The sequence below is a fragment of the Sorghum bicolor genome, chromosome 1 (genome assembly GCF_000003195.3).
Source record: "Sorghum bicolor cultivar BTx623 chromosome 1, Sorghum_bicolor_NCBIv3, whole genome shotgun sequence".
Classification (NCBI taxonomy): Eukaryota; Viridiplantae; Streptophyta; class Magnoliopsida; order Poales; family Poaceae; genus Sorghum; species Sorghum bicolor.
This window is the reverse complement of record NC_012870.2, coordinates 58,440,955-58,584,234: the sequence shown is the minus strand read 5'-3', so window position 1 is coordinate 58,584,234 and position 143,280 is coordinate 58,440,955. Positions and strand designations below refer to the sequence as shown.

Sequence of the window (143,280 nt, the reverse complement as noted above, 5' to 3'; positions counted from 1 at the left end):
CTGTTTGCATCGGGTTCAACTACAGATGAAGCAGTTATATGGAAATAGACGTGAACGGTAGAATTGAGTTATCTGCAGAAGAAGATACTGCAGGTGAGGACACCCTAGCGGCTGAACGTTCTCCATCGGATGGTGCAATCATGCTTGATGCATGTATGCCTGTGCTTATCTGCCAACACGCATGCTGATCCCATCCGGTCTGTTCTACACGCCGAGAAATCAAAATGTTCTGACAGCGATGTGCCGCAAAAGTAGCTACGTACTACGACTGGACAACCCAACTAGGGCCCTGTTTAGTTGCCGAAAATTTTATAAAATGGTTACTGTAGCACTTTCGATTGTATTTAATAATTATTATTTAATCATAAATTAATTAAATTTAAAAAATCTGTCTCGTAAATTACAGACAAATTATACAATTAATTAGTTATTTTTTATCTACATTTCATAATTTATGCATGTATCTCACAAGATTCAATGTGATGGAAAATATTAAAGAATTTTGCAATTTTTTTGAAACTAAACAGCCCTGAGGAGGTGCAGTTTCATACGCCTGCACCTACACCTAGAGTAATTTGAGAAGAAAAAATGTTTGGAACAGGATATAGGTTATCATGCAACTGGGCCAATAATTGAGCTAGAAAATTAGGGAAAACCTTCCATGCCCTTAGACAAGCTCAGATAAACCACACACCAATCAAAAGTTGCAAGCAACTTGGTTAGAACATTGTGCATCTAACTTCCCTTATTTCTAAGATGGTAGTATAAACATTGTTTGACATCTAGCTCTTGGATGGATTCTTCAGTAGTTCCGGTGTTTCTTTCATCTTTTCAGGGAAGCCAATTACCGCAGATAGCTTTGGTTAGAACAAACAGCAAATGAGGGTGACAAGATGACACCTCGGTATCAGCAACTGGCAAAAAGGGCTGATAAAGTGAACTCTGAATTCAAACTGTCAGGTCAACTCGATCCATTTCGATCAACTCCGATGAAAGAGCATGGCAGGTTGTCTTTCAAATGGGACAACCTGTGACAATAATTAGATCAGAGTGGAAACAATAAAAGGCATCTCTGTTCTCCAATCTCTATATTAATTCGCTCGAACATGCAATTATCATCAGCCCGTTTCCTCTGCACTTCCACTGTTAAGTTACAACCCAAACTGACAGCTCAAATTAAAGGCCCCTCCTTGCAAGTCGTAACAGCCAAAACACTAGTATCTACACGCAGCCATCTCCATGCATTTAGATGCTTGACAGAATGAGAATCACATGGTGTGGGAATAAAGCCCTATCAGGGTGGAAAAAAAAAAGGAATCTGCTGGGGCTAATAATCATTCCGAGAATAAGCTCGACGACCTGATCCCTGCTTAGGGAGCAGGAGCCCGGCAAACAATCTTCACTCATCTGTGTAGTTGTTGGACAACGCCGACTTCTTGTTTCTCATTTTTGTGATCATCCCAACCAAAGGATTATTCCAGCTGCGTGCTGGTATTTTTGAAACAGGGCTAGCTAGCTATAATCCCGTGTTCGTCGTCTCTGAAATGTGAATGGGAAATGGACGAGAATATACAAGGTTACCAAAAATGTTTACGGTTTATTATGACCAAATTAAAGCATGCATAAAGTAGTAATAATAATAGTAGTACTAGTATCCTGCTATAGCCTGAAGGTGTTTTTAATCCACTGCGTGCACTGCACCCCAAGAAGATTCAAAGAGCCAAGCCACAGAAAATAAAAGATACTCCTGCATGCGGGGTCGAGTAATTATCTCTCATCATCGATCATTCATGGCTCTTCCAAACTGGAGATCGCAACATCTTCGATTAGATGACGATAGGAGTTCCATTAATTCATTTTCTTCTTGTGAAAGAGAGGCGGATGAAGAATAAAAAATATGATTAGAGCCTCCCTGATGAGCCAGGCATGACTAGCTAATACATACTATTCCACCGCCACCCAATTATAATTTTTGCTAGCTCCTACTACCTAATTCTTCGCTAACTTATCTGTGTGTGTCACTCATGACACGTCTAAACATCGCTTTCGATCCACCAATTTTCGTACTTTCTACCAGACCAGCTGCTTAACATACTATCATAAATAAATTAATCAGATAGATAGATAAACAGGCAGATAATTCAGTGTGTGCATGGGCGCCAACGAGTCTGATGCTGATCTGACTGTTTAATGAGATGTGTTGCATGCTTATAAATCAGCAAGTTGAGAAATTTGTTAGAGCTAGAAACATGCATGCATGCATTAAGCACAGGAAGTCCGGCCTGATCAATAATTATACATTTATACTATACATCGTAACTAGCTACTAGTATAATCTGCAAGTCAAACCGTCCACAATTATTGAGCAAAAAATGGCTTAGGGATGGATGATGGCTTGCTCGCAATCTCTATCCGCGGCGAGATTCCTCCCTCTATAGCTTCTCTTTTGGGTATCTCCAAGAGCCAGTTAGACCTGTGTGCATTATTATTCGTCACATGATATGCGATCAGGTGGCCTGGCCTGGTCTATTACGCGTACGTGCTCGGCGCCACTGTTTTTGCCTTTGTTTACGCTGCATAATGCAAGTGAGAGGGAACAGCACGGAGGGAGGCTTGACTATCCCTATTCAAAAATGTCATTAAACACCGAAAACGGACAATCCTTTTTTAGTACCGGAGATTATACGTGGCGCGGCTGCGTGTGATCCTGAATTTGGGAAACAAGAATTGTTGATAGCGAGTATCTTGAATAGTCTTTACAAGTCTCACTCTCTAAATCATTATTTAGAGAACCATTTTTATAAAAATCACTTTCTATATTTGCATACTTTCCAACAGCTTTCTTATCTCTCGTGTATACTCTAAAGAGTCATTTCGTCTTCTATTTTTGGCTAGCAAAAAATTTAGAATATAAGATGGCTATATTTGCATAATCATTTAAACAAGCTGTTGGAGAGTAAATTTTTATTAAAATATATATTGCTAGTATTTAGAAAGGATTTAGATAATCCCTTAGGCCAGTCTCAATAGACAATGTCACTACACGGTTTCACATACCAACACATCATCGAGATTGAAATAAAACCATCTATGAAATAACCCCAGCAATGGAGCATTTCACTTTGTTGTTTCCAAGGCTAAGCAAAGCATTTAATTGCTGCAAAATGATTGGATCACATGCAAGATGGTGAAACGATTTGGCCCTCAATGGGGATTTCATCCCATTTCACCACGTGGAAAACGACGCCCATGGAGTTTCACCATGGTGAAACTACTTTATTCTCTCTCATCTTTGTTTCATACAAAAAGTACAGTTTTGCTGATATGGCACTCTAATAAATGTGCATGACATTCTGATGAAACCTCCACTGAAACTGGCCTTAGAGTTGCTGTTAGATCGTGGCTGGGACGGCGAGTCGATGGCGACGACAACACTCCGCTCGAGTACGTACTCGACGTCGTCCGTCCTCATTTTTTCCTCCGACGACTCCGACGTGCGGTCTGCCCCGCGCGCACCGGCCGGCGGGCCGCGGGCCGCGCATGCATGCGCGCGAAGGTAATTAAGGTCGGCAAGTGGTGTGGACTAAGGGCACTCAGACTCTATCATAGAGTCTAAAATTATTTATTATCTCGAACAATGTGAATGTAGAGTCTATTTTTTCTACCTCTTTTTTCAATAAATATGCTGCCACATCAGCAAAATACCATAAATAATATATAATTAATTATCTTAGACTCTATGCCCTAAGTGCCCTAAACAAACAATGAATCCGTGTGGGTGTGTGGCTGTCGCCTGGCGGCCTGCTGGTCGCGGAAATTTTGATGATTTGTCAAACGTACAGCGTGGTCGAGCAGACACGGATCGACGAAGGATAAAGCCGCTGGCCAAGGCCAAGTGTCAATGTGGTAAGGCAACGAGACGTCGCGTCCGGCTCCGGTCTCTCGCCACTCGCCTCTCTGCAAAGGCCAAGCGTCAAGCGACAACAACCCACAACAACGATTATACTACGCCGTCCCGTAGCCGTAGATCCATCCATGGGCAGGCTGTGGAAACGCGAATTCGGTGTGCAGATCCAGTAGTATACGTTGACTATATACATATAATTACTATTTCTTTCAGAAACAACATATATACATATACTATACATAGGACGGAAACAAGCCAATAAGGTAGGCACAAGTTGGTATGCATGCATGTCCTTGTGAATTATTAATTGAGTGGCTCCAGAGGGGGTAGGCCGTGTGTGTATATATATATATATATATATATATATATATATATATATATATATATATATATATATGACGTGTTTCTTTTACAAGTAACTACACGTACGTATAGAAAGGAATTTCTCTAGAGGGGGTAGGCCGTGTGTATATATATATATATCCTACTCGCAGAGGAGTGAACGCGATGGGTAGAAATTGTAGGTAGTAGCTAGCGAGTGGTCTGCTGCGAACGACTAGCATACATACTCCATATACGTATTATTAGTTTGGATACGTATACGTATTTCGGGTCGACTGAGACATTCATGTGCATGCAGCATTATTCACATGCACAGGGTCTTGAATCATGCATGACAGCATGAGCTTCACACACAGACACGAATGGTACTAGGCTTGAGTTCTTTGCACTGCCGCCTCTGCCTGTCTTTATGTTAACTAGCGAGCCTGCCGACAGTAACCGGGAGAGCATGCAAATGATTAACTATACTAGCTCAATCACAGATTTACAGTGTTATACGTACTAGAGCACGGACTTAAGGCTATACGTCCAAAGCATGCATGGTATTGTATCGGCATGGTAGGGTTTGTTTGGTTCTTGTGTCACCTAGCTAACCTGGCTTGTATGAGCTCAGTCAGGCTCGATCAATTGAGTCTAGGCTAGACTCGTATAAGGTTGTTTTTGTTTGGTTGCTCGTATTTGGGCATCCTACCTGGGTAGATATGGTGTTTGATTGTCTGTATATATGCGAATATGCTGCATAAGATAAAATGTGTAAGACAAAAATAGTAAAGGCATTATTGCATATAAGTATTTTTTGTTGTAGTTTCAATTTCTTATCAAGCCTTACTTAGCTCTTAAATGCACTAATATCCCTTAATCCATACTAATTATGTACTAACCACATCGTTAGCTGAGAGCTGTCTCACATCTAGCGAGCAAGGCCCACAAAAAACGAAAATGAAACTTGATTTTTGGGAGCCATGCTGAGGGAGCTCTTTTGCATCCCGCAGAACAGGTTCAGGCCTTTGTCCAGGCAACCAACAGTTGAAAACTGCACGGTATGAAAATGGCACGTAATAAGCACATCTACAATACTACAATATAATTTTCTAATATTTACTATGCTACCTCTCATCTAATTCTTGAATGATTATGAATGTTATCAAAACTTTCATGAAAATAGTACATATAAAACATGTTTTTTTATATTATAAGCAGACAAAAAACTAGCAAATATATTCAAAGAGCAGTGTTTGGACGGGCAGGAAGTGTGACGGCGTGCCATAGATCATGTTTGGACCAAAGCAAAGACTTACCATGCCATACCAGCACAGCCTGGTATGCCCTGCATTGCATGCCTACAGGAGCACTATCCAAAATGACAAAAGTCTTTTTTAGGGAAACCGGAGCTTTATTAATCATGATTAGGGTTATAGTCATGGTTGATGATATCCGTAAGTAAGGCCTTCCAAAAAAATTGGGGAAATCGACACTATAGCACTTTGGTTTGTATTTGACAAATATTGTCCAATCATGAACTAACTAGACTCAAAAGATTTGTCTCGTCAATTTCGACCAAACTGTACAATTAGTTTTTATTTTCGTCTATATTTAATAGTCCATGCATACGTCTAAAGATTTGATGTGACGGGAAATCTGAAAAATTTTGTAAATTTTTTTGGGAACTAAACAAGGCCTAAAGGTGGGGTTATAGGCCAGTCCACCACTTGAGAATTACAGGACACCTGCATGAGCTAAATTATTACAAGTTCTACTAAATGAAGAATAAGCTAAAATCATCAAAGCTCCGGCTAAGATCTTCCATCTGTCCAATGAGAGGTGAAGTCTCAGGCTTGTGATGTGATCGCCTGATCCACAAGTTGGCAAGTACTTGACAATCAGTCTCCAACTGAACTCGCCAGATGCCCCGCTCTCACCCGAACTGTAAGCCATCGCAACATGCTCGAGCTTCAGCAGCAAGCGCACTTATACATAGCTCATACCATTTAGCTGTGCCTCCACATGTTCTCCCATCTGAATCCCGGAGGATGAAACCTGATGGCGCCGAGCGGTCACCCTCACAAAACGCTGCATCTACATTGCATTTGACCCAGCCCGGTTCCGGTCTCTCCCAGCGTTTCAGAGTAGCATGGGCCTTCTCCTTTTCTAGATGTGCCATCTACCACAGATCAAAAGTTGTATCTACCCATTGAACTATAAGTCTCACTGATAGCGGCTCCCGATCATGGCGTCTACCATTTCTTGCCATCCACATAGACCACATATGGACACACCACATAATATCACCGTTGCATCTCTAGGTAGGAATAGGTTGGGATTAAGGATGGGGACAATGCTCCAAACAGGTATCCGCGGTTCTTCTAAATGAACTAAATAGACAATTTCTTCCTTCACTTTTTTTCATTTAGTTCATTTAGTTAGATTAGAGAAAGACCGCGGGTATACATTTGAAGCGTCATCCCTATCCTTAGTTGGGATCAATCAAGTCCCAAGCCTGTAACACCCTAAATTTTGCTTTTTTGAAAATAGAGCTAAAATAATTTATTTTATATTTCTATGCTCATGAAAATATAGTAAAATGAAATTTTTTCCTTAAATTAAAATTCATCATAGGGTTTAGCAACGTTGTTGTGCATACATGCTGGTACATATGTTTTATGTGATGTTTGTTTGTTGCTCCTTTGTGTGTCGAGACTAAGCAAAGTTTTTAAAATTTCGTTTAGTAGAACGATCTTCCTTGGTGAGTACATCTTTATCTTTATCTACAACCAAATTTCTTGTTTCTAACCTCAAATTTTTATTAGGAGCTTCCTAAAATCGTTTCTTTGTCACTCAAAGCACTTCTTTTAGTTCCTCGTCCATCAAGCACACTCTACAAATTTTTCGGAAATTTTTTCAGCTTCTGTTCTCACTTTTCTGTGAGCATGATTTAATTTTTAGATGCTCCAAACAATCTTCTCATGAGCTCCAAAAGCTTTATTCGGTTCCCCATGTTTTATAATATCTCTGAGAATTGTTTCCGAATTTTCGAAGCTTTCGGAGTATTTTTCGTGGCTTAACTACTAATTCCAGACTTTTCTATATGAAAATAATTAATTCTGAAAATAATAAACATCTTCCTATTTTTTCCAACGTCAAAGCCCGTAACAAATCCCAAAGACCATGTATTTACTAATGGGCTTTAATAATTAATTAGACCTATTAGTAAAGATAAAAGTTGCAAATCAATTAGTACCATATCGCTAGTTGACGTGGAGGTGGGGAGTTTTTCTCCCTATATATATGTACCAACCCCTTAGGCAAAGCACACCAAAGACTACCATATGGGAAGTCTCTAATTTGAGAATTTCTTAGGTAGTAAAATAAAATTTTATTTTCTTCTCTACAATGTGATCGCCATCGTCTCGCCTATACACGACATCTACGAGAGGTTTGACCCATTCAAATTGCGTTAGATTCGGTTTCACGTAAACTATATGTTAGTAAAATTATTTACTCAGTTTAAAACTTTTTGTTTTTGTGACCCTAATTAATTAATTACTTTTTTATATAAAATCTTAGAAAATTCATAACTTCTCTGTTTCAACTCCGATTTTCGCGATCTTTACGTCTGTGAAATCGTAGCGATGCGTAGAATCATTTTATAAACTTTTCATAATGTTTTTATATGTTTGGTGTACTGTTCTAATTGTAGTCTTGTTTGCTTCGTGTATGTTTTCTTCGATTGTTTGTGTGATCGATGATCGAGTTTAGACGGAGAGCAGTTTTTGGTGATCAAGATCAGAGCTTTGGATAAGTGAGACCAGCAGGACCAAAAGGTAAGGCAAGTATAGCATTTAGATTTTAATTTTGTGACCATGATCCTATGACTAGATTAATGTTAAGTAATAAATGATAAAAATGACTTTTTAGCCATTTGATGGTTTATCTGTAAGTGATAAACGGGACAACAGTGCAACCATGAGGGCTATAATGACTCTAGCTTTAGCTCAGTATGAAGACCTTTTCTAGCTTGTTAGAGGTTACCCGAAAGGGCGGAGGGGCTGAACCGTTTTGGGTATAGTGTGGCCTCTGTCTGTATGTGTATAGGCTGCGAGTCATTGTGCCATCGGAAGGGGGGCTCTATATCTGCGCGCAAAGGAAACCTTACGGCCCTAACATGTTAGGCGAACTTTTGAAAGGCTTTATAGTGATCCCTGCCGACCTTCCTTGGAAGTGGGTTAAGAGGCTGATCACCTCGGGCGAAAGGGTAAATCATGACTCATGGGTAAAGATGTACAACCTCTGCAGAGTGTAAAACTGGTATACTAGCCATGTTCACAGTCAAGAGCGGCCTTGGGGATTCTTGCATCGACGGTGATGATTCTTGTGTGTTAAATATGCTCATTATTTATGTCACATTGATCATGAGATTGTGGGATATATACAATCTAGTTGCTATACTTGTGGAGTTCGACATGGACTCACTCTTGCAATTTCCCCCATACTTCAGGAGATGTTAGGCTTGTGATCAACCAGTCAGTTGGATCCTGTAGAGAGAAGTTAATACCCGAAGTTTGATGCTGTCTATCCGCTGTTTGGTATCAAAGGTTATCTCTTTTATACTAAGTACGTTATATATTTATGCATTGTCTTTTGATATTACCCTTTATTTGTAGCTATATATGAGATTTGGTCTCTAAAACTCACATATGGTGCATATCTGGTTTTGTTCTTAAAATCGGGTATTACAAAGCCCAAGTGAGAGGGTGCAGAGTCGAGCAAGACATGCTTAACAGACTCCCTCTCTTCTCCACATACATCACAATTAGCGATTGGCTCAATATGTGTCTATGATTTAGTACCTCCTTGACCGAAAGGAAATTGTTCGCCATCCACCCTCCGTCAGAACACCGGGTGGCACACACGACTTCCAAGCCCAAGTAACATCACTAGAAGAGGAACCATGACTCGTATCTAGCTGTTGCCACTGATCGTCAAACAACCGACGGTAAGCCGATTTCAAAGAATATAGTCCATGTCTCTCTCACTACCACACCTTCGGGCATTAGCACCGGTCGGGAAGGGCCTGTTACCCCGGTTCCCGAGCCGGTGCTGCCCTTCCGTGACTAAAGGCCCACACTTTAGTTCCGGTTCTGGAAACCGGGGCTAAAGCCCCCCCTTTAACACCGGTTGGTTACCAACCGGTGTTAAAGGGTCGTGTCAGGGCTGCCATGTTGCAGGACCCTTTAAAGGCTTTCTTTTTTTGGTTCACTTCTTCGATTCTGTTTATTGTTTTTATATAAAAATAATAGGTTTTTCAATACATGTTTTTTCTGATACAATAATATATCTATATTACACACATATTAAGCATATATAAATGAAAATTATAGGCTTAGTTTAATAATTAAGCTTTGCCTATAATAAAATGAATAGGCCACCTCAAAAATTAAATAGATATGTAAAAAGCTATATATTTATATATAGTTTTATATGTACAAAATTCGTAACACATATATACATAGAGTTTTTTCTCCCAAGACCCGGTCACGGTTGCCATCTACTATCCATACTCAATTTTTAAACAATTATAAATTCCACATTTACTAGTAAACATGTATGATTAAAGAAGAACCTAATAATATCCTTTATTTGTCTAGTTACTTTAACAAATCTTCTAAATTATATAATGGACATTATGTAGTAATAAAAATAAATCAAGTGATATTAACAAACCAATTAATTTGAACTATCCTACTTTCTAATATCATAAAAAGATACTATAAGGGCATGTACAACCCACAGACGGGGAGTCGTCTGTAAGAGTCTCGAATTTGACATATAGACAACTAAAAGGACAAGTCATACAACCCATAGACAAGAGGTCGTCTACAAGCTATTTAATGCTTTGTATGTAGCTAAGATCAACCATGAATACAATTTTATATACCATTGTGTTGCTATCTGACAGATAGTTGATCAAGTTCAAATAAGATTAACATAATTACAATATATTTTAAAAAAAATCATCAATATAAATGATATACTATATATAATTGTAACATTTTGTTTACGTAACAAAGAGCGTTCACGGCTATTCCAATTCACACTAACAACACTTATGCTCAATCAAGAATAAACCATATTATTTCAGTAGACTGCACCTTTGTTGAAGCTCCATGTGATTGCTTTTTGATAGGCATGTGCTTTGGTGGTTCCACCAAAGATGTGTTTGGCCTGTTGGTGATCGTCCGAGAGAAGGACGACCCACCAATGGCACCGTTCAACAACTTGGAGCTTCAAGATCAGGGGCTAATATGCAGCATCGACCCAATAATACGTAGTTGATTTCTCCAACATCTGCCTTCAGAGAACTTGCTGCAGCCAGAAATAAACAAGGCATCATCACACCACTCTTCTGCTAACCAAATACACTGGTACTACAAAGCTAGCTAGGTTCAGCTGCATAGTGCATATTTGTACATTACATTGTCTTAATGCAGTATGCTCTATATCTTTCTTCAGAGAAGTTATCAGTGGCAAGCTCTATATCTTTCTTGAATACTGCCTGCAACTTTTGCTCTCTGACAAAATAACATCAACATGTTTAGCATGTCCAGGAAGCAAGCAAGTGCATCTCAAGCGTGCCAACTGAACTGCGGCAGAAGCTGCCGCCGAATCCGCAGTACCAGTCTATCAGATGCATAACTGTGAGTCGATTGAGGCCGTTGAATCAGCCATACCAGATGCAGTGCACATGCGGCCATGGAGGATGTTGTCGCGGAGCCTTCCGCGACCAAGGGTGCGACCCGCAGCATCTGCCCACAACACAGAGCCGCCACCATGACTGAGGGAACGGCCCGCCGTCGCTGAGCCGCTTCCGTGACGGAGGTAAGGGCCAAGGCCGCAACAGCATCCGCCGCCTCTTCCTAGCCGACGAGGACATCTCGACTGACGCAAGCAACGAGGATGACGGTGGTCGGCACTGAAGAAGGACGGAAGCTGCCGATGGATTTTGACGCGCGCCCAAACCAAAAACCGCGAGTGACATATGGGATCCGAGCGCGTTGTCGACTTGTGACGACGAGGCCATACAGCGCAGCTCTCCTCGTCGATTCAGCCTCGGAGCACGGGCCTTCGCTGTCGCCTCGCGAGACGATGGAGAGGCTGTCTCCAGCCTGAACAGAGGGCGTTTTCGCAAAAATGGCAAGTTGGAGACGGGAAAACGACGACCGTTGTACATGCCCTAATTCATTCTTTGCAAACTACATTAATACTAGGTCAACCATGAAATATGATATATATATAGATATAGATACTAATTCATGTGAATGATTCAAAATAACAATGTGGATTTGAGCTAAAAATAATGGGAACATCACAAGCCAAAAACAACATGAAAAAGACAAGAAAGACAAAAGTTAGTCACCTCCAAACACGAAGAAACGATGACGGAGTCGAAGAAGATCAACGATGGGCGTCGGAGATGAAGAACAAATGAAGAACAAGGAAGAAGAAGCTCCAAGAACAACAATGGTGAATGGTGCTCTCGATTTCAAATGGGCAGATAGGATCCGGCCTATAAACCGGACCATTAGCACCGGTTCAGGGCAAAAACCGGTGCTAAAGGGTGACCCTTTACACTACTACAGAATGAGGCATTGGTCGATGCCCAAAATGGCCAAAAACCTCGGCCTTTTTGCGGCCCGGGGTTAAAGACCCCTTTAACACCGGTTGGTAACACGAACCGGTGCTAAAGGGTCCTGCCCAACGGCTACAGACAGGTGTTGTCGGGGCAGAGACCCTTTAGAACCGGTTCGTGTTACCAACCGGTGCTAAAGGGTCCCCTTTAGCACCGGCCAGCGCCACGGGCCGAGGCAAAGCCTTTAGCACCGGTTTTGTTTATGAACTGGTTCTAAAGGTCCGGTTTATAGGCCGGATCACTCCTCCTCTCTGCCCATTTGAAACCGAGAGCACCATTCACCATTGTTGTTCTTGGAGTTTCTTCTTCCTCATTTGTTCTTCGTCTCCGACGCCCATTGTTGATCTTCTTCGACTCCGTCATCGTTTCTTCGTGTTTGGAGGTGACTAACTTTTGTCTTTCTTGTCTTTTTCATGTTGTTTTTGGCTTGTGATGTTCCCATTATTTTTAGCTCAAATCCACATTGTTATTTTGAATCATTCACATGAATTAGTATCCATATATATATATATCATATTTCATGGTTGACCTAGTATTAATGTAGTTTGCAAGAATGAATTATAGTATATTTTTATGATCTTAGAAAGTAGGATAGTTCAAATTAATTGGTTTGTTAATATCACTTGATTTATTTTTATTACTACATATAATGTCCATTGTATCATATATGTTTACTAGTAAATGTGGAATTTATAATTGTTTAAAAGTTGAGTATGGATAGTAGATGGCAACCGTGACCGGGTCTTCGGTCTCTCAACGGGTTCAAAAGCGATACCGTCCGGAACTCCCTCTCATTACTTGTGGCAAGTGTGGGCAGAAGATTTTGATGGAGTACAAAGTGTCGAAAGAGGAAGTAAACAAGGGTCGTATATTCTATAAGTGTCCAGATCATAATGTGAGTTATTTCCAGACATTTGCTTATATATGTGCATATTTTTTTAAATGATATTAATTAAACTTTTGATTCTCTCTTTTAATTTCAGTGGGACGGTACCGGCGGATGTACAGGTTGGTACTGGGAGGAAGAATACATTGAACACATTAAGAAATCTTTTGCACAGGTGGTTGAGGCTGAAGGTGGTGAGGCAGTGAGCCGACGAAAGGAGTTCAATGATGTTGATCAAGCGAATGATCTATCTATTATAGTTGGGATCGGACGCGAACGAATTATGTTGCTTAAGTGCATTTTAGTTTTGGTTTTTTTAGTGCTAGTTGCGATTGTATTTGTTGTAGCCAAGCTTTCCTAAATTAATCAACTATGTATCTTAGACATGTTGTGCAATAAGATGAGAAACTATATGTGTGCATGGTTTTCATAATATATGTTATATTTAATGCAGATGGTAACACGTAATTGGATGTATAATGCCGATCGGCGCTCCGAAGAGTTCATTAATGGCGTGCACTATTTCTTAAGTGTGGCCGAGTCAAATAAGAGGGACGGTTTCATGTGCTGTCCATGTGCTGTGTGCAAGAATTTGACGGAATATTCTAACTCAAGAACTCTTCATTCACACTTATTAAAGTCTGGTTTCGTACCAAACTATATTTGTTGGACCAAACATGGAGAAAGCGGGATTATAATGGATGAAGGTGAAGAAGAAGAAGAAGAATTGGACCATGCCTATATTATTGCTCAGTACGGTGGCTTCAATGATGTTGCAATGGGGGGAGATAATGAAGAAGAGGTGGCGGCAGAAGATGATCGGGGCGATGATGTTTTTGGTGATGCCATCCGTGATGCACAAAGAGAATGTGAAAGTGATAAAGAGAAAGCCAAGTTCGAGCGCATGCTAGAGGACCACAGGAAATCGCTATATCCCACCGCTGAAGAGGGGCAAAAAAGCTAGGTACCACACTAGAATTGCTGCAATGGAAGGCAAAGAATGGTACATCTGACAAGGCATTTGGGCAGTTATTGAAGATCATAAAAAAGATGCTTCCGAAAGGCAACGAATTGCCCACCACTACGTATGAAGCAAAACAGGTTGTCTGCCCTTTGGGATTAGAAATCCAGAAGATACACGCATGTCCTAATGACTGCATCCTCTACCGTGGAGAGGAATACGTGAATTTGGATGCATGTCCAGTATGTAAGGCATCACGGTATAAGATTAGACGAGATGATCCTGGCGATGTTGAGGGTGAAGAACGTCATAGGAAGAAAATTCCTGCCAAGGTTATGTGGTATGCTCCTATATACCACGATTAAAACGTCTGTTCATAAATAAAGACAATGCAAAGTTGTTGCGGTGGCATAAAGAAGACCGGAAGATAGACAATATGCTGAGACACCCTGCCGATGGATCCCAGTGGAGAGCGATAGACAGAGAATTCCCAGATTTTGCAGATGATGCTAGAAACTTGCGGTTCGCCTTAAGTACAGATGGTATGAATCCTTTCGGTGAGCAGAGCAGTAGTCACAGCACTTGGCCAGTTACTCTATGTATCTACAACCTTTCTCCATGGCTATGCATGAAGCGAAAGTTTATTATGATGTCGGTTGCTTATCCAAGGACCGAAGCAACCTGGCAATGACATAGATGTCTACCTAAGGCCATTAGTTGAGGAACTTCAACTTTTATGGAGCAAACCAGGAGTTCGCGTGTGGCATGAGTACAAACAAGAGCACTTTGACCTGCGAGCATTGCTGTTTGTAACAATCAATGATTGGCCAGCTCTGAGTAATCTTTCAGGCCAGTCAAACAAGGGATATAATGCATGCACACATTGTTATGAAGACCTTGACTGTGTATTTTTGAAAAAATGTCGAAAGGTCGTGTACCTTGGCCACTGTCGGTTTCTTCCTGTGAACCACCCAGTACGAAAGAAAGGCAAGCATTTTAAAGGCAAGGCAGACCACCGGACCAAACCTCTCAATCGAACCGGGGATGATGTACTCAAAATGGTCAAGGATATAAAAGTGGTATTTGGAAAGGGACAAGGCAGCGAACCTATTCCCAAGGATGCTAAGGGACACGTACCCATGTGGAAGAAGAAATCCATATTTTGGGAGCTACCTTACTGGATGTCCTAGAGGTCCGCAACGCGATCGACGTGATGCACCTGACAAAGAATCTTTGTGTGAACTTGCTCGGATTCATGGGTGTCTACAGGAAGTCTAATGATTCACTTGAAGCACGACAAGACTTGCAGCGCATGAAAGAACGAGACAACCTGCATCCAGAAAAAACAGATGATGGACGTCATTACTTAAGCCCTGCTAGCTACACTCTGAGCAAAGAAGAGAAGGAAAGCATGTTTGAATGTCTTAGCAGCATCAAGGTCGCATCTGGATTCTCCTCCAATATCAAGGGAATAATTAATGTGCCAGAGAAGAAATTCCTGAACTTGAAGTCCCATGACTGTCACGTTCTAATGACGCAATTGCTGCCGGTCGTTTTAAGAGGAATTCTACCTCCACACGTACGTCTAGCCACCGTAAAGCTATGTGCATTCCTCAATGCAATTTCTCAAAAGGCAATCAATCCAGAGCAACTAGCTACTCTGCAGAATGATGTCGTTCAATGTCTCGTCAGCTTTGAGTTGGTGTTCCCTCCATCCTTCTTTGATATCATGACACACCTCCTAGTTCATCTGGTCAAAGAGATTCGTATTCTCGGTCCTGTGTTCCTACACAACATGTTCCCCTTCGAGAGATTCATGGGTGTCCTAAAAAAATATGTCCATAGTCGTTCCCGGCCAGAAGGAAGCATTGCCAAGGGCTACGGAACAGAGGAGGTCATAGAGTTCTGTGTTGACTTTATTCCAGACCTTGACCCAATTGGCATTCCTGAATCTCGACACGAGGGCAGACTCAGCGGAAAGGGAACACTTGGGAAGAAAACATATATTGGTACGGGAGACGATTACTTTAATAAAGCACACTACACAGTTTTCCAGAACTTCTCATTGGTGGAACCATATGTTGAGGTACACAAAGATTTCCTACGGTCCCAGTGGCCCGGGAAGAATGAAGCTTGGATAATGCGTCAGCACATGGAAACTTTTGGCGATTGGTTGCGCAAAAAATGTCAAGGTGATGAAAACATTGATGAGCAGCTTTATTTGTTGGCCAGGCAACCATCATGGCATGTCCTCACATACAAAGGGTACGAGATAAATGGTAACACATTTTACACAGTTGGCCAAGATAAAAGGAGCACCAACAAAAATAGTGGTGTACGCGTGGATGCCACGTATCCAAATGGGAACAGACAAACATATTATAGACATATAGAAGACATATGGGAACTAGTCTATGCAGCTAATTTTAAAGTTCCTTTGTTCCGGTGCCAATGGGTGAAGATGACCGGAGGTGGGGTAACAGTCGACAAGGAGTATGGGATGACAACCGTGGACCTTAACAATAGTGGGTTCAAAGACGAACCATTCGTCCTTGCTGCAGACGTGAGTCAGGTGTTCTATGTCAAAGATATGTCTACGAAACCAAAGAGAGGATTTCTGTTCATATTAGACAGCATCACTACTTCCGTGGAGATGACCTCATATACGTGCAGTTCGAAGAAGTGCACCAATTATGTCACCTCGACGCTCTTGACAAATCTCTTGTCAGCTGCTTTTGTCTGTAAGTATTTTTTTTCTTTTTATTATATTTCTAACTTCTTTAATTATATGTATATAATCCTTACACACTTAGAATTTGTATGTATATATGCAGGCACCAAATGAGAGAGCTCAGAATGAGAAATGACAATAGTATTGGGTTCGTTGACCCTTATATTGTTTTCAAGGCTCCGCAGGTAGTGTGGACAGCAGATCATGAGACAGAAGTCTGCACCAATCATATGAGGTTCTTTGTGAACCAAAAAGAAAAACAAAAAATATTCTTCCCCTTCAACTTCGAGTGAGTTATATAGTTATTAAGTGAATGCATATTTTATTTTACATTATAGGACTGACTATATATATGTGTGTGTAAACAACTTTCACTGGATACTCATGGTCATTGAAATTCCCAAGAACCGGTTGATAATCTTTGACTCAATGAGAAAACCACAAGAAAATTATCAACAAATGGTAAACATTATTCAAAGGTACGTAATGTCGACTCAGCTACAAAAATATCATAATATGACTCTGTAATTATTAGTTCACGATCCACAATGGCTGTGTATAGGGTTTGGGAAAGATTTTTGACCGTGAACATCTCAGTGGATGTAAAGCGCCGCTTAACATAATACATCCACAAGTAAGTTCTACTAGCTAACAAACTTTCACTAACTTTTAGCCTTTTTATTGTCGTGGTCGTGAATATTATATATATATATATATATATATATCGTACAGTGGTGTTTAAGACAAGAAGCGGAGAACAATCTATGTGCATATTACGTGTGCAAATTCATGATGGCACAAGTCAATCAAACACCCATAGAGACGCTCAGAGTACGTTACATGTCTCTTTTCATTATCTCCTAAATTATATTGAATAACTTAGATAACTAATATATTTTTTATTTATTTCAAATTAAAGACGGAATGGCTGAGGGAAAAGGTCCTACAACAAGACCGAATCAAAGCTATCCAAGAGACGATAGCAGGATTTCTCCGCGACCAAGTGATCAATCCAAACGGCGAGTTTCACTTCAACGGCAACGAAACTCTTATTCCAAACAACGATGATCATTTGTATCGTTTGTGGACATTGGGAGAAAAAACTCTATGTATATATGTGTTACCAATTTTGTACATATAAAACTATATATATATAAAGCTTTTTACATATCTATTTAATTTTTAATGTGGTCTATTTATTTTATTATAGGCAAAGCTTAATTATTAAGCTAAGCCTATAATTTTCATTTATATATGCTTAATATGCGTGTAATATAAATATATTATTGTATCAGCAAAAACATGTATTGAAAAAACCTATTATTATTATATGTTATATAAAAACAATAAACAGAACCGAAGAAGTGAACAAAAAAAAGATACCAACCGGTGTTAAAGAGTCCTGCAACGTGGCAGCCCTGGCAGGACCCTTTAACACCGGTTGGTATTACCAACCGATGTTAAAGGGGGGCTTTAGCCCCCGGTTGCCCGAACCGGGACTAAAGGGTGGGTCTTTAGTCCCGGAAGGGCAGCACCGGCTCGGGAACCGGGGCAACAGGCCCTTCCCGACCGGTGCTAATGCCCCGTCCTGCACCAGTGTTAGCACCGGTTTGTACCACAAACCGGTGCTAAAGGGTTTGCCTCGGCCCGTGGCGCTGATCGGTGCTAAAGGGGACCCTTTAGCACCGGTTTGTAACACGAACCGGTGCTAAAGGGTCCCTGCCCCGACAACATCTGTCAGTAGCCGTTGGGCAGGACCCTTTAGAACCGGTTCGTGTTACGAACCGATGCTAAAGGGATCTTTAACCCGGAGCGCAAAAAGACCGAGATTTTTGGTCATTTTAAACATCGACCAATGCCTCATTCTATAGCAGTGTCTGTTCCCACGCCCAAACATCATCCCAGAGCCTCTCGTTGTCACATAAAAAAACAGTTGCTTGATCAGCGCCGAATTCTATGCTCCACGTACTTGGAGTTAAGAGGCCAGACACCGTGGCAACTAGCGCCGAAACAGGAGTGGTGATTGGCTTCCCGCCAAAGTGATGAGGCAACCAACAAAAGTTGCCCCGTTTACCCGACGGGCACTCATGACAGTACACATTTTATCATAAAGTTTAAAGTTATTTATTATCTTAAACAATATTTATTTAGAGTCTAAATAAGACTTGGAGTTTTATTTTTTCTACATCTTTTCTTCAACAAATATGCTGCCACATCAGTAAAATACCATAAATAATATGTAATTAATTGTCTTGATCTCTGTGATAGAGTTTTGCATTGTGAGTGTCCTATTATTTAGAATAGAAACGTACGAGTGTACAATACCAACCGACACATGAATGACCACGGAGACATGGAGTTCCTAGTTAAGACGGTCGATCCACTAGGCTTATATGCAACATGCACGTATGTTTCCCTTAGGCCACCATGTTCTTTGAATGGATCGTTGAGATGCCCAAACGTTGTATACCTTGAGTTGTTGGTATTCGAGACCGTGCTTAGGCACATGTTTCATTAAGAGGAAGTAGAAAAACATTACAAGCTACCCCTATAATGATAAGCGTCAAGCTTACCAAAGAGGAGGACCAAAGAACACAAAACAAAGAAGAAAACACCATAAGAAGCTGCGGTAAACAATTAATTAGGCCCTGGCCGCTTGAACTTATTAGTCATTGTATAGTGTTTTTTCTCTCACGATAAATCAACGAATAATATTTTTTAACATCCGCATAAATTCAAGATAGAGCCGATCTCAACTATAGGAACCTGCCAACCCTCACACAAGGACCAACTGGGCTACAACCTGTCGAACTACCTGACAACGGCCTTGAGTTGTTGGTGTTTGAATTTTTATTGGACGCAACGGTGGTATTTCCATGTCCTGATGACGAGACGATCGAGGAGGATCATCATGACGTGCTTAGCTAATACTTTCAATTGCGAAGTTGGAAAACTGCCCTTTACCTATTTGGGACTCCCACTAAGCTTAACGAAGCCAAAAATAATTGACTTCACACCAATAGTAAACAGATGTGAAAGAAGATTGGCTGCAACTTCTGCTTTTCTAAGTCAGGCAGGAAGGTTAGAAATCACCAATTCGGTGTTATCTGCCTTACCTACTTTCTGCATGAGTACTTTTTTGCTCCAGCAATCAGTGATAGAGCAAATAGACAAATTTAGGAAAATCTACCTTTGGAGAGGATCAGATGTTAATGCAAAGCAGAGGCCGAAAGCAGCTTGGACCATGGTTTGTAGATCAAAAGAAGAAGGGGGGCTAGGGGTCATAAACATCAGAACACAGAATGAGACCCTCCTGTTAAAGCACCTTCACAAATTCTTCAACAAAGAGGACTTGCCCTGGGTAGCGCAGATCTAGGAATCATATTACAGTTCTGGGGCTCTGCCGGGATCTTCAAAAAAGGGCTCGTTTTGGTGGAGAGATATTTTGAAATTGTTACACAAGTTCAAGGGGATGGCTCGAGTCAAAATAAACAGTGGAACCTCCTATCTATTGTGGGATGATCTGTGGGGAAGTGATGTCCTAGCCAACAAATTCCCAGAATTACTCTCTTTTGCAAAAAAGAGACACATACCTTTCATCCATGGACACACTCAGAACCCACTTCATAGTCTCTTTACATTACCTCTGTCTGCCCAGGCACACTCACAGTTACCGCTGCTACATCAAGAGCTGAATGAAATCACACTGAATGAAGAACTAGATGTTTGGGCATATATTTGGAATGCTGAAACTTTTTCAGTAAATAAGGCATACAAACAACTGAGCGGCTTTAGCCACCCTCATCCGGCTTTCAAATGGATATGGAAAAGTGCGTGCCAGAACAAACATAAAGTGTTCTTCTGGTTAGTCTTAAAGGATAGAATCAGCACCAGTGAACTTCTGAGAAGGAAAAATATGAATCTAGAACACTACAACTGCGTCCTCTGCAGCAACAGAGTGGATGAGACATTGATGCACCTTCTTTTGCAATGCCCCTTTGCAACTCAGTGCTGGGCATGGATAAATGTCCAAACACCCAGTGATCTAGAAGTGTTCCAAGTTCTACAGAGTTTCAGGAACCAGGTCTCAGTACCTTTTTTTTCATGGAGATCATAATTCTGATGAGCTGGGTGATGTGGAAAGCTAGAAACGACTTAATTTTCAAGCAGATCAATCCACTTATCCTGAATTTCAAAGAAGACTTCAGAAGAGAAATAGGTCTACTTAAGTACAGGGTGAAGCATAGCATCTCAAATAGCTTAGATCAATGGATTGCAAATCTCTCGTAGCCTGGTTTCTCCTAATCCTGTGGAGCTTTTTCTCTTTTTCTTTTTTTGTTTCCTAAGCTAGCCTTGACCTCTTTTTTCTACATGTTTTCAGCTATTTGTATTCGAACACTTTTCGGGTTAATTTTATTTCAGTAGGGGCTTCGCCCCTCCTGTTTATTGAAAAAAGGAGCTAGCTAATCCGATGCAAGCTTTTATTATTATTATTATTATTATTATTATTATTATTATTATTATTATTATTATTATTATTATTATTATTATTATTATTATTATTATTATAAATTTGGGTTGAGCACTACTCATATAAATATTTTTTATAAAAAGTAAAATTTTGGTAACGGCCGTTGTTCCTGTTGACTAGACAATAATAGGTTTTGTATATATAATAGTAATAAACTACTCACTCAGTCCATGAATAAATGTACGTTTCATTTCTCGAAGAGTTAACTTTTTTGAAATTTAACTAAATATATATAAAATTATACTAATATTTATCATATATAATTATTAGGTTGAGCATAAAATATAATTTTATAATATACTTATTTATAGAAAAAAATATTAATACTATCTAATATATTTTCTAGTTAAATTTAAAAAAGTTTGACTTGTCGAAAAGCAAGATCAGAAGCGTGGCTCTCTTGCAGCAGCCCGTGAGAAAAAGCAAAACCTATATAGTGCCGGACAGTTTAGAAGCCCTATTTCATCGTCTCTGCTATCTGGAGTTCGTCTGTTCCCGGAGGCGGGAAGAAGTTTTTTTTTTAATGGTGGGATGGAGTTGACTAGCCTTTTTCTTTTGAGCAAAGAAGTTGACTAGTTGAGTGCAGAAGTGTTTTTCCCATGTTCAGAGGCCCACAAGAGTGAACTGATCCAGTGGCTCGTTGCCCAAGAGGGAGAACCGCGAGACTTGGAGATCTGGAGATCGTCAGGCCCGCGAGCCCACGAGCGCTCAAGGTTGTGGCCCACGAGGGAGGGATTCCAACTTGTGTCACTGCATGTTTTATAGGAGTGTTATGCATATTAAATATGGTACTACATAAACAAAATTGCTGACTTAGCAGGATCATTAAATGAAGAAGTTTTATCAGATGAGAGAGAAGTTTCATTCCCATGAAACTCATGTGGATCGATTACCAAATAGTCTTGGTAACTATGTCATGAAACTATACATTAAGACTGGCTCAGAGGTTTATTCGCTAATCAGGTTATTGTAACGAAACTTTCAGCCATTATATGGTTATTATCTAATGATTTATGGGCTCAGGTTTATTCGCTAATCAGATTACGTGTTTTAATTGATCTATCCGTGGCTTGCGGATGCTTATTCGCCAATCAAATCATGTGCTTTGATTCATTGAAAAATCAAACTTCGTACCGGATATAGATGCGTGCTTACAAGAGCGTGATTTAGATATCAAACTCCACACCATGTTTGAACGGGGAAAGAGTGATGGACCATGGAAACCCTTCTTTTCCAATTTATTTTGGAATTAAACTCTACTCGGTGCTTACGGACGCTGAGAAAAATTGGATCTATTTTAACCCGTCAAATAGTTGTGGCCAATAAACGATGAAAAAAACCTTTTATCCTTTAATATTAGAGATATATTAAGAGTTCTAGTGTTTCCTCAAATTCTGACCTTCCAACAGAAAATAAATTCATATAGATACACAGTTATTTATATCTATATCTCTACTTACCTATATATTGTTGTAAAATATATTTTTAATGTGAACGAAAATGGCTATGCACATGAGTGCATTTGAGGAAGAAGTGAAGAAGCTTCTAGACAAGCTTCTTTTATAAGGGCTAAAAGTGAACTACTTTTTTTTTTGGCTTTTGGCCCATATTGTGGGTCGATCTTGAAAGATGGGAAAACCTCCCTCCATACCATATATAAGACTTTCGTCGAAAATGTCTTTTCACATAATTCTATAGAGATATATGAGACTGAGTATAGGATCTTATTTACTCAAGTCTATGTTTCCCTCTTTTCCTGTTGAGACCAAAAAAAATCTTGTATTTCCTATATCCATATGATTGAATCCTTACTAGGTTTCTGAGAGAAGATGGAGGTGGTGGCAGCACCATAGGAGAGATGGTGATCCACAGGAGGCGTTATTTAGGATCTGTTTGAAATATAGTAATTTTACAGGAATCACACATAAATTTTAGAGTAATCAACTCAATTTTACAAAAAAGTATAACATTTTTTCCCTAGGCAGGAACAGTGTGCAGCATTGCGGAGGAAGAAAGAAGACACAATGGCTATGATGCTATCTCCATATAAGGGTCCACCTCATCTCATTTTCTCTTTGAAAATATTCGGCTGCTTCTCCTATATTTTAGGTGCCTGAATTTTAAAATAGTTTTAACACTCTTATATATACCACCTAATTTGTTATTTTTGTGATTTGTTGGTTGTCTTCGTGTCACTCTTGTAACACTCTTTGTGTCGAACAAATTGTCACTCTCGTAACTTGTTGCATTTCCTTGTCCGCCAAAGTTAATTGTCTTTGTGCCGACACAAATAAGATGTTTTGTCAAGAGTGTGGTTTTATCTAAAGGATTTTTCATTCTCGGTATCGAAAATTACAGATTATGCCTACAAGAATTGCAATGAATGAAATTTAGTCGATTAAAAAAACTAAATTCAAGCACTTGAATTGTAGCAAGTCCATATTCGGCGTTATAATTTTTTTTCAGAATTTTCTTTTGCTACTACTTGTACCTTAGTACCTATTGGACACAGAACCAATAATAATACGCGTGCAGTGCGCAGTTTCAAAGTGAAGTAATCATCAAGAATAATAACGGGTTATGCTTGATTCGAGTTGAGCTTTTTACTTATATGCCATTATAAAAATTTAAAATGACTTGTGTACCATCGAGACGAAAAAAGCTCCTCAGTACCCTTGTCCAAAGTTTTCTTTTCCCAGGTGCCACTTCAGTTAGTTTTGCTTGTAACAACAGTTAATAGCCAGCGGAAATATGATTTTGCCCTTGGTTATAGAATGCATCAAATGGCGCAAATGTAATCCTATGATTCCCCCTTTTTCTCTATATATGTGCATATGAAATTTTTTAATAATTATAATAATAAATTTGAAATGCATCTAGAATAATCAATAATTGCGACAACCACAATAAGTATTACAAATGAGGTCCAAATTTATCATCATGTTCATAGTCAGCTTAATTACAGAATCAAGTTTACACACAAAGATGGTCACATTGACCTCATTTTAGATGCTCAGCCCGCTCAGCCCGCGCAACGTGCCCCTTGACCCCTGCACGACGTGCCCCTTGACCCCCGTGCAATGCGCCCCTCGACCCGCGGCGCTCGTCCCCTGTGGGACGGACTCGCCCGACACCAGCGCTTGATGCCACCGCTCGCCTCCACACCCACCCGCTACTCTCTCTCTCTCTCCTCTTCTCTAAGGTTTGGGATTGAACTCAAGAACGATGGGGATTGACCGGAAAGAGTGAAGGGAGTGCTCCAAGCGAAGACTCTAGACTACGATGGGTATTGACGGGAAATAGTGATGGGCAAAAGAGTAATTTGCCATCCAGCTCTGTTAGAAACACACGACAATGTGACGGAAATGGTACGCAGGTAAAGAAAATTTTTAGCAAGGGCACTGAGGAACTTTTCTTCGTTTCGATGGTATTGTTGGTGCAAAACTGGTCTGCAAACACAAAGGGCTAATACCCGATTCAAACGTTAAGGCGTGCCAGCTGATTTAACCTTACTATCGGCAAAGGTGATAACTTGAATACTTTAGTCCTGACAACAGCGATACGCCCGGATGTCACGGCTAAGAGGTACTCACGCGGAACTCGAGAACACGCCGAGCTTACGTCGACGAATTCCTAAGAACTCGTAATAAAGGAAGAAAAAGTATGACAAAATCGTCGAAAAAGTAGATGCTGGAATATGAGTAGAAACATATGTTTTATTGATTGATAGATGTCTCATTACAAGGTCCTAGGGTCTATATTTATACCCTGCTCAAAGAGCCATAGCCAAATACGATTAGAATTCGAATTCCAAATTACACGGAATCTGTATACAAAACGATTTAAATATTTAAGGAAACAACAAAACTATCCCTCGTGACAAACTGAAACTCTGTCACAAACCATCAGCGGCTGCCGAACTCTTCTTTCGTATCATCGGCAGACTCCCGTGCCATAGTCATCGGCAGACTTTCTCATCATAGCATCGGCACAGACACATCACCGCCTGTAGACTTAATTACGTTCAACTTCTCCTCCATCGGCAACCACCCTAATCGGCAACTCATCCTGTAAACAAACACTGCCGTGTTATCCTGCCAACCTGGACGCGTGCCCAAAAACGGTGTCAACAGGTATGTAGGACATTTTGAACTTTTATAATGGCACAGGTAAAAACCTCTTCATCCTAGGGTGATCCGCAGCCAATGTTTTCTTCTTCCCATCGATCACGGTAACCCTCGTCCAGGGACCAGACACACCTGAGCGCCTTCTCGTACATCTCGGACCTCCGCGGCTCCACGTGCGTCTCGCCGACCTGGTCCGCCAGCCAGTTCAGGTACTCCACCTGGCCGTAGCATAGCAAGGCATGCGCAAGCTCAGCCACTACCGACGATCAAGTCGAGGTTATTGAGCGGATTCTTACCCATCGAGGCCACAGTGTGTGGGTGTGGCGCTTCGGCTTCCTGGCGTCCTCCATGCGCTGGTAGTCCTCTTGCACGTTGGCCATCATGTCCTCCTCGCTCGGCAGCGTGGCACGCCCCGACAGGACGGCGGCGACCCACTTGGATTCCAGCTCTAGTGCCGAGAAGATGATGCTCTGAAAAACACATGCAAGAAGTTTTGTGTGAGAATTGTCGACTTAGATGACTTCAATGTGCCATATAAAGAACGATGCTCTTAAAAGATATTTGAATTTTCAAATCCAATTAGGTTTTGTACCTTGTATGGTAGCCCAACGAAAGAGAGATTTGGTGCATACTTTGGTGGGAAGACGTGCTTGTACAGTGGCCCGACACGGTTGTCGTCAACGGTGAACCCATCTAGGTCGAGGAATGGGAAATGGTAGCGGTACCTGAAGGTAATTGAATGTACTCCTATTGCTGTTTCAAGAGTGCTAAATGTACTACACAAAAGGAGCAAAGATAGAACACCATTTTGACATCCGAATCGTACCCTGTGCAGTAAAGAATGGTATCTGCAGCTACAGATGAACCTTCGGCAAAGCGCACCAGACCGTCATCTTGGATGCATTCTATCTGCTTATCATACATTCATCATAATATCATATTAATCCATTAACAGAGATTGCCATATGCATGTCTTAGCTTAGAAGAAAGTTCATATCAAACAGGGGAGCTAAGAAAGTTCAGAGTTGAACCTCGCCATGCATCCAAGCGTTATGGTAGAGTTCAATCTTTCCAAGCCTGTCCTCAGAGTACCTAGCTGCGAAGTGCACTTCCTTGGCCACATGTGAGATTTCTCTAGCAATGTCAATTCCGCTGGCTCCCAATCCTACAATTACAACACTCTGAAAAAAGGGCATCAGACCGGACCTGATGAGGACAACCTGCAAGAAAAGGATGCAGCACCTGATCTTGAAATGGTTCTGGAGTGCGATAATTGTGGCTGTGCATTTGCTTCCCCTGCCACTCGTTAATTCCTGTAACACACAACACAAGCATCGCTAGATTCTCTCGTTATGATATTATTACTCCGTACTTCTTAGGGGAGAGGAAAAGGGAAGGTAGAAGAAGGCACCTCGGATCTTGGGCAGCAGAGGCACCGAGCAATGGCCGCTGCAGACGACGACGGCGTCGAATGCCTCCTCCGCGACACCGCCGTCTTCCCCGCGCCACGCCACCGCCCACTGCTCCCCTTGCTGCCCCCGACAGAGCGGCCGCACCCGCAGCACCTCGGCTCCGAGCCTGACGTGCGCGGCGACGCCGGAATCCACGGCGAAGGCGTCGAGGAAGGCGAGCACCTCCCGGTGGCCCGGGAACGTGCGCGGGTCGCCGGCGAACACCCGCCCCGCCAGCGGGAAGCCCGAGAAGCCCATAAGCTCGCGCGGCAGGTTGGTGCGCAGCGACGCGTAGAGGCTGCTGTGCACGGCGCCGGGGGCGCCCGGGTCGCGCCCCAGAGGGTCGGCGTCCGCGCGCGGGTCGTACGCCCAGGTGCCCCCCACGCGGCCTGACTTCTCGAAGACGGCCACGGCGTGGCCCTCGCGGAGCAGCTCGCGCGCGGCCACCAGCCCCGCGGGGCCCGCGCCCACCACGGCCACCTCCGCGCGCCGCCGCATCCGAGCTCCTTGTCTCTGCCTTTGGGCTCGTTTAGTTGACTTCTCGCGGACTGGTGCGGTGGTGCGTCGGCGGTCGGCGAGGCGCGGCCGCGCGCTTGGGCGTGGGATGGGGATCTGATGATTTGGGCCTTGTTTAGTTTCAAAAAAATTTGCAAAATTTTTTAGATTCCCTGTCACATCGAATCTTTAGACACATGCATGAAGTATTAAATATAGACAAAAATAAAAACTAATTGCACAGTTTGGTCGAAATTGACGAGACGAATCTTTTGAGCCTAGTTATTTCATGATTGGACAATATTTGTCAAATACAAACGAAAAAGCTACCGTGTCGATTTTGCAAAATATTTTGGAACTAAACAAGTCCCTGCCGTCGTGGCGTGGCGCCTCGGCATGCGCATCGTGAACGGAGAGCAGCTGTGGTGTGTGAAACGTGGGGTCCGTGAAACGAACACGGGCGCCAAAAATTTTAGCGTGATTCATGCGTTGTCAAACATGTTAATCAACAACTGATGGATCAGTGTTTGGCTCCATTGTACCGGCATCTTGCATCCGACATGAGAGCGCCAAGTACCAGTGACCTTTTCGTTTCTTTTCCATGCTGCATACAGGGGCGAAGAAGCTGCGTATCGTGTGGGGGGTGCTCGTGCACCTGGACAAAAACGAAATTAAGTGGTAATCATGGAAGCTTAAGCAAAGCGATACTAATCCATTGATCAGCCTAGCGCCAAAACCGCAGCATGCAAGGATCAAGCCATCAAGGGCAGAAGCAAAGCGATACTATATGCTTTACACAGTAAGGAGCCACTTTTATCTCATTTCTTGTAGGAACCAATAAAGCTATTATTTTAGCTTCACAACTCTAGCACCTTTGTGCACTCTTGTAAGGAGGCACAACTATTTGGAGCCTAACGGATAGAGTGTATGGTGTACTCAGTTCCTTTAGCAAATTTTGCCTAACGTTATCAACCGAGAAACTGGCATTAGAAACGTGTTTGGATAGTTAGCTAGTTAGTCTCACGACATAGTGGTGGCAAAGTTTCTCCATATTTTTCCTTGGGATCAATGTAATTTAGGCAAGACAAGCTCGCCATTAAACCAAACACACCCTAGGTAGTATGAAAGTGTTGCACTCTCTCATTTTATCTCTAGCTTCGCCACTGACTACATACTTATCCGGTGCAAAGTTTCAAGTGTAGGTTCTTTCATCAAAAGCATGTTCAAATAAGAAACTATAGCTGCTACAATATTAGAGCATATCCACCCGCTCACTTATACAACTCTCCTAATAAATTGGTATTAGGATGGCCTAACATTATTTTTTAAATATGAGGGGATGCCACAATGGATCGATAAAAATCTCCTCCAATATGTCGGATCCACCTATCAATGACAATTTTTATTCTTTTCCTTTTCTTTTCTCTCCGCTCGGTCCATCTCTCCCGCATCGTAGTAGATCGCCACGTTGTAATCCAACCTTAGCCGCCGGATCAAGCACGGCCAGTTCCAACGCCTCAACCTGCATCCTTAAGTGCGACCGGCTCCATCCTCCAGCACGGCCGGCTCTAGTGCGTCATCCTCTAGAACGGGAGTGTTTGGACACCAGAGAATCCGCCTGCAGCGGCTTTTCGTGTGGGAAGAGTGCCGGCGTGCCAGTGTACTAAAGTACACAAAATAAATAAATAAAAATAATAATAATAATAACAATAACAGGAACATGTACTTTTATTAACCATCAGGTTTAATAAATACAAATTCCTAACGCGCGCTACACAACTTGCTAGCAGCAATCTGATAAAGGCGATGTGGTCTTCATGGTTCCTGGGGCTTCGAAAGGCTCCCAGTTAATTACCCCCGCGAGCTGACTCGCAGAGTACCTCCGATTAAGCTGCTGTGGTCGTCGTCGTCGATCTTCGCTTCACTTCTCCATGCATGGTGTTGGTGTTGATGTAGGTGGCGTTGGCGTGAGGGCCTCGTCGGTCCATGAGCCGGTACAACATGACTGGAATATCAGCCATGCCCGCCTGCGTCGTTCGCCTTGTCGGTGTCAAACTCTGCGTGGTGTCATCATAATCGCACTTGCATGGTTGGTGTCGCTTGAATCGCCTCGGACTTCCTTGGCAGCGTCGTCGTGGTACGTCATGAGCTTGATCGTGTGGAGTTGTTGAAGTAGTGGATGAAGACTTGTACGTCGCCTTACTGAATCTTTATTATACGTAGATGTATAACTTGTTCATGTACACAACCACGTCACGGCGCCGAAGTCCTGGCAGCCTATACTTGTTCTTTGCTTGCACGTACATGTGTAGATGCATGCATGGTTAGCACGTATATATCTACACATACACCCGCTCGAGCCTGTTTGCTTCTTGCACTTGCATGTCTTCTGAATCGTTGCACATATACATATGCTAACGGTGCACGTATGGCATGTGCCACGCCGCCGCCGTCGTAACTTGACCGACAGCTGTACGCACGCACAAAGGGTGGTCGTATCGAGCTCATCCTCCAGGCTTTAACGTCCGCCAGTGTACACTCGGCAGCCGCATCATCCAGTCGTCAGCCAGCCTTGACGCCGGCCGATGTAGATACTGATATGCAAAGATTGAAAGAAACAATACTAGATTGACTAAGTTAATTTCTTACCCATGGATGTCGTGGACGATGACATCTCCTGTTGTTGTTTGCTGGTCTTCTCAGATAGAGATGAAGACGTACGTATACTCTCCTTGCCGACGGCCGAGCGCACAAGAAGTCTGGCAGCCCTTCGTGAACTATGGATGGCTGATTGTAATTACGAACACGCGCTTCTTGCTGATGAGCAGCCGGGCGGCGCGTGAATGCTAAAAAGTCCTCCCTCCCTCCAGGGTCCTGGGGCTCCTTTATATAGGCAGTAGCTAGGGTAGCACCTAGCCGTCTCGGCTGCACGCACGCCGCCTAAAAGATATCAGATGCATGCCGGTTCGTTTGTTTCGCGGCCATATTGTGAGGATAACTACGTCTTATCTCAGCACGTGTATGTATAGTTGATATATATCTCCCCGGAGTCATCCGTCCAGAAGATTCGAGACCCATACACGATCTACAAGCTATACGCTGCAGACGTTCATACACATTCTCAATTGTCTCATATAGGCGCACCTATACGTGCCGCCATACAACATGTACATATACTTGTATCATACGTTCGTACGTTAACTGATTCTTGCGAGCTCTGCTAACGTGGTCCACACAATAATACATACATCCAATACGTATATGCGCACGCATGCAGTACGCAGAGCCAAACGGCGAGTTTCCTCCTCACACGTATATATATACTCGTATATACATACACATGCAGGCTATCGTTTATGTATATACTTTGGTCCCTAGCTTCTTTCTTGCACACGTGAACAAACATGCACACGCTGCTTTACCTTTCCCTTTAGCGCACACGATCACATGGCTAAACTTCAGTTAGCTCATGATCCGCGTATTCGTTGGTCGTACATACCGGGGAGGGGTTCTAGAATATTCCGGATCATGTACCGAGTCGCGTCTCGTCGTGCAGACTTGGTTGGTATACAATCATACAAGAATACATGACACGGATCGGCGCACGCACGAACTCTACAGCCAGTTCTGGGCGTATACGGGTGCATGTACACATTACGACTACAGCTGTTAGCTTGCTTTATTTGCACATATTGCCGGCATCTCTACGTGCATGCATAGGACTGTAGCACGTAGAAGCTAACTATTAGCTTCTTTCTCCTGGTTGCATGCGTACACGAGAGGAGCACATATATCTCCCGTATATATCTTCCTCTGCTATGTATTCAGAAGTACGCCCTTCTACGAGTAACGTACGGATTTTAATATAACCAAAAATCCATCAAACAGGGAGACTCCATGGTCGTGGCAGGGCTAAGGTGTGCGCGGACTTGGCCACGGTGGTGTGGGTTTAACTCAGCGATAGCCATGGCCGCGCCGACAATGGCAAGCCACGGCACGCGGACATAGCTGGTGGTGGCGGTAGCGGCCATGGCGGTCCTGGCCCAGTGGTGGTGGCGGCGGTGGCGGCCATGGCAGCGGCGAGGCAACACACAGGCCTAGCAAGTGTGTGCTCAGCAGTAGATGTGTGCTTGATGGCGGCATGTGTGCTCGACAGAGGGAGCACAGTGGCAGTTAGGGTGGGGCTAGCATATTGGGGATGTAGCTCCCTCTCTATTTGAGGGGGAGATGGACAAGATATTGGTGGCTACCCATAAAAGAGGATAAAGGGTGAGATTAGGAGACTATTAGAGATGCTTTTTACATATTTGTGTATTTTTAGCAACAACCTTAGCCGAGCAAATTGAGACCGAGATAGCAGACTAGGATGAAGAACATAGAAAAGGAGGTAACCGAATTCAGAGTTTTGTTCTTGCGTAACCATTCGGAGTTTCGTCACAGGCATTTACCGAGTGCCTATAACTGATAGCTCGGACCACACGACAACAACTGCCTCACAATCTATAAATGTCTCATATGGGTGTTTGAGTGTTTGAGACTGCTCTACTCCATATTTTTTTAGCTAAATGGTTTCAGTTCTACGCACTCAGTTTAAGGAAAAAGAGTGGAGTTATAAGAGCATCTAAAGAAGTACTCCACAAACTTCAGTTTTTTTAGAGCTGCTCCATGGAGAAGTTTGTGGAGCAGTCTTAGACACCCTTAGTACCTCTGACAGCTTCACCCCACTGCATCCTCTGTTGTCGGACTCGCAACAGAGTTGCTTGATTGCCGTCCTTCCGCAGAGCCCGCCGCTGTGTGGTCCGGACACAGTTTGCAGCACTGCAGAGCAGTGGCCTACCCAGGAATTGAAACCAAAGTAGTCCTAAATTTTTCCATACGCAACACGACAAAATTTAAAGAAATAATTCAGTAAAACAGCTATAAAATAAGCAAATTGTAACCATACAATTAAATATTCAAAGCTCACATAAATAGGCTCGTAGTCTCACAGATCTAGGAGAAAAAAAATCAACTCACCAATTAGACAATCAGCAGGAAGTAGAAACTGGCCAGCGTGGTGTGCGTGCACTGGTGCGGTGCCATCCGCCGGTGTGCCACGGTGGTGCCGGACTGCCGAAGCTGGACTGCCTAGTGGCGGTCGTCCGGGCAGAGGCGGCGGGCCGACGCTAGCAGTGACTGAACGACGGAGCGGCTGGGCAAGGGAGGCCAGCGTGGATGGCTGGATGCGTGGTATCGTGGCCTGTGGTGGGTGCCTGGGCGGCACGGCCGAACGGCGCCATGGCGGCTCTTCCTCGGACCTCGGTGGCTCCGTTCTCACCCTCAGTCCTCGCCAGACACGGAGACGCCAGGTCGCGACTCGGACTCGCAGTCGCCGATGTCGAGATGAACTGTGAATGGAAAAAAGGGAAGCTGGGAAGGGAGAAAGATGGGCCAAGTTTTTATGGGCTGAGGAGTAAAAAAAAATTTTAGACCAAAATTTAGGGTAGTTTTGTGTCTATCTGGACTATCTATTGGGCCCGCCACTGCTGTGGAGGAAGAAAAGAAGATACAATGAAAATGGTGCTATCTCCAATAAGTGTCCACGTCGTCGCATGTTTAAATTGAAAACTTCAAACGGACAAAGTAGCATTTCTCTTCGGAAATATTTGGCGTTATAATTTTTTTTCTGAATTTTCTTTTGCTACTACTAGTACCCCTATTAGACACAGAACTGAGCAGTGCCCAGTTTTACAGTGAAGTAATCCTCTAAAATACTGGAGTGATTATGCTTGATTCGCGTTGATCGTAGCTAGGGTCATGATTCTAAATAGCAAGATATTGAAAATAACGGCAACTCCTTTATTAGCGGATACGAAACTATAGCACTCCTATAACAGCGCTAGGACATATAGCTTTAGAAAAATGAAAAACAGTAGTAATTGATGCACACAAACATGATAAACTTTAAATTCGATAAACACAAATTTGTTTCCAAGATTCTACAAGTCTAGGTAACATTATTAATACGACATTACAAAATGGTTCATGAAACTTCCGTGCTTAATGCTTAATTATTCAAATAAATACTAAATTAGTAGTAAAGATAGTTGTACAGTATAGCTTAGCATGGTTTAATATGGCCTGTTGGCAAAATCTAAAATAACGCCGCTATCTGAACGTTAAAGCTATGCAATTTAGTGGTGCTGTAGAGCTAAACAATGGTCGAAATTAGCATAACGACACAAATAGCAATAACTTAGCATGAAGTCTCTACAGTCAATATAGCATCGTTATAGGATCGCTATAGCCCGCCATTTAAAACCATGGAGGCGAGCCGCTGTCGATGTTTTCTTCTTCCCATCGATCACGGTAGCCCACATCCAAGGACCAGACGCATCTGAGCGCCTTCTCGTGCATCTCGTACCTCCACAGCTCCACGTGCGGCTCGCCGACTTGGTCCGCCAGCCAGTTCAGGTACTCTACCTGCCCGTACCAAGGCATGCGCAAAGCTCAGCCACTGCCGAGTCTTAGAGTTTATTCAGCGGACGCTTACCCATCGAGGCCACAGTGTGTGGGTGTGGCGCTTCGGCTTCCCGGCATCCTCCATGCGCTGGTACTCCTCCTGCACGTCGGCCATCATGTCCTCCTCGCTCGGCAGTGCCGCAGTACGCCCCGACAGGAGGGCAGCAACCCACTTGGATTCTAGCTCAAGTGACTGGAAGATGATGCTCTGAAAATCACAAGTAAGAAGAGTTTTGTGTCAACTGATGACTTCGCTGTGCTAAAAGAGATTTGAATTTCTATATCCATTCAGGTTTTGCACCTTATATGGCAGCCCAACGAAAGAGAGATTGGGCGCATATTTGGGTGGGAAGACGTGCTTGTACAGTGGCCCAACACGGTTGTCGTCAACGGTAAACCCATCCAGGTCGAGGAACGGGAAATGGTAGCGGTACCTGAAGGTGATTTTTCATGCATTGCAGTTTCAGGCGTGCCAATTAAATGTACTACTTTACAAAAGAGAAAACATATACCCTCAGCATGTCCTGAAAGGAAGTCCTTTTGGACATTAATACGATCTCCGGAAACAACTTTGATCGTTACTTTTACTATAAAATATAGCCAATATGTATTTTTATAAAACTATACTTCGAGATGAATCAACTTATATTATTTTTATATTTTCAAGCTTAACCTAAGAAAATTTGTTTATAGTCAAAGTTTAAAATATTTGACTTAAGAAAGACAGCCCATTCTTTTAGATACATGGAGGGGAGTAGTACGATGGTTTGTGTGCAATCATACCCTGTGCAGTAAAGAATGGTATCTGCAGCTACAGATGAACCTTCCGCAAAGCGCACCAGACCGTCATCTTGGATGCAGTCTATCTGCTTATCATACATTCATAAATCATAAGAGTCCCATAACAGACACTGACATATGCGCATGTTACATTCAAGAATAATTATGAAGCAGAGGACCTAAGAAAGTTCAGAATTGAACCTCGCCGTGCATCCAAGCGTTATGGTAGAGTTCAATCTTTCCAAGCCTGTCCTTGGAGTATCTAGCTGCGATGTGCACTTCCTTAGCCACATGTGAGATTTCACTAGCAATGTCAATTCCGCTGGCTCCCAATCCTACAACGACAACACTCTGCAAAGACAGTGTATCAGTCTGGAACTGGTGAGGACAACCTGCAAGAAAAGGAAGTAGAGAGGACAGGTACCTGATCTTGAAATGGTTCTGGGGTGTGATAATTGTGGCTGTGCATTTGCTTCCCCTGCCACTTGTTAATTCCTGTAACACACAAACATTGCTTGATTCTCTTGTTATCTTAAATTACTTCTCAGGGCCTGATTGGATCGGGTGCTAAAAATTAGCACTATGTTTGGATGCTAATTAAAAGAACTAATTAATTTTAAAACTAATTACGTAATTGGCGAGGCAACTCTATTAATATTAATTAGCCCTTGATTAGCTTATGTTTACTACAGCATATTCGGCTTGCTAATTAGTCATCACTTATGCAATTACTCTCTCTATTTCAAATTGTAAAGTTTTTTTTGCTTTTCTAGGCGCATAACTTTTGCTATGCATCTAAATATATATATATACACTTATGTCTCGATACACAGTAAAACTTATAAATATAAAAAACTAAAATAACGTATAATTTAAAATAGAGAGAGTAGTTTTGAAATTAGTTATCCTTCTAGCTTCTAAATATAATGCTAATTTTTAGTACTACCTCCGTCCCCTCCCTCAAAAAAATACAATTATAGGTTACGTGACATATAAATTAAGGTTGTTCATGTTTGACCATGTTTCTAATATATTATTCATATTTATGGGTCCAAATAAATTTATTATGAAAACACACTTCATACTTAATTTAATGATATTTCTTTGATATCATAAACAATAATATGTTTTATTTAAAATTGGTCAATCTTGAAACTTAATAAGCTGCTAGAAACGTGATATAATTGGTTAATCTTGAAACGTAATAAGGCCTTGGCCTTGTTTAGATGTAAAATTTTTTTTGATTTCGTTACTGTAGCACTTTCATTTGTTTGTGGCAAATATTATCCAATCAGAGACTAAATAGGATCAAAAGATTCGTTTCGTAATTTACAGGCAAACTGTGTAATTAATTTTTGTTTCCGTCTATATTTAGTGCTTCATGCATATGCTGTAAGATTCGATTTGATGAGGAATCCTGAAAACTTTTTGGATTTTGGTGGGAACTAAACAAGGCTTGTTTAGTTCGCCAAAAATTTTGGATTTCACTATTGTAGCACTTTCGGCTTTATTTATCAATTATTATTCAATTATAGACTAACTAGGATAAAAAATTTCATCTCACAAATTACAAATAAATTCTGTGTAATTAGTTATCTTTTCTATATATCTATAATGTTTCATGCATATGTCGCAAGATTTAATTAGGTACCTTTAGGCCTTGTTTAGTTCGTAAAATTTTTTGTTTTTTGCTACTGTAGCATTTCGTTTTTATTTGACAAACATTGTCCAATCACGGAGTAACTAGGCTCAAAAGATTCATCTCACAAATTGTAGGTAAACTATGCAGTTAGTTTTTATTTTCGTCTATATTTAATGCTCAATGCATACGACCAAAGATTCGATGTGACGAGGAATTTTTAGAAGTAAACAAGTCCTAAAGGTACCAAAACATGCCCGTAGCAGGAGAGAGAAAAAAAGAAGGTAGAAGAAGGCACCTCGGATCTTGGGCACCAGAGGCACCGAGCAATGGCCGCTGCAGACGACGACGGCGTCGAATGGCTCCTCCGCGACACCGCCGTCTTCCCCGCGCCACGCCACCGCCCACTGCTCCCCTTGCTGCCCCCGACAGAGCGGCCGCACCCGCAGCACCTCGCCTCCGAGCCTGACGTGCGCGGCGACGCCGGAATCCACGGCGAAGGCGTCGAGGAAGGCGAGCATCTCCCGGTGGCCCGGGAACGTGCGCGGATCGCCGGCGAACACCCGTCCCGCCAGCGGGAAGTCCGAGAAGCCCATGAGCTCGCGCGGCAGGTTGGTGCGCAGCGATGCGTACACGCTGCTGTGCACGGCGCCGGGGCCGCCCGGGTCGCGCCCCAGCGGGTCGGCGTCCGCGCGCGGGTCGTACGCCCAGGTGCCCCCCACGCGGCCTGACTTCTCGAAGACGGCCACGGCGTGGTCCTCGCGGAGCAGCTCGCGCGCGGCCACCAACCCCGCCGGCCCGGCGCCCACCACGGCCACCGTGCGCGGCATCGGAATTCGGAGCGCCCGATCGGGGTGCTGCTCTGGCCGGGGTTGGTGGCGGGGCGGCTCGGAGTACTTTGGCGTGCAGCAATTGGCGGGGCGAATGCTAGCTCTTGCTCGACGGGGCTGCTGCGAGCCAACCACAGATCGGCCCCGCGATTTTTTTAATAAAAATATTCATTTAATATTTTATCTCTAAAGGAATTGTCCATATCGGCAGAACTTAAAACAAGGCCGCAGAAGGCAGAACACCGGCAGATCAAAGTCCGATCACACGGATCGTGCGCATGCTGCCGCCAGAACGGCGAATGTTTCGGTACGTACCCAGGTGGGCTGGTACCCATGCTGACCGACAGCTGATTTGTGTTTCAAGATTTGTGCCACGCTCAGGCCTTGTTTGGTGGTGAAAAGTTTTTGGGTGTCACATGTTTCATAAGATGTTGGAAGCAGTATTTTAATATTAATAAAAAAAATAAATTACATAGTTTGTCTGGAAACTACGAGACGAACTTATTAAGCATAATTAATCCGTCATTAGCATATATGGGTTACTATAGCAGTTATGGCTTGGCTAATTAGACTTAAAAGATTTGTCTCGCAATTTACAATTAAATTGTGCAATTAGTTTTTGATTTCGTGTACATTTAATGCTTCGTGCATACTCCGAGGACAAGGCCTCAATCATTAAGGGGTGTTTGGTTTGGGTGGTAAAGTTTAACAGGTACAGTAGCAGTTTTGTCTTATTTGACAATTATTATCCAATTATGGACTAATTAGATTTAAAAGATTCGTCTCTCAAATTACTTTTAACTGTGTTTTTAGTTTCATAACTAGTTTATATTTAATACGCCATGTATGACCTTGTTTAGTTCACCTAAAAATCAAAAAGTTTTCAAGATTTCCCGTCATATCGAATCTTTCGGCACATGTATGAAGTATTAAATATAGACGAAAATAAAAACTAATTGCACAGTTTACCTGTAAATCGCGAGATGAATCTTTTAATACTAGTTAGTCCATAATTAGACAATATTTATCACAAACAAAAGAAAGTGCTACAGTAGTGAAATCCAAAAAGATTTCGCGTCTAAACAAGGCCTTAATGCATTGCCTCCTTCCTTGTCCTATAAGGAAGCGCCTCGTTTGAATTTTGAAACACACACGCGCCCTCCCGCTATACGTTTTGACTGATGCCATATCGGATGCGTTTTCCCCGTTAATCACTCCTGGACCTTACCGATTAGCACGCGTCGGCAATGTCTCGGACATGGACATGCTCATCGCGTCCGTTCCTTGACGTGGGTCCATATCAGCCTTGTTCACCCCGAAAACCAAAAAAATTTCAAGATTCCTCTGTCACATCGAATGTTGCGGCGCATGCATGAAGTATATTAAATATAGACAAAAAAACAAAAACTAATCATACAGTTTGACTGTAAATCGCGAGACAAATCTTTTGACCCTAATTAATTTATGATTGAACAATATTTACCATAAACAAACGAAAGTGCTATATTAACGAAATTTAAAATTTTTTCACGTCTAAACAAGGCCTCAACCTGGGTACCAAATCAGAGCCAAAACTTCGATTCCTGGCTAGCTGCTCTGGCATGACGGCAGCGAGAGCGCGCACGGCAAAGGCGACGGAATCGGGCCGGCACGAGCGCCGCAGGATCGAACGGGGGCGCAATGGAGAGGACTCCGGCACGGTGAGCTCTAGGCACGGTCGCACGCACCGGTACAAAGAAGCACTACGCTGACGGTGGAATATAATTTTTACAGCCAGTTTCAATTAAAGAACGCACGCGGAAAGAAATTGGTTTGCTCGACTAATAAACTGCCTGTGAAAATCTAATTTTACATACGTTTTTTCTAACAAAACCGCCCATAAAAACTATGTATTTCTACATGCGGTTCTTCTAAGAAACCGTCAGTGAAAATCATATTTCTACAGACTGTTTCCTAAGAAAACCGACTATAGAAATAATTTGAAAAATCTAGTTTTTATAAAAAAACATAAAATTATACTCACATTATAAGGATTATATATATGACATTTTTCAGAGTAAATTTAGGTAATTTGGGGCTCCTACCCTTAGTCCAAACCTCATTTTACCTCTCTCTTTTTTCTAACTTTGTGATTTCGCCCTTCTTGTTTTCAAATGAATCTGCCAGTTTACCCTAGTCTTTAATATACCGTCCGGACCGGCTAAATTAAATACAGCTAGTCAAAAAGATACCAATGCCCTTACAAAAGGAGCAATGGTTTGTTTGGTCAGGGCAGTCCCAATGCTAAAAGCTATATGTAATCTCTATGTATATTAATTTCTATAGACACTATGGCCTTGTTTAGTTCCAAAAATTTTGGCAAAATGTGAATAGTACCAATTTCATTTGTATTTGATAAATATTGTCCAATCATGAACTAACTAGGCTCAAAAGATTCATCTCGTTAATTCCGACCAAACTGTGTCATTAGTTTTTATTTTCGTCTATATTTAATACTTCATGCATACCTCTAAATATTCGATGTGACGAGGAATCTGAAAAATTTTGCAAATTTTTTGAGAACTAAACAAGGCCTATATATAGAAATCATAGTTCCAGTGGATAGTTTTTATAGAATAATTTTTTATCCAATTTTATTTATTCTCTCTCTATTCTCAACCAATTATATCAATTCATATCTTGGATCTCGTGTAGACATGGTTTCTAACTTAGACCCAATTTTTATGATTTTTGCTATCTCTCTTCAATAACTACGTTGTCACATCAGCAAAATGCTTAGGTGGCATTACAATAAATGTCTATAGAAACTACAATAATTTCTGCATTGAAAGTACCCTTAGAAACTTGTTGATGTTTTACTATGTTTTACCATCGACAGTTCGCCACGGGGTATTCGGAATAGTTGTTGGGACTTCGGTGTAAGCTGGAACTCAATGTTTAACTCAAGAAATGGTAGATTTATCCTCGTTTAGGCCCTCGTAGTCGAGTAAGGCCCTATTTGGTTCGTCATGTTAAACTTTAGTCCCTATCATATTGAATATTTAGACATAAATATAAATTATTTATGCAACGAAAAACATAGTTAGAGAATAATTTGCGAGACAACGCCGACACTAGCCTTTGCGCTGTTGTGTCCATGCACGCACACTAGGGCCTTGTTTAGTTCACTCTGAAAACCAAAAAGTTTTCAAGATTCCCCGTCACATCGAATCTTATGGCACATGCATGAAACATTAAATATAGACGAAAACAAAAACTAATTACACAGTTTAGCTGTAAATCACGAGACGAATCTTTTGATTCTAGTTAGTCCATGATTGGATAATATTTGTCACAAACAAACGAAAGTGCTACAGTACCGAAAATTTTTCACTTTTCGGAACTAAACAAGGCCCAGAAATTTTAATGGATCGATTAATAAAGGCGGGCTTCACAACCGCCTCCAATGGAAAGCCTCGGTTAATGCACAGACCATGAAGGCAAGCGTTTTGCCCACCTCAATTAATAAAAATATGAAAAAAAAAGATATCCTCGTGCACAAGCTCGCCAAGCCCATTGTTGACGATCCTTAAGTACCAATTTTATATCGTCAACTACGTACATAAATGAGGTCACCAATAATAAAATAGGGTTTTAACTGAAAAATTACACAAGTTTTGGTGATTCTATATTTTTCAGAGATTATTCTAGGAATTGATTAAAAGAGGGATTTAAGTGCATAAAAACCACGAAACTTGGCCGCTGAGGAGGCGTACGTCATCGAGATGTGGGAAGGGTCCAGAACACGCTGGAAGAAAGTAGGACCCCCACCTCCGATAGGTGGGGCCGACCGGCCATGACAGGGGGCCAGGCGGCATGCCCCCTAGGGTCTTGCCGCTTCCCTTCTAGAGTCTTCCAACACCATCTTTGAGGATCCATCTCAGCCCTATGTAAAGTCGGTTTGATCCAACGACGTGTATTCATCCCACCGGACTATAAATATAGAGGTGTAGACCCCCCCCTTCCCTGAGGGATTGAATTCCATTGCTCCATGTAGTTGTCAAGAGTAGATAGAAACTAGGATTTCCACACTTTAGAATTAGAGCTCCAGTTCTTCAAGTTATTAGTTTAGACTTTCTAGCAAGGTTCAAGTAGAGTTGGGTGATTCGCTCAGGATTCCAGATCTGTTCATCTAGAAGGTTCGGTATTTATCTTGTATCTCATTATGACTTTGCTCTACTTTAATATATTGCTATTTATTCAGTTCTTAGTTTATTCTAGTTATATATTTGATATAGTTATGATTGGTGATGAGAATATTCATATGATCATTAAGCGCCTAGTTCAATTCTCGAGTGGATTAGGTGGTGCGTATATGTAGGCATGGTGCCTAGATATTATATATACCCATGGATACTTCCTGGTGTGCCGCGTCCTGTGGTAGATCGCAAGAGTGATAATCCTATTGAGTCCTCTCTAGTCCATCCCCCGTACGTAGGATTTAGTAGAGCCCGGTCGCGAGAGAGGTGATGTTTATGTCTTAATTTCCTCTTTATTTGATGCTCCTTATGATTTTTCTTAGTTGGTTATGCTATAAATGAAAGTGTGTAGTTGGTGTGATCTGTAGACTTTGTATTTAGTAATTACATAGGAATCTTTTACTTTAGCCAAATCTTGAGGTTTGCCTTACTATATTAGTTGAGTCTCTAATTTCTATCTCTAGAATACCAATTATCCTTTATTATTGTCTTGACTTATTCCTGCTAAAGCATTAGAGTGGTTGGTCATCTTTAGGTTTGCACATTTATTTTATAATACTTTTTCTACCCCTATGGAGTTGCATCTTGTTGAATGAGAATTTATCATTTTGGCATAAAATAAATCAACGATACTCGGAATCTGACCGGGTGAAGTGCTACAGTGGGAGAATGATCTGTACGCTTGCGGATATATTCTATAGTATTATTATTAGAGCTCATGTGTGTAGATTATTTTATCTCTAGTTTTTGACATCATGTTAGGGATGACAACTTAATATGAAGTGATGTTAAAAATACCAACACCCATCCACAGGTGGTGACCGCCGCTCATTGGATCGGCAGCCCCGCTTGTCGGATCCACACCATGGAGGGACGAAGGGTGTAGGAGAGGAGCTGCCCCTGCTCAGAGAGGGCTCTGTCATTGCTGTGGATCCAAGCCTCGGAGGGCGTGCTCTAGATCTACGCTGAAGGAGGAGGGCCTACTCCCCATGCACCATGGTAGAGAAGGAAGAGACCAGCCCTCCGCTAGATCTATGTTGAAGGAGCGGCCGCTCCCAGTGTGCCATAGCAGAGGAGCACGGGGTTTGGCTCCTGCGAGCAACACCAAAGGAGGGAGGGATCGGGCCACTGCTAGATCTACCCTGAAGAAGGAAGGGTCCGCTCCAAGCATGCCATGAGTAAGGAGGCAGGGGCCAGTCCCTGCAAGCAGCGTTGGAGGAGGGGTGAGGCCACTGCCAGATCTATGCCAGAGGAGGAGGGGGCTGGACCCCACGAGCAGCACCAGAGGAGAAGGGGGGCAGAGCAATGCACCGGAGGAGGGAGAGGAAGAGGCTTTGTGTGATGGGCGTTGCGTGCCGTGGGAGGGGAAGGAGGGGTTGGGATGGAGCTTTGACAGAGACTAAGATTGGACAAGTTTTTGAAACCCTAACTCAATGTGTTTATATATATATATATATATATATAAACAGCAACACTATTCTACACCCTAAGTGTAGAATATTATTCTATATCGCAAGTCAAAACTGAGTAGAATACTGAAACGCGAATACTAAGCGATACTGAATTATGTTCAGCATAACAATTCGATGTAGAATAGTATATATATATATATACTGAAATATTTGTGTTTGATTGGATGGAATGTCGTACAACGATAGGACTTGCATGCTCTCGTGTTTGGAGGTACGCCGAAGCTGATCGCTGCAAAGTTGCCATGAGACTCAGAGCTTATGCTTGCTGATTGCCGAGCTAGTAACCGGCTATTTTTATGAACTGTGACAATCAAACTGTGATAATTAAAGTTAACAGTTCTAAGGATAACATGAAATCCACAAGACATGTGAAAAAGCAGATAAAATCTGCCATAAAATTGAGAAATTCTGGAGCAATTTCATTGAACTATGTCCATACATCTAAAAATCTGGAAGATCAGTACAATAAGGGTCTATCACGCAATTGATAGAAGGTGCATCAAGAGAGTTGGGCTTGAGACCCACTTGAGTCATACCATAGTGGTAACCTGTCCTATTGTTATCGGAGGTCCCATAAAGTAGAATAGCGAAACAAGCTAGTTGATTGAGGGAAAGACCCTTTATAGATGCACCATTTCTCCAATACTGTAAGTAAGGTTGGTTAATTCCTTAATATGATCTGAGTGGCTTATTTTTAAGCAGGGATATTGTCCTACAGAAGATTCTAGAAAGAACACGCCTATATGAGCTCGGCTGCTAGTCACAGTCTATGAGATGGTGGTAATCTATAAATGCTCATGAAAGGCTAAGAAGTGTGACTTATATGCTTCAAACAAAGGAGATGCTTTAGGTAGCCTTGTATCAGTCATGGACTTAGGTGAACCTAATTTCACATAAAATTGTCAATTCAAGGCATAGTCCATTGTTGAGTTGTGAAGAAGTGTAACCTCTGTTCTAGGTGGATGTTCAACTTTACAATCTCCATAAAAAAACTGGTATATCAAACATCAGCAAGATGGAGAGTATTTTTCTATGTCTTGGAATTTGGTGGGGATTGTTGGATTTAATTGTGTTTGTCCAATTTTTATTCAACAATTAAATCAATTAAAATTCCAAGATCAAAGATAGTGCTATGTGTATTAAGTTGAATCCTTTATGTGGTGTAATTTATGGGTTGATGAGGGTTAAGTGCATGATGACCATTATGTGATGGTGAATCATGATTTAGTAGTTTATGGTGTCATAGTGATTTCCGTTACTAACATACAATTGAATTGTCGGTTTTATAAGTTATTAGTAACGGACAATGACATGATGACCACTAGTTCTTCATGCACCTGGCCCTTTGTCTTCTTGTGTTGCTGTATAAAAGGTGAACTCCTCTTGTTTTGGGAGGGTTGAGAACACATAGACAAAACATCATCACATTGTTGTGTCCGTCCCGATTCTTCTGCGCACAGAGATTGAGAGAGTAGGCCTTCGGAATGACTGCTGTCTTTGAGTTCATCTGCATGGGTGAAGAGCGGCAATCACGTTTCTAGGGAGTGTTGCTGACGGCACGACTACTCATGTCATCCTCTTCTTCTTGGTAGCTGCACACGTCATTGGGTTGATCGGCACTGCTACATATCTACACGCCATCAAGCGGGACGATTACACCAACAGAGGCGCTACATCAACTGGCGCAACCGGCTCTGATGCCGCTGGCTATAATCCTAAACTCTTCTTTCCAACAAGGTCTTGCGTTAGATTTTTTTTAGTTAGCCTTGACTACATGACGTTCATATTTAGAATACACAATCATATTTTTTATGTCACCAAAATAATTATTATGTTAATTTTCTGGATTAAATTACTGCTAAATTTGCCTAATATTTTAACAAGGAGAGGTGGCTAGGGCGCAGAGAAGGAAGAGCAGGTGGCTGCGGGCACGGAGGCTTCGGTGGGGAGATTTGTGTTCTTCCGTGCTTCTTTCCTTTGCTGAAGAAGAGATAAATTTTGGGTGATTATGCTTTTACTGTAAACGACCTATTTATGTTCCATTTGCGTCGTTATTGTTGAGTCAGTCTAAGCAAAGATTAGATGGGAGAAAATTACGTGGACCCTGGGTCCATTCGACGGCCGATGCGCCTCTATGGTGGATTAACTACGCATGGCCAAGGACTAAATTGAGCGTTCACGGGAGTCATGGAGTGCACATGGTGGCTCCTCCGCGTGTATCTCGATCGGCTTCCTCGCGTAGGGACGCAACTCAGGCAGTCAGGCTCGGTCAGTGGCTCGGCGCTCCAGAGAAGAAGATGTGGCCCTGCAAGTACGTCTTCGAATTGGTCAGGTCGCCTTGCATCCGCCTCGCCATGGCCAACCATAGCAAGTCCCATAGTCCAGGTAGTCTTTTGTACGTTGAGTGGCCGTGTCGCCGCCCATGCCCTCGTGTCCAGGTAATAAGGTAACGCCGCCGTCCATGCTCAACTCAGTAGCCTAGGGTTTGCTAGCTGAAGACAAAAAATCATACCCATCATATATTTATGTAGCCTCGGCGTGAATCATCCACTCAGCAACCGCAATGGAGCAACAAAGCAGTTTATAGAAATTAAAATACTCTCTATCAACTAATTAAAAGATTATGGAGGTAGTTGATATAGCGGTATATATAACAAAAGGTACCTATAGTCCTATGGACTACCCATAAACGATAAAGAAATGTTATTTTCTCTCTCCATACTCTCTCTATTGTCATGATACATGAGATGGTTGGAAAGAATAATTTTAAATCTCTAGTGGAACCTACCTTATGGACTACTTTGTTGACTAAACATTATGAGCAAATAATAATAAACTATGGACTACTTAATGGAGGCCACATTTATATGGACTACTTGATCCATATACATTGAGGTTGCTCTCAAACGTGGTGATGCGCTTGGAGCCTAGCCGCTGACCGCGAGCCTGAGCTAGTGTCGTTACGCGAGGAAGCCATGAGATCTGTGCGGCGGAACCACCACTTCGTAAGCGCTAGATTTAATCGTCGGCCACGTGTCGCTAATCTATCGTAAGGGCGTATCGGTCGTCGAATGTACCCAGGGTCGACTTAATTTTCTTCCGACATGGAGCTATTGTTCACATACCTCTTTCTCTCTCGCACCCTCTCATATCCTTCACGCATGCCGGTCTTGTCGCTGCCCTGCCCTAGCTCCCCCCCTCCCCACCACCACCACCTGCCGCAGCCGCCTAGCCCTATCTGCCCTGAGCTGTGCAGCTGGCTGCCTGGTCAAGGACCTTGACATATATGTAAGAAGTGAAGGCTTAGAAACCTGTACAAAATACACACCAGGATATAATGGGAAGCATTGCACGTTTTGTAATGTTTTACCTAATAAACAAGGTTACTAGTGGCCATAACTTTACATCGATTGTCACTTACTACTAGCCCATGTCGGCACACAAGTGGCTACTGAAAAATAGTCTGAAACGCAAAATGACACGGTAGGATATGGGTTGCTGAGACCAACCAGCTGCATCATATCCTGGGTACCCTCTGTCAGCATCTAGCGTGCGAGCTACCGAGAACTGTAGCACCAGCCGCCGCTGTGGACACTGGACACGTACAAACATACTACAGCACATCCCAGGAACCGATAGCCATCCCGTGACCTTATTATTACCCGCCAAGCCGGCGCCGATCTCATGGCTGATGGCTCAATGAATCTGAGTCGTACTCTACGGATACACAGAGAGAGAAAGCGTGTATATTAAGCACACCGTCCATTTAGGGCCTAGGGATTCCGCTAAACACGGGGCCGATCTACTGCTTTACCCTAGATTTCAATCTCAATGCAGATTTGTTTTAGCGATTATCCGTGTATAGCTCGGTAAACCTCCAAATTTGCACCGCTGTCAACCATGATCCGCAGCGCCTGCCAATCAACTTGCCGAGGTCTCCACTCTCCAGCCAGCCCACGGGTTGACACACCGGCCGCCGACCATGCCATTCCATGGGGCCATTTCTGCCCGTGCGCGCATGCATGCATGTGTTATCCAGTCACGGCTTCTTGTCCTACCCGGGCCCGTCTCCCGAAGAGCAGCACCGTGCTCTATCGCTTTCCGCTCCACCTTGTTTTGCTTTGCTGAATGCTGATTTTGCCCAACCCTAGGTTAGTACGTTAGGGCTTTGGAGTAGGTAGTAGCAGCGAGATCGATCGTCTCCGTGTATATATATATATATAAAGCGACCTTCCTTCCACACGGAGATCCACACTTGCAGCTGCCACAGCGGGTGGTGCTTGGCTTGGCGTAGCCGTAGCTTAGCTGCTCGTGAGCAATGGCGTCCACCAAGGTGTCACTGTTCCTCGTCCTCAACCTCCTGCTCTTAGCGGCGGCCAACGCCTGCCCTTACTGCCCGGGCAACAATGGCCACGGCAGCAGCGGGCACCATGGCGGCAGCGGGCATCATGGTGGCGGCGGAAGCGGCGGCAGCGGGCCGGGTGAGGGCAGTAGCGGTGGCAGCTGGGGAGGCAATAATGGCGGTGCTCCGGGCAGCGGCGGTGGAGGGTACGGCCCGATCGGCGGCGGCGGGATAGGCCCGATTGGTGGAGGCGGCGGTGGGATTGGAGTCGGACCCATCGGAGGCGGCAGCGGCGGTGGTGGCGGATATGGCCCCATCGGCGGAGGTGGTGGTGGTGGCGGTGGCGGCGGTGGCAATGACGGCACGAGCGGGTGGTACGGCCACTGCCCGACGAACGCGCTGAAGCTCGGCGTGTGTGCCAACGTGCTGGACCTGATCAAGGCCAAGGCCGGCGTGCCGGTGAACGAGCCGTGCTGCCCGCTGCTGAACGGGCTCGTGGAGCTGGACGCCGCCGTGTGCCTCTGCACGGCCATCAAGGCCAACGTGCTGGGGCTCAACCTCAACATCCCCGTCAACCTCAGCCTCGTCCTCAACTTCTGCGGCAAGGGCGTCCCCACAGGCTTCAAGTGCGCGTAAACCACGTACGAATGCATCATATGTACGTGCGCGCGCACACACACGTAGTATCCTGCATGCGGGATTAATTGTTGCCGGATTGGTGGTAATCTTGTCATTGTTTAGTTGTCAATGCATTGTTTAGTTTCGTTCTGCTAGCATTAAGGTGTCAGTGTAGTATGTAGCCGGGGCACGGTGTCTCGTTCAACTTTGGGTTAATTGTATTTGTCCATCTCATAATGAAATCATATTTGTGATTTGAGTTAAAAGGGTGGTCCGCCTGGCTGCTCCTCTCCTTTCTCTACCTAATGTTCTTTTTCCCACTAGCGTCTAGTGTACGTGGACGGGTACACGTGTATATACATCAAGTTTTGCATTGTTAACATGAAGGAGCAATGTTCCGGTAGTACTTCTGTAAGAACCAGAACGATCATACTCTTAGTCTATACCGTAACAGAACGAATGAATTAGACAATGTTCCTCACCTTAATCTATCCTACTACTCACCTCTAATCTTCTCCTTTGATGTGTTTTGAAAATCCATCCTACTCACTTCTAGTTTTCTCCTTTCGATCGATGTGTTTTGAACTTTGCATCTTATGTAGATTAATTAACTGGCATAATGGTTAGACCCAACCATTAACAAAGGATACCAATCGGCACACACATATATGTCTGCATATCTGTCGCGCTCCCTTACTCTGTTTTTTTTTTCATCAAAAAATTACACTCGTCCGTACCCATGTCGTTCTCCTGTGCTAGCAACCCCTAACGCCCGTCGTCAATCACAACCACGAATCCCAGCTCATTGACGATCTCGTTAAGCCTTAGTACCTCTTGTTCCCTCCCAGTCTTCGTCCCTACGGCTTCCTGATAAGGACATGACACCTATTGATATGTCCATGAAAGTTAAAGACACGATAAACTTATTATTATGTTTGCACAACGACGTAAATAAGAATATCGCTGAAAGTTTCAACTTCTAAAATTATCCTAAGTTAAATTTTTAAAACTTTGACCGGTCTAGAAAAAAATGCTAAAATTTATGATACGAAATTAATATCATAAATTTATTATAGAATATATTTTCATAAGATACTCATTTTATGTCATATATATTAATGCTCTTTTTTATAAAGTTAATCAAATTTTAAAAAGTTAAGTTTTCAGGGACAGAGGAAGTACATCATTACGTGATGTTGCTTTTAATATACTTAGAAACAATATAATAATAAAGCTAGATATCAAGCTCAGAGCATCTCCAAGAGAAGACTAATAACACTCCCAAAATTGATGTTTGCATGATTAGCGATAAAACATGGGTCCAACAGTTCCCCAAAACTTCCCGTAATATTTAGTGGCTCTGGAAAAATGAGCGTGTGCCCCGCATCTATCCAGAAGGAGGCGTGTCCCCAATAGTTCTGCTAGTACTACTACTGCTGCTTTCTCTGGTGCTACTGCCTTCTCAGCCACCGTCATTGTCTGTCCCTGTTCGTCTCCCTTTCTGGCTGCTTGCTTGATGCCTACCTCCGCGTACTATTCGACACAAGAGGTGCATGCGCTAGCAGAGAACAGGTAAGAACAGGCAGGCCACATGTGATGGCGATGAGCACAAGGCTAATGGCGGCGCTGAGGAGCACAAGGCTGGTGGCGCAACTGATGAGTAGACAAAAAAGGTCAAGATCCAACTAACTAATGACATGTCACTATTGGTTACGGAAATATTAGGGAGCTGGTGTAGATGAAACTGAATTTAGGGTACATTTGGTTTAAGAGGGCCTCTAATAGTAAGTTTTGAGGGTTAATTTTTAAGGGACCTCTTGGAGATGCTCTGACTCGGCTCGGCTCGGCTGGGTCCTCCTACTAAATACAACCTTCACCCACTCCTACCAAATACACTCCACATCATAACCCACCTCCGCAAACAGCCTTTACCATCGACCTAATCCCCACCTCAAGTTAGGGCTCGTTGAGTACTCTATGTGCTCAATCCCCATCCTTCATTTAATGTTTTTAGGTAGCTTCAGGAGCACATACAAGGATGGAACCATCGAATTAGGATAGGATAACAAGGCCATTCTCACTACAGGTTTTATAGCTCAGTTTCTAATATATCCATATTTTAGAAACAGTATAAAAAATATTTCATCTCTATAAAACTCTCTATTTTTATAAAACTCTTATCATCTATCTCTTTATTAATATGGTGCCACATCAACATATTTAATATCCATAAAACTTCAATAAAACTCTATTGAGACTGACCCAATAGTACACACGAATACGAAGCCGGACTACGCAAAGAAACTACGCTAGGATCACCACGATTAAGGGCAGTCCCAATGCTAGAAACTACATGTAGTTTCTATAGATATTAATTTTTATAGACACTATGTATAGAAACTATGGTCTCAATGGATAGTTTCTATACAATAATTTTTTATCCAATCATATTCATTCTCTCTCCATTCTCAACCAATTATATCACTTCATGTCTTGGATTTCGTGTAGACAAACTTAGACCCAGTTTCTATGATTTTTGTTCTCTCTTTTCAATAACTATCTTGCCACATCAGCAAAATGCTTAGGTGGCACCATAATTAATGTCTATAGAAACTATGGTGGTTTCTACATTGGGAGTGCACGAATCAGTTTGAGGATAAGTTTTACGTGCGCCCTCCAAGAGTCCTATGTGAGCGCGCTTTGGAACACGGTGACACTAGTACAGACAGATACTATACAGACGGTTCGCAACCCCTTTGTACAGGCAGATTGACGAACCGCCAGTGGCTATAGGCCTGTAGAAATAAAAATTTCCACAGGTGGTTAACTGAGAACCGCCTGTATAAATAAAATTCTACAGGCGGTTCTCATAACAGAACCACGTGTGGTAAGATTTTCCAATTAAACCCTATTTTTAATATTATATATATATTATATATATATTATATACATTAATATTGAAACTATGTTAGGCTAGAAGATTCAACCAATGCAACATGCAATATATTTATATATACCATTACTTTGTACATAAAATTATATTAATTACAAACATCACACATCAAAGTTTTTTGTTTACAGACATATGAGGTTTCACATCTGAAACTTTTGCTCTAATAACCCGATCGAGATAGCTTTAGCCTACTAATATCTCTTAGCGCTCTAAACTCAGGCTTTGCTAGGACGCTGGTCGGGTCGTGATATTTCCCTTTGGTGGGAATGGCTTCTCTCAAGAGAAAAGTGCAGAGGTCCTCAACTATGTTGTATAGAACAGCTTGAGTCACGCTCTTCGCCTTTTCCAACTCATGTTGCTGCAGAGCAAGTTAGAAACATCATAAATTTATAGTTAATATAACACATGCTTAGCAACAAAAAATGACACAATTATATAAACGACTATTAGAGCAATACCTTAGAAGGGTTAGTTACATATCTTCCGGTCTCTCTCATGAACTCACAGACGTAGAACCCACAGTGGACCGATCCGACTGGTTGCTTATGACACTGATGTATGACGAAAAAGTGGATATTTATTAGTTGCAACATCGTCATATGCATATTATATTTATAAAAGACAGCTTGTGATATTTTGGTAAGTACCGGCCATTTATAAAATAATCTCAATGGCTGCCCCGGTTCTGATGAATCGTACCTTCCACCTTTGATCTTATAATACCTATAGGCCCTATAGTATCGAATACACAATCCTCAAGTTATTCTAAAACTCTTATAAAAGTAGGTATGAATATTTAATGTACTTAGCTTACCGTTCCAAGTGTGTAATGAATTTTGCATAACTTGAAGGATCATGGTCTGCAGAGTCTAGGACTAGCACACGTCCTAGACTAGGATTAATGAGGAGGCAGATCCAGTGGTCCCTGAGAGAATCGAATTTATGATGCAAGTGCCCATTAAATTACTAATACGACGATGAATACAAATTGACACTTACCCAAAGTTGTATGGGGCAACAACATATTCTCGATCTTGATACTTGAGGAGTGCCAAGGCTATGTAGAGGTCGTATTTACATTCATAATCTAGTCGATTTTCATCTATTATCTTCTTACGCTCAGCGGGATCCAAACCTTCTAAGGAGTCGTGTTTGTCTCTGATTCTGAAGTTGTGCTGCTCCTCGCATATCTTCATCGGGCTCAGATACGCAGCCCTTTTACTGGCAGACCTATCCGGATCCAAACCGTACCACATCTCTTGTTGTTCAAAATTCATTCTGCAATGAGCACTTGTATGTTAGATGTTCAAAATTGATGCAACTCATAAATAATAACACAATATAGTACGAGTGACACTTATAATGCAAACACGGTTACTACCTGCACGTCTAGTCTCTGCAGGTTCATCATTAGCCACATGTCCTTGAAGGTAACGATTGCCTTTGTACGCTCACTATTGAATGTTGTTGGTGGTATAATCACATTGATCGTGTCAATGCCTACAGAAGCTGCTCTCATATACCAGTCATGCATCCTTTTTATACTAGCTGGGATCTTTTTGAGTTTGTCCCAACTAAGTAGTGGTCTGCCTGGCTCATATTTAGTAGGGACAAATTTGTAATCATCCTTCGTTGGTGGCCTGATATTGATAATACGTGTTTCAAAGCTTTTCGACCCCTCCTTCTCATGCTCTGCCAAGTCAACAAGTTTTGAAGTGCGGCTCCTTGCAATTCCAGACAAAAATAGGGTCGTACCAGCGGCCTTCATCTTTGGCTCATACAGGGAAACCAATTTGGGGACCGAGAATTTTGTTTTCTTTGGTTGCGGTGGTGTCTTATCATCATTTTTGGGTGCCGGTGGTGTGGAAGATTGCGGTGTTGAAGCATGGGGTTTAGGTGATGGTGGTGAAGCCTAGGGTTTAGGTGATGGTGGGGGAGTGGGTTTTGATGGTGGCGGGGATGGTGGTTGAGGCATTATTGGTGATGGTGGTGGTGGGGATTGTGAATGCAAGATTGGAGAGGTTGGTGGAGTGGAAAGAGATGTGGGATGGGACGACTTCTGAGTCTGCGGCACTTCTCGGGGTGATGGTTCTGGTAGTTGAGACAGGAGGACGTCCCGTCGAGGCCAAAGAATAAAATTCTTGATAGCTTGTCCCAGTTTCTCAATGCCCTCGGGACTGGAAATGTCTAGCATGTCGTCCTCATATCCTTGGACAACTGTCAACACTTCCACCCTGCAGTAGTCCTCAGGGATCTCACTACTATGGAATTGACGCCCCGGGAACGCAAGTCCTATGGCTACTTCCCTTGTACGGTTATTGTTAAAACCATACCTTATGACTAGGGAGCAAGGCACAGGACTATCGATCTCATCAACTGGATAGCGGATCTTGTCTCCGGTAGACGCAATACTGCTTGGGACGACCGGAGCTTGTTCTGTTGTTATCGGGGCGATGACTAGCTACATTTGAGGAGGCTGCTGGCCACTTAATTGGCTAGACATTGCGGTCGCCAATCGCAGCATCAACTCAGGAGGAGGATTGTAGAGGATTTTAGACATCAACTGTAACACCCTGAATTTTGCTTAATTCAAAATAAAGCTAAAATAATTTATTTTGTATTTCTGTGCTCATAAAAATATAGTAAAATGAAAATTTTCCTTAAATTAAAATTCATCATAGGGTTTAGCAACGTTGTTGTGCATACATGCTGGTACATATGTTTTATGTGATGTTTGTTTGTTGCTCCTTTGTGTGTTGACACTAAGCAAAGTTTTTAAAATTTCGTTTAGTGGAACGATCTTCGTACATCTTTATCTTTATTTACAACCAAATTCCTTGTTTCTAAGCTCAAATTTTTATTAGGACCTTCCTAAAATATTTTCTTTGTCACTCAAAGTACTTCTTTTAGTTCCTCGTCCATCAAGCACTCGCTATAAATTTTTCGAGAATCTTTTTAACTTCTGTTCTCACTTTTCTGTGAGCATGATCTAATTTTAGATGCTCTAAACAATCTTCTCATGAGCTCCAAAAGCTTTATTCGGGTTCCCCATGTTCTACAATATCTCTGAGAATTTATCCCGAATTTTTGGAGCTTTCGGAGTATTTTTCGTGGCTTAAATAATAATTCTAGACTTTTCTAGAATTATTTTATTCACTAAATTAGTTAATTTCGAAAATAATAAAATCTTTCATTTTATCCACGCTCAAGCCCATGATCTCAATGGTCAATGTCTTTATTTACTAATGGGCTTTAATAATTAATTAGGCCTATTAGTAAAGATGAAGGTTGCAAATCAATTAGTACCATATCGCTAGTTGACGTGGAGGTGGGGAGTTTTTCTCTCTCTATATATATATGTACCAACCCCTTAGACAAAGCACATCAAAGACTATCATATGGGAAGCCTCTAATTTGGGAATTTCTAAGGTAGTTTATTTCTCTACTACGTACATCTCCAATGTCTTTGTGTTTTTGCGTCAGCATTGTCGATTCGCCGTTACCCTGATTTCCTCATTTGCTCTCGCTCAGGCATCCAACTCTGAAGCAATAACACCGTTGGGTTTCCAGCATGAAGGTTGAACAAAGTCCCGGTGCATTTGGTTCCCTCTCAATTCCTTTACGTTATCCTTTGTTTGCTTGTCATTGTTTCTATCGTAGTCCACATCTGAGTGCTGGCCTTTTTCCTCTCTGCCGTACGCCCAGCCAAGAACCCGACTGCCATTCAGTCTGGCCTACGCACACTTCCATGCCTCTATGCTGCCTTGTCATCGTCTACTCGTCGTCTCGCTTGGTCTCAATCACAAGCAACAGCCATCATGTTACCTGGATGAAGTCGCCATCACGTAAGTCGCCTAGCTTTTGCAGTTGTCCACCTTGCTAAAGCGCAGCGTCCTATGCCTTCTGGTCCAGTATCGACCAAGCGCCTCGTCACGGAGTAAGCAGCACCATGCATGGTCGTTGCATGCCTATGTGCAGATGAACGTGCAAAGCTGAACATATACATAGTCACATCACTGATCTGCTACTACAAGATGGTCGGCCGGTTTTCCTCACTGCTTCTCGATCGTCGGTAAGCATCGTAAACAACACTCTCATTCCATCAGTTTCCTACGTTTTTCCGGCTTTTGAAATAAATTATATTTTGAGGTCCAAATAACTTCTCACATGGTTTTACTCAATTAAAATAAATGAAACCCATAGTCTCTAATAAAGTAAATCCTCGGTCGTCGTTTCTTGTTCACCGTAACTCCAATTAGCGTGTTTTCACGTTTGTGTGATCGTAGCATTGCGTAGCATCATTTTATAAACTTTTCATACTATTTTTATATGATTGGTGTACTGTTCTAATTGTAGTCTTGTTTGCTTCGTGTATGTTGTCTCCGATTGTTTGTGTGATCGATGATCGAGTTTAGACGGTGAGCAGTACTTCAGTGATCAAGATCAGAGCCTTGGCAACAAGTAAGACCAGCAGAACCAAAAGGATAAGCAAGAGCAATTGGATTAAAGCAAGTATACATTTGGATTTTATTTCTGTGGCCGTGATCCTGTGACTAGATTAATATTAAGTAATAAATAATAAAAATGACTTTTTAGCCACTTGATGATTTGTCTGTACGTGATCACCCGGAACAACAGTGCAACCATGAGGGCTATAATGGCGATTTGTGTGTTAAATATGCTTATTATTTATTATTTAATGCTTTACATTATTTATGTCACATTGATCATGAGATTGTGGGATCTATACAATCTAGTTGCTATACTTGTGGAGTTCGACATGGACTCACTCTTGCTATTTCCCCCATACATCAGGAGGAGTGTTAGGCTTGTGATCAACCAGTCAGTTGGATCCTGTAGAGTGAAGCTAATACCCGAAGTTGGAGTTGTCTATCCGCTGTTTGCTATTAAAGGTTATCTCTTTTATACTAAGTACATTATATGTTTACGCATTGTCTTTTGATATTACCCTTTATTTGTAGCTATATGTGAGATTTGCCTTTTAAAACTCGCATATAGTGCATATCTGGTTTTGTCCTTAAAATCGGGTATTACAAAGTGGTATCAGAGCAATGCTGGCTGTAGGACGCAAGCCTAGTTGGAAATTGGCCGTCTTAAGGTTTTGAATTGTCATAAAATCCTTGCTCTAAAAACCTTGGTATTTTCATTCATACTATATCTCTACCCTTGTTATTCCTCTCTACCTTGTTGCTTATTTTAAAAGTATACTTGTTCTCATCTTCACTCCTTGATTTGATAAGCTTTTAGAATCTTCTCTTACCACCTGCTTACGTAGTTGAAAAAGAATCTTAGAATCTTTACCCTTAATATGAAGAGAACGATAGTATCGCAAGTTGAGTGAAGTATGAACCTTCAATGTTTAGTTGGTTTGTTATTATGTTTATGTTTGATTTGGATCTTTGTAATGAGTGCAATGATTTTGTGGGATTTCTCCACAATGTCATTTAGTTTATAGGCCTAAGGCATAAGGAGTAGTGAAATAAGTAGTTGGGTTTGGTTATATTCTGTTTCTATCCCATGCTGTTTTCTGGAACAGTCTGCAATAATCATGGTGTATATCAAGATCTAATCGTGCAAAGTTTACCAAATTTTTCTGGGAACAACTAGACTTCAAGATCTTTCTCTGACCGCAAGCATCACCTTTATAGCTATTATGGTTTGGAAGTTACAAAAATCGCAAGATGATACAAATGTGCTGTCAAGAAATCTGGACCAGTTTCGGTTACTTACCGTTTGAGACAAATATACTATAGAATTTGGAAAAGTGTTCTATAGAAAAGTTGTAGACAATTTTCTTAGCTTTCCAACAGTATAAGCTGGAACTCATTTGGATAAGTAGAACCTGAGATATGACCTTTACACTTGGATGTTCTGTTCTGTTTCAAAATATGGACAGACCTAGTAATTCCCAGTTTCAGCTAAATTAACTTCAGAATCTGGGAAAACGTGGTATATGAAAGTTGCAGAGGATTTCCCAAGCTTTTCGAAAATGTAAGGATCATCTCCAGATGAGTTAAGTAGCTCGGGATATAACTTCTGGAAGCTGCTGCACCTTTGCTGAGACATTTTCAGGATGGATATTAAGTTTGGTTCTTAAAGACAGGTATTCTACAGGAAAGTTGCTGGGAATTTCATAAGTTTTCTAACGGTATAAGCCACAACTCTATTGGATTCACAGAATAAGAGTTATGTCCATTTTACTACGCTGGTGTTTTTCATATCGCGAGGAAATTTCAGGATACATGTTTATTCTCTTGCACATAAGCTCTTTGGGATGTCATAAGTTCTCAATGTTAGTTAACTTGTCTAGAAAACATGCTAGCTAATAAAAAGTTGTTTTTGAAGGATAATAAAAATATTATGCCAAAAATAAATAAAATATTAGAAGTGTACTTATCTTTAGACGAAAGTCTGGTCGGTGGTGACAGAATTGTGTGGCCCTCGAGCTTTTTGACTTGCTGTCATGAGAGTGGTCGCGGTTGTCGTAGCGCCGTTCTTCGCGGCGATTATTATTGCGAGTCGTGGTCAGAGCAAGTAGGCCAAACAACTTGGTCGATAGCCTGAGCAGGTCAGTGTCGTCGATCTGCCTCCCTTTGCAGCAGAGAAGCGGCGACGCGTTGTCGGCGTGGTCGGAGACGTTGCTGGTGTAGTCGAAACCGTAGCTAACGTGGTTGGAGCCGCAGCCGACGTCGGTGAAGAAGTGATCGGCACAGATCGGATCTACGCCTCCTCTGCGGTCATGGCGGTGAAGCTGTTAAAGCTGACGATGAACGTGAAGCCGCCCGCCATGGCCGCGAAGTCGGGGATGATGGACATCTTGTTCGTCTAGGAGAGCTGTACGCACGTTCCCTACCTGGCGTGCCACTGTCGACGAAAGCTAGTCGGCAGTCTACCCTGGGGTATACCCACGGTAGTAGTTTATCGGTAGACGGTGCGCAAGCTACGAACTCGATGGTGACGCAAGACACAGACAAGGTTTTTATCCAGGTTCGGCCGCCGTGTGGGCGTAATACCTACGTCCTGCGTCTGATTGTATTGGATTGTGTTGAGATAATAATGTATGACCTGTCCTCTAGGGGACCCCTGCCCCTCCTTATATATCTTGAAGGGACAGAGTTACAAGCAAAGTATCCTATTTGGTACAATATCTTGTAGCCTTGCGGTGCACGCCGACCAGTCGTGCGCCGCACGTCTTCATCCTGTGGGCCGAGCCACCTCTGATGGTGCGGTCCATATAGGCCCATGAGGGTATAGGGGTTTATACCCCCACAGAAAATGAAAAGCCAGACTTGGCTTCCTTTGCCGGTACACGAGCACGAATCCACCTCGAGCCCATACGACCAAGTTGGTCAGGGAGCGCTGGCAGACCCTTAGCCCTCTGCGCTTCATCCTATTGCTCCTATTGGGCAAGCTTGCGCTGGTAACCACCTGTGCCTAGGTGGTGGTGGTACTTGTTTCTTTTTGCGAGCTCGGATTTGGATTCGCTCAAAGCTTTGAACTCCTCGGTACTCCTCTGCTCTAGAAACACCGTCCACTGACTAGCAGTGATTTGGATTCGCTCAAAGCTTTGAACTCCTCGGTACCTTTTTGTCGGGTCCAACCCTATGTTTGCCCACTTAGAATTCAACTCAGACTTGTAATTCCTAAACATGATTCCCCACTGCTTCAATGTGTACTCCTTTACTAGGTCTTCTAAACCCTGAGGTAAAACAAACCTTATAAGTAGCTTATCCCACATTCTTTTGATTTTATTTTGGTCCACTTTTACCCACTCTCTGACTGTGATATCAAGATGGTCCCTAACTAAGAATCCAAGTGCGTTACGCCACTTAGGTAAGGCCTCTAGAGGAGCTAGGGGTTGTCCTATCGCGCTCACATCTGTAATTCTAAACGTGACTTTTGAAAACTAATTCAATCCTCTGTCACCTCGTTTTCTTTTCCTGTCATCAGTCTTCTCGGTGGTATTCTCGGTGGTTGTCTCCGTCGTCGGCTCGGGTGTACCTTCATGTGTGAATTCTTCCTGGGATAGGATCTCTTTCAATTCATTAAACTGAGATAACACCTCCTATTCATGTTAAAAGTTAAACACATAAATCATTCTTGTTCATATACTGAGGGACATAAAAGTTAGAAAAAATTAATTATGGATGAGTAATTCATCACCTCATCTCCTTCTGGAATGTAATCAAGGTCACGTTCTAATTCACGACGAGCGTTCCTCTCTATGCGAGGATCTCGAATGTCGCTAGGGGAGGTCTCGTACGAAGGACTCGATTCACGTTCTTTTGCATTCTCCGTGTGGTCTAACCCTTGTGCTTGCTCAGTGCTGTGTGACACTTGCACCTTCTCTGTGTGGTCCGAACCTTTTGCCGGTGCTTGGTCAATGCGGTCAGACCCTGACGCTTGGTTTGGGGTTGGAGAAGTCATCGTGCTAATCTATACAAATAATTACTTAGCATATGTATAATTACTTTGTAAATAATTGCATTATAAAAATGAAATAATAACTACTTAGCATATGCATAATGTATATACATAGACACTTAAACTAAAAGTAAATATTAATTGTTTATTATTTTTATACATACATACATATATATTATTGCATTGTAAATAACTACGTTATAAAAAAGAAATAATAACTACTTAGCATATGCATTATGTATATACATTGACACTTAAACTAAAAGCAAATATTAATTGTTTATTATTTTTATACATATATATATATAATTGCATTGTAAATAATTGTATTATAAATAATTGCATTATAAAAAAGAAATAATAATTACTTAGCATATGTGGGCATCATGTATATACATAGACACTTTAATTTAAGTAAATATTTCTTATTTATTATTATTATACATATATATATATATATAATTGCATTATAACTAGTTGCATTATAAATAATTGCATTATAAAAAGTAAATATACATAAATAACTTAAAATAAATATATATAAATTAAAAATAAATATATAAATAATTGCATCATCTATATATATAATTGCATATATATATATAAATAAATAATAGTATTATACAAAAGAATTAATAAATATATAAAAAAACTAGCAGCCTAACCAGCTGGTGGGCCGGCCCAGCTGCCTAGGCGGCCCACCTGCCCCTCCCCCTCGCTCCTCTCAGCAACGGCCGTAAGCCCTGTGCCGCCGCCGCTGCTGCTGCCGCCGCGACGCTTTGAATCCCGCGCACCGCCGCTGCTGCTGCCGCCGCGACGCTTCCCCCGAGGCGGCTGGGCGCTGCCCCAAGGCTTCCCCCGCGTGGAGCCGCAGCCGCAGCCGCATCTCCGCCCTCGACGACGGGCGCCCAGCCGTCTCTGGCCGCATCGCCGGCGGCGAGCAGCGGCCGCACGCGCGGTGCCTCGCTCTCCCCGACCCTGTGCGCTCCCGCACCGATCCATTAAGACGCCGGCGAGCGAGCTTATCTTGACGGGAACGACGACGGATCCTCGACGGAAAATTTCAGCAGACTGCCGGCGTGAATTCAAACGAATGGCGCGCCTTCAGACTTAGAAAATTTCGGAGATAGAGCGCGGCCTTTATATGGCCTCCATTTCTCCAGACGGTTGGCATTGACCACCGCCTGTAGAAATACTTTCTACAGGCGGTGGTCAATGCCAACCGCATGTAGAAATAGGTTTCTACTGGCACCGCGCGGTTGGCATTGACCACCGCCTAGCTCTATACAGGCGGTGGTCAATGCCAACCACATGTATAAAAATTTTTGTAATTTTTTTTATTATTTTTGTTTTCTATATTTTTGGTAACTGTTTTTTTATTGCATATTGATATTATAATATAATAATATTTTAACATAATTATTTCTATATTTTATATTTGTAAGATAATTATATTGTTTATATATTATTTGTATAATGATATTATAATATAATTATATTGTTTCACACCTATATATTAGAGGCATCAACTAACCTTTCTTAGCCACCTCCTTTTAAAAAGTAGCTCAAATTGAGCAAGAGGGCACAAAAAGAGGCATTAGATGCATCAACTAACCTTTCTTAGCCACCTCCTTCCAAGAAATAAAGATCAAAACATTTTCCTTGTATTTTGAAAAATCTGGACTTCCAAGATGGGCTGCAATGAAAGGTGGCTGCGAGCTACAGTTCTGTCCGAGAAGGAAGAAGGGGGCTAGTGATATTTATAGGAAGATAAATCACAGGCGGTTTGTTATGTGAACCGCCTGTGTAAATCCATTAACACACGCGGTTCACATAACTAAACCGCCTATGTAAATGGTTTCATTTACACAGGCGGTTCAGCTGTTAATAGATTTACACATACGGTTCACATAACATGACCGCCTGTGTAAATTAATTATTTACACAGACGGTTTTATTACAATAACCGCCTGTACTGAGTCTTTCATATAGGCGGTTTTCAATTCTGGTCGTACAATTTAACAACACAGACGCGTTATAATTAAAACCGTTTGTGCAAATATTTTATCCCCGCCGGCTTAGAACCTCTGTGTACTGATATGTAATGTGAGCTCAGATAGCACAAATGTGAGCAGGAACATGGTCGTGTCCTTGCACGTCGGGTTGGGCGGCACCACAAAGTCGAGGCGCACGACATGCATCCACGCAGCATCGTCGCCGCTTCCGTCTGGCTCGGCCGTGGTCTTGGGCCTGCACTAAGCCCCGACCATGACGAGTTGTATGCAAGTTTGGAAAAAAAAAACTTAAAGTTTGTTAGCTCATTTGCTCGTGGTTACCTCGGCTCAGCTCAACTCGACTCGTTATCATAATCAGCTAAGTAGATCCAAGATTTTAAATCGTTAGCTATAATAAGCCAAACAAGCTATAATTTTAAAGAAAAAGTCATCATAATATATTAGTTTTATATTACTGCATGTCTTACACTTTACAAATGATTGATATGTTAGCTCATATAAATATTTTTTTCAACTTAAGACTATTAGATATATTATTTTTATATTATTACTATTTTTAAGCTTTAGATAAATATAAATATTATATTTTGTGTACTTTTTATACATAGCTCGCGAGCTTAAGGAGCTAGCTTGAGCTCGTAATGAGCCGAGCCGAGCTAGCTCATTATCCTAACGAGCCAGAACGAGTCGAACCGAGCTAGCTCGACTTGTTATCCAGCCTTAGTTGTAGGGGTGGAGCGCTAAACAACCTCACGTCAGTCATGGTCGGAGGAGATGGACTCCATGACGTAGAGCAGTACCTCCCGCTCAACGTGGTTCATCGCCGTGACGAGCACCGGGTTCGGTTCGATGGAGGGCTCCACCAACGATATGACAGGTCCTGCTACTCAGCTCGCAATGTATAGAATCGATACACTCATTCGCTCATAGCAGTTGGAGTCCTTAGAGCCATGTCTGTATTAGAGTAATATATTTTTTTTATTGCACAGAGGTTTGGTTCTATGCATAGAACCTGCTCCTCCATAGATACAAGGTCATAGTGTATGGTACCAGGTACTATAGCTGCATTAAATGTATAGAACCACCTTCGACACATACACTGCGGCTGGGATAGGAGGAGGAGGTATAGGACAACAAGGGAGATGGTCCTTGAGGAGGTGGGGCAGTCGCCATGATGGCCACGCTGGGCGCACCATGTGTGTGTGTGGCTCTGCCATTGGTGCTGCGCGCTCTGCTGCCATGTGGTGGTTGCACATTTTGGTACCGTTGTGCTCATTGAACGCCATTGTGGCATCACATTTGATGCCACATAGGTAGCAGAGTCTGGTGTGGTTTGCTTTGGATGGTAGTTAGGACGTGGATTAAGTCTACGGACCCACACGAGAGAAAAAAATTTCATGACCTAAGTGAGACAAAGTGGGGAAAAGTTTAAAGACCCATAGGAAAAGTTCACTCTAAGCTTTTTATAGTCATTCTAGTTTTATACATGAAATTTGTGTTATATTAACTTGTGTGCATGATTTGTAACTTATAAATTTGTATATAAGTTTGCACCATACTAGTTTGTCTAAAAAATTAGAGAAAAGAATTGTATTGAATAAGTTATGATACAAAGTTATAGTAATAAATTTAATAGACACTTATGTGTATCAAAGACCGCAATGGTGGACCTCTCACAAGACTACCGCACCCACGACAGTCTCCTTCTCATACCACAGGCCCTCATGGCCATGGCCACCTCCACTCTAAGGGCTTGTTTGGTTGTCTTCTCAAACCAACCAGGCTAGCTCTAGGGAGCCTGGGCGCCTTTGGCCTGGCTAAAGGCATGCAGAAGGGCATGTTTGGTTACATGTATGATTCGAGCTCGGTTTGAATGATCCAGTGTTTGGTTGCATGCATGTATCACTAGATTGAAATTCCAGATGCAAGGATGAGTGTTTGGTTGCCTGCATCTGCAAAGTTCTAGACACCTCTTGCATGACACTGGTAATCTTACCACCCACACACACATGTTGTTACAGCAGCTTCCAAATAAGAAAAACTACAAGCAAAACTACAACTACCACTATTACTATTTTAAAAACTGCAAGCCACAAGGCAAAGCTAACATCGTCTCCATCATTGTGGACAAGAGGTGGACTGACAGGTTGTAGAAGTGGAGGATTCTCAAGGGAATGACCATAGAAGGCTTGCTCAGCTTGGTTTCTGGTGTTGTATTTCTTATAGCAGTTACCCTTGAAGCCATTGACCTGCTCATGTGCTTCTTCCCAGCTAGAATACACACCAGGTTTTTTGCCAACATGAACCACATACCAAGCCATAGCTGTTCAAGAAAAGAATAGCAAGAAAAAAAGACAGAATCTGCTGAGTTGTACATATTATTAGAAATGTAACATCACTGGCAAATGGACATGTGCTCAAATTAATAAAACCACATCACAGGAAAATAGGGGCCTCAGATCTTAATGTTTTTGCATAAATTTTACTAAAGACAATCATGACATCCATGGCATCTGGAGGACCATAAACTTCTTGCCATCATCTTGAGTCATAGACCCAATTGTTGCTAAGTAAAGTTTATGGTTCCTTCAGATGTGATGAATGACACAAGAAAACCTCATACATTTTTTATCATCATAGGCCAAAACAAAACCTCAGAGTAATACTCATCATTGGCAAACAAACAATAATAGACAGAAAAGTAACATCATTGGCAAATGGACATGTGCTCAACTTAGAAAAACAACATCACAGGAAAAATAGACATGTGCTCAGATTAATAAAACCACAACACAGGAAAATAGGCATGATCTCACAGGAAACATCAGACAGACATGTTCTCAGATTGAACAGTCTAAATGAAATAACAGGCATTAGGTTGCCATAAGTTCACATCACTGGCATTAGGTTGCCATAACCATAGCTGTTCAAATTACTCAACCAGCTCAAATCACACCACAAGCTAGGTTGATCCAAGGTAGTAGGTGTAGGGTTATCTAACACACTAACTATATGTTAGTATTAGTAAAGATGTAGGATCTCATCAACTGCACAAAAGATTTAGTCAGCCCACTCTACATCCACCAGCTGTAGTTAGGCTCAAAAGAAACCACCACTGCACACCAGAGAGCAGCCACCACAAAGCTGCACAAAAGGATCAACCATCAAGTTGTGAGGGCCTCAGCTTGGACAGTTTCACCCACCTCTGCCTCCACTTCCTCAGGTGGTTATACACCTGGGTACCACTAACCTCATTGCCACAGAACTCCTGCAGTGCCTTAGCCACTTTGTTCAGATGCATCTCCTTAAACCCCTTGTCAGTCCTCACACCTGTGCTAATGAGCTGGCACATTTGCCTTAGCATGAAGGCAGACATAGGCTCAGTCCACCTAAGCAGTGCCCTCTACTGAGCAAGAACCTGTGCAGCTGGAATGAAACCCACCTCATGGTCCCCAGCAGCAGCACCCACCACACCCTCAGCAGCCCCATGCCCATCCACACCAGAGAACACAAGGTCATCAGGCATCATCTTGTCATCAGCCATAGCCTAGTTCAAGTTTAGCGCCAAATAGAATAAATCATCACAGCACATGTCTATTTGCCTCAGTTCTAATGTGTTCAAGTGTAGCGTCATAGACAGTAAATCATCACAGCACATGTCCATTTGCCTCAGTTCAAGTAAAGTATCAAATACAGTAAATCATCACAGCACATGTCCATTGCCTCAGTTCAAGTAAAGTATCAAATAGAGTAAATCACCACAACACATGTATAATAAATAGTCATCATTGTTGTTGCCCAAAATCTCAGATTAAGTGTAGCATCATAGATAAAAAGTCATCATTGTTGTTGCCCAAAATCTCAGATTTAGTGTAGCATCATAAATAAAATTTCGACCAATTAATTATTACAACATTGTTCCTGATTAAATAAATATAACTAAAAGATACACACAAGAGACCTAGATCCTTGAAAGTCCCCTATTAGCCCACATGTGGTTAGCCCATTCATCCCTTTTCATTACCCAGGCAACATTGTCTTCAGTACCAGGAGGGGGCTGAGTGTTGGTTTCATTTGGAATCCAGGAGAACTCTTCAGGGATTATCTCATCATCCCCAAAACTTAGGATCCAGTTGTGTAATATACAACATGCAAGGACTAACTTGATTTGTGTCTTCAAGGGGTGGAATGGCTTGTTGGTGTCTATTATGCGAAAGCGATTCTTCAAACATCCAAAAGCCCTCTCTACAGTCACTCTTAAACTAGAGTGCCTCAAATTGAAGAGCTCCTTAGGGGTGGTTGGGTAGTTCCTATTCCCATATTCTTTGAGATGATACCTAGTACCTCGGTATGGAGGAAGAAATCCAGGCCGACATGCATATCCGGCATCTACTAAGTATAATTTGCCTAAAACAAATGTGTACGTCAATTAGTTTCAAGACTATCCACTTATATATACTAATTATGTATACATTTATTTTAATTACCTGGAGGAACCCTTAACCCATCAGTTCTCTGTAATGCATCAGCTAGTATTGTGGCATCATGTGTTGATCCCTCCCACCCAGCCAACACATACACAAATTTGAGGTCAAAGCTAACTGCAGCTAATACATTTTGAGTGGGGGCATTCTTTCTACCCCTAAATGCAGCTTGCATCTTCACTGGAACTTTAGCAAAGACATGAGTCCCATCTATGGCCCCAATACAGTCCTACATGGCATACAAATAAGTGCATAGTAAATTCACATGACCTATTGCAACAAATGTAACCTAACTGCTAGTACCCAGCTTAGTTACCTTCCAATAAGGATACCATCTATGGCTGTTGCTTATTTTAGCCGGTGTCTCATTGCTTGGTGCTTTAATCATCTCACCCCTAAGCTCTCCAATAGAATACAACACATCTTTGAAATGGTGGTGCACTGTCTCTATGGACCTTCTCCAGTTGTTCTTGACAACTCTAAATCGTTGGCTATGACCAACAATGTGGAGAAACATAGCAACTTGCTCTTCAACACAAGAATTAATGTTGTCGGAAAGAAGTTTTCTGTCCCTAAGCAGGTTGCACAGACTAAAAAGGGGGCTCTTCTCATGCGCAACATGTTCACACACTCTATGTCATTATAGTTTTAAATCAAGTTCAGGTTCCTTTGCCTCTCCTCATCCCTAAGACTCATTGGACCATAACTAATTTGAGGCCTCTCACACCTAAGCAGCCTAAGTCTAGCAAGCAGAAGAGCATACATGGCAGAGATAAGAGCACTAGCTCTAACAATCAGAAACCTTCTCTTTTGTTCCATGTTCATCATCATAGACTATGGGCAACAACTCAGAACAAATTAATTCATCATCATAGAGTTTAGGCAACAGCTCAGTAAAATAGTTTCAACAAATCCAAGACTTTGGACAACATCTCAGTAAAATCATTTCATCATCATAGACCGCAAGACTCGCTATCGTGCAATACAGAATAGGGGGAGCAGGGAGGGGCGAGAGATGTGCAAAATACCCACGTCAACAAGCAGCACCACCAGTGAAGTCCTTTCAACGACTGAGAGGAGTCAGATCTAAAAGCACAACAACAAAAACACCAAGATTACCATACAACCGATGAAATCAGTACATTATAAAGCCCCCCAAATGAAAAAAAAACATGAAGAAGTCCGGTTCATACCGCAAGAACAACAAAGAAACCAGATCTGGCGTGCCTGCATCCCAGATCAAAACATCTCATTAGCTAGGGTTTCGAATCAACAAGAAATATTGGGGAAAGAATGGAGAAAGAGATGGGGAACTCACTTGCTTGGAGTGGGGGACCGACGCACGAAACCTGCAACAGATCGATTCAATCAAGAACACCTCGAATCAATCAAGAACACAGGCGACAGGTCGGGAAAGAGGCGAGAGGAAGACCTATCGGTGGTGCAGACGAGGAGCGACAAAAAGAGGAAGAGAGGGAGGAAGATGGAAGGGGGCTTTATAGGGCGGCGAATGGCGGAAACGAGGGCGGTGAAGCGCGGGAACGAGGGCGGTGACCCTAGGGTTTTCGCGCCATCTCCACGCGCACGGAGGGAGCCAGGCGCGAGCACGGGAGGCGCACGCCGAGAGCCAGGATGAGGAGGAACGCCCGATTCGGCCATTCCTCGGCAGCCAGGCCCGAGGGGCTCTTTTGCACGACGGGAGCCAGGCCAGAGGACGGATGGAGGCAACCAAACTGGGCTAGGTTGCATCCCAAGAGCCATGTATGGCCTAATATGGGCAACCAAACAGGCCCTAACTTGGCACATCTGCCTCATCCACTGTCTGCTTGCTGCTTGGTCATCGTTGTCTCTCCCACCCCCACTTTCCTAAAAAATTATTTTAGGACTGCCAGATTTAGATAAAAAAAGAAAGAGATAGAATTGAGTGTTGGATTGCTCCAAAACACTCTGAGTGCTATATAAGATTTCTAAAATATATCCATAACCAGTAGAAGACACATCGCACATACTATTAGCGAACTTGATTAGAGAAGATTCGCTCCGAGCGAATGGGCACGACCCACATGCAGCTTATTGGCGTGGTCTGCAAGTACATGTTTCACGAGTATATTATATAAAGATCGTTCTTCCGATATAAAAATTTGAAAATCATCACTTTAAAAAATTGACATGAAAAGTTCATCTATAAATTATGTTAAAAAAACAAGTTATGGTATAAATTTTATTTGCCAAAATGTTATATACAATCCGTCTAATGTGAGTATAGCTTTATTGTTTTTTTATTAAAATAAACAATTAGACGAATATTTTTTAAAAAAAATCGCGGGGCCGATCTGTGGTTGGCTCGCTAACTAGCAGCCTCGTCGAGCATGAGCATGAGCATCAAAATGTTTATATACAATTCGCTGATTCGCACCGCCAATTGCTGCACGCCAAAGTACTCCGAGCCGCCACGCCACCAACCCCAACCAGAGCAGCACCCCGATCGGGCGCGGACGTATTCCGATGCCGCGCACGGTGGCCGTGGTGGGCGCCGGCCCGGCGGGGCTGGTGGCCGCGCGCGAGCTGCTCCGCGACGACCACGCAGTGGCCGTCTTCGAGAAGTCAGGCCGCGTGGGGGGAACCTGGGCGTACGACCCGCGCGCGGACGCGGACCCGCTGGGGCGCGACCCGGGCGCCCCCGGCGCCGTGCACGGCAGCCTCTACGCGTCGCTGCGCACCAACCTGCCGCGCGAGATCATGGGCTTCTCGGGCTTCCCGCTGGAGGGGCGGGTGTTCGCCGGCGATCCGCGCACGTTCCCGGGCCACCGGGAGATGCTCGCCTTCCTCGACACCTTCGCTGTGGATTCCGGCGTCGCCCCGCACGTCAGGCTCGGAGCTGAAGTGCTGCGGGTGCGGCGGCCGCTCTGTCGGGGACAGGGAGAGCAGTGGGCGGTGGCGTGGCGCGGGGAAGACGGCGAGGTGACGGAGGAGGCATTCGACGCCGTCGTCGTCTGCAGCGGTCACTGCTCGGTGCCTCTGGTGCTCGAGATCCGAGGTGCCTTCTTCTGCCTTCCCTTTTTCGTTTGAATCTTGTACCAAAAATGGAAAACAAAACCATTCCTGCATACTAGGTGGGATTGTCTGGCTGATATGTGGGCCACCGTATTATTTTAACCACACAACGTTTAGACTAATTAGAAGGATAGCTAATTTCAAAACTAATTGCACAGGTGGTGACTAATTAGCGAGGCGAATCTATTAATCCTAATTAGATCATGATTAAATATGATGATATAGTAAACACTGACTAATCAAGCGTTAATTAGAATTAATAGATTTGTCTCACCAATTAGTCATTCTTTAGCTATCATTTTAAAAATTAATTTATGTTTAGTTCTTGTAATTAGCATCCAACACAAAGTGCTAATTTTTAATAGCTGGGATCCAAACAGGAGTAATATAAGATAACAAGAGATTCAAGCAATGTTTATATGTTACAGGAATTAACAAGTGGCAGGGGAAGCAAATGCACAGCCACAATTATCGCACCCCAGAACCATTTCAAGATCAGGTACCTGTCCTCTGTTTCCTTTTCTTGCAGGCTGTCCTCACGAGTTCCCCGGTCTGATACACTCTCTTTGCAGAGTGTTGTCGTTGTAGGATTGGGAGCCAGCGGAATTGACATTGCTAGCGAAATCTCACATGTAGCTAAGGAAGTGCACATCGCAGCTAGATACTCCGAGGACAGGCTTGGAAAGATTGAACTCTACCATAACGCTTGGATGCACGGCGAGGTTCAACTCTGAACTTTCTTAGCTCCTCTGCTTCATAATTGTTCTTGAAGCTAACATGCGCATATGTCAGTCTCTGTTAATGCCTTAATGGACTATTATGAATGTATGATAAGCAGATAGAGTGCATCCAAGATGACGGTCAGGTGCGCTTTGCCGAAGGTTCATCTGTAGCTGCAGATACAATTCTTTACTGTACAGGGTACGATTGAACACAAACTATGACACTATGGTACTCTATGTATTCTCCTTCGTAAAGTACATTTTAATTAGCACGGCTGAAACGGCAATGCATGAATTCACCTTCAGGTACCGCTACCATTTCCCGTTCCTCGACCTGGATGGGTTCACTGTGGACGACAACCGGGTAGGGCCACTGTACAAGCACGTCTTCCCACCCAAGTATGCGCCCAATCTCTCTTTCGTTGGCCTGCCATATAAGGTACAAAACCTGAATGGATATAGAAATTCAAATCTCTTTTAGCACAGCGAAGTCATCAGTTCACACAAAACTCTTCTTACATGTGATTTTCAGAGCATCATCTTCCAGTCACTTGAGCTGGAATCCAAGTGGGTTGCTGCCCTCCTGTCGGGGCGTGCGGCACTGCCGAGCGAGGAGGACATGATGGCCGACGTGCAGGCGGAGTACCAGCGCATGGAGGATGCCGGGAAGCCGAAGCGCCACACCCACACACTGTGGCCTCGATGGGTAAGCGTCCGCTGAATAAACTCTAAGCCTCTAATGCCTAAACCTTGACTCGGCAGTGGCTGAGCTTGCGCATGCCTTGCTATGCTACGGCTAGGTGGAGTACCTGAACTGGCTGGCGGACCAAGTCGGCGAGCCACACGTGGAGCCGCGGAGGTCGGAGATGTACGAGAAGGCACTCAGGTGCGTCTGGTCCTTGGATGTGGGCTACCGTGATAGATGGGAAGAAGAAAACATCGACAGCGGCTCACCCCCATGGTTTTAAAGAACGAGCTATTACGACGCTATAGCAGCTGGAGAGACATTGCTATTTTTGCCGCTATGTCAACTTTAGCCGCAGAAGAAGCTGAGGCGATGGCGTGCCATGACGGGATTGCCATGGCGGCAAGATATATGGCCAGATCTCCCTATGCTGGTTCGTCGGTTGTTGCTGACAAGCTGGCAGAATGATCGCTCGCTGGTGTGATCAATTCTGCAGGAGGCGCGGCTTCATATAACCGACCTCTGTCGCTTAGATGTGGTTAAGATTAGTAGGTGACTAGGTGTCCTCGGTCTGTAATGATACGATTTGATCTTTAATAAAGTCTATGTACTTGCAAAAGAAAAAAAACTTTAGCCGCTATTTAGTGCTACAGCGTCGCTCGATTTCACAGCTTTAGCATACAAATAGTGGCACCATTTCAGATTTTGCCAACAAACTATATTAAAGCCTGCTAAGCCATGTTGTATAACTATCAAATATTTTGGACAATTAAGCACATGAGTTTCATGAACCATTTTGTAATGCCATGTATTAGTAATCTATAAAGATTAATACAATCATAGATGTACAAACGTACGGTGTTGGTGTTATGAAACCACCGGCTAGTAACTTCATATGATTGCACATTTAGGTTTGGATGGTTAGTTAAGGTGGGCACAAGGGATTATACTGCTTCAGGCAGAATGTTCCTACTGCAACACGGAGCTATTGTGCTACCTGTTATTTGATTAGTTTGTGTAGGGGTTACAAATAGACAAGAGAGGAAGAAGGCTCCCAAATCTCTATGTTGTGTGTGGTCGGAGTTGTTGTGTGTTGTTGAACTTGAAGAAGTTCAGAGAGCTTGCCCTAGAAGGGCCCTAAGTCCTCCCTTTTATAGTTGAAGGGAGGATCCTTGGTGTACAAGGAAGAAGGAGGAGAAATAAAGGAGTACAGGGGAAGGAGCCCTAGGGATGGCACCGCTTCTTCCCCACAAGGGGGGCCTGGCTGGCCTGGTCATCAGAGGGGAAGGGTGATCCAGTCCCCCATGTCGTGGTGTAGCCTCAGTGATCGGCAGTGGCAACGTATCACCCGCTCAACCAAAGCCCTCCTTTGTTAGAGCGCACAACGTGCTGTGCTGTGCCCTCCACGACCCTTATGCCAAGGCCGTAATGGGTCTAGGAAGTATTTCGCTGCCTTGTCTGGAACCGCCACATCGGAGCACCCTGGGAGTCAATATCTCGCGCCTATCGATAGCCTAGGGGAACGCTAGCTTCCCCATCATGGTATGGGGTCAACATGTCTTCTTGTTCGCTCACTTTCTAGGGGAAGGTGATTTAGGCCCTACTTCGATCAGGTTGTCCCCTTTCCAACCCCCGACTTTCTTGAGCCATCGGGCGAGCCAGAAAACCCCCTTTGAGGGATCATACGGGGGAGAGACGATGTCTCGTCGAGCTGACTAGGCACCCCATCATTGGGCGTGATGCAGAACATGTTCTCACCTCGGGCACACCTCCCTTATTTCCCAAAGGGTCAGGGGAGGTGGTGTGCATCCTCTAGATGTTGAATTGGGCCGGGATTGCCGACTGGGTTACTTGATTCGAACCGGACCCCCTCCGCAAAGGTCCAGGACTAGGTTTCTTTACTTAACCAAACCCCGTATCAATATTTAAGTTTCCGTGTTACGATAACCTAATATTGATACTCGACATACGACGGTAGCGTTACTATTACTCTGTTCATTTTTGTCATCTCCGCTCCCTTCACGTACCGCAGGCCGCTTAAAAGTTTCTAGGCCACTCCTGAACTCCCGTCCTTTCATGAGAGAGATTGACACACCCAGAAAAAAAAAAAAACTGCCAGCTTCCTTGAACTAGCTTGTCATGCCTGCGCCTTACCCATGCGACGTTTGCCTTCACTGCAAGTGCCACGTCTAGGGCCACCAGGTGTCTTGGCCGCCGTCATCCTCAATGCTCCTACGTATTCCTTGAACTAGCTCGACACGCTTGTGCCTCATCCACACAATGCTCACCTTCGCCAACGATGTCGCGTCCAAGGCCGTCGGGTGTTTTTTAGCCGCCGCCGTCTTCGGTCGCCCGGCGCATGCCGCAGTTGCGTCAGCCACAAGTTGGGATCTCCCTTTGTGCTCACCCTATTTTTCCACATCCCCATGGTGACAGCGACTACTAACTGAGCAGCGCGCCGCCGCACACCGATTGTGCAGGCCCTCTCGACGGAACCTTCTTCGGCGATGAGCGTCCCACCAGATATGCCCACCCCTTCCCTTACCGTATTGTTGCACGAAGCTATAGCACCTGAACCCTAAATATGCTATTTGACTATTTATATTCAACTCTCATCTAATTACTGGGTCTACAAGCGTGTTATGGCACAATTGTATATATAGTGCTAGCTCTACCTGCACACAAGTGTCTGCCCTGCAAAGTGCAAGGGTATTCTCATACTATTCTGGTAAGTTTTACATTTTTCAAATAATTTTATGTCTATCATGAAATGAAAAAAAAATTGGGTGCAGATTACCTACACCCAAATCTTGGTACAAGTCCACTCGGGTAGAAGTCATGTGTCTAGGAGACCCACTGCACGGCGAGAGATGGTGGGGCTCCTCATCTACGGTGGACTATAGATATTTTCGGACCGTATTTAAGATCGATTTCGTTTAGAGCGGTTCAAATCTATTTGTATGAATCTAAATATTTAACATTTGATACCATATCTCTATCCGAATACTTAAATCTTATATTCATGATGTCGACATCCAATCGTATCTTATTCGACTAGGTTGATATTATCCGTATTTGAATCTGAATCTGGCTAAAAATATAAAAATGAACGTGATATCAGTGATATCCGTCCATATCCAATTCATTTTCATCTCTACTAAAATAGGTACATGAAAATATTGCCATATGTAGCCGTGCAATAGGATCTTTTAAGACACGTGACTCTCGTCCAAGTGGGCCTAAGACTTGAAGTAGCTCTTCGAATTCTAGTTAATTGATTGAATTGTGACTAAGGATGAAAATAGTCAGAAACGGAATTATAATATAGAAAACATACGTTTAGCTGATAAGTCATGGTAGAAAGTATAGGCTAATTTATTGTGAGAAAAAAATACTGCTGAATAGCTGGCAGATTCGGCTGATAAGCCTAAACGAACAATGTGCGTTGTTGGTTCAGGATATTTTTACATTTTAGCAATTAAAGAAATAAAGAATAAAAAAAAGGTTAAAAATGATTGTGATTTTGACAAAACGAAAGGGTTCGGAGTGCCTATCCTGAACTAGCTGCCCCGTCGAGCAAGAGCTAGTAGCATTCGCACCGCCAATTGCTGCACGACAAAGTACTCCGAGCTGCCACGCCGACGCCACCAACCCCGACCAGAGCAGCATCCCGATCGGGCGCTCCGAATTCCGATGCCGCGCATGGTGGCCGTGGTCGGCGCGGGCCCGGCGGGGCTAGTGGCCGCGCGCCAGCTGCTCCGCGAGGGCCTCCACGTCGCGGTCTTCGAGAAGTCGGGCCGCGCGGGGGGCACCTGGGCGTACGACCCGCGCGCGGACGCCGACGACCCGCTGAGCCGCGACCCGGGCGCCCCCGGCGCCGTGCACGGAAGCCTCTACGCGTCGCTGCGCACGAACCTGCCGCGCGACCTCATGGGCTTCTCGGACTTCCCGATGGCCGGCCGGGTCTTCGCGGGCGACGCGCGCGCGTTCCCGGGCCACCGGGAGGTGCTCGCGTTCCTCGACGCCTTCGCCGAGGAGTCCGGCGTCGCCGCGCGCGTCAGGCTCCGCTCCGAGGTGGTGCGTGTGGCTCCCGCCCTCGGGCACGGGGAGCGGTGGGTGGTCGCGTGGCGCCGGGAGGACGGCGAGGTGGTGGAGGAGGTGTTCGACGCCGTCGTCGTCTGCAACGGTCACTGGACGGTGCCCATGGTGCCCAAGATTCGAGGTGCCATCTCCTAGTTTCTCTCTTTTCTTTCTCATCCAAGACAATGTTGGAATTTCAAGGGAAAAAAGCAATCTAGCAATGCTTCTGTCACAGGAATTGACAATTGGAGCGGAAAGCAAATTCACAGCCACAATTACCGCACCCCAGAACCGTTTCGGGACCAGGTATTTAATTTCTCCTCTTCCTATTTGATGCCTGCACTCTGAAAGACTTCATCAGTTATTCGGGTGTGCCACTCTCGAGAGCTGCAGAATGTTGTGGTTGTAGGATTCTCAGCCAGTGGAATTGACATTGCTTTAGAGATCTCACATTTCGCCAAGGAAGTGCACGTAGCAGACAGGTACTCGAAGGATAGGCTGGGAAAGATTGCGCTCTACAAGAATGTCTGGATTCACGCAGAGGTTCAGAACTCTGTACTTTCTTAGCTGGAGTACTCTCCAACGCCTTCCCCCTATACTATACAAAAATATAGCAGTCTGTATTGAGTATTGACACATGAGTACCATCCATGAGAGCAGGTAGACTGCATCCAGGATGATGGCAAAGTCCGTTTTGCTGAAGGTTCAGTGGTGGCTGCAGACATTATTCTTTACTGCACAGGGTAGGATTGAGCTCAAAATGGTTTCTCTGTCCTGTGCCTATCATCTCTTTTCTCCCTTACATATAGTTGCATTTGGTATGATTGTAAAAGCAATGCATTGAAACTGACTCCAGGTATCGCTACCATTTCCCGTTTCTCGACCTGGATGGGCTCACCGTCGACGACAACCGTGTTGGACCACTGTACAAGCACGTCTTCCCCCCAAAGTATGCGCCGAATCTGTCCTTTGTTGGGCTAGCATATAAGGTACATCGCTTCTTCACTGAAATGAAATCCATACTATGACAAAGCCAAATCTTTTGTTCAGACAACTGGTTAATTACATTATTCAGACTTCAGAGTTCAGACAGCGCTTCTTCACGGCTACCGGTTAATTGCATTGTTCAGACTTCAACCACACGGTATCAGCAGGCATGTGGGTGGCGATATATAACTGCAAATCTTTTGTGACTTGTGAGTGCCTTTCCAGACCATCGTCTTCCAGACACTGGAGCAGGAGTCCAAGTGGGTCGCGGCCGTGCTGTCGGGGCGGGCCACGCTGCCAAGCGAGGAGGACATGATGGCGGCCGTGAGGGAGCACTACCAGCTGATGGAGGAGGCCGGGAGGCCGAAGCGCCACACGCACACACTGTCGCCTCAGTGGGTAAGCCAACGCTGACACCGTGTCACCGTGTGTGTGTGTGTTATGATGTTATCGACCCAACTCTTCCTGAAAACAGTGTGTGCTTTGATTCGAGTTCCGACCAGGCGGAGCACATGAACTGGCTCGCCGGCCAGGTCGGTGAGCCCCCACTCGAGCCGTGGAAGCGCGAGATGTTCGATAGGGTGCTTGGGAGCATCTTGACGCTGGACGAGGCCTACCGAGATCGCTGGGAACAAGAGGAGGACAGAGACAGTGGCACAGGGGCGCATTAGGGATTAGGATGAGAACGAGCTCCATCGTGTAACGGAAGGCAATCTGACGCCGTCGTATCGTATCGTGATTATACTCATCATACTTTACTTCGTTGTGATCTTCACGGAAATAATTTGCCACCACAAAACAGGAATAAAAAAATCTACTTCTTTTTTTGAGGAAAAAAAATATGTTTCTTATTTTTGTTTATGAGGGAATAAAACCGTGTTCGCAATGGTCTTATTACTCTTGTGAGCCTCATCTCCCACTTGACATCTGAGGGTCCATGAGATTGCTAATGGCCCATGGTCATCCACTGCGTTTCTGGCCCGGCTTCGTGCGGGTCGTGAATACCGGGAAAAAGCCCATTTTATCTCCCTTAATTGTTGAGAAAGTTTGTTTTTCCTCGTTTAACTCTAAACCAGGTAAGCCACCTTCTATACTTTTAAAACCGTTTACTTTACCTCCCTAACTAGTTATGAACGGTTTTAAAAATAGTTTTATCTTTTCTTTTTTATTTATTCTAACTGAATCTTTTGAAAAATTATAATAAATTACAAAATAAATTATAAAATAAAAAAAATCTAATTTTGTTGGATTTCAAATGAATAGATCTACATAGTGAATATATAACATGGTATACTTTGATACAAATCTTTTGTTGTAGCTTTAAATCTTCTGTAATTAATTCATAGCTGCAGTTTTATGGTCTAATTGTGGTGAAATTTTTACGGTACACTAACTATTATATACTCGACTATAGTAGAAATTTCATACATTGGATTATGTATAACTTAGTTATAGATTTATAAATTCTTTTTAACAAGCATATGCACAGTCCCCCCCCCCTAATTTCTGGAGTCTGTGTGTGATGGCTAAGTGGTAGACTAAGTCTACTTAGGACAGTCCCAATAGTATATTAATGATGACTTTTATCTCTATTAATTACCCTACTAACTAAACAAATTGCCTTACCAACTAAGCAAATTGCTGATGTAATAGTAGATTTATTATGGAGAGAGAAGAAAAAATATGAAAACTATTTCTTAAGGAGGAAATGAAGTTGCCACGCATACTGATGCACAAGGAAATGATTTGAGTTGGGAGAAACCTTCTCCACTCGTATTCCCCTCTCTAGTTGATCCCTCGCTCGGATCGCTATAGACTGTAGAAGCTTAGCTGCGTTGCTAGTGGCGAACAACCTTGTGTTGTGGGTGGCCGTGAATACTTACTTTGCCATGTACTTTTGTGGTGTAGGTTTTGCGGTCTTTTACACCCACATATGGCAACTTGTAGTCTTTTCACACTCCCACATGGTGACCTTGTGGAACCGTTGAAAGCATTTAGGCCCCTAGTTGGGTTTCGCTGATTAATGACGACACAAGATTACTATGACTAACTTGTGTTTTGCACAGACAATGAAAAGGATATGGTAATGGTGATTGTTTGGGAACGTATGTTATTCATGCTCTTGTCATGCGAATCATTTTTGGTTTTCAAAGGATAGACGACAAGGTTAAGGATGGACTAGTTCGAAGTATTGTTTGGTGTTGGTGAGACACTTAGAGTAGTTTCAGACTTTGTTTTTCCTTTGGTCGTACTACAAAGGGGTATGGACTAGTAGCTTGACCTAGGTGAGTCCAGTGTGTTAGGTATGAAGCGCACTTGTCAAACATAGCACTAGGTAGCTTAGGGAAGACCCTAAAATCACTTGGAGTCAAAGTTATTCACAAAGGATTTCGAATTAAAAGTGATTGAAGTGTTTTTATGTTGATCTTGACGCTGAAAGTGCAGGCACCGGACACTAGGGTGTGCGACCGGTCAGTACTAAGTTATTCTGGCCTGACCAAATGCTGCACAATAATGTGCACCGAACGCGCCAGTATTTGCACCGAATGTTGGGTGCTAGGTCCGGTCGCTACTCAGAGAGGTCCCAGGTCGTGGTTTGAGCGACTGGATGTGTTCGGTGGCTATGGACCAAACGCAGGCCTACGTCCGGTGCAACTTAACCAACTTCTCTGATAGTTGATGTACAGTAGCCATTGGCTACTGACCGAACGCGTCCGACACTTGCCACCGGAGCATTTGATGCCCCGACTGATGCTGAATTGGAAGGTAATGGTTGAATTTGACTTGGGGTGTATAAATGCATCTCCTACTCATCCAAGTTATCTCTCTTGCTCATTTCTTCAATTGAAAAACATCTTTGAAGTGCAAGAGCCTAGTCAGGTGATTGATTTTTGAGAATCCAAGATTAAGGACCTCAGTAGTGCATAGGGAGTAGCAAGTGTGCATCCTCCATTCTCATTAGCTTGTCATGGTCAAGTGAGAGTTTGTACTTGTTATTCTTGGTGATCGCCATCACCTAGACGGATTGGTGACGATTGGGAGCTTGGTGATCATTCGGCGGAGCTTGTGGGTGACTCAACTAATGTTTTGAGAGGTTACGGGCGATTCATCGCATCGAAGTTACGGAGAATCGACCCATAGATAGCACCTAATCCTTGCACGGTTTAAGGGGGAGCTGCACCCTTGCATGGGTGCTCTAACGAGAACTAGTGGGGAGTGGCGACTCTCTGATACCTTAGCCAAACATTGTCGCGTTCTTTTTTCTCTCTTTACTTTGAATATTTACTTTTGAGCATTTTAGTTATTGTCTTTACTTTCATAGAATTGTCATGCTAGAGTAGAATTAGAACCTAGGGTGTAAAACTTCTCCCATAGATTAATAAAAATACTCTTAGGCAGTGAGGGGTGAAATGAGCTAAGCATAGGGTTTAAATTCTTGCAAAATTTAGTATTATCCCAATTCACCCCCTCTTGGTCATCTTGATCTTTTCAACCGTCATCGCTACCCAAACAAGTCATGGCATCGTCGTCTCTAACCATCAATGTAAGCCGTAATGGTCGCTCAATCTCTCTCTCACGTCTCTCTTCTAGCTACCTCTAGTTAGATGCACAAAACAAAACTGCTCCTGCAACTTACGAGCCGCACAAGTGAGGCTAAGCTCAAGCTCGGATTTTGTAAGTGCAATCAAGCCTATTGTGGGTTTTGGCGTTGATGACCACCGAATTAGGGAACTAATGAGTTTTGCTGAGATGACAAGCAGGGAATATAGCAAAGAGGTTGTTGAATACCATGGAGGATCCCCCATTTCTAAAGGATGGTTTTCCTAGCTCCAAAGGAGGTTTAATTCATTTTCGGTTTGAATTTGAGTATAGGAAAAGCCGTACTATAAAGAGGGACTCCAAGGTTGTGGATCAAATTGTGAACCAAAGGCTCAAAAGCTCATCAACATCCTCAGACCCAAGCCTAGCCAGCATATCCTTCTCTCTACACTTTGGTGTTTTCAGGCTGGTTCAGGCAAGGGCGGCACTGCCGCCCTCTAAGGGCGGCACTGCCGCCCTACCCTGTGACAGTTGGAGAGCTGGGTATAAATACCCTTCCAGACCGTCTCAAACGGAAACCTGCTCTTCTTCCTCGCTCCCAACCGTTGCAAACTGACCAGAGCTCACTTCTCTCTCCCTCCATTGTTGCTCCTCAAGCCCCCAAGCCAATCCTTGATTCCAACCATCAAAACTTGAGGGAAAAGGCAGCAAACTTCGATTGGAGAGCAGATCCATTGATTCCCACTGTCAAAAAGAGCTTTTGGTTCACGTTTGGCCGGTAGCCTTGAGTTTGTTACTCTTGGAGCTTGCTCCTAGCCGGCTAGGCGTCGCCCTAGAGCTTGCCAACTTGTGTGGCAGCCAAGGGAAGGTTTGTAAGGTTACCCTTGCAGCTAATACATTCTTTACTCTTTGCAAGGGGTAAAATCCTTGCTTTGAGAACGAGGAGAAGGTAAGCCTGTGTGGCTAAGCCGGTCCTAGTGTGGGCGCCTCAACAACGTGGAGTAGGCCAAGCCTTGTTGTGGCAACAGCTGAACCACGGTAAAAATCGTGTGTCTTGTGTGCTTTCACTTGTGTATGAGTTTGTGTTAGGATTTGAGGCCGATCTACTTGGTGGGGAGGCTCTAGCACTTTCTAGCCACATACTTGTGCTCTAACATCTTGCAGGAAGCTTGGAAATTTAGTCGATCTAAATTTCCCTGGGTAAAGTTTGAATCAATTCAGTTAAGCTTCTGTCTGTTTTTCTGTTGAGGCCGGCAGTGCCGCCCTGGGAGGGCCTCACTGCCGCCCTTGCCTGTGTGACTGATAAACTTTGCTGAAAAAGTTTGAACAGGCCTATTCACCCCCCTCTAGGCCACTTCCTGTACGTCCAGAGATCCTACAAGTGGTATCAGAGCTAAGTTGCTTCGTATACGCTTCACCGCGTGAAGTATGGAAGTTGCGGGAAGCTCGGGGGCGAAGAATAAGTCCATTCCAGCTGCACAAGCTGAGGATGTGCTGGTTGAGAGTGATAGCAGTGAGCTATCAGTTTCAACAGCCAGCAACTCCACTCTCAAGCCTGATGGTGGTATGACTACCGACCTCGAGAGAAGGCAAAGGAGGCAAGCAAGAAGAGAAGCTAAAGCAAAAAGAAAAGAAGATGAAAAGCTAGCTGCCAAGAAGAAGAGAAAAGAAGAAAGAAAAGCCAAACGAGAAGAGCGAGCCAAAAGAAGGGCAGCAAAGAAAGAAGAAGAGAAGAAGAAAGAAAAGGAGGTGTATGATGCATCATCAAGTGAGCTATCATCTAGTACGGATGATGGCGATGATGATGAATCATATAACCGCTCCAAGAAGGACAAGAAGGGCAAATCAACGAAGGAGGACAACAGCAACAAAAAGAAATACTCCGCTGTATCCTTTAACTATTCTTATTTGTCTAACCGAGACAAGAAGTGTCTTGTCAACGTGCCCGCTGGCAAGTTGCCTCATTTCGATGGGACCGACTTTGCTAAGTGGAAGCATTTGATGAGTCGCTATCTTGGAGCTCTTCACCCCGGTCTTTGGGATGTTGTTTGTGATGGATTTCAGGAACCTGCAGATCCAGAGAATCCAACAAATGAAGAAATGATTGCTGTCCACTTCAATAATCAAGCCACAAGCATTCTCCTTAGTGCTCTCAATGGAAATGAGTACAACCAGGTGATGAATGTGAATGTGGCCAAGCAAATTTGGGATACTTTGGTTTTAGCTCATGAAGGTGTTGACAAAGTGAGGAAGGCCAAAATTGATTTGATGATGGCCAAGCTCAATAGGTTTGTGATTGTTGGTGATGAAGGGCCACAAGAGATGTTTGATAGGTTGATGGTGCTAGTCGGAAAAATTAGAGGCTATGGTGGTGACCTTGATGACCATAAAGTTGTGAAAGTAATGTTGGAAGCATACTCACCAAGGAATGAGACCGTGGTTACTCTCATTAGAGACAAGAAGAATTTCGAGCACTTCACCCCAAGTGATGTGCTTGGAAGATTGTTGACATTTGACATGCAAAGAGAAGAGGCTAATGAGAGAAGAAAGCTTGGCGAGCTGCAAGCCAAGTTAGAAGGCATGAAGGTCAATGATATAGCACTCAAGGCAAAGCAATCAAACAAGCAAGGTGGCTGCAGCAAATCCAAGAGCAGCAAGCAAGTATCAACAAGTCAGCCCAAGAAAGCAAAGCAAGTTCAAGAATGTGATCCATCTTCATCCTCTAGTGATAGTGATGGTGATGATGGTGATTATGAGAAGATAGATGATATTGCCCTCTTCATAAGCAAGCATAGACGGGGGCTGAAGCAACATGGTTTCAAGTTCACTCCAAGGAAGTTCCAAAACAAGAAGAAGAGATTGTGCTTTAACTGTGGCAGCACCGAGCATCTTGTTGCAGAATGTCCAGAGGCAAAGAAAAAGAAGGAACAAAGGCATGACAACAAGAGAAATTACAAGAGGGTTGGAGAAGCACACATCGGGCATGAATGGGACTCAACTCAAGAGACCTCAAGTGGAGATGAGAAGGTGGCTACCATGGCTGTCCTCAAATCAACATCTTCACCAAGGCTCTTCGACAACATGACCAATGATGAGCAAGATGGCAGCTCCCACATTTGTCTTATGGCAAAGGGTGGGAAGGTACAAACCAAATCCAAACCTTCTCCAATCCCCAAAGAAATCTCTAGTAGTGAACTAAGTGACTCCTCTAGTGATGATGACTCTAGTGATGATGAATTTAATGAAATGACTAAAAAGTGTGATCATAAAACTAAAGTCTACATCTCTAGGCTAATGAAGGAAGTACTAGATCTCAATAATGAAATTGATTTAAGAAATGATGACATCAAGGAGCAAGCTAAGAAAAATCTGGCTCAAATTAAAGAAATTGACTCATTGGAGAGGAGGTGGCTGCACTAAAGAAAAGTATAAAGAAAAAAAAAGAAAGCCACACTCTCACAAAGAAGGAAGTAGATGCACTCAAGCAAAAGTATTATGGCTTAGATGAAAAGCATAAAGGTCTTGAGCAGCAATACAATCTTCTTTGGGAGAGTACCTCACAGTCCTCTAAGTCAATTGAGACTAGTACTCCCTCCGTTAGTGAAAGTTGTGGAAAATGCAATAATCTTGACTTAAACTTGTATTCCACAAATCTTGCAAACATGGAGGCTATGAAAAAGGAGATCACGAGGCTTACACATCTGTTGAACACCAAGTGTGAGAACAAACCACAAAGTAAAGAAGTTCAGCAAGATAGGCCAAACTACAAGGATGGGAGAAATCCCAAAGTCAAGGATGGACTTGGCCACACTAAAGGAGGAAAGACCAATGGAAGAGACCTGGTGAATGGCATTGAGTGTGTTAAATTCACGAGCAAAGGCAAGGTTGGTGTAGAGTAGCCTGCACAGAAGGGGGTACAAAAGCAGTCCCGAGCCCACTGGCCAGCCAAGGGCGGCAGTGAGGCCCTGAAGGGCGGCAGTGCCGCCCTCCCCAGACAAGGGAAGGCTACCAACCTCAAACCTGAGCCTGTGAAAGCACAGAAGATGGTATGCCAGCCTCAGGGGGAGTCCCAGCAACCCAGAAAGCAGAATAGGGGGACTCCAAAGAAAAGTTTCTATCAACCATAGGCAAAGATACAAAGCCCAATTGTGAATACTTCCTTTGTGTTGAAAAATAACAGCAAAGGAGAAGTGATTGCCAAATATGTTGGCAAGGGCAGAAATGTGTATCTTAACACTTCCATTTGGGTTCCTAAAATTTTTGTGACTAACATGCAAGGCCCCAAGAAAGATTGGGGACCTAAACCAAGGAACTAAACTTGTTTTGCAGGCATACTCCTCCGGTGGGTCAAGTTGGGTGCTTGACAGCGGCTGTACAAATCATATGACCGGAGAGAAGAGTATGTTCTCAACATATTCCCCAACTACAAATTCAAAAGAATCTATCATTTTTGGTGATAACTCCAAGGGGGAAGTTGTCGGTCTTGGTAAGGTTGCTATCACAACAAATTCTTCCATTTCAAATGTCTTGCATGTGGATCCGTTGGGATACAACTTGTTATCAGTTTCACAATTGTGTGAGGCTGGTTACAATTGTCTCTTTACGGAGAAAGGTGTGGAAGTCTTTAAGAGGGAGGATTCCTCTATTGTCTTTACGGGTCGCTTGAAGGGCAAGCTTTACCTAGTTGATTTCAACAAAGGTAAGGTCAAGCTTGAGACTTGTTTAATGGCAAAATCTAGCATGGGCTGGTTATGGCATCGCCGTCTAGCACATGTTGGCATGAGGAACTTGGCCAAACTCCAAAAGGACAACCACATCATTGGACTAACAAATGTTGAATTTGAGAAAGACAGGATATGTGGTGCTTGCCAAGCCGGGAAACAAGTAGGTGTACCACACCCACCAAAGAGTATCATGATGACCACTCAACCATTGGAGTTGATACATATGGACCTCTTTGGACCGGTCGCCTACCTAAGCATCGGGGGTAACAAATATGGATTAGTTATTGTTGATGATTATTCTCGCTTCACTTGGGTATTCTTTGTCTTTGAGAAATCTCAGGTACAAGAGAAAGTAAAGATCTTTGTGAGAAGAGCACAAAGGGAGTTTGGGCTGCCCATCAAGAAAATAAGAAGCGATAATGGCAGCGAGTTCAAAAACACCCAAGTTGAGGAATTTCTTGATGATGAAGGCATCAAGCATGAGTTTTCAACTCCATACACCCCGCAGCAAAATGGTGTAGTAGAGAGGAAGAATAGAACACTTATTGACATGGCAAGAACAATGCTTGATGAGTATAAGACTTCAGACCTATTTTGGTGCGAAGCAATCAACACCGCTTGCCATGCAATCAACCGCCTCTACCTACACAAGAAACTCAAGAAGACTTCATATGAGCTGCTAACCGGAAAGGAGGATCCACCATGTGAGGCAATCAAGCAATTGGCTCTTGGTGACATAAGGCCACAAGAAGAAAAAGCCACTGCTCAGGAGGATCCCCAAGATGCTGCTGACAAGTCTTCCGCTGATGCACTCGATGCAAATGTGTCAGCCACACCTGCTGCTCAGCAACAGGGCGGCAGTGAGGCTGTCCAGGGCGGCAGTGCCGCCCCTCCCTCAGCAGCAGCAACTTCCTCAACACCTCAAGGGCTGGATCTTGCACCAGTTTTTGAGCTTGAAGCTGATGAAGAGTTAGATGAAGAACAAGAAGGTGTTGAGCATCCAAGACTACGCCAAACAATTCAAAGAGATCATCCTGCCGACAACATCCTTGGAAGTCTTCGAAAGGGAGTGTTGACACGTTCACATTTAGCAAGTTTCTGTCAACATTTCTCTTTTGTGTCTTCCATTGAACCAGATAAGGTAGAGAAGACGTTGGTGGATGAGGACTGGATCTTGGCCATGCAAGAAGAGCTCAACAACTTCGAGAGAAACCAAGTGTGGACTCTCGTCGAAAGGCCCAATACCAATGTGATTGGCACCAAATGGGTCTTTCGTAACAAGCAAGATGAGAACGGCGTGGTGACAAGGAACAAGGCAAGATTGGTGGCTCAAGGTTACACTCAAGTAGAGGGCTTGGACTTTGAGGAGACCTTTGCACCGGTGGCAAGACTTGAAGCAATTCGAATGCTTTTAGCCTTTGCTGCCCATCACGACTTCAAGTTGTTCCAAATGGATGTCAAGAGTGCATTCCTCAATGGCCCTATACAAGAGTTGGTGTATGTTGAGCAGCCACCAGGTTTTGAAGATCCCAAGTTTCCAAACCATGTCTATAAACTCCAAAAGGCGCTCTATGGGCTTAAGCAAGCACCAAGAGCATGGTATGAATGCCTTAAGGATTTCTTGCTCAAGAAAGGCTTTGAAATAGGCAAAGCTGATTCTACTCTCTTCACTCGTAAAATTGGTAATGATATATTTGTGTGCCAAATATATGTCAATGACATAATATTTGGTAGTACTAATCAAGTGTTTTGCAAGGAATTTAGTAGGATCATGACAAAGAGATTTGAGATGTCCATGATGGGTGAGCTGAAGTACTTCCTCGGGTTTCAAATCAAGCAATTGAAGGAAGGGACTTTCATAAGTCAAACCAAGTACACCCATGATATGCTGAAGAAGTTTGACATGGAGAAAGCGAAGCCTATCAATACTCCCATGCCAACTAATGGACATCTTGATCTTGATGATAAAGGGAAGGCTGTGGACATTAAGGTATACCGCTCCATGATCGGCTCTTTACTTTATCTGTGTGCATCTAGGCCCGATATTATGCTTAGTGTGTGCATGTGTGCTAGATTTCAAGCTAATCCGAAAGAATGTCACTTAGTGGCTGTTAAGAGAATCTTGAGATATTTAGTACACACTCCTAACCTTGGCTTGTGGTATCCTAAGGGCTCCAAGTTCAATCTACTTGGCTATTCACATTCTGATTATGCCGGTTGCAAAGTAGATAGAAAAAGCACTTCAGGGACATGTCAATTCCTTGGACGGTCCTTAGTGTCTTGGAGTTCTAAAAATCAAAATTGTGTAGCCCTTTCCACAGCTGAGGCCGAGTATATTGCAGCCGGTGCATGCTGTGCTCAATTACTTTGGATGAGGCAAACCCTTCGTGATTTCGGATGTCATTTCACCAAAATCTCACTTTTGTGTGACAATGAAAGTGCCATAAAACTTGCAAACAACCCTGTAAGTCACTCAAGAACCAAGCACATAGACGTCCGACATCACTTCTTGAGAGACCACGAAGCCAAAGGAGATATCGAAATTCGCCATGTGAGCACCGAAAAGCGACTAGCCGATATCTTCACTAAGCCTCTAGACGAGACAAGGTTTTGTGCTTTGCGTAGTGAACTGAATATCTTGGATTCTCGTAACGTGGTTTGAACTCCAGCACACACCTTGTTTGATTGACTAGTATGCATAGGAGAAAATACTTGAAAAGATTTAATTATGTCTTTCAAAATCTCTTAAAAAAAATTGTCTCAAATATCATGACTATAGTTTGATTGTTTCCTTGTGTCTAGTCATGGTGTTTGGGTTGTATGTGTTCATATCTAAAGCAATAGAGAAAAGTTATTTTCTTCTATTCCCTCTGCTGTCAAGGAGGGCGGCAGTGCCGCCCAAAGCGGTTCAGGCAAAATTACCTTGGACTGGATCTCACGGGCCCACTTTTTCTTTCCTTCTCTAGTCGTGCCCGTGATCTCTCTCCCCTCTCCTCCTCATTGCGCCGCCTCTCTCTCTCTCTCTCTCCCTCACGCAAGGCTCCAGGGAACTTCTCCCCTTCGGCCACCTCTCTGCCATGAGGAAGAAGGAGAAAGGGGAAGGCCTCCTTGGTCTTCTCTAGTGGTGCATTGGGTGTGCTGCTCCCTCTCCAAGGAGGGGCATTCTTCTCTCATCCTCTCAATCCAAGGAAGCAAAGCAAGGTGAAACCCTAATCTATCCCGATCTATGCAATGTCTCTTTTTGGGCAAAAGTTTCAATTTCTAGGGGATGGATGATGAATTAGGAAGAGGTTTAGTGGATGGATTTGAATGGATTTGATTTCTCTCGACATATTGAAAGATGCCCTCCGGCAGTGCCGGAGCTTAAGGTCGGCAGTGCCGGCCTTGGCAACTGCTTCTCTGCAGTTTCAATACGTTGAAGGGAAAGTGAATCGATTAAAGTTCATAGATTGAATCTATCCTAGTTTGTTTGTCCATCCTCTTTAAGCTCATGCTCATCTAGACTTAGTCTGCTTATGAACTGTCTTAGAGATTGTATAATGGACAGTAGGGCACATATGTATAAGTTGAATAAGTGATGAAGTGTGGAGTAGGGACTGCAGAAACTCTGCAGGGCGGCAGTGCCGCCCTCACCTGACCAGTTTGGTTAGGGGGAGTTCTCACAGTCCATATTCTACACATCTCACTTGATCAATTGACTCTACATATGCTCTACTATATGCCAGATGTACAGTTTCTAATTTGGCTCATTTTTGGCATAGATGGACCGAGGAAAGAGGAAAATAACCACCAAGCAACAAGTTCGCAGAGGCAGGGGCAGAGGCAGCAGCTCTGGAGTATTCTTTGGAGATGATAGAGCAGCAAGGCAGCAATATATTCAGCAAGAAGAAATGTTGCAGCAGGCTGGTTTCACCATCTCTCCCATAGGTTGTCCTAGCACTCCCCTGCACATTATAGAGTTTGATGACAGCTACATGAGGGACAACACTGATGAGTTTGAACTCAAGGCACCTAATGACACAGTGGATCATCCCTTAGTCAATTATGCAGCAAGCTGGAAAGCTGTGGAGGAAGCTAGAGAGATGGATCCCTATGCTCACAGCAAGATAAGTGGGGTTGATTATCGTTTCTGGAATGTTTTTCATTCAAATTTCTATGCCACTGCTATTCTACCAGCTAGAAAGGGAAAGATTTGTGAGATGCATTTCATTGACTTTGATGCTATGCAAGCAAAAGAGGAGCCTGATTTTGATGCTGCAATTAAAGTATGTGATAAGTTTGAGCTGTCCACTCTATGTCCTTTAAATATGACTGGAATAGAGATATACTTGCCCAGTTTCATGCTACCTACTTCTGGAACAGAGACAATGATGAGGTTCATTGGATGACAGATGGTACACATTATAGGATTGATTTCATTACCTTCTGCAGGATATTGGGTTTTGGAAATGACCATAGAACCTACTCTCAAATTCACAATGAGAGAAGGTTTGAGCCACAAGAGGTGAGTTTTATGTGGGAGGATCCAACCCAAGTGAACAACAGGAGGACTGGGTTGAAGAGTTTCTATTATGTGATGAACAATCTTATCAAAATGACACTCAACCCAAAAGACAATGCCACTGATCTCAATGGCCATATTACTAATGTGCTGTCCAGATTTCCAGAAGGGGATAAATTTAATATCCCAAGGTTCATATGGATAGAGCTGGCATATGCTATGGATGATGGGAGGAGGTCACTTCCTTATGCTCCTTATCTGATGTTTATGATTGAGACAGTGACTGGAGTCAGATATCCTAAGGATTGTAGCCACACTGTGTATAACATCAAGAAAACTAAAGGTGGTAAAACAGCCCCACCTCCTGCAGTAGAGAGCTCATACCATAGTGAGGGAGGCCACAGTGTGCCACAGAGGAGAGATGGAAGGAAGAAGAAACGCTTTCAGAAGTTGGCAGAATGGGTGAAGGCTATTTTTGGCACTTGCTCTTACATGGCACAAAATCAGTATGATGACAGGATGGAGAGCAGGCATGCTATAAATGCAGCTAGAGAGGTTCAGGGTCTAGCTCCTCTTCCACCTGTTGCTCCACCTCCTCAATTTCCAGATCTTCCTCACCTGTCTGACACGGAGACTGATGAAGAACATGGCAGCTATGATGAGCACCAGGGATATGATGATGATCCAGATCTTCAGGAGACACTAGGCAGTGTCTATCGGCAGTTCAGGGATGATGCTAGACAGCGGCGGGCTAGTACTTCAGCGGCTGCTCCTCGTCGTTCCACGCGTGCCTCTCGCTTCACAGCTACTACTCATAGGGCTGGTCGTGCTGTGGTTTCCAGTGACGATGAAGACGATGATGAGTGAGTTGCTCTCTCTTCTTTCTCTCTTCTTTTCTCTTTTTGGTACTTGATGCCAAAGGGGGAGAAAATTAGAGAAATTAGAGGGGTCAATTCTTTTCGACTGGACTTCGTTACTGCAGCTGCAGATCTTCATGTTCAGATCCGATGAGAGTGTTAGTTGTTAGTTTGTGAGCATGAGTGCTTCTTCAAAAACTATTTTTAAGTTGTAATAATGCTACTTCTTTGTCTCTATTTGCTTCGGATGTGAACATGTACTTGTGAACTGCTTGTCAGGCTTAAATATTAGTTTAAATTCTGTTGGTTAACCTGTTTGTGTGGTGTAATGCTTTTTGAAATTTCTGCCAGCTTGCTGGTGTAGCAAGGGCGGCAGTGGCGCCCTACCAGGGCGGCAGTGAGGCCCTCTACTACAGCAGCATGCTGTCCTGCTTGTATAAACTGTCATATGCATACACGGTTATTTTGTGACACAGTTTGTTGCACCCCACAGAGGTCATGGACATAGGGGGAGGTCCTCCATCACTTGCTAAATGTATGAAGCTTGAGTTTCATGTCAAGTTTGAGTATTCAAAACTCCAATCATACATTTAGGGGGAGCTCCTATGCCCATGACCATTTAAATCTCAGTTATGATTATTATTATTTGTAAGCTCTAATTTGGTTGTCATCAATCACCAAAAAGGGGGAGATTGTAAGTGCAATCAAGCCTATTGTGGGTTTTGGCGTTGATGACCACCGAATTAGGGAACTAATGAGTTTTGCTGAGATGACAAGCAGGGAATATAGCAAAGAGGTTGTTGAATACCATGGAGGATCCCCCATTTCTAAAGGATGGTTTTCTTAGCTCCAAAGGAGGTTTAATTCATTTTCGGTTTGAATTTGAGTATAGGAAAAGCCGTACTATAAAGAGGGACTCCAAGGTTGTGGATCAAATTGTGAACCAAAGGCTCAAAAGCTCATCAACATCCTCAGACCCAAGCCTAGCCAGCATATCCTTCTCTCTACACTTTGGTGTTTTCAGGCTGGTTCAGGCAAGGGCGGCACTGCCGCCCTACCCTGTGACAGTTGGAGAGCTGGGTATAAATACCCTTCCAGACCGTCTCAAACGGAAACCTGCTCTTCTTCCTCGCTCCCAACCGTTGCAAACTGACCAGAGCTCACTTCTCTCTCCCTCCATTGTTGCTCCTCAAGCCCCCAAGCCAATCCTTGATTCCAACCATCAAAACTTGAGGGAAAAGGCAGCAAACTTCGATTGGAGAGCAGATCCATTGATTCCCACTGTCAAAAAGAGCTTTTGGTTCACGTTTGGCCGGCAGCCTTGAGTTTGTTACTCTTGGAGCTTGCTCCTAGCCGGCTAGGCGTCGCCCTAGAGCTTGCCAACTTGTGTGGCAGCCAAGGGAAGGTTTGTAAGGTTACCCTTGCAGCTAATACATTCTTTACTCTTTGCAAGGGGTAAAATCCTTGCTTTGAGAACGAGGAGAAGGTAAGCCTGTGTGGCTAAGCCGGTCCTAGTGTGGGCGCCTCAACAACATGGAGTAGGCCAAGCCTTGTTGTGGCAACAGCTGAACCACGGTAAAAATCGTGTGTCTTGTGTGCTTTCACTTGTGTATGAGTTTGTGTTAGGATTTGAGGCCGATCTACTTGGTGGGGAGGCTCCAGCACTTTCTAGCCACATACTTGTGCTCTAACATCTTGCAGAAAGCTTGGAAATTTAGTCGATCTAAATTTCCCTGGGTAAAGTTTGAATCAATTCAGTTAAGCTTCTGTCTGTTTTTCTGTTGAGGCCGGCAGTGCCGCCCTGGGAGGGCCTCACTGCCGCCCTTGCCTGTGTGACTGATAAACTTTGCTGAAAAAGTTTGAACAGGCCTATTCACCCCCCTCTAGGCCACTTCCTGTACGTCCAGAGATCCTACAGATTTCATAGAGGACAAACAACCAAGTAGTTAGACATTGATTTGTAGCCATGTGGTGCTATATATACACTTTGTACAATTCATCAAGCTTTCTTTCTTAAGCATATATGAGATTATTAATTTCTTTATGATTTATATACTATGCATTGGAAGAGTTAGGTCTATAATGTAATTTACCGTTGTTGAAAACTACTCTAAAAACTATGCATTGGGATTGAACTTAGCAATAACTTTGTAACGAATTTCAGCTTTGGACACATATTGTCTAGTATATTTTTATTTAGTTACTAGAAAGTTTTTTTATCCTCCTATCGTCAACGTTATGTATCCTCCTGCAGAAACATGTCCTTAAATCGTTTTGGGGCTTACAATTGATAATTGAAAGGAGTTATTACTATTACAATACATTCTATATTAGTAAAAATTGATATTCTATCATCTAGCGAGGTGTATTTTGGTTGGTTATCCATGTGTGTCAAAAAGGATATTAATCCAAATTTGGCCTACTTTAACGAAAATTGGCCTTCATTTATTAGTTTAGTGCCAAATTTTGGCTTTGGTAACTCTCCCATTCGAGTAGATCTAGAGAAATAGGTTCGTAGGATTTCTTCCATTATCTTCCATCTGTGACGCACCCTTTCTAAGCTTCCATGGATACTAATTTATAGGGGACGGGGTCTTGAGCCCCTCCCCCATGCTAGATCACCCTAATTTTATTTTGGCGGACAAAGTTGGTTAAAACCTTAGCCATATCAATTCGGCTTGGCTAGTGCGTAATACATTTGGGTGAAAGGCACAAATAACTTGTGAACATAACCCTGCACCCTAACTACAAAAAATAAAATAATTGTTTTTATTTGAATTGTAGTATATAGTATAGACATAGATATCTACAGACACGCACGTATGAGTGCATGCACTTTATGAACACCTTCAAAAAAGACTGTCTAACCTCTATAAGTACTCTCGTGTTCTTTTTACGTGTCACATTAGCTTTGTCCTAAGTCAAATATTTTTATTTTTTACTATTATTTTTTTAAAAAATCATGTTGTTTCACAGCAATCAAATTATGTATTGTGAAAGTATTTTTCCTAGTAAATCTAAAAGCATAAATCTTATATTGTTAGCATGTAGAACTTTTTAAATTTAATAGTCAAAGTTAGAAAGGTTTTACTTAAAACAAAGTTGATATGACATGTAAAAAAAGAACATAGGGAGTATATCCGAAAACACATGTTAGCAAATCAAGTCATTGTTTGACCCAGAATAAGTACTCAGCTCAATGATTACAACCGATGTATGTAGTTCTGCAAGCCCTTGAATAACATGAATTACATAATCTGTTATCTGTGCACAGGTGCCAACAAATAACTCAACAGCATCCATAAATATGCCCAAGCACAAACACGAAATGAACATAATCTTAACACCCCCCCCCCCCCCCCCGCGCCAAGAGCAAATGAATAAATACTTCACTTTCACTAGTAATAGATAGACTCCAGTAGGACAGCAGAACCGGCTGGCGATCGGATCGGACAGGTGCACTGCAAGTGCAGGGTGCACCACATTTTTTTAAAAAAAAAAAAATCTATCGCCATCATCATCTACTACCACTTTAACTTATTTCAGACACGCATATACATATACTATACGCCAAGCTAGCACACGTCGGATGATCAAGTGGCCTGCCTTCACGATGAACACAAGTCTTGCACCTTAATCAATTTTCTTAATTTATAGTGGGTGAGTAGTTGTACTCTTCTTCTGTTCATGTCTGGTCCGATCAAAAACACCAGCCAGATGTTGCGAGCGCCGGTGTGGCCGCCGGTCCCCGCCCCAGGCCAATCCTCTGCTTTGCCTGCATCAAATTTGCCCGGAGGCTCACCTCCTGCATCTGCACAATAGAGAAGATCAGAAAGCAACTCTAAGCTCAGCACGAGCGTCCCCCCCTAGCTACTTGCTGCTTGGTGGACAAGAACACGTTCTAGCTACTAGTAGCAGCAAAATGTGTGATCCCCGAGTGGGGTATCTGGCAATCAATCCAGAGGTTTAGCACCGCCTGGGCTACGGCGAGCCATCCATCCATCTCCCGAGAGCGACCGGGCACCCACCCACCCACCTGCAAGCCGGTGACGATGCTCGACAGACGCGTCGCTTCCTCCAGGCACTCCATCTCCTGCTGGATCGTCCGCGCCAGCTCCTCCAGCGCGCCGCTCGTCGCGCCGGCCTGTCGACTCGTAACGCAGGTTGCCAAATTAACGCGGGCGACGGCGACCGACCGAGACGGCCGGAGTTCGTCGTCCGCACCGGCCGTGTAACGTTTTCATGATGCGTGTGTGTGTGTGTGTAATGTACGTACGTACCGTGGCGTAGAACGTATCGGTGATGGCTTCGATCTCGTTGACGGTGCCCACGCAGGAGAACATGGTTTCGTGGAGCGCGTCCATGTCATCGGCACGCGCGCCGGCGGCCAACGGTACGCCGGTGCAGGCCGCGGAGAGGACGCGGCCGAGGTCCGCCGTGGCGTCGGCGTGCGGCTTCGCGAGGGGCTCCCACGACGCCAGCAGGGGCAGCTGCGGGCGGAGCAGCCGGGCCAGCTTCAGCTTCTGCCGCCGCCGCTGGGCCACGATCCGCTTCGCCGCCTGGATGTTGCGCAGCTCCGCCACGCGCAGCCACGTGTAGAACAGCTTGTTCTGCCATGCATGCACGCACGCGCGCGCCGGCGCGACAATGCCCCGTCAGAATTCAGAAACCAAGCCATAGATCGTGTTGCGTTGCGTGCCGATGATGCCGCATGGCATGGCATGGCATGGCTCACCTCGGCGGCGGAGGTGGCGCGGGCCATGGCCTTCTCCATGCGGGCGTTGGCGAACCGCCACTGCAGCAGCCGCGCCGTCAGCATGCGCGCCCGGTGCGCGGCCTCGTCCTTCTCCGGCTCCTCCTTCCTGCGGGGCGACATGGTCTCCCGCAGCAGCGCGCCCGACGACGACGACGACCCCTTACCCGCGCCCGCCGCCTCATCCACCGTCCCGGTGCTCCGCCGCCGCCTTGTCGTCGGCTCCCAGGGGCCGCTCGCGGCGGCTCCAGGCTCCGGCATCGACCGCCGGTGCGGCGACATCAGCACCGCCTCCGTCGTCGACGCCGCGCTGTTCTCCTTGCTGCTCAGCGCGCGCCGCGGTGGCGGCGCCGGCGCGTCGGCGGCGCTAGGGGGCGGCTTCTTGTGGTTGTGGGCGAAGGAGACCGCCTTGCGGAGGGACCGCGTGAAGTTAGCCGTGGACGTGGACAGAGGCGTGGCGCGCATGCCGTCGTACGCGAAGGCACCGGAGCCGGCGCGGGAGGCCGCCGCCGCCGTGCTGGGGCGCCGCGGGGACGCCGACGTGCAGGGGCGCCGCGAGGACGCCGACGTCCGCGTGCCGCCGCCGCCATAGGACTCCATGGGCACGAGCGAGATAAATATGGATGGAAATAAATATATAATTAAGATAATAAATTAATAAATACAAGCTTCGGCTATCTGGCTATCAGTGCATTGTTGAAGCAGCCTAAATACTCGACAAGAGGAGGAAGAAGAAGCACCACCATGAAAGACTGAGATGATGAGCTTGTACTTGGAAGAGATCGAGTTGCGATGTTATGTCATGGTGGAGAAAGAAGTGATTTTGTGAGGGCAAGTCACCCTCATGAAACGATAGAAGAACCATATGATGTGTATCTCTCGTTATTAGTATTAGGTGCCAACATTTTGACATTTCTAAAGATAATTTCATCAACTTTTTGTAGTTTGTTTTATCAAAATGCGCGATTTTGTACCTGCTCAACAATTGGGGGAAAAAAAAAATACTTGGCAGAGTTCATATATGTAGCTATCCATCGAGGTGCGTGCGTCAATTAATGGAAGCATATTTTCATTCTTTGTACATAGAGGCCAGCGGTTGTTTTGTAGTATGGGTTTTTGGAGGCATGTGAAAAGGATGCATGTATTGGAGAAAATGGTGGGGTTTGGTGGGGGAAAGGGAGAGGAGAGCCATTTCTAGAGTGTAGAGTGTTCGTACGTCACGGCGAGCTGAAAACGTGACGGTTCGGCCGTGCGCACGCTGGGATTTCTTTTCGTTTTATTTACACTCGTCGGACAGAGAGGTGTCAACGTTGGGAGAGATAAACTGGTCATTTTAGGTACGATATTTGACGCTGTGGTCTACCTATCTTAGAAACCGTAGCTATATACTGATCCAAGGTCAAATATCACGTTTCCAATCTCATCACCAAATAATAAGTCATAACGTTTTTTCCCTAAACAGACGACCGTCGATCTAGTTCATCATCATCCTTATACTATAAAAGAGCGAATTTTTTGAAGGACACCCTCCCTCTATAATAATCGTTCGATATATACATTGTGCTATATGAGCTCTCCGTCGTATGTGATCTTACTCTTCCCTTGTAATGACCGTTTGATCTACACGTCGTGTCATATGAGCCCTTTGTCATTTGTGGTCTTACATGTAAAATATAAGGCTTCTCGAAACCCAAGATTAAAATTCAAATATGTCTCATGGTACGTTTATAGGCATTGTTTACTTCTAAAAAATTTGCAATTTTTTTCAAGATTCTTCGTCACATCGAATCTCGCGGCACATGCATGGAGCATTAAATATAGATAAAAAAATAACTAATTTCACAGTTTTTCTATAATTTGCTTGGCGAATCTTTTGAGCCTAGTTAGTCCATAATATTTATCGAATACAAACAAAAATGTTACTATATTTATTTTGCAAAAAAAAAACTAAAACTAAACAAGTCCCACCTGGCCGCCAGAGTCATGTACGACTTCTATCTTGAGTTTTTGTCTCTCGTCCATCTAGGTTGTTCACAAACACGAGTAATGACCAAAATCTTTGACTTTCCGTCCGTGGCTAGAATCCTGAACTTTATTCTTTACTTTTGAGGCTTCTGCTAATCCACGCACCCACGATTGATTCTGTTTTGGATTTGATGATTCCTTTCCACATGCGTATAATCAAATAATAGAGAAAAAAGAATAAATAAATAAATAAATAAATAAAAACCACTCCGACAAAGTTCTGACTTTTTATTTTCTAGCCATGAGTGTCCGTCAGGAACGAGAGCCGAGTACTCGTCGGTCAGATGGTCCCGTATTCTTTACATTTCTTTTCATGTTCGGATGTTTTTCTAATAGTACTTTTTTTTCCGGTTCCAGTTCTATGCAGTTTGGTTTCCTTTTTTCATGACATATCTACAAGAAAATGCTTTTGTACTTAGCAACGCAAGGAAAAAAACTATCAAAACAGTATTTTAATTTGGCACAAGCTTAATTATGCATTGTTATATTATTATTGTTAGACAACAAACTCCACGTTGACTTAAGTTACAGATTTTTATGTGTCTTCGTTCAAAAGAATTCACGAAACTTGATACTTAATTGTACCAATGTATGGATATTATAAAATAAACTTAGACACGTCTACGAGCAAATATTGTTAATTTGACACACGAGCTTACTTATTCTCATTGTAACACACGAACACATTTGCTAGAAAAACAGACACATAAGCTTACTTCTTCTTTGTTTTTAAAAATTTTAAGATAATATTATTATCTCAAAAGCAAGAGATAATTAGTTCATAATTTCATATTCATATATAATTTTGACAATATATTATTAATCGAAGTAATAAACATATGTGTGTTGCACATGCATATTTGCTAGTTTCATATAAAGCGTGAGAAAATACTTTCTCCAACCTAGCATCTTCTGGTATAACACAGTTTTCTAAATTATACATTAATCACTCATTTGTTTTATTATATTGTTTATAAATTTATAATTTTTACAAATATAATTATATTACATTTCTATTACAATAGCTAAAAGTTGCTAACCATATAACTAGTTAAACATTTCAAAGTTTGACTTTTCACCAATGCAAAACGCCTTAAAAACTGAACTGAAATAACATAACAAACACTCCCACAATGTCGAACACCAACACAAAAAAAACACAACAAAACAATTCGGCAAAGGGTAAATTTGTGAAAAAATTCTATGTAACCCCCTCAACTATATAGGGCGGACTACTTTATCCCCTAATAAGCTATAAAACCGGATTTTCTATCCTCTGACCTTTTTAAACCGGTCAAAAAAACCCACTCAAGCGGTTTTGGACGTTGGTCTACAGTGACGGTGGTTGTGTCTTGTCGAGAATATCAATAAGGGGCTACCCACATTCATATCTCAAAGGAAATAAATCCTAATGGATAACATTTTTCGTCTACGCCAATCAATAGAAAAAAGCCAAACACGCAAGGCCTTGTTTAGTTCCCAAAAACTTTTGCAAAATTTTTCAGATTCCCTGTCACATCAAATCTTTAGATGTATGCATGGAGTTTTAAATATAGACGAAAATAAAAACTAATTACACAGTTTGTTCGAAATTGACTTTTGTAAAAAAATTTGGAACTAAACAAGGCCCAAGTCACGCTGGGCTGACCTAGGAGCAAGCATCGACAACATACGCTGCTTTTACAGTAGACGCTGCCAGTGCGTCGCTCGACCTATGCCTCGATGATGGAAGACGGCTCGAGCGAACGACCATGCCTCGAGCCCATGTATCCCCCGATCATGAAACTAGGGTCGAGCGAACAACGCGGCCTCGAGCGCGTAGCGTATCTTGAGTGCCCGCTCCAGGTATGGATCGCAGAGCATTAAATGCGCATGACAGGCTCCCACCTAACACCATGGCGGCCGCAGTTGTGATGATGGGTCGTACCCTCGCCATGTCTCACTTTTTACCAGCTTTGCCTAGGAAGTTGGGGAAAGATACAAGACAGTTCTATCATGCCCGGTGTAACATCCCGTCGAACGATCCCTCGCGGCATAATTGTCAACGCTTCCTTGTACGCAACGTGCCCAATCCGCCCGGTCCTCGAGGCCATTGGATGCTCTTCTAGGAAAGACCTCTCAAGATTGGTCAGCGCTCCAACAACTCCCGACGCGACGCCTGAGGAGCTGTATACGCGTGCGTATAAGCACATGTCTACTACCAGATGTCCAACAGGAACTCGAACTCACGCAAGGGAACGCACGTGCCATCATCGTCAAGTACACCGCAACAAGACCCGTCGAGCCACACCGGTATGGAGGCCTCGGTTTGACCGACGTCCTCATCCCTACCGTAACCTACCCTAGCACCGTGTAACCCTGTGCATCCCCTTGGCCTATAAAAGGGGACACTAGGGCTTAGAGCAGGGCAAGCTCATATGATAGAAAGCCACGCTCGCATGCACAACATCGCTTACACCCTAATCGGATACTGCAAGACCTTGAGGACTTAGAATCTCACGTCTTCTCCTACTTGTATTCACCTCTATACAAGCGATTTAGTGCAATATAATACAAACTCTCCCCCTCCTCCCCCGCTGGACGTAGGGCCTTCTTTGCCCGAACCAAGATAAACTGTTGTTGTTCTTCTTGCACCACCATCCAGAAGAGGGAGCACACACATAAATTCACTCGTTGGTGTTATCCCTGGGGTAAAACACCGACATGTCTTTTTCTTTTTTATTTATTTTCACTAAATCTTTGAAAACCATAATAAATCATAGAAAAATCATAAAATAAAAAATCCGATTTTATTAGACTCCACATGAGTAGATCTACACTATGAACATATAATATGGTATTGCTTTAGTGCAAAGTTTTTGTTATAGCTTTATATCTATACTTTTCTGTAATTAATTAGAATAATTCATAGTATAAAGCTATAACATAAAATTTATACTAATGCATACCATATTATATGTTCACCGTGTAGATCTACTCATCTAGAGACCAACAAAATTACATTTTTATTTTTTGATTTTTCTATGATTTATGATTTTTAAAGATTTAGTGGGAATAAATAAAAAAGAAAAAGACAAAATCACAGCAAAACCACTGTCCAAAAACCGTCTGAGGAGGTTATTTGATCGGTTTGGAAAGTTCAGAGGATAGAAAATCTGATTTTATAATTTAAAAGATGAAGTAGTCTATCCTATATAGTTGAGGGGGTTATATAGATTTTTTTTCCTAAATTTGTCATACAAGATTCATTAATGTTAGGTTTCTGTTGATAGATGTTAATATTGTCTTTGCTTTTCAATTGTGAAAATTAACTCTTAGACACTATATCTATTTAAATAATATTTTCTAAGACTAGATGGGAGAGAGAAGTTGACAGTGACCACCTAGCTATACCACAACCTTTGATAGTTCACAAAAAAATTATTTGAAATTAATTAGGGTGCCAAAAACCTTTCTAAATTCTTAAAATTTAGAAATTCTCAAATGATTTTGATCTTGACATAGTCCATACAAAAGTTACAGTTATCAATATGATCTATGACTTTGGAAACATTTTTTTATCTAAAGTCATTTAAAATCCAATATATTTGTTTTAAAAAATGATACAATTTAAAATGAAGGAAATATTTAATACACAAGTAGCTACTATAAATAATTCATAAAAATGTTTCGATGTACATATACATTACAAGATTCCTAAGAAAAGTGATGGTACAAATAAAATGGTGGTATGTACAAGAAATTTATCGCATTTTTGTCTACACCTAAAAAATCATTACGACTATCGTCTGCTCCGACCCGCTCGTCAAAAATCACCCCCAACGTTTTCTCTGGGAAAAAAAAATAGGATACGGCAAAAAAACGTTTCCAAAACAAACTCGGCCAAATAATATGTTTCCGAAACTTCCACGTCGTCCACACAGCTGAAAAAAAATTCCAAAAAAAAGTTTTTGAAAAAAAATATACGGCAAAAAACAAACCCTTTTCCCTACCAACTGTTCAACGGCCAAAAAAAAAACCTTTCCCAAACAAACTCTTCCCCGGGCAAAAAAAAAACCATTTTCGAAACAAAATTTTCCACATCTCCACAGCCCAAAAAGACGTTATGTTTCAAAAAAAACATTTCCGAAAATAAAATATATAGCAAAAAATCCTTTTCCAAAACAAACTCTTAAATGGCAAAAAAAAAGTTTCGGAAACAAACTCTTTCACGTCGATAATCATATAAACGACAGGTTGATGAAATTTATCAGGCACATATTCAAATAAAGGAATTCATGAAGGGCTTTGCTGATGACAAAAAACAGATCATGAATAAATCTTTGCTGACACCGATGAAAAAAGTTACGTTTCCAAAAAAATCGATATTTTTTTTTCAAAACAAACTCTTGCACGACCAAAAAAAAGTTTTCAGAACAAACTCTTCGACGTCGAAAATTATACAAAGGACTAGACTAATGAAATAGATCAGATACATATTCAAATAGAGAAATTCGGCAAGGGCTTTGCCGACATAAAAAAATCACGCACATATTCAAACAAAGGAAATCTTCGATCACATATTTATTGAAAAAAAGTAATTTGACACTAGACTCTCCCACCAATGACGGCTCAATCAGCTACACAATCAAGTTCACTGTACCTAACAAGAGCAGTGAAAAAAGAATACTGCACAAACAAAACAAAGATTGTAAATTAAGTTATAACTAGCAAATATGTCTGTGCGTTGTAACGGGAGAAAAACATCAAATGGACATAGAAAGTGATGACATAATGTTACATATCTATTTATTTATTTATCCTTTTTATAAAATTTAAATTCTATAATTTATTTTATTGATAACCATGACGACTATGGTATTAGATAATTAATATTTACAATAATATATAGCTTGGAGACATATTTATTTAATAATAAAAACAGAAATTAGGCAAACCTTATCTTACTCTAATATTATTATCTCTTAATATACCTTAGTATTATATTAAAACATGAGAAGTTTGTTGCTAGCTTTTTTTTATTTAGATTAAGATTCCTATAAAATATGATATATCAGTTAAATGTATGTAGATTATGAACATATGGGCTTACGAAGTGTTCACATGGCATAACAACACATCGTATAAAAGTAGTAAAAGCATCTTTTTTATATTTTACATACTTAAATTGATTATAAACTATTTAGCAAGCATAAATCTAGGTAAATTGGTAAATCGTGAGATATGCAGGAATAGTGCTAAAACTTTTACCATAAATTAAACATCACATTAAATAGACTACCATAAAATTATTATAATAATTGGAGTAAGATAACTATAATTTTAATTTTATACTAAAAAGCATATGCAAGCATCTCCAGCAAAAAAATGTACTAAAATTTGTGATATTTTTTGTTTACTGCATGAATCTACATATGTGGAGCTCAATAAAAATTGTTTGTAATTTTTATATTTTTCTATAAATTACTATGCATTTATTAATTTTCAGCCGAATCAAAAAATAAAAGAAAAGTAAACTAATAGGATATATGAGAAAAGTAAACTTAATTTAATCAATTTCAAGTGATCATGTCAAAATCTCATCCTTCACCCGACATGCGTTTGTGTCATACCCTATGAAGAACAAATCTATGTATCCGTATCCGATGCAAAGTCTTCAAAGCTAAAGCTCACGTGTTCATGTCCTACCCGATTTTAATATGAAGACCAAATCTACATGTCCGTATCCAATATAAAGTCCTCATATGGCTCATACATTCACGTCCAATCAGTGGCGAATTTAGCCAAAATTATCATTGGGGTTATCAGGGTCAAATTCATGGTATGGTATAAAATTTCTTGAGTTCTGAACAGTAATTGCTAAAGGATTTAGAAATTTCATCGGGGTCGCTGGACCCCGACAAACTCTCCTGGATTTGCCCTGCATTTGAATAAAAAAATTGCTCTGCATGCAACACTCTAGCATTTATCTAGTGCCTTGTTTAGTTCAACCAAAATAAAAAACTTCTCAAGATTATTCGTCATATTGAATCTTACGGCATATGAAGCATTAAATATAGTCAAAAATAAAAACTAATTATATAGTTTGTCTATAAATTGCGAGATGAATCTTTTAAGCCTAGTTAGTCTATGATTGGACAGTAATTATCAAATAAAAACGTATAAAAAAAGAACTAAACAAGAGAGAAAAAAGAGTGACTTAGGGCAGGCCATGCAGCCTACCAACACCTCGACAGTACCAAAATTTATCTTGGAAGGCCCATTAACTAAGGAATTAGGCCTGTGCCTCACAACCACAGCAGTAGCTCTCTGGTGGGATGCAGGCTCGCGGCCTAGCTAATAGAGCCAGGTCTTGCAACGAGGCCTAGTCCCAAAACATGAAAAGTTTTCGGTACTGTAGCACTTTCGTTTGTTTGTGACAAATATTATCTAATTATAGACTAACTAGGATCAAAGGATTCGTCTCGTGATTTACAGCTAAACTGTGTAATTAGTTTTTGTTTTCGTCTATATTTAATGTTTCATGCATGTGCTACAAGATTCAATGTGACGAGGAATCTTGAAAACTTTTTAATTTTTAGAGTGAACTAAACAAGGCCCGATTTTATTTTTTATGGCCTCGTTCGGCGGCACCGTATTGGTGTCAGACCAGGCCAGGATCGTGTGGACCCTGATCAGTCACTGAAACCCAGTGCTTAGGCCTTGTTTAGTTCACCTCCAAAACCTAAAACTTTTCAAGATTTTTCGTCACATCAAATTTTGCGGCACATATATGGAGTATTAAATATAGATGAAAATAAAAACTAATTACACAGTTTGTCTGTAAATCACGCCATGATTGGACAATGTTTGTCAAATAAAAACGGAAGTGCTACAGTGTTATTTTTCTAAAATTTTTTAAAGTAAACAAGGCCTTAATTGAAACTCTGCAAGAATTAAACCCGTTGTCTCAAAGTTTGTGTTCGGTTCAGCCGGACAAGAATGAAAACAGGAATACAGTGCTGCAGCCAGCCGAGGTTCATAACATATTCAATATATAAGCACAATGTGACTTCGATATTTAAAACTAACAGCTGACTCTTAATAATAATTTTTACACCAACAAAGTTATGATCATAGGAAACAATAATTGACACCAATCTTAATAACAATTTCCACGTTGTACGCACGCAGTCTCGCCCACCTCCTTCTAGCACCGATCTCCACTACTGTGCTCCCTCCCTCCACCCCTAACCTCCACTACTAATACTTGCATAATTATATCATGCACCAAAAAACTATGTATCTGACGGGCTCGACCAGATCAGATGAGAATCACCGGCACCCACTTCTAGCCCCCACTACTGATCACCATCATCTACTACAAGGAGACCATCTTGCTCAAGATCAAAGAACCCTAGAGGAGGGAGTGAGGATTAGGACGAAGGAGACAGCGAGTGAATCACCGGCGAGAAGGACGAGGATTCGGGAAGGGTGCTGCACTGCAATCGCCCTATGCCGCCCCGCCGTCGCCCCGCGCCGCTCCGTGGTCACCCCACGCTGCCATGCTCTGCCTCTTCTTGATCTGCTACTCGAGTCGTCCGCCTCTTCTCACATTTGTTGCTCAGTGTGTTCCAGAAGCTGGAACCAATACAGAGGGAAGAAGGTACAGTTCCATTCCGGGCTGTGGATAGAGTAAAAAGCAAAGCCAATTTTCGTCCTGGCCCAATTTTAGTTCCACATCGGGCCAAAAAACGCACATTCCTAGTTACATCTGGATTAGAAACAGGTCGCAGCATTCCACCAGGAACTGGCCTAGAAATGGGCCAATAGCTAGAAACAAACGGGGCCTAAACGAGCACTACGAATTTGATGTCGTAACTGCATGAATTTGGAAGATCCACTCGAACCTCAATACTAAACAACAGACACGCCTGGACTTCTTGAACTAGACAAAATGCCCCATTGGGTCCACGTATCATTTAGTCTATCTTTTTTCTCTTATATAATATATCATAACTACTTCATATGAAGTTGTATGAATACAAACTCTACATCAAGATTATAAAGCTCGACATGATCTACAACTTTTTAGTTTATAACTTTTTTATTTAATATACTTTAGAGACTCAAATATTGGTTTTGCGTTAGCAAATTTTCAAATTTATGAACTTTTAAAGTGACCTCGGATGTTGACGTAGTCTATACCAAAGTTGTAGCTCCCAGCAAAGGTCTACAACTTTATAGTTGGCAACTTTTCTATCTAAGATCTGACCCAATTGTTCATTTTAAATTCTAAAATTCATTTGTTTGATTTTTCAAACCACTCAAGAGTATTTTGTTTGTTTTAAAGGTTCATTTGTATTTGTTGTTGGGAAAAAGTCTACTTAACTCCATCAACTATTGATGGTTGTCTACTTCACCCCTATTCCTATAAAACCAGTTATTCTACCACTTAAACTATTAAAAGCTATCTAAAATAACCAACTCAAGTGGTTTCACTGACGTGGCATATTGAAAGTTTATGTAACCCATAACCCCTTTAACTATAAAACATGATATTATAGTCTTTAAAGTAGTGAAAGGGCCTCTAGCCATGTTGGTTAGGTGGCCTAAGTAGCACTCCTTAAGTTCTAGGTCGACTCTGCGTGGGAGTGAATTTCAGGCTAGGGCTAAAAAAACTTTGTCTATCCCACACTAATGCATAGGTCTAAGGTCCGCCTCGGTCGTGGCCATTTTCACATAATCTACAGTGCCATTGTGTATGACGGGGTAGTGGTTCGAAATTTTTCTCGACCTATGTAAAAATGCCATCTTCTTAACATAATGCTTGGGGTTGTCTTACCCCCATAGGTCGAGTGTTTTTAGTCCTTAAAGTATCTAATAATATTCAAATAAACCATGATGATCTTGTAGACCTCGTGTTATTTGGCCTCTCCCACATTTCGATCCTATTGTTGTTTAGTTTTTTAGGTAGCCATAGAAGGATAAAGTGAGATGGGGCAAGGATGTAGGAGGGGCCATCGTAGTGCATGAGCTCAATGCCCTCAAGAAGTGACATGAGGTGGAGTTGGAGAAAGCGTGGTGCTTATGGGTTGTGGTGCAAGCATAGAAAGAGTAGGGAGAGGGAGGTAGAGAAAGAACTTGCGTGCAAGCATGATTGCTTATTAGGCTAGTGATGTATAATATGATGTCTAAACGACCCTATACAAGACCATAGGGGGTGTTATCCGAACATTATTAGATGTTTTAGTATTACAGTATCAGGTAATAGTTGAGCGGTTATATAATCAACCCTTCATATGTTAGGGGCCGGGTCACACAGATTTTTTAATGACCACGTTAGAAAACTACTTTTAAAACTGCCTTAGAGGATTATTTAGACAGTTTATTTTTAATAGTTTAAGGGGTAGAATACATGATTTCATATGTGAAAGGGTAAAGTAGTCAACTGGTTAATTAGACTTTTTTGTTGTTTGGTATTGATATTTAAGTTTGATGAGGGGGTCTTTCAAACTCGGCGACTACATCAAGAGGATGGAACGGACTTTACTCTATGTATGCATGGAATCTTCCAATGTTCTAGCGAGGATTGAGAAGTATATGCATGAGAATATAAGAATGAAGATTTAAGTGATCACAGTTTCCTTTCTTTCAGTTTCTTGACAAATTGCTGTAGGCTGGTTGACCTTGAGCTCGGTGCCTGGCGCTGGCAGGGCAATCCGATCCCATATCCTATTTGAATACGTTTGTTGCTTGGCTAGTTCTGCTGCCATTTGTTTATGGCAAGAGGCAGCAACTTGGGCCTTGTTTAGTTTAAAAAAAAATACAAAATAGACACTGCACTACTTTCGTCTATATTTGACAAATATTATTTAATTATAAATTAATTAGATTGAAAAGATTTATTTTATAAATTATAGATAAACTGTATAATTATTATTTTTTATTTATATTTAATGTTTCATGTATATGCTGAAACATTCGTGACCGAAAATCTTTTAGTAACTAAACAAGGCCGGCTTATTTTTTCAGCAGGTCTCATTCACATCACATGAACACGGTGCAAACTGCATATAAGAGCGCCGCCGCATGCTATTCGCTGCGGGCCGGGCGAGCCTATTCGCATGCGTTGCAAATGGCTACAGCTATATAGGCCTATCTAGCTAAAGCAACTTGTGAATGGTTTGAACTAGTGAGATGACATCGACCGAGCCGATGGAGCCGGAGAGTTTGACAAGAGCAACGTCTGCACGTGTAGTTTGACGAAACCCAAATGGCGGTCAACCGCAGGCCAAACTGGACGAACAGTTGCCTCTGTTTTCTCCACAAAGGAAGAATCTCTGTGCGGTGCGTGCGACTCGCGGTACGTACGAAGCATCAGAGAAGCCTGTAGTAGCAGTAGTAGTAGTCGGTCTCCCTTCGATGATACGATCTCGTGGATTACTTAGATCCTATATATGATTCATCCTATCTATCAGCCGCGCCGTACGTACGTTCCTAGTAGAGTAGTAGTAGTAGGTCATTAACAAGCAGAAGCAAGGTACTATACTATAGAAGACGACGACTCGCTCAGCAACCACCTGCATGCATTGCACCAGAGTCTGGTCAAGAAGCGAGAATTAAGGTGGTCTTCATGTAATCTTCCGTTGTTTTCCAGGCTCAATTTACAAGCCGCGAGTAGAAGTTTCAGTCACCAGTTCATACGCTGGGCAGACTAGCCTTTGTTCCGACTTCCGAAGGGCGACCGTATCGTATCGCCGGGTTCCTCGACACGCGCGGACCGTTCTTTTGGCCGGGGCCGGGTACGTATCACCTATCGCGCCTTGTCATCGCTGCCTGGTTTGGGTCTTGTTTAGTTGCGAAAAGTGAAAAAGTTTTCGGTACTGTAGCACTTTTGTTTGTTTGTGACAAATATTATCCAATCATGGACTAACTAGGATCAAAAGATTTGTCTCGTGATTTACAGCTAAACTGTATAATTAGTTTGTATTTTCGTCTATATTTAATATTTCATACATGTGCCACAAGATTGAATTTTAAAAACTTTTTTTTTTTTTCTGAACGCCTTGCTTCGCGAGCAGGCTATCGAAAGGTAGGCAGCAGGCATACTCGACCGGGAGTCAACAGATAAAAGTAGCGCGGACGACTTGACGAGAGCGACAGAAAACCGGAACTGTGCCGAGATATTTTTCATCCTGTTTCTTTTTTTTTTTCTACCGACAAACGACACGTACTGACGACGTACCGTGAGGAAGGACGGTCGTATCTTAGGGCCAATCACGGGAGGAATACTAAGGTCTTGTTTAGATGTAAAAAATTTTTGGATTTCGCTACTGTAGTGCTTTCGTTTGTTTGTGGTAAATATTGTCCAATTATAGAATAACTAGGATCAAAAGATTCTTCTCGTGATTTACAAGTAAATTGTGTAATTAATTTTTATTTTCGTCTATATTTAATGCTTCATGCATGTGCCGAAAGATTCGATATGACGGAGAATTTTTTTAAAAAAAATTGGTTTTCAAGGTGAACGAAGGCCTAACAAGTCCGCGCGCGCCAGGCAAGACGACGGGGGAAGGGCACACGCACGCACAGGCACAGCACAGGAGAAGTCGTCAGCGGCGTGCTCCAGAGCTTGCATTGGGTCTGGACGGGGGCCAGGTCGCGCAGTCAAGGCAGCCGCGGCGTTGCATCCGTGGCTCGCTCCCGTGCGCGTGCGCGTGCTCGTTCAAGGACACCGGCCGGCAGGCTACTTCTAGTAGTAGTACTTTCTCTATTAAGTCATTCTCATATTAGAGAGTTAAATTTTTTTAAGTTTAATCAAATTTATATTATAAAATAATTATTATTATAGTACTAACTAAGTATCATTAGATTTTTTTTTAATTATATTTTCATAATATATTTACTTTATGTTATAAATTTTAGTATTTTTTCTATAATTTTGGTCGAACGTAAAAATATTTTAATTTTTTAAGATTCTTAGAATGATTTAAATTTAGGATGGTGGGAGTACGTGCTTGCTGCGGCGGTGCCGATGGAGGATCGTGTCGCACTTCGTTTACCAGTAGTACACCGGCGCCACGTACCGGACACACGCTACACGCCACTTTAGCTTTGCACAGGCACGAGTACACTAGTAACCAACGTCGAATCGGAGGTGAGCAGCACGATGACGAGGCAGCTCGTCGCTCGTCGATGCGGCGGCAAGGCGACAACACGCCCGGCCGGTCTGTGCCTCCTAGGGCAATGTTACCTTCGCCGTACGTGTTGCTAGAGACATAAAGACTTCTTTTTCTGGAAACCAAAAAAAAAAAAGAAAATCTTGTACCGCATGAGCTTGACGCCTGTGCGTGCACTGCTGCGCTGAGCTTAGCATCCTTGTCACTCCATAGTTTGGTTCTCAAAAAATTTTGCAAAATTTTTTAGATTTTTCGTCACATCAAATCTTTAGACACTTATATAGAGTATTAAATATAGATAAAAATAAAAACTAATTACACAGTTTGGTCGGAATTGACGAGATGAATCTTTTGAGCCTAGTTAGTTCATGATTAGACAATATTTGTCAAATACAAACGAAAGTGCTACTATTTTTATTTTGCAAAAATTTTTGGAACTAAACAAGGCCTAGATGATGATTCCCACTTTGTTTACAGAGATCGGCGCCCAAATGGCCAAAAAGGGAGATGATCCAGGGACGGGGACGCCATATATGGGGATTAGCTTTTGTAACTACGGACCGCTCCATATATTACTATATGTCCATGGCTTTTGCATCGACGGCAATATTTGTGTTGTATCGTATTCATATTTCTGCACACTGGGGGTGGGACCAACAATCATGGAGCTCTGCCTTGCATCAGCGACACCGGATTGAAACGGCCCGTCTCGCTAAACTAATTCAGACATGTAGTAGGCACGTCACTGGTTCCATCTTGAGTACACGAAAGGATATAGCCAAGGAGTTTATATTATATATATAAATAAATAAGGAAATAAGAAGAAGAAGCAGAAGCCGCCGCAGCAGCATATTCGTTGTTCTTTAATCGCCCTCGCCCAGATGTGTACCTCAGCTCGTCACCTCGTGCACTCGTCGCCGCTGCTCCTGCTCTTATCCAAACACTGGAGGATGATACAACAAGTGCGCCTAGCGTGGCCCCCCGGCAAAGCGACCTTGGATGGTCATGTCCATTCAGGGGGGCTACTTTACACGTTTGGATCTCCGAATTTATATTTTTTTTCAAAACACGGTAAACACGTTTACGTTAACATGTAATCCTCCCAAAATAACTATTGTTTTAGGTTTCTATATCATAAGGGCCTATTTGGTATAACTCACAACAACTTCATGAGCTGTTGTGAGTTGTTTTTTTTTTTTTTTGCTAAACACTTGTTTTCAAAACAGCTTCATGGGTGAAGCTGTTTTTCTTCTCCCTCACAAAAACATGAGTGGCATGAAGCTGAAAAAAGTAGCTTATTACAGCTCTTTCCCTCATTTTTTTCTCCCATCTATGCAAACAGTAGTTGATGAAGCTATTTTACCAAATATTTTTTCCAAAATAACTTAGTTTCATTTAGGAAGTTGCTCATGAAGCTATTTTATAAAAAAACAGCTTTACTTGTGAAGTTGAGCTATGCCAAATAGAGCCTAAATTTGACTAGATTCATAGAAATATATATAACATTTGTATCTCCAAATAAGTTTGTTAAAAAACTAGATTCAAAGGTCTTTTCGGTGATATTAATTATGTACCGTAAGTACTAATATTTTTAATATATATTTAGTCAAAGCTATTTCTCGAGAAACGAGAACGACAGTTATTTTGGGACGAAGGAAGTATAGCGCCATTGAAAAGATTGAGCTGAACAAAAGTTTTTGAGATTAATGAAGTCATCGTAGACGTCTCTGTTAGAATATTATGCCCGTGTTTATATCTTGTGTTTTGTTTTAAGGATGGTAATATAAATCTAGAACTAACATGTGTGTTAAAGACGTGATAGACATGACGATGTAAGAACAAAAGTGGCACAAAAGATGGGTGAAGAAACATTGCAAAAAGGACTTAGACATTGTTTGGATTAAGTTTAGCCACTAAACTTTAGCCAATTTTACAAAAGACCATTAGTTCATTATACCTCACAAATGTGCTAAAGTGGTCCACAATTTAGTAGCCAACTAAACTTTAGATCATGGAATCCAAACAAAGTGGTGCATAGAAGATGCATACACCGGATGGTCAGGCAAACTAAGTTTTATGTATGAGAGGTCTGACAAGACTTATGTGCAAAAGCACTATCAAGTACATAGACCAGATAGTTCGGGTAGAAGAAAAGAAGAGCATCAGGTGATGGAAGAACATAAGTGTCAAAGGAAACACTTCACACAGGAATATATGCCAAAGTACTCACCTGACGGTCTGATGTGAAGGCAGAAGGCCAGTGAATAATATGGTGATGTTTAGAGACTTGGTCACTATACGACATTGGAAAAAGGCGTGCGCCGGACGATCTAGTGAGAAGAAGTGCTTAACGGCATATCTTCTAGTGCGCATCATAGAAGGTGGCAAAGGAAGATTGCATGCATTTGTACTTGGCTACCTATATGAGTTGCCTTAATTGCTTGAGTGTGTCGAAGTGCCAAGATGATTACAAGTTAGAGCCAGTGTTTATATACTCCATCCACCATCTCAAATCATTAAAGATCACATCTAAGGTTAGGATAGACACTATAATACATCCTTGTGGGTTTTAGGCCTTAGATTGTAACAACATATTTGGTTCGATGGATGAACCCATGTGGCATGCGTCCATTCTACACTGAATCGTCTCCTAATTTTTTAGAGAATAAGTTGATTTTATCAGTAGACTTGTGATTGACACCATGGAGAACAGATGGACGATGAACAGGTTGAAGCTAAAGGTTTGGATTTTGTATCGGATCATTGCGCATTTGTTTGTTCTGCTAACCAAACAGTCCAGAATAGTTTTGAGCGATTAGGAACTTTTGGTGAAGACATGGCAGCCTTCGAAATAACGACCCTCTTTATCTAAATTTCTTTCAACAATTCTACCTTTTTTTATTCCGTAGAAGGACATTTGCTTTATTAGGTTTGTGCCACATGATGCAACGAGAACCTACATATGAGCCCCTTGAAACTCAACTTGTATCCATAGATAGTCTACCAATGAGAAAACATAACTTCTTTGATCAAGGATATACACAATAAACCAATCAGAATGATTGAGCAATTTGCTTTTTTTTTTGGTTTTTTCCTCGTCACCATGAGAATAAAAATGTATGACCAACCTAAGAGAAACTATAGATGAGTTTTCATTAATTAGTGAGGAAATGGGTACATAAACATATTTGAATCGGAGAAAACTCGAACATGTATAGTTGCGTTCATGAACTTATTTTATAGAGTCAGTTGAGTTAGACTCATATTGTCATCTCTAATTTTGAATCGGAGAAGGCTTGAAACTGTATAGTCGTTGGCTATATGACCTACTTTCCTTTAACCAGTTGACTTAGACTCTTCCGGACTTGTCTTGCACCTCTTTGGATCAAGGTCTTGTTTTCCGTCACATCGAATCTTGCGGCACATGTATTGAGCATTAAATATAGATAAAAAATAATTAATTGTTAGTTTACCTATAATTTACGAGACGAATCTTTTGAGCCTAGTTAGTTCATGATTGGACAATATTTATCAAATATAAGCGAAAATGCTACAGTATCTAGTTTTGTAAAAAAATTTAGAACTAAGACAAGGCCTAAGATATTTTTGGATCCAGATATTTGCACCACCTTCAACGAATTATTTAAACTAGGGTGTGCCATAATTAACGCAGGGCAGTTGACCTTGTTATGACCTCCGAACTGCCGCTGACGCAGTCGATGCGGCACCATCTGTGTGTCCTTAGGGCACTCACAATGCAGGACTCTATCACAGAGTCCAAGACAATTAATTACATATTATTTATGGTATTTTGATGATGTGGCAGCATATTTATTGAAGAAAGAGGTAAAAAAATAAGACTTCAAGTCTTATTTAGACTCTAAGTCTACATTATTCGAGGTAATAAATAACTTTAGACTCTATGATAGAGTTTGCGTTGTGAGTGCCTTAAAAAAAAGTGAGCGGTAGAGGTAGAGCACACCTCAACGCACGGACACGGGTAGCCGTAGGCCCCGTAACTAGCTGCATGCCTGCCCCTGCTCTTGCTGAACAGGCGTGCATGTTGCGTGTCGTTCCAAGTCCGGCGAGCCGAGCCAAAAGGCAGCACTACTCGTACTAGCAACTAAATATTTCATGACGCTATAGTATTATTGTTTGTTTGTAGTAATTATTGTTCAATCATAGACTAACTAATTTTAAAAAATTCGTTTTGTAAATTTTAATAAAACTGTGCAATTAGTTTTTATTTTCGTCTATATTTAATATTCTATGTATGCGTCTAAAAATTCGATGTGACGGAAAATTTTGAAATTTTTTAAGTTTTGAAATGGAAGTAAACAAGGCCTAGGAACTCCATAAATCTCGTGAGGGATTGTTTGATTTCTTGAGAAAACCAGATTTATTGACGGAGGGAGTAGACCCGACCCGATCAGCGGAGCTCGACGGTCAGTCAGGTCCAAACATGTCCGGGGATCCTTTTTTGTTTTTCTTGTCGCTTCCAAGGGTGGAATTGATGCAGTGATGGTCCAAACATGTGTTCGTCCTGGACTCACGCATGCATCCAAATTCGAAACAGAACGAGCTACTACTAGGCTTGGTCACTACTGTCCGTGAGTTTGCAACGGCGGAAGGACCACACGTCCACACGGCCGCACCCGGCTGGATGACACGTTATTAGCGGCTGTGGTAGCCGTGCGCTGATGCGTCCCTCCCTCTCCCTGTCCGCTGTCCCTGGACCTCCAGTTTGCCAAAATCGGAACCGACGGTCGATACTCAAGTCCAGCTAATAAACACCACCCACCTCCTGCTGGCCTAAGCCTCCTCTTCTATCTAGTAGTACACCAAGTAACCAATCCGAGGCGTAGAAATCTGATTGTCTTATCGGAAGAAAAACAAGTGCGCCCGCCCATTCATCAATAGGCCAGCCCAGCCAGCCCTTCCCTGGCCTGTTGGCGTTGCCACTCGCCAGCACTAAACGTGTAGGAGTAGAGTAGTACTATTTGAGTCGTCGAGCGCGTGTAGAACGGGTCCGGTCCATCCCGGCCGTCCCACCAACCCACACCGGAGAGTCCGCAGCGCACCGCCCAGTCGTCTCCCTCTCCCCGTCTCCGCTCCCGACATGCCACTTGCTGATTGACGCTTCTCCTACGAGCAAGGAAACAAGAAAGAGAAAGCGTCCCCGCCCGCTGCCGAGGAGGAGAGGGAGGGACGACGACGGAGGAGGCGTTGTTGCCTTTTAGAGCAACTAGCCCCAAAACAGGCCCCCTACTTTTTATTTAGGTGCTCTTCTATTTTTTAGGAGTTCTGTTTTTTTTTTTGCCTGAACTCCAACAGGAGCCCTCAAAACAAAGCCCCTATTCTTAATTCCTCTATTTCCTAACACATACTCCGTATGTGCATATGTGAGAACATCATATTATATAATAATTTATTTAAACTATATCAATAAAGCAACATGCGTAAAATAATAAACAAAAAATCCAAATATTTAAATTTGAATTTAAACATAAGTTTGGTCCAAATTTGATGATATTCATCCAGAAGGCTATAGTTCAAAAGACTAGAGCTCAAAAGAACTAAAACTAGACCTGCAACCTTGCAACTTGCATTGGGTTGACAAAATCAACAGACACAATAAAAGCACCATATGTAAAATTAACTTGCGCCATGTCAGGTCCACAAATACTCCACAAGATTTGCTTCAGTAGAACACGAAGTATCAAAAAATCTCCTCCGCCACTAGCTTCATATCCTCCACTGCTACCACCGAAGGTACTGTTGAAGGCCGCCATCTCTTCGGCTGCAATTTGAGCCCTCATTGCTATCACATACTGTCTTTTGGGATGGGTCCAATGTGTTGAGATCACAAAACATAATTTTTTGTTCTTGCTCCCATAGCCGATTCTTCTCCTCATTTTCAATCTTGCGTGCTTCAAGTGATAATTTGCGCTCATGCAACACCTTGCTCTCCTGCCATCTATCCTCTCTGACTTTCTCTTTCTCTGCAAGAAATTTCTCTATCAAATTATAATTCGTTGGTTCTCCTTTCTTCAGTTTATCCTTTGCTTGCTTCCTCCCCATAGGCCTTTTACTGCTAGGCATGGAAGAGTCAGGGGTTTGGCTCTTTCTACTCTCACCATCTTCTGGAGTTGCTCTAAGCCGCGGCCACCCGACGCGTAGGCGTAGCCGAACCGTCGCCGTCGCTGGACGGCGGGGCCGACCGGAGACCCGGTCCCGCTTGTCAGATACAGTACGTACCAGGTGGGCGTCGTAGGCTGGACCGGGACAAGGGGAAAGCATCTGCTACTCCGGCAGGGCAGGCGGCTGGGCAGGTCTCTCTCCCACAACTCATAAATAAACGCCGCCCCGTTTCCCCCTCCCTCTCCTCTGCTGACCTCCCTCCTCTCTCTCTCTCTCCCCTGTTCTTCTCTCGCTTTTGCCAACGAGAAGCATCGAGGCGACGCATCCAATCCAAGCATCTCCCCCCTCTCATCCTCCTCCTCCTCCTCCTCCTCCTCCTCCAAACACAACCCGCGATTCCGCGGCGAACATACCCAGCGGTGCCGACGACTGCCGAGCAAGGCAAATAGGCCACCAAGCCAGCGCCTCGCAAGCGAGCGAGCCTGCCCCGGGCCCCGGCGCGGCGCGGCGCCTATTCGTTCGCTGATCACCACCAGGCTAGTCAACGGCCGGCTGAGGCCACCGACCCTCGCTCGCGTGGGAGGAGTGAGTGCGGACGCGGGGACGGCGGCGATGGCGGGGCTGCCGCCGGTCGCCAGGCGGCGCCCGCTCGCGACGGCGTCGCTGCTGCTGCTGCTGTTGCTCGCGGTGACCGCGGCGGCGCGCGAGGAGCGGGGCCTCGCGGCGCGGCGGGTGGAGGGCCCGCCGCCGCGGCACCGCCACGCGTACGCCGCCATGATGTACATGGGCACGCCGCGGGACTACGAGTTCTACGTCGCCGTGCGCGTCATGATGCGCTCCCTCACCCGGGTCCAAGCCGACGCCGACCGCGTCCTCATCGCCTCCGCCGACGTCCCGCGCGACTGGGTCCGCGCAATGTGAGTGCTAAACCCTCCGCCGCCCGCCCGCCCGCCCGCCTTCCTTCTTCCTCCTGTCCTCCGACGCGTCCCCGTTGTTCGACTCCCCTTGGGGCACGGCACTACTTGATCAACCAGTAGCGAATCCAGATTTTGATGCCATTCCTAGGAAAACTTTCCATACCATTTTTTATTACCAGTAATTAATTCCATATTTATTACGCACGGCAAACCCGCGTCGCGTCTCGTTGCGGCACAAACAACAGTAGAAACTGAAGGCCAGGACTAGAAGTGGGTGGTGACGTGTTTCGGGTACCTGGGAGCTTTCGGAAGTGGAACAGGGACCACTGGCAGAGAGGAAGCTTCTCTTGGTTGCCTTTGTTTTTCCAAATTCTAGTGGGGTAAACTTCGGCCATTCACATGGATGTGCATGCTTATTTTGCCGTCATGCGCAGTACCATTAGTACTGCTTATAAGTTGCTTGTTAGGCCTTGTTTAGTTCCAACTTATTTTGAACGTTAGTCTCATAGAATATGCTGTCATGGATGCACCAACTCTCAAGCTTTGACTATTGGCTTCCTGGCTTCCTGTCGCTGGTTGCAACCTGTACCATTTAATTGTCTGCTATCCAATTGCACTGGTCAACTTTCCTTTTTCTTTCTTTAATAGTGATTGCACAGTGGATTTTCTTTTGTATGAAAATAAAAGTTTGTCTGACCAGGTTCATAGCTAATACTTGTGTCTTTCATTGATGGTCTTAGTCAGTCCCAAATGATTAATAGCTATCGGTGAATCTCCCCAAGATATAGCTTGATCGTTTCACGACCGTCAACATAAACATTTTCTACTTGTTTCACTTCCATAGGAACGAACTAGTTTTTCTTTTTTCTTTTACAGCAAAATGTGAAATGAAATGAGACACCTATTGACAGTACATGGGAACTTATGCAGGACAGAAGAGGATGGCTTGAGGGTGGTCATAGTGGAGAACCTCAGGAATCCTTATGAGGGCAACCTAGGAGGGATCAACAAGAGGTTCAAGCTGACACTGAACAAGCTTTATGCGTGGACCCTGGTGGACTATGAGCGTGTCGTCATGATTGACTCCGATAACATCTTCCTCCAAAACACAGACGAGCTATTCCAATGTGGACAGTTCTGTGCTGTTTTCATCAACCCGTGCTACTTCCACACTGGTCTTTTCGTGCTCCAGGTATGTCCTGAACTTTTGTTGTTCCACTTGTGACCTGTCCGATACAACCAAAGTTTGTGTCATTTTGCTTGAAATCGTGAAGGCTTGTTGACTTAGCTATGTCATACAAAACCTCTTTAGTCTAGTAACAATACTATGTATCATAAGTTGAACCAGTCTCCCTGCTTATACAACTGTGTTAATAATGGCACAAATTAGTCATATGTCAGTTACAAACTAATAGAATTTGAGCATACATTGACACCCCCAAAGATGAAGTAAACGTCTTCCCCCAGTATGAATGATCCAAAGACAGTGCGCACCATCCATAAATAGATTCTTGTTAAACTCACACACTGACATATGTTGTGCTCAGACATGTAATGGCCAACTAGACTAATATTGGATTCTTCTTCAATCTCCAGCCTTCTATTGATGTATTCAAGGGCATGCTTCATGACCTGGAGACTGGCCGTGAAAACTCAGATGGTGCTGACCAAGGCTTTTTGGTTGGGTGCTACCCAGACTTGCTCGACAAACCAATGTTTCACCCTCCGGAGAATGGTACAAAGCTCAATGGGACCTATCGCCTTCCTCTCGGCTATCAAATGGATGCATCCTACTACTGTGAGTGCTGCAGCTACACAGCTTCAATACCAACACATTTGCGGTTATTGCTTCTGAAAATTTCAACCGCCCTTTTGATTGAACATTGCAGATCTCAAGCTACATTGGCATGTCCCGTGTGGGCCAAACAGTGTCATCACATTCCCCAGCGCACCTTGGTTTAAACCTTGGTACTGGTGGTCTTGGCCGGTCTTGCCATTAGGACTTTCCTGGCACAAGCAGCGCTGGGACGATCTTGGGTGAGTCAATAAAACAACCAGAAGCAAATTATGTACCTGAGCAGAAAGAAAATCATTTTCTGTTCTATCCACTTAACAGTTACCTGCTTTTACATTTCACAGGTATGCTGCTGAAATGCCAGTGGTTCTGATGGAGGTTTTAATGTACATAGTTATCATAACAGTCACCAGATTGGCAAGGCCAGGGATGACCAAACTGTGTTATAACCGACGGCCTGAGAAGCAAAGTGCCCTGGTGCAGTGGCTGATCAAGCTGGCTGCAATTGTGGCTATGGTGGCTGCCTATTCCATTCCATTCTTTGTGATCCCACGCACAGTTCACCCGATCATGGGCTGGTCCATCTACCTATTTGGTGCCCTTGCCTTGTCAGTGCTCGTTATCAATGTTTTTCTGCTCCCACCACTTGACGTGCTTACAACGTGGCTTGCGATTGTCGGCATGCTCTTCGTTATGGCATTCCCATGGTACCATGATGGTGTTGTGAGGGCTCTGGCAGTCTTTGGATATGCATTTTGCTCAGCGCCATTCTTGTGGGCATCCATGGTGAGGATGATGGACTCAGTGCAGACGATGCTGGAGAGGGATCCATTCTTCCCCCGGATTGGTGAACCAGCTCAGGAGACTGAATTCAGCAAGCTGTTCTGATTCTTTTATGCACAGATTTGAGATGCTTCGTCACCATATGAACAGCTGATCCAGATCAGTTTATTCTCGATTGATTCTGGTGGTTTTTGCTCAGGCATTCCATTGTGTACTCACAGTAATGTATAAACATTGCCTGCCGCAACCATGATTGATGCAGATGCAGGAAAGATAGGCCAATTGTACTGAATTGAAAAAAAAAAGCATATTGCTGCATGGAACGGGACAGGGGATTGTTGCAAAGTACCTTATTTCTCGCCAACATGGTCTGTCCAAACTATTTCTGAACAAATTATTTTTTGCAATCTCGATGATGGAAACTATGTGAATACGCTATATAAGGTAAACAGGCTAGCTGTATATCACAGATTTGCTCAACAGAGCTAGTATAAGTTATAGTACAAGAGTTCAGAAAAAGTAATCTAGGTAGGGATACTCAGAAAAAAAATCACGAAATACAACAATGAATATGTTACTAAATTTTGTTTTAGGACGATACTGAATATGCAATCAGGAGCACGTTCAAAAACAGCTTGTGATTTTGATGCAGTACCACTAGAGTACCTCAAACAATCATCTACATCACAGCGGATGAGATGGTATAGAAAATGAGGTGCTCTCAACTGGACATGTTCTCTACTGATGGAGAAACTAGAAGACATGCCTTTCTAAATTTCAGCATCTTGCCTAGACTGAACTATTAACTTGTCCTGTAATTCTGGTTGCCTGGGGAGAACAATCTTAGCCCCTTGACCTGATGACGTGAAATATCTCTTCAAAATCATCTACAACAAAAGTAATCAGCTGTAACTTTAACCAGAAGCAATAAAAAAACATGAGTAAATAAATACTAAGTAGAAAGCATCAAATACCACAGCAGCATATGCATCAGATTGGGTATCACGGGCAGACTTCTTGACACCCCTGAAAATTGAGGCATATAATTGGTCAAGCTTCTCAGTGAATTTTCTCAAACTAACAGTTTGATACGATTTAATAATCAGCAATGTGCAGGAAAAAATCTGCATTCTTGAGCTTCTGCACTGATAGAATGGAGCAGTACTGTAAATACTAAAATGGTCAGATTTTAAAATCAGCAGCAAGGTCCAGCTATAAGTGCTGCAGCGACAGCGATATGGGAAACTGTCGGATCATCACCAGTTGGCCGTGAACAGAATAGGCCCCCTTTAGATCCAAATTGAATAGCTAGTAGTAGCAACTAAAATTTGGCAAGCCTGGCCTAGGCGTGCTAGCTACTAGCAAAAATTAGCAAGATGCATGTTGCTAGCAAATGCTAAGAGTTAAGTAGGCTAATTTTAGTAGGATCCAAAATTCACCTGGAGATCATGTACTCTAGGGCGTCCGTGGACGTTCCATATTCATCCTGCAGGTATACCCTCAAACCCCTGCTGCCGTGAAAACAAATCCACTGGGTTACGCAACAATCATCACACGTTCACACCACACATCGAAGCAGAGCACCCAGTCCAGAGGTCTCGATGAGTGAGTCTGCTGAGCACCCGGCTCCTAGCCTAGCGCACCGAAGCGATCCAAATTTACAAGTAGAGGCATGCGACGCACCTTTGGGCCGCTTGGACGGCGAGCCTCCCGACGACGCTCCGCACTTTATTGGACTGCGGTGTCTCCCTCCCATCAGCGGACACGGGAAGCCCGATGATGAGCTCGTCCGCCTCCTGCAATCTCGAGTCGCAAAGGCGCCCGTGTTCAGGACACCAGAACCACCATCGCATTCAGTGTCGAAATGTCAGCACAGAGCACAAGAGAAGAAGCCATGCGAAACATCACCTGTTGCCGAGCCACGTCGAGCAGCGTAAGCTCTAGCTTCTGCCCGCGGAGCTTCAGAACCTGCCGTCATTTCCAACTGTGCCTCAATTTGGTGAGGTTGGCTTTGGGCGGTGGAACTGGAACCGAGAGAGCGAGAGGTGCGTACAGTGAGGGGGCGAGGGAGGGTGATTCCCCTCCCGACGGCGAGGCCGGTGCGGGCGTCACCGAGGTCGACGCCGAGGCTGAACCCGCCGCCGTGCCAGAGCGGGTCGCGTCCACGCCGCCGCGCGTTCGGCAGGAGCGGGGCCGGGAGCTCGCCGGCGCCCTCGGTCCGGCCGGATGCGGTAGACGCCCTGATAGCTCCAGCAGCTCTTCGACGGCGCGGGGGCGGGAAGGAGGCGACGGCCGCGCAAGAGCGGGCCCACACGAGCGGCGCCGGCTCCACTGCCACCGCGTTTGTCATGGCGAGGCGATTCGGTGGTCGCTGCGGCTCATTGTTCGTTGCATTGGATTGGATAGGGGAAGAAGTTACGGGCCCTATTCGGCCGTAATAGCCCATAGTTTTTTTTTCTCCTTCAATCAAGCCCACCCAATTAGCAACGGCCACATTGATTGACACGTGGGTCCCGCCATGCAGAGAGGAAAGTACCACTACCACTAGGGAAGCACTAAAGTTGAGCATGCAGCCCGTGAGCTAAAGGCACGACCCAAAGCACGGTGATTTGGTCCGGCTCGAGCACGACACGGCACGGCCCGATTCCAACCGTGCCCGTGTCGGCCCGAAGCACGTAGTAGGCCGTGCTTGGGCCGACCCCTCGGCTCGCCGAGCGGCACGGCCCGATCCACTTTTAACAGCAGGCACGGTGTTGGCCCGGTATCAAAGAACTTGTGAAACTTGAAGTATTAAATTTTATGACTGGTGAAACTTATGACTTTTGACATGTGAAATATGATCTATGAGTATATTGTGTTATGTGAATTGTGAAGTATTAATGTTTGTGACTTAAATATGATTTACTTATGCTTTGTTGAATTCGGTTCGAAGGGTTATTGGGCCTCGTGCTTTTCGGACTGACCCGACCCAAAAATCGGCCCACGTACCATGCCTAGGCCGTTAGGCAGGCATGGTGACCTGTGGAGGCACGACCCGATAGCACACGGGCCATACGGACCCATGCCCTGTGTGGCCGTGCCTAGCATGGGCTCGTGCCGGGCCGGCCCGTTGCTCATCTTTTTCATAAGGCAACCAGCAAGCAAGAACATGCGACCAGGTGAGGTGAGGTGAATTTCTACATGTCACTAATTTGAAAGCCAGTTTCACCGGAGGTTTCAAAAGAGTTATGTTCTCATTTAGGCCTTATTTAGTTCCTTACCTAAAAACTTTTCATCCATCCTATCGAATCTTTCGACACGTGCATGAAGCATTAAATATAGACGAGAAAAACTAAATGCACAGTTTGGTTGTAAATCAAGACGAATTGTTTAAGCCTAATTAGTCTATGATTAGCCATACTACTATAGTAACCAACATGTGCTAATGACACATTAACTAGACTTAATAAATTTGTCTCGTAGTTTTCAAGCGAGCTATGTAATTTATTTTTTGATTAGTCTATATTTAATATTTCAAATATATGTCGGTATATCTGATGTGACACTCAAAAAATTTCTTTTACGAACTAAACAAGACCATAATGTTGTGACACATTTGACAAATTAATTACAAAGGGCGAGAGTTTCATCTAGATAACACAAAATCTAATGTTGTAGTCTTGGCAACTATCATAAAACTCCTCGTTGAGATTGACCTCAAAAGATGTTTTGCAGCCATACACCAAGTCTGTCTACTAAATTGTTCCATCATTGTACTACCTGCAACTCGGTGGAAGTTGAACGCATGTCTCTAGAAACAGAAACTTATGCATTTTGCATAGACTAGGATACGTGTTCTATGGTTTGATCTAATGTTCACTTATTTTGGTTGCTCTCCAGTCTCCAACAAAAAGCAATAAAACCTGTGAGGCAATATAGACAGCAGGCAGGGGCACACGTGGTGATGAGGACATCGACACGCTGCATACGTTGACACCATTGTCTTTTTCAAGTTGTAATTCTTCTCCAACTCAGCTACCACGTCACTCTCGGATTCAGCAAACACGTCGTCAGTGTTTTGATCATAACTTCTGAAAGGATCAAGATGCCCAAGAGGGGGGGTGAATTCGGCTTCTCTAAAAATTTAAGCAACCTATAAGTTCCAATTTCACCCCTTGTGTCTAATGTGGCTAGAGAGCTACCGGATAAAAAGTTTTGCAACCTAGTTCCAATCCTATTCTAGCATGGCAATTCTAAGAATGTAAAAGCTCAAAACAATTGCACAAAGTAAATGCTAGAAAGTAAAGGAGGAGGGCAAGAAAGTGCTCGGCGATGTTTTGCCGAGGTATCGGAGAGTCGCCACTCTCCACTAGTCCTCGTTGGAGCACCCGCGCAAGGGTCTTGCTCCCCCTTGGTCCGCGCAAGGACCAAGTGCTCTCTACGGGCTGATTCTTTGACATCCGTCATGGTGAATCGCCCAAAACCGCTCACAAGCTTGACACGAGCCACCCACAAGAACTCTGGGCGGTCTTCGTGCCTCCAATCACCACCAAACTGTCTAGGTGATGGCGATCACCAAGAGTAACAAGCAAAGAACTCTCACTTGACCCAATCAAGGCACTAGAGAGTGGTGGATGCACACTTGACTCTTGGAATTCAACTAGAGAAGGATTCTCACGAGAAATCTCTCAAAACTCAATCCTCTCTAGGCTCTTGCTTCTCTCTTGCACCACAAGGTGATTCTCAACTGATCAAATGGGCAAGAGGCCTCCCATGGACGAGGTGGAGGAGTATAAATACACCCCATAAAGTCCAAGGGTCGGTCAACCGTTTTACACTGAAAACGGGGTCACCGGACGCTAGTTATGTTGCACCGGACGCACTGCACCGAGCGTCCGGTGACCTCATAACGGCTAACTGTACTCTCTCTGACAGAGCACCGGACGCTACTTCCCAGCGTCTGGTGATACCGTCCGGTGCAAGGGTGAACTTTACACCCTCCCTGAGTTTAGGACCGGACGCTACCCAGTGAGCCCGGTGCTAGCGTCCGGTGCCTTGGTCAAAATTCAGACCTCCCTCGGGTTAGGACCGAACGCTACTCGATGCGTAGCGTCCGGTGCTAGCGTCCGGTGCCTAACCCTAGGGACTCAGGTACTCTCACTGCCAACGACCTCACTGGACGCACTCACAGAGCGTCCGGTGCAGTGTGTGGTGCCAACTTAGGCACCCAAACTTCGTCGAAACGCGACCGTTCCAAAACAAAGTTTGTTCCTCTCGATCTAAGGACTATCTCTGAGCTGCCTAGTGCTAGGTTTACCAAGTGTGCACCACACCTAAACCTAAAGCCTTGCCTAAGTCAAGCTACTAGATCAAAGCCCCTCTTAATAGTTGTGGGGGTATAAACCCCTATAGCCTTACGGCTAGATGTTGGGTATTTTAAACGCAAACAGAAAAATCCGCAAGCGCACGGATACCGATGTAGCTTTCACCCGGGAGTATTTCAGAGTATCGATTTTCCACAGAGAACGTGAGTGTACTAATTAAGATCCAAGATCACCCAAGGATAACTATATAATTATTTTTGGTGGGAAGAGAGGAAGTTTCCTGAGAGTTCTCTAGTTGATCTAAGAATCAAGAATTACTTCAAGATTATCTATATCGGGACATCAGAACACTAACCACAGAAAGAGATGAGAAGGGGGCTAGGAAGCTCTGACTACGGTCTGTGGGGGTATAAACCCCTATACCCTTACGGCTGGACTTGGGCCAGGAGGCTTGGCCCATTATGAGACGAGTCCAAAGCTTGATCCGACAACCTGGAGTTCCGCGCAAGAAAACAAGATGTGGAGATCAAGCAGGATTCTGGTCGGTTAGAATAGGAATTGATATCGAATTATCCATGGCAATTGTAACCGACTAGGATTAGTTTCCAGATCTGTAACCCTGCCCTCCAGACTATATAAGGAGGGGCAAGGGACCCCCCTAGGACACATCATATTCTCTCAACACAAATCAATACAACCAGACGCAGGACGTAGGTATTACGCCAACTCGGCGGCCGAACCTGGATAAAAATCTTGTCCGTGTCTTGCGTCACCACCGAGTTCGTAGTTTGCGCACCGTCTACCGATAAACTACTACCGTGGGTATACCCCAAGGTAGACTGCCGACTAGCTTTCGTCGACAGTGGCGCGCCAGGTAGGGGGTGTGCGTGCAACTTTTCCGGCGAACAAGATGGTCACGATCCCAGCTTCCGCGACCGTGCCCGAAGGCCTCACGTTCACCGTCGGCCAGATCACGTGGACGACGTGCAGCGGCGGCTTCGCGACCACGGTTCCGAAAGAGATCCAGATCCAATCTGAGATCACGCCGTCTCCGACCACACGCATGACGGCACCAAGCGCCCGACCACCGTTCCCACTCTACAAGGGAAAGGAGATCGACTGCTCGGACCTCCTCCAAGCGCTCGATCGCGCTGACTCCAAGCTACTCGAAGTCTCCCAACTAATAGATGGAGTTCTGCGCCGGCCCGACCAAGCTGCTCGAGCGGATTTTTCGAAATCCCGCCGGCCAACTCGTGTCGCCACACACGAACGGCTGGGAACGTCCCTGACGATAACCTCAACCCCCTCAGGACGATCCGTCGAGCTCAAAAAGGAAGACTATCCTTGCGGCCTGAACAACTCGGCCTCTGTTTACTCACAGCATGTCCAATCCGTTTTCAGCAAGGCGGGTTGGTCGCCGACAAGGAACAATCGTCACCATGTCAACATGGTGACAATCCGAGAGCTACGGGACGGCCAGGTTTCCAGCACCAACTCAAGCACCGGCTCCGTCCCCACCGAGGTTATAAACACCGAAGACGAGGGTTACGACCTGGATTTTTCTTCACACCCTCCGGGTTTCGACCGATTCCCGATATTCCCCCCCGGCGAGGGGATATTGTGTTCAATGTCAGCGCCGACGAACCGGCCATTGACGGAGAAACAGATGACCAGAGGAAACTCCGCGAACAGCGTAACGCCGATCGCGCCCGACGGCGTGCGGACGAGCAACAACAGATGCCACCAAGTAACCTCAACGATGCCTTTGACATGGTCGGGGACCAGCCAGTCTACAAAACGCCAAGCGCCAACGTGGCTGTCGCCATGGCCAACCTGGATCGGCTTCCTGACACCCCCGAATGCCAGGGAGTCCGGACCAGCATCCGAGCACACCTGATCGCCGCAATGGGACAGACAGCCACTCTGCTCAAGAGAGTCCAGGACGTCTCTTATACGGAAGCCGCCTCCGACCAGACTAATCGTAGCCAGGTCTCACCCAGCAGGCGTCACCGCAGCCGCTCCCCCGACAACCGTCGAGGGGACTCGCGGCGCGACGATGGTGGTCGGGACGCCGATGGCCGCCGCAAGCAAATTCATGGCGTACGCGGCCAAGAAGAAGATCAACACAGGGATCTCCGCCACAACATCCCTCCCAAAGATGCCCGGGACCGCATCAACAGGCGCGCCGCAGAGAGAGCAGTCCACGAAAACCTGCGCCGCATCGAGTACGATGCGACCCACGGTCCTCCGGGCCTAAGACAGTTCTCCTCACACCTCTGCCAGGTCGTGTGGCCCCGTAATTTCAAGCTCGAAAAACTTAAAAAATACGACGGCAAGGAAAATCCAGAGAACTGGATCACTCTCTATGAAATCGCCATCCGATCAGCGGCAGGAGATGAGCACGTCATGGCTAACTACTTCCCCGTAGTCCACGACCAGGCTGGTCATCAGTGGCTTCTCGGCTTGCCCGAGGACTCCTTCGACTCTTGGGAAGAGCTACGCCAGGCTTTCATCGACAACTTCATCGCCACATGCGAGCAGCCCGGAAACAAGTATGACCTTGAAAGGATAAGAGACAGGAAGAATGAACCTCTGCGCGATTACATCCGACGATTCTCGGATATGCGCCTCAAAATCCCGAAGATTTCTCATGACGAGGCCATCTCAGCCTTTATCAAGGGCTTGCGTTTCCATGAAGCGCTGAGGAACAAGCTGTTGCGTAAGCGCCCATCAACGGTAGCAGAGCTCCTCGCCACGGCTAAAAATTACGCCGATGCCGATGACGCAGAAAAACTAATCCGAGACGATGCGAGAGGCCCCGACCAGCCTTCCCGGCGAGATGACGGTCGTGGTCGCTACGACAACAGAAATCACCGCCGCTCCGACAACCGCGATCACCGAGAGGGTTGGGATCGGCGGCGCGACAGCCGCGACGACTTCAGAGGAAAGCGCCCTCGCGACTACGACCACGAAGTAAATACGGTCAAACGTCCCAATGGACGACGGGACTACCAAGACGACTACAACAAAACGTTGAAGGGACCGTGCCAGCTACACCCAAAGTCTAACCATACCATGGAAGAGTGCCGCGTCCTCAAAAGTATCTATACACGGCGGGCCGCCCAAGAGGACTCCGCCAAGAAAAATAACAAGCGCGACGGGCACGACCACGAAGATGAGGATGAGGACCAAGATAGGGACCCCCGACACCAATACGTCAGCCCCACTGACGTGGTCCACTCCATTTTCGGGGGCAAGGTCTCCACTGAGTCCAAGCGAGAAAGAAATCTGTTAAAGAGAGCCTGCCTCAACATAGACAGCACGGACGGGCTGATCGCAGATCCGAAATTTCCCGCGTGGTCCCACAGGGAGATCTCGTTCAGCAGGAAGGACCAGTGGGCCGCTATCCCAGAGCCGGGTCGTTTCCCACTGATTCTTGATCCCTGCATCAATAGCATCAGATTCGAGCGCGTGCTCGTGGACGGGGGAAGCTCCATCGACATCCTCTTCCGCAACAGCCTGCCCGCCCTCAAGATATCATCGGCACAACTAAAACCTTACGACGCCCAATTCTGGGGGGTTTTGCCAGGTCAAAGTTCAGTGCCCCTTGGACAGATAACATTGCCTGTCCAATTCGGCACACCCGACCACTTCCGGACGGAGTTCATCAACTTCGTAGTTGCGGATTTCGACGGGACCTATCACGCCAAACTGGGACGCCCATCGCTGACAAAGTTCATGGCAGTACCGCACTACTCATACCTGGTCCTTAAGATGCCCACGGAGAAGGGCGTCCTAACCGTCAGAGGCAACGTCTACACTGCGTACACCTGCGAAGAAGAAAGCTTCAAGATCACTGAGGCAATCGACCTCTCAATCCGCATGGCGGAAACAGCAAACCAAGCCGCACAGCTACCTCCCGATCAGCTCCGATTACCCGAACAGGCGACAGCCAGGAAGAACTCGAAATCGTTTCATCTCAAGGCTGGGAGAAAAAGGCCTCCCTTTCTTCAAACTATTGAAAGCGTCAGAAAAATTTTCTTGGACAGATGAAGCCGACGCTGCGTTCACTCAGCTTAAGACCTTCCTCACTTCGTCACCTGTCCTCACAACGCCTCAGCCCAATGAAGACCTACTTCTTTACATTGCTGCAACCGACAGGGTTGTTTCCACGGCAATAGTGGTCGAGCGAGATGAACCAGGTCATGCTTACAAGGTCCAGTGACCCGTTTACTTCATAAGTGAAGTCCTAAACGAGTCCAAGGCTAGGTGTCGGTGTTTTTCCCCCGGGGGGTCACACCAACGAGTAAATTTGTATGCGTGCTCCCCTTTCCGGATGGTGATGCAAGAAGACACAGAGATTTATCCTGGTTCGGGCAAGAGAAGGCCCTACGTCCAGCGGGGGGAGAGAGTTTGTATTATCTTGCACCTAAGTGCTTGTACAGGGGCAAATACAAGCGTGGTATGAAGTGTGTAGCTCTACTACGTGTGTGTGTTCTTGTGTTGTGATCTGTCCCTCTTCTATTCCTGAGTCCCTCCTTTTATAGCTCCAAGGAGAGACACAGGGTACATGCATAGATGTTAGAGTAGGGATCGATAGCCGCATGGAGCGCTGACCTACTCGAGGCTTCCGTACGGCATGGCCTCGAGCCGTCCCATCTTGATAGCTTGGTGATGATTACGCGTGCTCCTGCATGCTGCCCTGCCAGCCGCCTTGTGCTAGTTCTGAGGTCGCATGCTCGTATGGTATGGTGGCGGATCCGGCGGAGCAGCTGTGGCGTTTGTCAGTCGACGCCCGACTTGTCCCTGGGAAGGGACTTTGTTCGGTCGAGGGTCGGGCGCCGCGTAATATGCTGATATCTGGAGCGCTGACCTTGGGTGTCTCGAGGGGGTCCCGATTAGACGTTCCATCCTTGTTTCCCGTGTCCTGACTCGCCCTGGGTCGTTCGGTGGGAAGGCTGCAAAAAGAACGATGGGACAGAAGCTTGCTCCCTGTCACGCCTTCCGTGACCTGTGTGTTAGGTGGGGAAGCGTCAGGTGCATTTAATGCTTCGGCTCGCGTGCGCGCGTCGGGCGGCGGACAGTGTCCTCACGCCCGGCACCTCTCAGTTCGCTCGAGCCCGCTTCCGTCATCGAGGGCAGCCGTCGTTCGAGTCCTGAACCGATTCGCTCGAGACTATTTCCGTCTTCGAGGCTGCGACTGTCGATGGCGGCGCATACGTAAGATTAGAGCGTCGAATTAAGGGTCTCGACCTTCGTACGGGCAATCTCATAATGTGCATTGCTGAGGGTACCCCTAACCGATACCCTCGACAGTAGCCCCCGAGCCTTCATTCGAGCGCTAGCGCTCGAATGGAGGTTTTGATTTACGGTCGAATTTTTGTGGGGGCGCGCGAGCGACCCCGCGGGGTAGCCCCCGAGCCCTCGGAGGAGTTTTTGACTCCTTCGAGGGTTATGTTGTCTAATTCGCAGAAACGCTTTCGACACCAGTGGTGGAAGATTCTGACTGGCTCGTTTTTGCCCGTGGGTTTCGACGTACTCTCGATAGAGCGAGCGTCTTTCATCCCAAATTGAGTTCCTAGCGGGTAGTCCAAGTGAGAACCTGTGCCCCTTTCGAGGGGGGTCAGCTGTAGCCCGGAGGCGTCCTCATAAAGCAGGGTCGACGTGGTCGGGGATACTGGTCTCATTCGATAGAGTCCAGCGGCTTGATGCCTCCCTTCGGGGGGATTCCTCTCGACTGTCTCGACCCTACCTTGAACATCACCAGCGAGTCCACGAGGCGGGCCTCGATCTTCGACCGCTCGCTGGGGATCCCTGACTCTGGCGCTCGAGATCGGCTGTCGAACCCTTTCAGCGGGCCAGCCATCGACCTCCCGAGACTTTTGCGGTTATGTCCCTTGGCTTACGAGGGAAGGAAATGGTCGTGGCGGATCGCCTTTCTGCCCGTTGGGCGCGTCTTTTTAGGCGGATGACGTTACGATACCGTATCGGCGAGGAATTCGGAGAGTCCGGCCTGTGAGGAGAGAGAGAGAGATGTCAGGCGGCGCATTTATGGGGGGAGTTACCTTACTTCTCGGATCTGTCCGTTGGCGGACAGCTGCCTATAAATATGTCGTCGCGTCACCGCCGTTCCTCTCCCTTCCGCCTTCTCGCTCTCGTTCCTTTGCTGCCTTTGCTTTCTCGTCATCTCACGCGCACACACCCCCTCGAGCCATAGCGAACCCACCGCCCCGTCAGCCGAGATGCCTGTAAGACTCGTCGCCGCCGATGACTGGCGCCCGTCGTCGATGACGGAGCGCCGGCTGTTAGAGCTCGAGAAGGAGGGACTGCTGCGCCGCCGCACCTCGCTGTCGTCGCCAGAGTGGATCGCGCCGCCAGCGAGCCACAGGGCGCCTCAGCCACCCGAGGGCTACGTGGTGTCGTTCGCCAAGTTTCACCACCACGGTCTGGGCGCGCCTCCAAGCCGCTTCATGCGGGCCCTCTGCTTCCATTATGGGGTGGAGCTGCAGCACTTCTCCCCGAACGCCATCACCGTGGCGGCGGTCTTCGCCGCCGTGTGTGAGGGCTTCCTAGGGATGATGCCGCACTGGGAGCTGTGGCTCCACCTCTACAGGGGCGAGCTGTTTCACGCCTCCACCGGAACCACGGGCGTGAGGAAACCCGTACGGGCGGGTTGCCTCAATCTGGTGCAGAAGACGGGGAAGACGGACCGGCCGCGGGAGTACATCCCGGTAGGGTTGTCGACCAACCACGCCGGTTGGGACTCCCAATGGTTCTACCTGCGGAACGACGACAACCTCCTTCCTTCCTACTCGGGCCGTCTGATCTTGGAGCGCCCGGCGGACTGGACTTACGGCGTCGTCCAAGCTCATCAGCCTCGGCTCGACCCTCTCCTCGACGCCCTGAAGAAGCTTCGCCAGGAAGGTTTGACCGCCGCCCTTGTCCTCTCGGCCGTCCATCATCGGAGAGTTCTCCCTCTGATGTCGCGACCGCTGAGGATGGACGAGATGGGCCTTGGCGTTTCGTCTCGGGACCTCGAGGCATGTCGGATGTCCAGCGAACCTCCGGCGGACGATGAAGTCGCGGCCCGAGTCAGGGCCGCAATTGCCGGTGATTTTAAGCCGGAGCATGTCAACGGCTTCCCCATGAGGCCTGACGCAGGCTCGATCGATCTGGTACGCTTTCTTCTTACGCGCACCCTCGATTCTGGGTTTCTCTTATTCCCTCTCCTTCTTCTAAGTCTACCTTAGTTTTGGCAGGGTCGAATTGATGTCCGGTCCTCGAGGCCTCCGGTAAAGGAGGACGAGGTGGATCGCGACAAGCGGCGCCAATCCGCCGAGAAGCTGAAGTCTGCCAAGGACTCCGCAAAGAAGGGGGAGAAGAAGAAGAACCTCGACCGCCAGGCATTAGAGGCGCGTCGAGCCAAATCCAGGCAGAGGGGGGAACCTGAGGAAGAATCCCCCAACGATGATGATGACGACGACGAGAGTAGCGACGACTCCGAGGGGATGGCGTCGCGCCTTGATCGGATCCTCGAGGGCCCGCCTCGAGGTGACGTCGACGCCCCCCGGACGGAGGCGCCGGAGGAGGGTCCGAGCGGATCTCGTCGTCCCCGGCCCGACGCTCCTTCCGCGCTCAAGGCGGGCCAAGACGCACCGCGCCCTCCCCTGGCGCCCAGGGAGAGTGGTCCGGCTAGGTCCCAGGCGTCGGGGCCGCTAACTCGCGGTCGCGCTGCGGCCTCTGAGAAAGGGGACGCCGGTCGTAGGAGCGCGAGTCCCGGCGCCCGCCAGGCGGGGACCGACGTACCTAGGCCAGTTTCTGCCCCCGAGGGGCCTAGCACCCCGACGCGGGGTGGTTCGAGGCCCGCTGGTCGGGTAGGCGGAAGGCAGGCCGTTCTGCCCGTGGGGTAAGCTCTTTTGTTGTTGCGGTCTTTGTCCCCCCATTCTTTCACCCTTCCTCACATGCCGACTTTTTCTCAGGCTGAAACGGACCCTCGAGCAGGCCCAACCATCGATGGCCAAGAGGCTCAGAACAGGTGCCGCCTCCACGGAACCAGGTTCGTAGTTAATTCCTGGGTGTCGCGATATTCTTACGTCGGTTATCATAACGTCTGACCCTCACCCTTTGTTTTGTAGGCCCGTCAAGCACCCAACCTTCAGTCGGCGTTGAGATGGCTTTGCCTCGTCCCGCGCCTACTCCGCCGCCACCGACTCATGATGCGGCCCCCCAGATGCGAGCATCAGAGGGAGCCCCCGAGCCCTCTCGATTGGGGGTCGAGGGGGAACCCATCACCATCAGCGATACGTCTGATGGCAACGAAGCGTCTGGGGGCGCTCGACCTATGGAGGAAGAAGCGTCGACCCCCAACGTCGCAGGACGGATTCCCTGGCCCGCAGGCCTTCGAGTCCTTGAGGCGCAAAGGAAGATGGTGGAGGAGGAGGGGCGGGAGCGCGAGGCGACGCAGCCGTCACTGGAGCAGCAGCAGCAGCAACCTCTGCCGGAGGAGCAACTGCAGCATCAGCAGGAGGAGCAGCAGCAGCAGCTGGGGCAGCAACAGCAGCTGGGGGGCCAGGAGAACGAGCCGCTCGAGCCCCCGCCTCAAATTTTGGCTGAACCGGCGCCGCTGGCGTCGCAAGAGCCCGGCGATCAAGAGGGAGATTTGCCGGTGTACGGGCCTCCTACCCCAGCGTGGCTCCTCCCGGGGGCGCCTGCCGCGATCCGGGCAGAGTCGGGGCGAGCGGACGGAGTGGTGGCGCTCGCCTGCATGATGCGCACCCCTACCGACCCCGAGTCCGAGATCAAGGGGACACTCTACGGCATGGACGGGATCGCCCCAGGGTTCCTCCGGGAGCGTCGAGCGTGGGAGGACCGTTTTCCCTCTGAGGAAGACGAGATCGGATCGTCTGGGAGTAAGGACGGTACGTGGAAGACGGTGGACGACGACGGCCGGTTCCCTTGCCTCGCCGACCTGTTCTTGCGCCACGGGGGTTCCCTCGAGACCGTCGAGAACTTCCTCCGCGGCGTCAAGGTGCGGGCCGATCGGGAGATGGAGAACTGGTGCCCCGATCGGATTCGTATCCGAGCTTCCAGCGACCCGTCCGAGCCCAATATCTTCCTCGATGACAAGAAGGAAGTCGAGAAGTGGGAGCACGTCGAGGAGCTCCGCCTTTGGATGAAACACGTGGTGGGGCTCCTATCGGACGTCATCAACAACGGGCTCGGGCCCGCTTATTTTGTAAGTGTTTCTCGAGCTCCAATCGTTGTGGTGCTTTCGGGTCTCCGTGTTCTAATCCCCCTGGCCCCTGATTCGCAGGATATGAAAGAGACCTCTCGCATCAAGTCTAGCTTCATACATGCCACGAGGGGCGGATGGGAGCAGCTTCCCCTCCTCAAGGACCAACTCCTCGAGTCACAGGAAAAGCTGCTTAAAGCTTATAAAGATCTTATAGTACTCGAGGAGGAGAAGAAGGTGAGGGAGGCTGCTTTGGCCGAGGCCCGAGAGGTCTCGAAGAAGGCGGAGGAGGAGGCGGTGCGGCTACGGGAGCGGGCTCTTACGGTCGAGGAGGCCGCGTCCAGAGCCCGGGAGGAGGTCCTGTCCCACAAGGGCATCATTGCGGACTTGGACAAGGAGAAGGGCCTTCTCCAAACCGACCTGGACTCCCTCCGCGATACCTTCCAGAAGATGAAGGTGGCGTATGTGGACAATGAGGTCGCCAGGGGTGCCGCCGAGGACGCAAAAAAGAAAGCCCTCGAAGACCTCGAGATGGAGCGAGCTCGATCCCGCAGTCTCTCTGACGACGTCGGGCGTCTGAAGGGAGAACTGCTAGAGAAGAGTGGAGCCGTCGCTCAGGCTGGCAGGGTGATCGAAGATCTCCGCGTTGCCAATACTGAGCTGACGCGCTCCAACAGAGAGATCGAGCGTGCCAATACCAGATTGGTTGGCGAGAACACGGCTCTAGAGGAGAGCATAAAAGGTATGTTCCCTTTGTCGAATTTCCTTTTCGAGGTGTGCTTGAGTTTTTTCTAAAGCTCCTTTGTATTGGTATTTGTAGGGCTCAAAGACGAACTTCTGGCCGCCCAAGCCGAGGCTCGCAACGCCAAGGCTCAACTCGAGGCTTTGAACCGTCGAGTGCGGACGGCGATAAGCGATCTCTCGACCTCTTGGGAGGTCGAGCCTATGGATGAGTCGAGGGAGGACGCCCGAGGCGACGCCCTGATCGACCAGTTGTGCTACATAGGCGCAGCGCTGCGAGATCGGGTGCGGGATGCCCTCCACGTCGGGGTAAAGCGGGCGATGGCGGTCGTCTGCTCGGGCTTCTCCTACGACATGGAGGTGGTGTCTCATGGCTTCGTCACCGACATCTCCAAGACCGACGCGGAGAACGAGGAGAGGCTCCATGCCTTGATCGACGACGCGGAGGCTCCCGGAGAAAGGTTGGCCAAGCTCTTCGAGCCTGAGGTGCTCCCTCCTGAGGCTAGCTCGGGCGGAGGTGAGGGTGGCGAGGATCGTACCATGGACTGAGGCCTGCGAGCCTGCTTGGGGTGCCTGGGGCTCCTTGTATAAAACTTAGTTAATCCTGTTTCTAAGCGATACAGTATTTTTGTGGTTGTTAAATGTTTGTTTGTCTTTCCACTCGAGGTTCTTTTATTTCTTTTGCGCCTACACATGTGTTCCTTGTTTGATTTTTCGTAGAACACAGCTTCGATCGCCTCGAGGGTGAGGGAATGAGTAGAGTTTCCATAGCCCGGGGGCGTAGGTGTTCTCAGGCTCGCTATCCTTCGGTCCTCGAGGGGCTCGAGGCGCCTCGACTACTCGATCGTTCAAGGTTTACTAAGTAGGAAAGAGAGAAACTTTTTGGTTTTTTCGACGCTTGGGGAGGGGTCGTCCCTCTGATAGCCCCCGAGGGGGTGCGGACTATGATGGGTCATGGTCGGCATCCCCTTTTAACGTCGAGACTATAATTCGTAACTATTTTTGGTACAGAAAGAAACTGCTCGAGGGAAAGACTTTATTTATTCATGCGTTCATTTACAAAGTCTTCGTACAAAAGGTAGGATCGTAAATCTAGGACTTCTAGGGGTAGAATCGACGTAGCTGTTCGATGTTCCATGCGTTGGTGAAGACTGCCCCCTTTTCGTCCGCCAATTTGTACGTTCCTGGCTTAAGGACCTCGGCCACCACATACGGGCCTTCCCAAGGTGGGGTTAGCTTGTGGCGTCCTTGGTTGCTTTGCCGGCGTCGTAGGACAAGGTCGCCTACGTTGAGGTCCCTCTTGCGCACGTGCTTGTCGTGGTAGCGTCGGAGTCTCTGCTGATATCTAGCAGAGTTGAGGAGGGCCATGTCTCGAGCCTCCTCGAGTTGGTCGACCGCGTTTTCTTGAGCTTCTTTGTTCGATTGCTCATTGTAAGCCTTGAGTCGAGGCGACCCATACTCGAGGTCTGTGGGGAGGATAGCCTCAGAGCCGTAGACCATAAAGAACGGGGTGTATTTGGTGGCCCTGCTCGGCGTTGTCCTTAGGCTCCATAGGACCGAGGAAAGCTCCTCGACCCATCTCTTGCCGAATTTCTTCAATCGATTGTAGATCCTGGGCTTGAGTCCTTGCAAAATCATGCCGTTGGCACGCTCGACCTGGCCGTTAGTTCGAGGGTGGGCTACTGCGGACCAGTTCACACGGATGTGATGCTGATCGCAGAAATCCAAGAACTTTCTGCCAGTGAACTGGGTGCCGTTGTCGGTGATGATGACATTGGGGATCCCAAATCGGTGGATGATGTCGGAGAAGAAAAGGACGGCCTGCTCGGAGCGGATGTTAGTGATGGGTCGAGCCTCGATCCATTTGGAGAACTTGTCAATAGCCACCAGCAAATGGGTATACCCTCCTTTCGCCTTTTGTAGAGGTCCTACTAAATCGAGCCCCCACACCGCAAACGGCCAGGTGATGGGGATCATCTGAAGAGCGTGGGCGGGCTGGTGCGTCTGTTTGGCGTAAAATTGGCACCCATGACACGAGCGTACGAGCTCGATGGCATCCGCCACGGCCGTTGGCCAGTAAAAGCCTTGCCGAAAAGCGTTTCCTACAAGGGTCCGTGGGGCGGCGTGGTGGCCACAAGCCCCCGAGTGCAGGTTGTCGAGGAGTTTTCGGCCTTCCTCTATGGTGATGCAACGCTGTAAGATCCCCGTCGGGCTCCGTCGATATAGCTCGTTGTCTTCACCATAGATCACATATGATTTGGCCCGTCGAGCGATACAACGAGCTTCTGTCCTGTCTTCTGGCAACTCACCGCGGATAAGGCAGTCGAGGAACGGTGTGCGCCAATCGAATGGTCGACCCGGTCGTCGTTCTATTTCCATCACCTCTTCCTCCATCAAGAGCGCATCGGCAGCATTGGTTGGTTGGGCGATGGTGGTACCGGCGCCAGCCCCCGTGCCTAGGTCGACGGATGGCTCGTGTAGATCCTTTGAGAATACATCAGGCGGCACCGTGCCTCTGGTAGATGCAATCTTGGCGAGTTCGTCGGCTGCCTCGTTGTAGCGTCGAGCGACATGGACGAGCTCGAGGCCGTGGAATTTGTCTTCGAGTCGACGCACCTCCTTGCAGTATGCTTCCATTTTTGGGTCATGGCAACTCGAGGCTTTCATTACCTGGTCGATGATGAGTTGGGAGTCACCTCGGACGTCGAGGCGTCGGACTCCTAACTCAATAGCGATCTTGAGACCGTTGACGAGGGCCTCATATTCTGCGACATTGTTAGATGCGGCGAAATGAATCCTGATTATGTACCTCATGTGGACGCCCAAGGGTGAGATGAACAGTAGGCCGGCCCCGGCCCCAGTTTTCATGAGTGACCCGTCGAAATACATTGTCCACAGCTCCGCCTGGACCTGAGTCGGGGGAAGCTGGGAGTCCGTCCATTCTGCGACGAAGTCTACCAGGGCTTGCGATTTGATGGCCTTTCGAGGCGCGTAAGTGAGAGTCTCGCTCATGAGCTCGACCGACCACTTCGCTATCCTTCCCGTGGCCTCCTTGCTCTGGATTATTTCACCCAAAGGGAAAGAAGAGACCACCGTGATAGGATGACCAAGGAAATAATGCTGTAATTTACGGCGGGCAAGGATTACGGCGTAGATTAGCTTCTGGATTTGGGGGTAACGCGCCTTGGTCTCCGAAAGCACCTCGCTGACGAAATAGACCGGCCTTTGGACTGGCAGCGCGTGACCCTCCTCTTGTCTTTCGACCACCACCGCCGCGCTGACGACTTGGGTCGTCGACGCGACGTAGAGGAGCAGCGGTTCCGCAGGTTGAGGTGGAACCAGGACTGGTGCCGAAGTCAGCGTCTTTTTCAGCTTTTCAAGTGCTTCCTCGGCCTCGGGGGTCCAAGAAAAACGCTCGACCTTCTTCAGGAGTCGATATAATGGTAATGCCTTTTCTCCTAGTCTCGAGATGAAACGGCTCAGAGCCGCCAGGCACCCCGTGACTCTCTGGACACCCTTGATGTCTCGGATTGGCCCCATTTTCGTGATGGCCGAGACTTTCTCGGGGTTGGCCTCGATACCGCGCTGTGAAACAATGTATCCTAAGAGCATGCCTCGAGGCACGCCGAAAACGCACTTCTCGGGATTAAGCTTGATCCGGCTGGTGCGTAAGCAGCTGAAAGCAACCGCGAGGTCCTGGATCAGGTCTCCTCGTTGCTTTGACTTGACGACAATGTCGTCGACGTAGGCCTCGACCGTTGAACCTATATGTTCGCCAAATACGTGGAGCATGCAACGTTGATACGTGGCTCCCGCGTTTCGAAGCCCAAATGGCATGGTCACGTAGCAATACATCCCGAAAGGCGTGATGAAAGAGGTCGCGAGCTGGTCGGACTCTTTCATTTTTATTTGGTGATAACCAGAATAAGCATCAAGGAAAGAAAGGGTTTCACATCCCGCGGTAGAATCGACAATCTGATCAATGCGTGGTAACGGAAAAGGAACTTTCGGACATGCCTTATTCAAACTAGTATAATCGACACACATCCTCATTTTCCCATTCTTTTTCTTAACTAATACAGGGTTCGCTAACCAGTCAGGATGATGAACCTCCTTGATGAATCCGGCCTTCAAAAGCTTGTGGACTTCCTCGCCAATGATCTTGCGCTTTTCCTCGTCGAATCGGCGCAACCGCTGCTTCACTGGCTTGGAACCGACTCGAATCTCCAAGGAGTGCTCGGTGACTTCCCTCGGTATGCCCGGCATATCCGAGGGACTCCATGCAAACATATCAGCATTCGCACGGAGAAAGTTGACGAGCACGGCTTCCTATTTGGGGTCGAGGTCGGTGCTGATTGTCAGCACCTTGCCGTCGGAGTTGTTGGGGTCGAGCGGGATCTTCTTAGTTCCTTCCGCCGCCTCGAAGCTGCCCGCATGACGTTTAGGTTCTGGAGCCTCAGCGGCCATGGCTTCGAGCTTCGCAACGAGCTCGGTGGAGCTCTCGACCGCCTCCCCGTACTCGACGCACTCGACGTCGCACTCGTACGCGTGCTCGAAGGAAGAACTGATGGTGATGACGCCTTTGGGACCAGGCATCTTCAGCTTCAAGTATGTGTAGTTGGGTATAGCCATGAACTTGGCGTAGCCCGGGTGTCCGATGATGGTGTGGTACGTGCCTCGGAACCCAACCACCTCAAAGGTGAGGGTCTCCTTCCTGAAGTTGGCCGCCGTGCCGAAGCAGACCGGTAGGTCGATTCGACCTACTGGCAGTGCCTTTTTCCCTGGTACGACGCCATGGAAGCCGCCGGCGCTTGGCTGGAGGCGTCCTCTATCGATGCCGAGGAGATCGAGGGTCTCGAGGTAGATGATGTTGAGGCTGCTGCCGCCGTCCATCAGCACTTTCGAGAGTCGGGTGTTGACGATGATGGGGTCGACGACGAGCGGGTAGACGCCTGGGGCGACCACCTTGTCGGGGTGATCTTCTCGGTCGAAGGTGATGGGAGTGCTTGACCAGCTAAGATACTGGGGCACCGCCATCCTTGCTGCCAAGACTTCGCGACGCTCCCTCTTGCGCTGCCTCGCGGTCAACTGAGTCGAAGGCCCGCCATAGATCATGTAGCAGTCGTGGACGGCGGGGAAGCCGTCGTCATCTTTGTTGTCCTCCTTGCCGCCAGCCTTCTCCTTCTTGGAGTCATCACGCGCATCTTTTTTGAGCCCCTGACTGTCGAAATGCTTTCTCAGCATGCGACAATCCTTGAGTTTGTGGTTTGCGCCTCCCTTATGGTAAGGGCACGGCTCCTCCAACATCTTGTCGAAGATGCCTCCCTCCGGAGGGCCTCGCGGCTTCTTTCGATCCATCGTGGCGACGAGGTCGTCACCCGAATCTCCCTGGTGGAACTGCCGCACTTTCTGCTTCTTTTTATTTTTCTTGAGGCCTCGACCGGAAGTCCCATCTTCATCGACGGGCTGCTTGCCTTTTCTTCCTTCTGAGCTGAAGAAGGCGCCGACCGCCTCCTCCCCTGCCGCGTAGTTAGCCACTACGTCCATCAGCTCGTCGACGGTTTGAGGTCGATTGCGGCCTAATTCCCGCACCAAGTCTCGGCTGGTGGTGCCCGAGACAAACGCCAAGATGACGTCGTGGTCGGGGATGTGTGGCAACTCAGTGCGCTGCTTCGAGAAGCGTCGAGCGTACTCCCGAAGAGCCTCTCCTGACTTCTGCTTGCATTTGCTGAGGTCCCACGAGTTCCCTGGCCGTATATAGGTCCCCTTGAAATTACCCTCGAAGACTCTGACCAGGTCAACCCAGTTATGAATCTGATTGGCTGGGAGTTCCTCGAGCCATCGACGGGCGGTGTCGGAGAGGAAAAGGGGTAGCTGTCTGATGATGGCTCGATCATCCCCCCGAGCGCCACCTAGCTGACAAGCCAGCCTGAAATCGGCCAGCCATAGTTCTGGCTTGGTTTCTCCATTGTACTTCGCGATGCTGGTTGGGGGTCGGAATGGACTAGGCAGGGGCGTGCTGCGAATCGCCCTGCTGAACACCCGCGGGCCTGGTGGCTCGGGGGCCACCCGGTCCTCATCGCTGTCGTACCTCCCGCCGCGATGCGCGCTATAACCACGTTCTTCCGCGTCTCCGTGCCGGCGGCGTCTATTTTCTTTAACGTCGTGTCACGCGTCGTGTCGACGTTGGTTGTCGGCAGGGAGGATGAGAGCGGTCTTTTTACCTCGAGGGGGAGGTTGTTGCTGGACAGACACCTCCTCTTCGATTAGAGGCTGTTCGCCGCGCTTCTCTGTGGCAGCTCCTCGTCGTCGAGATGCCGAACTTTCGGCTTGCTGAACTGCTGCCACCTGGAGCAATGTCTGAACTTCATCTCGAATTCGTCGGGCCTGGGAATTTGATGGCTCTGGCATGTTACGTAGCAGCATCGTCGTTGCTACTACATTCTGTCCTGCTCGAGGGAAACGGCCGACAGGTTGCTCCGCCTCTGTGTCACCGACGATCTGTCGATGTACCTCTCGAGCGCGTCTGCGGACACTTCCGCCCGGCGGGTAGGGCAGGTCTTGCTCGAGGATTTGCTCGAGCAGGACGAGGCGCTCGCGATCTTCGTCGAGCTTCATCTTGAGCTCCCGCAGCTGCGCGAGCTGCGCAGTTCTATCTTCCTGAGGAAGAGGGTCGAGCCGTCCGTCATTCCCAGGCGTCCTGGGGTCTTCTTGCGTCGCGGGGGCTCGACCACCTGCAGCAGCATCCCGCGTTTCGTCGGTGGTTTCCGCCGCCCCGTCGAGGTGATAGCATTCCCTCGTAGGGTCGTAGCTGTCTGTCTCGGAGTCGGAGTCTGGTTCGGCAGTGTGGGAGCACTCACGTCCTTCCTCCGGCCATCGTTGCCCGAGGGAGGTGATCGAGTATCGCCCAGGGCCTAGACGGCGGAGGCCTCGTACTCGGGAAAGGTCCGGCAGTTCGGACGTCGGCCGCTGCTCTTCAGAGCTACGTGGGATGACCATTGGTCTTTCCACGTGCGTCTGAGCATTTGGGCGTATCGTCTTGGCGAGCGACGCCGCGGCGTTGTCCAACCCGAACGGCAGTGCCGCCCTTGGAGAGAACAACCCGTGCGGAAGTAGCCTAGCTGCGGTGGGGGAGGGCGCGCGAGACGCGTCTCCCCCTGTCGTCGCGTGGTGCTGAGTCGTTGTACTTGTCGCTCGGTCACGCGGTGTCGCTGCCTTGTGGCCCACATCCTGCCTTGCGCGAGTTGCTGGTTGCGCTGAAGCAGAGGGGCCGCGGTGGTTGAGCCCGCGCCTCTTCTTAGGCGGAGAGGCGTGGTGGTGAGGGCGTCTCGGGGCCTTCAACCGTGCTGGCGTAACGCGGACTTCTCCTGGTCCTTTGACTGAGAGCAAGATCATGTCGTAGCCGGAGCCCGTAGACATGAACTCGAGACTCCCAAACCAAATCACCGTGGAGCGCGGAAGCGGCGAGGCAAGAGTAGCCATCCGGGAAGTAGTGGGAAATCGGTGAAAAACACGCAGGACCCCTACCTGGCGCGCCAACTGTCGGTGTTTTTCCCCCGGGGGGTCACACCAACGAGTAAATTTGTATGCGTGCTCCCCTTTCCGGATGGTGATGCAAGAAGACACAGAGATTTATCCTGGTTCGGGCAAGAGAAGGCCCTACGTCCAGCGGGGGGAGAGAGTTTGTATTATCTTGCACCTAAGTGCTTGTACAGGGGCAAATACAAGCGTGGTATGAAGTGTGTAGCTCTACTACGTGTGTGTGTTCTTGTGTTGTGATCTGTCCCTCTTCTATTCCTGAGTCCCTCCTTTTATAGCTCCAAGGAGAGACACAGGGTACATGCATAGATGTTAGAGTAGGGATCGATAGCCGCATGGAGCGCTGACCTACTCGAGGCTTCCGTACGGCATGGCCTCGAGCCGTCCCATCTTGATAGCTTGGTGATGATTACGCGTGCTCCTGCATGCTGCCCTGCCAGCCGCCTTGTGCTAGTTCTGAGGTCGCATGCTCGTATGGTATGGTGGCGGATCCGGCGGAGCAGCTGTGGCGTTTGTCAGTCGACGCCCGACTTGTCCCTGGGAAGGGACTTTGTTCGGTCGAGGGTCGGGCGCCGCGTAATATGCTGATATCTGGAGCGCTGACCTTGGGTGTCTCGAGGGGGTCCCGATTAGACGTTCCATCCTTGTTTCCCGTGTCCTGACTCGCCCTGGGTCGTTCGGTGGGAAGGCTGCAAAAAGAACGATGGGACAGAAGCTTGCTCCCTGTCACGCCTTCCGTGACCTGTGTGTTAGGTGGGGAAGCGTCAGGTGCATTTAATGCTTCGGCTCGCGTGCGCGCGTCGGGCGGCGGACAGTGTCCTCACGCCCGGCACCTCTCAGTTCGCTCGAGCCCGCTTCCGTCATCGAGGGCAGCCGTCGTTCGAGTCCTGAACCGATTCGCTCGAGACTATTTCCGTCTTCGAGGCTGCGACTGTCGATGGCGGCGCATACGTAAGATTAGAGCGTCGAATTAAGGGTCTCGACCTTCGTACGGGCAATCTCATAATGTGCATTGCTGAGGGTACCCCTAACCGATACCCTCGACACTAGGTATCCACAAATACAGAAGCTCATATACGCCATTCTGATAACATCAAGAAAGCTGAAGCACTACTTCGACGGCCATCGAGTCCTGGTGACAACCAGTTTCCCTCTCGGGGACATCCTGCGCAATAAAGACGCCAATGGCAGAATCGTGAAATGGGCGATGGAACTGTGCCCATTCTCGCTGGAGTTCCAGAGCCGAACTACGGTCAAGTCTCAGGCCCTGGTCGATTTCATTGCTGAATGGACGGATCTCAATGAGCCTCCCGTTCCCGATGTCTCAGACCACTGGTCAATGTTCTTTGATGGGTCCTTAAACATCAATGGTGCCGGCGCTGGGGTACTGTTCGTATCACCCAACAAGGACAAACTACGTTACGTCCTCCGGATCCTTTTTCCGGCGTCAAACAACGTTGCCGAATACGAAGCGTGCTTGCATGGCATAAGACTAGCCGTTGAACTGGGGGTCAAGCGCCTCTATGTCTATGGCGACTCCGCTTTGGTCATCAACCAGCTCAACAAGGAGTGGGACGCAACCCACGAGAAGATGGATCTCTACTGCAAAGAAATTCGCAAATGGGAAACCAACTTCTATGGCATAGAATACATCCACGTGGTCCGGGATAAGAACCAAGCAGCAGATGCGTTGTCAAAGTTAGGCTCATCTCGGGCCCAAATCCCGCGGGGTATTTTCGTCCAGGACATCCATGAGCCGAGCGTAGGCTCCCCCCTGGTCGACAAGCAACCCACCGAGGCAATGCTCATAGACGACGCCACTCCGACAACCGGTGGGCGTGACTGGCGTACCCCGTTCATCAAATACATATCAGACGAGATAGGTTTTCAGGACAAAACAGAGAACGAGCGCCTCATCCGACGATCAAAGAACTACATCCTGGTCGACGGAAAACTCATGCGGAAAAACGCAAGCTCCGAAGTACTGCTCAAGTGCATACCCCAAGATGATGGTATCAAGCTCTTAGAGGACATACATGCTGGATCCTGTGGCAATCACGCCGCATCTAGAACGTTGGTCGGAAAGGCTTTCCGAGCAGGTTTTTATTGGCCAACCGCGGTCGGCGACGCAGAAAAACTGGTTCGACATTGCGAAGGATGTCAGTTTTTCGCTAAGAGGACCCATGTACCTGGCCATGAAATTCAAACCATCCCGTCGTCTTGGCCCTTTGCTTGCTGGGGGCTTGACATGATCGGACCATTTAAACCAGCCCCGGGCAATTTCAAGTTTGTCTTCGTGTTAATCGACAAGTTCTCCAAGTGGATTGAATACATGCCCATAGTCAAGGCAACCTCCGAGAAGGCTGTGGAGTTCCTCAATCAAATCATACACAGATTCGGCATCCCGAACAGCATAATCACCGACCTGGGCACTCAGTTTACTGGCACCACCTTTTGGGACTTCTGCGATGACAGAGGCATAGTCATAAAATACGTGTCAGTGGCACATCCACGTGCCAACGGTCAAGTTGAACGTGCTAACGGAATGATCGTTGACGCCCTAAAGAAAAGGTTGTACACCGAAAACGACAGAGCACCCGGTCGATGGATGAAAGAATTGCCGGCAGTGGTCTGGGGACTCCGAACTCAGACCAGTCGAAACACAGGGGTGTCTCCTTACTTCATGGTGTACGGTGCAGAGGCGGTCCTGCCGTCCGACATACACTTCGACCAGGCGACCGCCGACAACGCCAGAGAACTCGAAATCAATTGCATGGAGGAAAAACGTTTAGATTCTTGCCTCCGAACAGCAAAATATCTCGCGGCAGTCAGGCGATACTACAACAGGAACGTCAAAGACCGTTCCTTTGTGGTCGGCGATCTGGTACTTCGATGGAAAAAAAGCCAGGAGGGAATGCACAAGCTATCCACTCCCTGGGAAGGACCTTTCGTGGTGACCGAGGTCACACGACCCACGTCCTACAGATTGGCATACCCAGACGGAACACGAGTGCCTAACTCTTGGCACATCGACAAACTGCGACGTTTCTATCCATAAAGTTTTGATAACTTTCCTCTGTAAGTATCTTATAATTTTTGATAATGAAATTCTCTATTTTTTGCCTATACCTTGTCGCACACAGCACTCGGCAAAACTCCTGCAATGGATGCTCCTAGCGACTACCGAGACAAATATGGTGACACGTCACTCAGATATTCTTACAGCGCTCAAAACAACAGTCATGACAAAAAACAAACTTTATTACAAACTTTACACACAAAGTTTACAATAAATACCCTGACGG

At 45.2% G+C, this 143,280-nt stretch overlaps 8 protein-coding genes and 1 pseudogene across 12 annotated transcripts; 4 read left to right on the top strand and 5 right to left on the bottom strand.

The window, feature by feature from the left end:
• On the bottom strand, positions 24,744-27,219 carry LOC8155328 (flavin-containing monooxygenase FMO GS-OX-like 2). Of its 4 annotated transcripts, none has more exons than XM_021451958.1 (8): positions 26,584-27,219; positions 26,415-26,509; positions 26,204-26,353; positions 25,999-26,081; positions 25,765-25,897; positions 25,469-25,642; positions 25,223-25,390; positions 24,744-25,113 (listed from the first exon to the last, which is right to left on the bottom strand). In XM_021451958.1, exons 1-7 carry the CDS (start codon positions 27,119-27,121, stop codon positions 25,232-25,234), a joined length of 1,332 nt encoding a protein of 443 aa, XP_021307633.1. In that variant the 5' UTR covers positions 27,122-27,219; the 3' UTR covers positions 24,744-25,113; positions 25,223-25,231. The 4 variants fall into 4 exon arrangements, with proteins under 4 accessions (XP_021307633.1, XP_021307631.1, XP_021307634.1 ...); XM_021451956.1 differs by having other exon boundaries at positions 24,922-25,147; positions 26,584-27,218; XM_021451959.1 differs by having other exon boundaries at positions 24,922-25,147; positions 26,415-26,485; positions 26,584-27,216.
• LOC8155497 (flavin-containing monooxygenase FMO GS-OX-like 2) lies at positions 33,169-36,969 on the bottom strand. The gene is made up of 7 exons (XM_021451960.1): positions 36,337-36,969; positions 34,824-34,894; positions 34,601-34,750; positions 34,403-34,485; positions 33,921-34,053; positions 33,651-33,827; positions 33,169-33,580 (listed from the first exon to the last, which is right to left on the bottom strand). The coding sequence occupies exons 1-7, from the start codon at positions 36,866-36,868 to the stop codon at positions 33,413-33,415; spliced, it is 1,314 nt and encodes a 437-aa protein (XP_021307635.1). The 5' UTR covers positions 36,869-36,969; the 3' UTR covers positions 33,169-33,412.
• On the top strand, positions 46,804-47,804 carry LOC8058102 (putative glycine-rich cell wall structural protein 1). Its single transcript, XM_002467473.2, has one exon. The coding sequence runs from the start codon at positions 46,897-46,899 to the stop codon at positions 47,554-47,556; it is 660 nt and encodes a 219-aa protein (XP_002467518.1). The 5' UTR covers positions 46,804-46,896; the 3' UTR covers positions 47,557-47,804.
• Positions 64,913-65,610, bottom strand: LOC110432260 (putative nuclease HARBI1). The gene is made up of 2 exons (XM_021452308.1): positions 65,439-65,610; positions 64,913-65,358 (listed from the first exon to the last, which is right to left on the bottom strand). Exons 1-2 carry the CDS (start codon positions 65,608-65,610, stop codon positions 64,913-64,915), a joined length of 618 nt encoding a protein of 205 aa, XP_021307983.1.
• On the top strand, positions 67,846-70,540 carry LOC8058744 (flavin-containing monooxygenase FMO GS-OX-like 2). Its single transcript, XM_002467472.2, has 7 exons — positions 67,846-68,472; positions 68,918-68,988; positions 69,062-69,211; positions 69,328-69,410; positions 69,518-69,650; positions 69,744-69,917; positions 70,012-70,540. The coding sequence occupies exons 1-7, from the start codon at positions 67,941-67,943 to the stop codon at positions 70,177-70,179; spliced, it is 1,311 nt and encodes a 436-aa protein (XP_002467517.1). The 5' UTR covers positions 67,846-67,940; the 3' UTR covers positions 70,180-70,540.
• Positions 73,473-75,790, top strand: LOC8058100 (annotated as a pseudogene).
• LOC8058743 (QWRF motif-containing protein 7) lies at positions 91,739-94,397 on the bottom strand. The gene is made up of 4 exons (XM_002464909.2): positions 93,321-94,397; positions 92,866-93,195; positions 92,622-92,729; positions 91,739-92,396 (listed from the first exon to the last, which is right to left on the bottom strand). Exons 1-4 carry the CDS (start codon positions 93,936-93,938, stop codon positions 92,286-92,288), a joined length of 1,167 nt encoding a protein of 388 aa, XP_002464954.1. The 5' UTR covers positions 93,939-94,397; the 3' UTR covers positions 91,739-92,285.
• On the top strand, positions 113,880-117,524 carry LOC8058099 (putative glucuronosyltransferase PGSIP8). The gene is made up of 5 exons (XM_002467470.2): positions 113,880-114,582; positions 115,513-115,774; positions 116,179-116,380; positions 116,472-116,619; positions 116,722-117,524. Exons 1-5 carry the CDS (start codon positions 114,278-114,280, stop codon positions 117,263-117,265), a joined length of 1,461 nt encoding a protein of 486 aa, XP_002467515.1. The 5' UTR covers positions 113,880-114,277; the 3' UTR covers positions 117,266-117,524.
• LOC8058742 (putative pre-16S rRNA nuclease) lies at positions 117,686-119,630 on the bottom strand. 2 transcript variants are annotated; one of them, XM_021450746.1, is made up of 6 exons: positions 119,214-119,630; positions 119,069-119,128; positions 118,844-118,956; positions 118,600-118,668; positions 118,135-118,186; positions 117,686-118,047 (listed from the first exon to the last, which is right to left on the bottom strand). In XM_021450746.1, the coding sequence occupies exons 1-6, from the start codon at positions 119,604-119,606 to the stop codon at positions 117,931-117,933; spliced, it is 804 nt and encodes a 267-aa protein (XP_021306421.1). In that variant the 5' UTR covers positions 119,607-119,630; the 3' UTR covers positions 117,686-117,930. The 2 variants fall into 2 exon arrangements, with proteins under 2 accessions (XP_021306421.1, XP_021306422.1); XM_021450747.1 differs by lacking the exon at positions 118,600-118,668.

Bases quoted from the DNA above. Each gene is read 5' to 3' on its own strand.
- LOC110432260 (XM_021452308.1), bottom strand. From the start codon at position 65,610: ATGCAAGCTGCATTTAGGGGTAGAAAGAATGCCCCCACTCAAAATGTA. The intron at 65,359-65,438 runs GTAATTAAAATA...CATTTGTTTTAG, and splicing joins TGGGTTAAGGGTTCCTCCAG to GCAAATTATACTTAGTAGAT.
- LOC8058102 (XM_002467473.2), top strand. From the start codon at position 46,897: ATGGCGTCCACCAAGGTGTCACTGTTCCTCGTCCTCAACCTCCTGCTC.
- LOC8058099 (XM_002467470.2), top strand. From the start codon at position 114,278: ATGGCGGGGCTGCCGCCGGTCGCCAGGCGGCGCCCGCTCGCGACGGCG. The intron at 116,381-116,471 runs GTGAGTGCTGCA...TGAACATTGCAG, and splicing joins AATGGATGCATCCTACTACT to ATCTCAAGCTACATTGGCAT. The intron at 116,620-116,721 runs GTGAGTCAATAA...TACATTTCACAG, and splicing joins CAGCGCTGGGACGATCTTGG to GTATGCTGCTGAAATGCCAG.
- LOC8058744 (XM_002467472.2), top strand. From the start codon at position 67,941: ATGCCGCGCACGGTGGCCGTGGTGGGCGCCGGCCCGGCGGGGCTGGTG. The intron at 68,473-68,917 runs GTGCCTTCTTCT...TATATGTTACAG, and splicing joins TCTGGTGCTCGAGATCCGAG to GAATTAACAAGTGGCAGGGG. The intron at 68,989-69,061 runs GTACCTGTCCTC...CTCTCTTTGCAG, and splicing joins CAGAACCATTTCAAGATCAG to AGTGTTGTCGTTGTAGGATT.
- LOC8155497 (XM_021451960.1), bottom strand. From the start codon at position 36,868: ATGCCGCGCACGGTGGCCGTGGTGGGCGCCGGGCCGGCGGGGTTGGTG. The intron at 34,751-34,823 runs GTACCTGTCCTC...CTGTCTTTGCAG, and splicing joins CAGAACCATTTCAAGATCAG to AGTGTTGTCGTTGTAGGATT. The intron at 33,581-33,650 runs GTAAGCGTCCGC...TGGTACGGGCAG, and splicing joins ACACACTGTGGCCTCGATGG to GTAGAGTACCTGAACTGGCT.
- LOC8058742 (XM_021450746.1), bottom strand. From the start codon at position 119,606: ATGGGCTATTACGGCCGAATAGGGCCCGTAACTTCTTCCCCTATCCAA. The intron at 118,957-119,068 runs GTGATGTTTCGC...TCGAGATTGCAG, and splicing joins TCGACGTGGCTCGGCAACAG to GAGGCGGACGAGCTCATCAT. The intron at 118,187-118,599 runs GTGAATTTTGGA...CTCAATTTTCAG, and splicing joins CTAGAGTACATGATCTCCAG to GGGTGTCAAGAAGTCTGCCC.
- LOC8058743 (XM_002464909.2), bottom strand. From the start codon at position 93,938: ATGGAGTCCTATGGCGGCGGCGGCACGCGGACGTCGGCGTCCTCGCGG. The intron at 92,730-92,865 runs GTACGTACGTAC...ACGAGTCGACAG, and splicing joins CCGATACGTTCTACGCCACG to GCCGGCGCGACGAGCGGCGC. The intron at 92,397-92,621 runs GTGGGTGGGTGG...TCTATTGTGCAG, and splicing joins GCATCGTCACCGGCTTGCAG to ATGCAGGAGGTGAGCCTCCG.
- LOC8155328 (XM_021451958.1), bottom strand. From the start codon at position 27,121: ATGCGGCGGCGCGCGGAGGTGGCCGTGGTGGGCGCGGGCCCCGCGGGG. The intron at 26,354-26,414 runs GTGCTGCATCCT...CCCTTTTTTCAG, and splicing joins CAGAACCATTTCAAGATCAG to AGTGTTGTAATTGTAGGATT. The intron at 25,898-25,998 runs GTACGATTCGGA...AATTACCTTCAG, and splicing joins ACCATTCTTTACTGCACAGG to GTACCGCTACCATTTCCCAT.